The following is a 137,874-nucleotide window of genomic DNA, read 5'->3' as shown; positions in this document are numbered from 1 at the left end:
TAGTCCCACTGTGGATCCACTAAACGGGGCTTATTTATTCAGTCATTCATATTTAACAATATTTGTTTAATATTCCGATCATGTGAGATGTAACTCACTCTTCAGAATGCCTCTTTATGTATATGGAAGAGCTGATGTATGACGATGACTACTACAAACAAAAAAAAAACAAACATACAAACTGCATAAACAACAGCAACAAAGCTACTGTAAACAAATGGTGGAATAAATTTGTGCTAGATGACATACACTATTATCACTACTCCATTTATCGACACAGATACCGCTTATTAAAGAGATCGGCACCGGGTTTCCAATCAAGCATCTTATGGCTGAGGGTCCTGCGCAGTGCAGAGTGCGGGGACCGGGACACGCAAGCCTGTCTGCTTACTTTGAAATCGCCCTCAAAGTTGTCAACGCTCATAAACCACAGAACTGATCACTGGCTGTCTAAGGTGAATGTTTCCCTGGGGACTATTTTCCCTGGTGGACGGATCGTATCACAAATCCTCAAAACAACAACAGTGCTGCTGCTTTCAGGAAAACTCATGTGGAGGACTTTATTCCGCTGATGGAAAACTGGAGTGAAGAAAGTCTGAAGGCTCATATTGTGGTTGGATGAAAGGAAAGGGAAATGATGTCAGAGCTCTAAAATACACGTGCTTGCTTTGGGAAAAGATTAGCAGAAACGTGAAATACGTATTTTGTAGATGTTATGTTAAACATGCACATTCACTGGGATGCTTGTTTAAGTGATAAAAATCCCCCCGCAGATCCTCTCACTGTCAGATATCATCAATCTGTGATTCATCCCAGGAGTTATTTTGTTGTGAAGTGCTGCCGTGTGCAGAACGCCCTGTGAGAAAGGCCAGAAACTTGTTTTATTCAGTCACAGGTTGACATAAGGGCGTATTAATACAGCCAGCTAGCAAGCCGACTCCTGTGTGTACACTGGGTCTGTCCGTGATTGGGACGACACCCTTTATTCAGAATTCAACAGGTCTTGTGACCGCATTGCATCCTGGTCCACTGAGGCCAGTGACGGTGGAGAAGCCGACATGTCTTTGGATTTCTGATTGTTGTGAAATGTCACTGCTGAATCACTGTGTATGTTTTAGATCGCTGAAACATTTTCTGACATCGGACTCCACTGTAGCTGCACTGGTAATATAATATATCCCAGCCTGATACCATGTCGTCTCCATTTGGCCGGCTCTCCATAGGAATAAGAAAAATCCACCCCCAAACACCAACATGGACCCAGCAGTGCCAGATACATCTCCCACTGAAATGTGCACGGGTGGGTTTTTCCTTGAGGTTGCAGCAAAATAATAATCTGTTGGTTTATGATCAGGCATTTTTTGCCGTCCCAGTCCCTTGCACTGTCCACCTGCAGTCCTCCTGTAGGTCACCCTGGTAAGACACCGGCACGCTGTTAAGATGCTTTTGGGGAAACCCGGCCTTCAGGAGACTTTTCAGACCAAATCTTCGATGTTGGCAGGCGCCCGCCGATCCGAGCCGAGAGCTTCCTGAGAGCTTCAGAGCGCTAGGCTGATCTTTTCCTTCACCAAGAACAGACGCTGGATGATCTGTCATCTTTCATCCAGCAGTTAAACTCAAGGATCTCAGCCAGTGCCCCATAAAGCAGGGGGCTGGCTGCCATCTACTGCAGATCTCTTTAAGCCATTGCTCACATTCTGTTTCATAACTGGCATAAAATGACTTCTCACTAACCTTCTCTGAGCACCACTGGATTTCTCCCTGTATTTTATTGCTCAATCTTTTATTGCACTTTTATAGGCATTTATTCCAGGAGGGAAAGGAAGGAATTTAACACAATTGAATGCAGCCACATCGCCGAGGGGTCCCTAGTTCTCTGAAGCCAACAGGAAAAGTGGATCTGTTCTGATAAGCTTTGAGTTCACCATTTTCACAGCAGGGCTGATCTGTACACACACTGCACTGGCCACGGCTCTTTCTGTTTCTCTTAGTGTGCTGATGTTAGAGCCAGTGCAGTGCAGCCGAGGGACGCTCATCCCAACTGGTACAACTTTACCTGAAGTGCATATTGAAGAGGTATCATAAGTGCATCCTGTGTGGACCCTAAACATACATGCATTATTCAGGCTTAACAACCCCACCCAGAGCATTACACGCATTGTATTATGAATTTTATTTTTTAAAGCTGCACTGAGGCAAGATGTAAATGTGAAAACGCACTTGCCTAATCTTCCCAAATCACAAAGTGGGGGTGTACTCAACCCAGTAGGCCACGAGACATCCTGGCGTCAGGTGTGGACACTGACCTGCACACAAGAAGAGGCCGATCACAACATGAGTGAACAGCTTCATGCAGAGGAAGCTGACGTCACCTGAAGGCAACACTGAGCTGTGGTAGAGTGTTGCCTTTTCTGGTTACCTGAGTGCTACATGAATGCACATCGTGGTGAAATCTCTCACTGGTTCAGCTCTGCATCCAAACTGGATTATGCCAATATAAAAAAAACAACAAGTCCCAGTTCCCATTTTTTTGTGTAATAACAATTATTTGAAAGTACCATCAGGTTGTGTTGTCCTGGCACAAGGCTACGCTGCAGAGGTTTCCTGCAGACGCTACCTGCCGGATCTACTTTCCATTTAAAATACAAAACAAATACAAGTAAAGAGCAGCATAATTTCCGCAAAGAATGAGTACTGGAAGTTGTTGTTTTTTGTACTGGCATGATCTGATTTGTTTGTGCACTAGTGAAGTGATGGAGAGGTAGAGGTAGAGGAGAGGAGCACAGAGCAGCTGGCGAGGAGGTTTCACCGCCATGTGGCCTCATCACGCTCCACTGTCTCACCTCCAGGTACCTGTGCAGGTAACTGAGGTCCTGGTTCTCCAGCGGAGCCGCCAGTGTGTGTGTGTGTGTGTGTGTGTGTGTGTGTGTGTGTGACGCCTCCCAGTGCAGCTTTTATACATTTTGAAATTGGTGTGAGATTGTTTTTAGCAGCCCCAGAGAGTATTCAGCCCCCTGGAGTTTCCTGCTCATTATATCAGATCTGATTTTAATGTGATCGTAATGTGGTTATAATGCCTCTTGAACAACACTTCAGATAAAGTGTTTGAAGCTCGTTCGTGTTGAGATCATCCTTGTTCCTGGTTAAGGTTGTTTTCGAGGCCGAGTCAGAAGGCGATATCAGCCTGAGCTGGGACGGGGACGGACACTTTGGGCAACAGACAGCGATGATGACTGTCAGCTTCCTGCCCGTCGGTGTGAGTCTGTGTCTGATGGCCTGAAACGGACGGACGGAGATGATCTCTTTGGGAAATGACGCCCGCTCCAGTCTCGTTTGCTTTGATTGAAGTGTGAACGCATCCAGTGAGTGTCTGAGTTTCCTGCTGCAGTCCACAGGGCCGGACCGCCGGCCCCCCCCGGACCGCGGGCCTGCCCCCTCCGCTCGGACACACAGCTACAGCACCTCCACTCACCACGGCTTCATTTGGTTTGACTCCTTTTATCACATAACTTATTTTACTTTACAAAGATGTGAACGGCTGCCTGCTTTTTCTTTTTCTTTTTTGTTTTTTTTTTTGGGGGAGGGTGTGGGGGGGGTGGGACTAACATGTCTGATGATTTTGATGTGCAATCTGTGGGATGAGTAATGATAATGATATATATAATAATCTATAATATTAAAAACATCAAAACAAGCAAGACGACTGACTGTTTTTCCTGTTGCCTGGATGATGAGTTTGATTTAAAGGAAGTGTGTGAATGTTGATCAGCTGATCACCCGGCAGGGACACGTGGATATCTGCCCTCCTGTAGAAACTTGAAACTTGAGGTTTACTTGCAGATGTTCTATGGAATCACTTTTCATCATCGTCATCTTCATCTGCCTGGATTATATCAGTGCCTTTAGTTTCCAGACAGTCTGCCAGGCCCAAATGACAGCCCAGAACACAGCAGGCCGTCAGGGAACCCGCTCACTCTCTCATGGTGCTGTGGCTCCCCCTGCTGGACGGATTGATAACTGCAGCTAACTTTGCAGGGCGGGGGTGGGGGGGTGGGTGGTTATTTCAATTTCAGTTTCATTTTGGAAGTGAGTTCCGGTTTTGACAGAAATGGCATCAGTGTGCCCAGTTTTAGCAATACTGTTACACATAAAAAACGTAAACATAATTTATTTTGAAAATCAAGCACATTTAATTTAACCACAAACGTGACGCTATAAAACGTCCAGGGAGTAAAAAGGTTTAGTTATTAGGAGCTTTTAAATGAGAAACTGGTGATGATTCATGTTTTATATTTGAGAAAAGGGTCCAACACACAGCGTCCTTCAGCCAAAACTGTTTTTTAAAACATAAAGCTGCAAAAATTGAACAGTGTGCAGGGTGACGGAAACATTATTTATGTATTTATATATATATATATTAAATTAATTCATTTATTTATTTATTCTTAAATCTTCATTGAAAAAAAAATGTGTGTGTGTGTGTGTGTGTGTGTGTGTGTGTGTGTGTGTGTGTGTGTGTGTATACATATCATTGGGAAAAACAGACTCCAGTAACATAAAATGATCAGAAAATGAGAATACAGCAGATCAGCTGCTCACATTGCAGATTGACAGTTTTATCACTTTATTGTATATCAGTTTGCCAGTCGATATATTCTTTAAAGTCACATAAAAATAAAAAATAAAAATAAAAATAAAAATAAAAAAAACAGTGAAATTGGGTCAAACTTTGTAATTCGGCATTTATGTCGGCTGGATGAATATTTACCATATAGAATCAATACGTTAACCATCAAATCGATGTTACATATATCATGTTCACAGTAAACAATGACATTTTACATGATTTTTTTTTTAATAACTCGGAAGTGACGTATGATGTGTCGCGCTCCACAGTCGAGCTGCGATTGGCGCACAAGCCCTGGCGCCAAAATAATGCGGAAGTGGTGTGTTTGAGGCAGTAAACACAGCAGCAGCCGCTCCTGACGCACCTGGCGGCGGATGGATTCCCAGGCGTACCTCCCTGTGCCTCCCGGAGTGGGGATGGAGGAAAACTTCTTCTCCCTCGATGATATTTTGCTGTCTCATGAGAGACTCTCCTGCCGGACGGAGTGCGCCTTTCCCCGGCTGGGCTTCCTGGAGAAGTCCGGGGACACACGGGACATCGCCGAGGTCAGGAGACAAACCTGCTGTGAAAAAAAAAAAAAAAACAAAAACAAAAACGCACCTTAACGTTGATTTGCTTGTTGGCCTGTACTTGTCAGAGCATAATTTAACACCAGCCAACAATTAACATGACCCGCTCTTATATTGGGCATGCATATTATCGACCCAGTCTGTTTCAGTCAGAAAGTGTTGACAGTGATCCATAATGCGGCTGTCGCACACCGCGCGGTGTTTTGGTGTTATTTTACCACAGTTACCGTAAAGCTGTTGCTCGGTGTGTGAGCCGAACTGAAGAGTGGTTTGTGTGATTATAGAAAAGATATGAAGACAGATATTATGGGGAGGTAGCATGCTAGAGAGCCCTGTAAAATCATATTTGTAATGTTTTTCATTGGAGATTTGTATGACTTTCTCCCCGTGACACATGGATTCAACACTCTGAGGTGACACAGGTGCACTCAGAACAATAACTGAAACACCTGTTCCTTTTCATATGAGAACTTGTTTTATTTCTGTTGCTGCTCTCACATCTTGATGGTCACACATCCAGGAGTGACCATCCCCGGCTGTGGCAGTGCAATGTCACTCCAGCATGTACAGCTGCTGGGCTCTCTCTGTCGCCTCCACATACCGTTTGTCTCCTTCATCTCAGGGTACAAAGATGGAGCTTCCCCTGTGGCTGGCCAAGGGTCTGTACGAGAGGAAGAGGAGGGTGGTGTCGGTCGAAGTGCCCAAGGTGTACAGAGAGGGCTGGAGGACCGTGTTCAGTGCCGATCCCACCGTGGTGGACCTCCAGAAGATGGGACCATACTACTACGGCCTGGGGTCCCAGATGCTGCACTTTGACAGCCCAGAAAACCCAGATGTTGCCCAGTCATTGCTGCAGGTGAATAACATGCACACACATGGACGCAAGTGTCTGTGCTGTGAGACGCTCAAACTGTCTGTTGAAAGCCAGGTGATGGAGAGCGTTTCAGCTGATCTCGTATAACACCACAGGATTCACGCACTGACATCCTTTGAAAGCAAAAAGTGTTGGGTTCTATGGGCTTTATATGAGTCCACATGGTATAATGCATAAACAAATGTGCACAAAGCAGATTATGCCAGTATTTAAAAAAAAGTGCCAAATTAAAGACATTTTCCTGTTATTTTCCTGTTGGAGTTCAAAAGTTGATTGGAGAAGTGTTCTTTACAGGTAACTTCCACATAAAGCCTCACAGCAGGAAGAAACGCCCTGGTAGTACTTTACGAAACAATGGGTATTGGGGACTGTTTTTTTTATATTAGCGTAATCCACTTTGGGCTGCGTGTTTGTTTATGTGCTGTGGAAGTGGGATAGAGAGACATGATGAATCTAACCTCACCCCAAAACACAAGTTTGATTTTAAGGTCAACACATTCTCACTCCTGCATGTGTATGTGATTGTTGTCATCTCGTGGTTGTTTTTTTGAGGATTTTTTTTTTTTCACATGCCAGCTTATTTATAGACAGGAAAAGTGGTGCCAGACCAGTTTTGCCATGATGCATCATGCTGAACAAATGCAAGGCTGTGTGTGAGAAGACAAGCGGGTGAATTGTGGTTTTTAGCGCCAAATGTGGTGGGAGATCTGCTGAGCGGCTGGGGACACGACTTGCCTCTGTTTACAAGCCTCCGGTTCCAGTTGTTTAGTCTAATAAGTGAACACACACTGTCCCGAGAACAGAGCGCAGATTGTTGTGCCTTATGCAGCATCACTGGTTTCTTGAGATACAGAAGGTAAAATATTTAAAAGGCACACGCTGTGCAATCAGTCGCTTCTCAAAGCACCACTTTCCTGAAATGCACTCCACCAACGTTAGCACTGGCAAAATCTCAGAGCTTGGATTCTCCTGCTCATGTGGCCTAAAGGCTGTCTAACCCCTGTTAGTAAGAACGTACGGGACAAACATGGCTCGCAGTACACAGCTCTGTGCAACTGTTTGATTTTTTTCATCAGGAAAAGGAAAAGGCAGCCACTGCATTTTGTCCGTTATGATCAGATTTACAGTTTATTTGAACTTTTTGATGGCTATCTGATGCTCATAAAAAATAAGCAGGTCACACCTATGTTTCCATTGTCTGACTCTGAGCTCAAAAACTCTGACAGAATAGATGCAGATTTCATAGATCAAGGCAGTGTTATATAATACATTACAGCTAGGGGGCGCAGTCAGATCATAAAATGCAGGGGATGACAAGCCGCTGGTTGATTGAGGTGTTGCCAGGCAGAATGGCTTTAATCTGGTTGTCTGCTATGGACACAGACCAAGAGGAGACCTGCTGCACGCCCCCCTGCCTCCACTTACAGTTTGATTGATTGATTTACTGATGAGGGAAAGCAGGTCACCTGATCAGATATTTGTAATCTCCAGGCTTTTTAACAAAATCTATTTACTCACTGGCTTTCCTAACTGGTGTGAATGGGTGGCGACTATAAACCCCTCAAGGATCACGTTGGTGAAAATTGAGATTGTATTGTTGTCTTGTGTCCTGTATGAAAGGATAGTTTGAAGTTTCTGAAAATATTTTACTCAAAAATACACCTGTATTTGTATATGTGACTGATAGATTTCACTGTAGGATAATGGAGGGCAGTTCAGGACATTAACACTCGGATGACATTTCTGGTCCTTTAGCTCATTTTTTTGAAGGTTTCACGGCCAAAAGGCAAGTGATGTGAAATCATCCGTATTTTAGACACTTAAAATTCATTTCATGGCAAAGTGTGTGTGTGTGTGTGTCAGATTTGGCAAAGAGTGTTTTGCAAGAGTGTTAGGAAACACACCATCATGTTGTAATTTAAAATGCTTAATCTTTCTATCATTTTGTTATATTGTATCACTGGCTCCAGTGAATATTTGTTTACAATAATGCGTGTGTAACCCTCGCCCTGCCAGACGTTCATCGGTCGGTTCAGGCGGACCATGGACTCCTCCCAGAACGCCTACAACGAGGACACGTCCGTGCTGGTGGAGCGTCTGGACTGCCTGGAGAGGGCGCTGTTCAGGTCGGGGCAGAGCGGTCTCAACGGCTTCCAGAGCTGGGAGAAGGGTCGGGCCTCGCACCTCACCGCCTCCACTCTGGTCCTCAACTACCGCAAGAGGAAGATGGCCGACACTCAGCCCTGAGCTGCCGAGCGCCACGGGAGGCTCTCTGGGAAAACCCCCCGACCGCCGCTTCCCTCTCACGACCTCGATCGCTCCGCCTCACACACCGACTCACTGGCTTCATCGTCCTCCACAGACCGATCCTTCCTCTGCCTCCAAGATGAGCTTCAGGGGCCGCGCCAGGCGTGCCGATTAGAAATTCATGCTGTATTTATTTTGTCACCTCTGAGTCGTTTTATGAGCTGGAAGAGACAAGATGTACAGATTTCTGTTTGCTCGGACACAGGAGAGCTGTTCTCCCTCTGAAGCCATGACCTGGTAGACAAACACAAAATGCCTCTGAGTTGTCTTCATGTCTTTACAGTGCACAGCCTGGCCACAGCACGCAGAGTTTTGCATTACAAACCCAGGCACATCAGTGAGCAGGCTCTCAGATTAACACCAGCTGCTGCCCGATAACAGATTCCCGTATAGTTTACTATCACTCTTGAATGTGAACCAGTCAGATTCTGAGACAAACTGACGCCTCTGTAGCAGCTGGCTGCCTGTCGCTCAACGCAGCAGCGTCTCAGCTCCTGCAAACACTTCCTCCTGTCGCTCCCCGGTGGTTAACTAGCGCGCCAGTTAAGGCTGGATATCACTTCAAAACGCTCTCTTCTCATTTGAATTCATTTGCACCTCATGATGAAGAACAATCTTGACCCTTTTCATAAGTGAGTGAGCACATTCTAAATGGACACAGGTCCTGATTCTGTGCATCAAACAGCGCTGGAAGCAGATAGGGCTACAAATTTCTGCTGAAAAAGTAAATTTTGGACGCCACTGTTGAGATGCATGATTGCACTCTGAAACCCTGCAAACCAGAGGGAAGTGTGGCAGAGCTTTAATGTCATTACAGCCGTTTTTCCCTTGTAAAAGATCCATCGGCAAATTGAGTTTCCAAATATTGCACTCATAACGGGGGCGCACTGATGTCAGTATTTCACTGTTGTAATTTTATCTGTCATCCACTATCAATGTAGGTGCCAATCTGATCTATTAAAGTGACAGGAAAGCAGGAGGTATCAGTGCCCTGCTGGACTGTTTGAGGGTCCGTCCTGCTGGAGACACGGAGCAGCTCCATCACTCCCAAACTGTGGCGGCATCACTTCAGTTTGCTTTTTGTCTGTCTGCCCGTCTGTGACCTTGTGAAACACCTCAGCATATTTTCATTCACATAAACACAAACCCAATTTTCCAAACCTCTGTTATTAAAGAAAAGCTTTTATTAAGCTACACACATGAATTTAGTTTTATGGTGTGCAACTATTAAAATATTCAAATAAAAGTGTTAAAATACAGAATGACAGTTGTCCCCCTTGCCCCTTTTTTCCCAGTGAAATAAATGGGTGCTCTGTTATATTTGCTTTGGTAAAGGCTGTTGATGTTGAAGCAGTTTGTGGTTTATCTGACTGATGAGAAGCAGCGACGTCTAATTCCCTTCCAACATGTCAGCGTCAGTATCCTCTGCTGCAGCACGAGCTCTGACGTGCTTCACTGCATGATGGGTATGTGCTCACTGTGTTTATACCTGCATTATTTTGTTAAGTGTCTGTGCCGACCTGTAGAGTGTGTGTGTGTGTGTTGTGGTTTTACGTTAGCCTGTGGAGTGTGCTGGCCTTTAGCTGTTGATATCATTAGCCCTCTGTCCCTGTGGTGGCACTGCTTGTTATCCAGAGGTGACATTCAGCCATCTCAGTGTGTGTGTGTGTGTTTACCAAGCCAAACTCCATCTGCGTCATCATGCACAAGGGCAAAACTTTGCTCTAGATCTGCCAACCTCAGCACTTCACACACTCGGGATCTTCCGCAAAGTTTTTCGGGTCCACACACCTTGACAGACCTGTGAGCCTCTCCTGGCCCGGCCCTCTGGTTTTAACCACAGTGTGTGCGTCTGTGCTGGTCCGTGAGTGTGACCCAGTCCCAGCTGCCTGCTGGACTGTTAAATGTGGGCCTGATGATGGACAGCTCGTTAGTGTCGGGGTCATTAGTGATGAAAGTATTGATGTTGCCTGTGGGTCGGCACCATCGATCCTCGTGTGTGATTGTCCTGCAACAGGCAGCGTTTAAAGGACCGCTGCTCCATCCTATGTATCTGTCTTTATTGTTTTCACGTCACTTCTCCTGGGCTCATGGCGTCAAACTCATTAAAGCTATTCAGTTTGAATCCATTGAGCTTGAAAATGTGTTTGTGATCTTTCTCTTTTAATAAATCAGGTTATCTGAACAAATAACCCAAATAACGAGGTTGTGATTATATACTGTATGTCCATATTGAATTTTCAATCTATGGGCCCTGACCCAGAGTCCCAGTGTGCAGACGCGTGGGTCATGGGGCGGCTGCATCAATACATTATTTTCTCAATAACAGGATGGAAATTTTTAAATCATGCAATGCAGGAACAGTTTGTTCTCCCACCAGCAGCACCAGAGCGGCTGACAGCAGGAACCATTTTGTCAGTTTTTTATGGATCACGCTCCATTTTGATGGATCACGTGCAGGTTGCACTGTTGTAGCGACAGGATGAAAATGAAACCCCCAAACCTCAAGTCAACACACGTCGCATTTATTCTCTTTCTGTGATTGCACATTGAGAAAAGCTGGCATCAGATTCATCAGGCATTCAAAATAACGTCTAATGTCCAGTATATAATTTAGTGATTTTCTCATGTTGGTGCCATTTTTGAGACAACAGTGAGGCGTTAGCTAATTAGAGCAAATTTAAGAAGAAGTCAATTGAAGAGGTAAATTTTTACCCACTGTACTGTATTGGAATGTTTTTTAGCTGAAAACTCAAATAATCTAAAGTTGTAAATTTCTAAGAAAAAAGAAAACTGATTCTCTGTATTCTCTGGGATTTAAGTGGTAAATTGTGAGAAAAAAAAAATCACAAATTTATGACAAAAAACTTTAAAAAAATTTTCCAGGTTTTTTTCTTCAGTTTGTGACTATAATCTTGGAATTTGAGGTTTTTTGTTTTTTGTTTTTTTTTTTCATCATAATTTTTTTGACTAGAATCTTTGAGTTTTTCACATAAAAAAACAGTGCAGTATAGCATGGTGAAAATTTACCTCCTCAATTGATTTCTGTTTCATTTTCATTCTAATTAGCTCACGCCTCGCTGTTGTCTCAGTATGTCTTTATTGTTTGTGTTACTCACAGGCCACTGTAGCAACAATATACAGTACAGGCCAAAAGTTTGGACACACCTTCTCATTCAATGCGTTTTCTTTATTTCCATGACTATTTACATTGTAGATTCTAACTGAAGGAATCAAAACTATGAATGAACACGTGGAGTTATGTACTAACAAAAAAAGGTGAAATAACTGAAAACATGTTTTTATTCTAGTTTCTTCAAATAGCCACCCTTTGCTCTGATTACTGCTTTGCACACTCTTGGCATTCTCTCGATGAGCTTCAAGAGGTAGGCACCTGAAATGGTTTTCCAACAGTCTTGAAGGAGTTCCCAGAGGTGTTTAGCACTTGTTGGCCCCTTTGCCTTCACTCTGCGGTCCAGCTCACCCCAAACCATCTCGATTGGGTTCAGGTCCGGTGACTGTGGAGGCCAGGTCATCTGGCGCAGCACTCCATCACTCTCCTTCTTGGTCAAATAGCCCTTACACAGCCTGGAGGTGTGTTTGGGGTCATTGTCCTGTTGAAAAATAAATGATGGTCCAACTAAACGCAAACCGGATGGGATGGCACATCGCTGCAGGATGGTAGCCATGCTGGTTCAGTGTGCCTTCAATTTTGAATAAATCCCCAACAGTGTCACCAGCAAAACACCCCCACACCATCACACCTCCTCCTCCATGCTTCACAGTGGGAACCAGGCATGTGGAATCCATCTGTTCACCTTTTCTGCGTCTCACAAAGACACGGCGGGTTGGAACCAAAGATCTCAAATTTGGACTCATGAGGACCAAAGCACAGAATTTCCACTGGTCTAATGTCCATTCCTTGTGTTTCTTGACCCAAACAAATCTCTTCTGCTTGTTGCCTCTCCTTAGCAGTGGTTTCCCAGCAGCTATTTGACCATGAAGGCCTGATTCACGCAGTCTCCTCTTAACAGTTGTTCTAGAGATGGGTCTGCTGCTAGAACTCTGTGTGGCATTTATCTGGTCTCTGATCTGAGCTGCTGTTAACTTGTGATTTCTGAGGCTGGTGACTCGGATGAACTTGTCCTCAGAAGCAGAGGTGACTCTTGGTCTCCTTTCCTGGGTCGGTCCTCATGTGTGCCAGTTTCGTTGTAGCGCTTGATGGTTTTTGCGACTCCACTTGGGGACACATTTAAAGTTTTTGCAATTTTCCGGACTGACTGACCTTCATTTCTTAAAGTAATGATGGCCACTCGTTTTTTCTTTAGTTAGCTGATTGGTTCTTGCCATAATATTATGAATATTAGGATTTGAATTGTAGTTCATATCAGTAGGACAGCTGGAAAGGAAAATACACCAGGAAAATGTGTTATTCATTCAAAATTTGTGCACATGAACAAACGTCACAGCTACAGAGCAGCAGGCAAAGAGACAAACCTGCAGCTCCTCCACTGAGAATGAACTCTGATGTTATGGAGTTTGAGCTGTAGGCCTTTAAATGCCTTCCTGTCATCACAGCACTGAGCGTTTCAATCAGCATATCTGATGGAGAATCCCCCTGCAAGCTGCCTCGGTGTCCGCTGAAGCTGTGTCCCGTCCCAGGACAAGATTTGGTGACAATAGGAGTAGAGATCTGAACAGCCTCGTGTGTTTTTGGACGGCTGTTTCTGCGCTGGCTGCCTGCTTCTCTCTGCAGGCGTATCCATCACAGCTTGTTCTTCTCCTTCGTTTGACTGGACGCTCTCAGCCACAAGTTCAGCTGAAGCAAAGGGCAGACTGAGGGACACTGACACACACACAGAGGACACTGATGCCTCCGTCTGTCTGTCTGCTTTAAGGCCGGCTGACATCTGGCATTTCTTAGGAAACCATTTATTCATACTATAAAATACAGTGACGAGCCTTATTAGTCTTATTTGCCCTTTTTATTTGTGTGTAAATGTGATTGTTATTCTGTTCTACTTTACAGCCTGTCATTATCAAGGTGATGAAGCCTGTAGGAGTCATTTTTATCCTGGAGTCGGTGAGTCAGCCTCCTCGCCTCCCCTCGCCGCTGAGACTCTGCAGTGTGACTTTGTGAGTCTGAGCTGCTATTTTTAGTGCGGCTGCCGATGCTGCCGCCTGTTAGCCGGCAATTAACATTTTATCATCGGCTCTCTCCCTCACGTTAAGTCTGTCCCGTGCCCGTGACTGTGGCCCCAAAACACCCAGAGGAATGTGGAGTCACATATCTTATAAATATAGTCATGCACATTGTTGTGTGACTGCAGCATGTGCTGATGTGGTGGTATGTGTTAAAGCTGAATTTACTTCAATACATTAATATTCATGTGGAGGCATTAGTGTACTGAATGTAAACAAACAGCACCGTCACTGAGAGGACTGCCTTTCACACTGTGTACTACCTGCATTATGTAGGTAAATTACAAAATAAAAGCAACTGTAATCTCTCACAGTTATTGAGAAAATGATGCAATTAGATGATTTATGGATCAAAATGTTGGTGATTACAGAAGGAGGCATATCTGAATATCTTTTTTTTTTTTTTTCTGCCTGGATCTAAAATATATTCTCAGTTACTTTTCATATTTAGGGACTCTGTCAGACTGTATGGGCATGATGTTATAAACTTTGTCCTGGAGGACGTTTATCCCACTGAGAAATATGTTTCACTCACCAAGGCTTTGTAAACTTTCCACTGTTGTAAGAAACAGCAGGATTAACGACGTCAGGCACATCTAGTCCAGTTATGGAGATTGTTTTGAAAGATATTATTAATATATTTGGCCCATTAACGCCAGTTACCAGAGGATGGGGGGACGCGCCCCCCGCCCCACCACCAATCATGGGAAAAGGGATAGTTATCCCCCCAAAAAAATCACTGCAAACAAAACTGTATAATTGTAAATCCTGTAATATATTCTGGATTGCACGTGTGTTAATTAGAGAAGGAAAATAATGTGTTTTTAAGTTTGAAGAGACTGATGAACCCTGCTCCTCTGCTGCACAGTGGTTTGGTCACACTGCACTTCCTGTTTTGATTCCAACTCTGTGTGTGTGTGTGTGTGTGTGTGGTCACTGTATAAAGACAGGAGTTAAGGCACTGAGGTGACAGAATAAAATCAAAACTCCCTCAGTTCTTCACCATTTTCTGTTTTCTTAGTTACACACTCAGGTGTTTATTTCTGAAAATGAATAGATAGTTTAATTATAAAGATTGGTTTATCATACCAAAATACTCATAATTTTTAAGTGTGACTTCAAATGAATAGATAGTTTAATTATAAAGATTGGTTTTCATACCAAAATACTCATAATTTTTAAGTGTGACTTCACATAAATAGGTTATGAAGCGGTTAGGCTTGTGAAACGGCTGTCATGATGTAATTTTGTTCATAACTTTGGAAAGAATAGCAGTAAGATGTAAGACAAAAGACATTAAAGATTATGTTAAAATGGTACATATGTTGCAGGCTTTGCAGTGTTGTGTTGTCTTGACGTTGTTTTGCAGGGTCTGAATGCGAATTAGCTCTTAGGCAGCAGCAGCCTCTGTGTGACAGGGAGCAACAGGATTTATTGGATTAGGGATTGATCATACCTGTGTCCTTTGTTCAAGACAGGAAGAGGAGCTGCATTAAAGGTGTATGATAAATCATTTTGTTGTTCTATGTGCTCCTCTCTCTGCGTGCAGCCCGAGACAGGGTGGGATAAGAGAGAGACGAGGAGAAAGAAAGAAAAGGGAAGGGGGTTTAGAGATGGGAACAAAGAGGAGAACAGTCTGAGCGGCGCTGAGAGTCAGAGGAGAGGAGAGAATAAAGCAGGAGGTAGAGGAGGAGGAGGGAGAGGAAGAGGAGGAGGGAGAGGTGCTGCCACATCTCAGTGATGAGGTGTGAGGATTAGCTGGATCTGAAGCATGCCCCCACTACGCTGCCCAAAGCCGCACCCCACCACCACCACTCCCCCAGTCAGACAAAGAGCCAGGTTGCCAGGCTGCCATGTTGCCAGGCTGCCATGTTGCCAGGCTGCCAGGCTGCCATGCCGCCAGGTTGCCAGGCCGCCATGTTGCCATGTTGCCATGGCCGCCAGGTTGCCAGGCCGCCAGGTTGCCAGGCTGGCAGGCTGCCATGTTGCCAGGTTGCTAGGCTGCCAGGTTGCCAGGTTGTCAGGCTGCCAGGTTGCCAGGAGGACAGCAACACACTGCAGGATCTGCAGCAGGTGGCAGGCAGACAGTAGCAGTAAACAGGCAGCTGTATTTGGTGATATACATGTGTGGCAGTGCACCTTGCTGCAGGTGTTTAGGCAGGGGTGTGCTGTTGGTCTATGTGCTGTTGGTGGGTGTGATGTTGGTCTGTGTGGTGCTGGTGGGTGTGCTGTTGGTCTGTAGGGTTGGGTACCGAACCGCGATGCCAATAGGGCACCGGTTCCGACGTAACAGTAGTAATGAGACCGAATAAGAACGAAAATTTCGGTGCCGGCCGCTGGTGTTCCGGCGTCAACGTGCGGTTGTTGAACGTGACGTCAGTGCCGCTACTCCGCACACTTGTTGATCAGAACAAGGATCAATAAAGATGCCGCAGGCAAAACGCTCCAAGGTTTGGCTACATTTCACATCTAAGGAGGATGCAGACTCTGTGACATGCAACAGATGCCTTAAAGCAACGTCATGCAAGGGAGGTAACACGTCGAATTTAATGAAACATCTGGCACACATGGAGTTTATTTAAAAGCCCAACAATGCACCGTGTTTGATAATCTACGTCAGCGGTCCACAACCACCGGTCCCTGGACCGGTACCAGGCCGCGAGACATTCCCTACCGGGCCGTGCAGCCCGACTGTAACCTCCCCTACCCTGCGGTTGCGCATAAATGGCAGTTTATTAGTACCATATGTTACCTGTATTTATATTATTTAAATATTTAAGTTAATACTGGCACAACAAGGCATTTGAGAAGATTTTTTTGACCTCCTTTAATATGATGGACATGATGCAGTTTGACTGATTATGTATTTATTGTAGCATTGATCAATACTACACAGGTTTTTTATGGGAACCCCATAATCTAAAGTGATTCTAATGTGACATTTTGATCCAATTCCATATAGGTATGCATCAATATGTTTATTATTATTATTATTATTATTATTATTATTATTATTACTATTATGGGCCTTGGTTTCAGTGGAATTTTAGTTTATGGTGATTATTTATATGCTGTTGTAGAGGATTTTCCACCCTGAGAAGGAAAATAAAATGTGTACAGACACTGAAAACTGGCATTTTTTGGCATGAAAATGGAGTTTCTTAGATACTGAATCAGGCTACAAGGTGTAATTTACTGACTGCTTGAATCATAAAATAACATTATGGATATCAGCCTTTAAAACACCATTTTGTTCTGACCCTGTTCACTTTATTCTGTTTACTGTGCAGTTCCTTCCTGTTCATTTGATATGGACAAAAACATCCCATAAATCATGGCAGGCTGTTTGCTGTATTATCTTAAACTATCCACCAACTATTCGCCTTATTTGTTTTTTTACTATTTCCTTCCAAATTCCGAAATAAGTCTGCAGCGGCAAGGGGCCAGGGGCGGACCAGATCACACTGAAGTGCTGAAGGCCCTGGATGTTGTTGGATTGTCATGTCTGACTCGTCTCTTCAGTGTTGCGTGGAGGTTGGGGACAGGGCCGTTCCATGTCTCCAATCCTGTTTTGATCTTCATGGACAGGATTTCAAGGTGCAGTCGGGGTGTGGAGGGCGTCCAGATTGGAGACCACAGGACTGTGTCCCTGCTCTTTGCAGATGATGTGGTCCTGCTGGTCTCATCAGGCCGTGACCTTTAGCACGCACTGGTGTGTTTTGCATCTGCCAGCTCCTCTGAGTCTGAGGCCATAGTTCTCTGCTGCTGTTCAAAAATCTCAGGGTCTTGTTCATGAGTGAGGGGGAAATGGAGCAGGAGATTGACAGGTGGATCAGGATGGTGGCACGTTGGGATCCCCCAGGACGAGCTGGTGGATGTGGCCTTGGAAAGGACTGTGTGGACCTCCAAACAACAAAATAAGCTAGATAGCAGACATACAGCATCCCAACACAGAAAAGGCAGAATACCGTTGCATCATTACTGACTCTTGCTTCCTGTCTTGTCCATTTGCTGCATGTTTGTGGACACATCCATCCAACCATCAGTACATCCACCCAGTATTCTGAACAGTCGTGTCACGTAAAGGTCACCTGATATTCAGACTGAATGACCGCTCTGTTTCCACTCCACTATTCGTTCACAATTTGCCCGATTTCAATTAATGAAGGGGATTGAATTCTATTAACTCTCCCTAGCAACAGGCCTGTCTACCTGCTGGGTTTTTAGTCATCATGGTAGCTGTGATAACCAGTTTACGGCACTAATACAAATCAGTCTCATCTGGCAACTTTAGCCAACTTTAAAAATATCAGTCAATGTTGACACTTGGCGCCGTTTATGCCAAGTCAATTCCATAGTGAGGGGTTCATAACAAATGCAAGATTTCTATATTGCCAAAAGCCAATAGAAAACATTTGGAGGAATGATTCAGTGAAGGCTGGCTAGTTCTTACAAACAGAGCATTTCAGCAGAGTAGTTAATAAATCAAATAATACTTTTGCCAAATCCCATTGGCAGAACCCCTGCTCACCACTCAGAGTTTTTGTTTTATTTAAAACAATCTCAGTAACATCGTCTATAACTTCATCATCCATTTTCTGGTGTTTGCCAGCCAAGAAATCACAGCTGAACTGGGCAGCACAGGGCCCACTTAATCGATTGAATTTTTTTTTTAAAGTAAATGTGAAGTTCACGGGTCTGGAACCATGAAGTGTTGCTCAACCTTTTCTCCTGTAGGAATCACAAAAATATTGACACAAGTCTCTTGCTGGAGTTTTTGTTCCCTATCAGAGTAAGAGCCACAAAGTGAGGTTTAAAGCGCCCGGTGAAGTAACTGTTGAGTCACTGGTTATTGATCAGCGACCCCTCAGAGACACTGTGGTCATTCTGTTCAATAGGACAGTAAAAATCTGACTTACTGCCCCTTTAAAAACAACAGTCTCCCCTATTTCTGGAGCAGCACAGATAGCGAGGTTTTGTCTGAGCAGCCTCCAGTGTAAACATCAAACACTACTCAAAGCCAGCCCACCCCACTCACTCATTCTTCACTCATTCATCTTATCTTTCAAACACACACACACACACACACACACACACTTACAGATATCTCGAGAGACCAATTTTCAGCATAACAGACCGATGAGTCATAATAATAATAATAAGAGCGGCTCAGCTGTCCCGGGGGTCTGTGAGCTGGCGCTGAGCTCCTGTGGCAGCACCGAGCAGAATGACTGGATCAATGAGAGGAGGCGGGGGGGCGGGGGTGCTGGCTTTGTTACTGTCCCATGCTGAGCTTCAAATCCCTCGCCTACATCTTTCTACATGATCGCTATTCCTTCATATGGATGTGTGATTGTCTTTTTTTTTTTTTCTGGTCTCAACCTTACACAAGCAGCTTTTACGGACCCGTCTGGGCGCGCTTCACCCAGAGAGCTGCTGGAAGACACCAGACAGCCAGAGAAATCAGGATTCCTTAAGGAACTTTGGGTGTGGTTTCAAAAACAGAAACAACCAGACAGCAGTCAAGACTTCTTACCAAAAGATGGAGATGTTTGCACAAACATGCTAACATGCTAGACTTTATTGTCACTGTACATTGTACAACGAAATTCTGTTTGGTACTGTCACAGCAAACAAGCTCGAACAGACAACAATCAATAAAAGGACAAATAACACAATAAAAGAATGAGTATAAAAATATAAAAAATAGCAGCTGTATAAATAAGGCAACCAGTATGTTTGTTCACTCTCACCATCACAGTTGCTGTTGTCTGTCTAGCTCCGCTGCTCTCATATTAAGTTATTTCTGATTGGATGAGTGAGCTAATGACGGACAGATGGTTGATGCAATCATCTGCTGTGTATTCCCGGTGAGCAGCCGTCACTGCTGGCCCGGGTTCAGACGGGTTGGTCCCAGCAGTGCGGCTGTGCGGGGCGAAGCTCTCTGACAGATCTCTAACAGCTAATTCACAGCGCTGTGCAAGTCCAGGCGTCACCACAGCGAGCTCCAAGTCCAGCTCGCACAGATGAAGATGAACGAGGCAACCTTCTTCTCCTCCCTTTCTGTTGTTTATTTATTTTTTTAATGCTTATGGAAACTCAGAAATTCACAAAAAAATAACAGGAGTTGTTGATGCTGTGGTGCAGATGTACAGCAAGACAAAAAAACATGGAAGGCAACTGATTTGGTCTGCTACATATTAAAAAAAAAAAAAAAAAAAAAAACTGTTATGAGAAAATGTATGTGACACAATTAAAGACATTCTGGGTTATTCAGCTCCTAAACAGTTATATGTATGTATGTATGTACCTCAGAGGCAGACATGAATGTATCATTTGTAGTTTTTTTCTTTCTGTGATTACAGAAGCCTTGATATATTAAACAAAAGTCAATAGTAATAAGTCAATAAATACAACAGGCACAAGAAACAGTAAAATGTGGAATAAAAGGAAAATAAAAAAGACCATTATCCAGTGCAGTCGCAGCTTAATGCAGTCACTGTGTTGTGCCTCGCTGCAGACCCCTGCAAGCTGTCAGTTCATTCTCACTGCCTGGACATGAAAACCAAAGACCAACCTGTGACTGAAGTGATTTCTTTCTCTAAACTGTTACAGCTGAACTTCGTAAATCCTTTGGGCTGTTCAATGTCTGGCGGCACGTCGCTGATGTTCTAATCCATATTCTGTGTAATTGCCACATTAATTATAGTATTATATGAATCTAATTCTAGTGGAAGAGCTGCACTCAGACAATTGTGCGGTCTATTAGAGAGAAGGCCATGTCCAAATTTTCCAGGCAGTGAACAAGACAATTATGAGACTTTGATCTGAAAGCTTTTGACATGTGTCATGTGTCAACGGATATCAAATAATTCCACATGACAAGAGCTCCCAAGGAAAAAGCTGCTGTGGGCCGTCGGCCGCTGCATGAAAGGCTTTCTTGTCCTTCAGAGCCGCGGCGTTCCCAGGGGAGAGGTGTTGAAATGCAGCAGTGTGTGTCATTTGCAATCGCCACACACTGATTTTGTAAGGCCAGAGCAGCATGTCTGATGAGCTGTTAAAGGACCAGGCCAGAGATTTTCGACGTCTGGCCCAGTTCCTGCAGTTTCCCCACGTTTCATATCGCAACAAACCATTTTGCAACTCGTGGGGGAACCAAGGATTTCACAGCACAGAGTCAAAATGTGAGTTTGTGGTTGAAGCAGCCGCCTTATAATGTTCTGCTTCTGCGGCGAACAAAGTCCTCAACATCCAGAAACCACACAGCTGATTATTGGCTGTGGAAAGCAAAACGTTTCCCTGGGGACTATTTTCCCTGGCGGAGGAGGAGGAGGGAGCGTTTCAGTTTGAAAAAGTCCTGAAAACACAACAGTGCTGCTGCTTTCAGGAAAACTCATGTGGAGGACTTTGTGAAGAAGAAGAAAGTCTGAAGTCTCTGAAAGTTCATTTTCATATCATAGTGGAATGAATGGAAACCAGTTGATGGAGGAAAGGGAGGAGGAGTGATGTGGCAGCTCTAAAATCCCACTGCTCGCTTTCGGAGGAGATCAGCAGGAATGTTTATACATTTTGTACATTATACATTATGCTAAACATTTAATATCAGGTTATTCACTGGTTTATCCTAAAAAGGTAGGCGGGCGAGGCGGCGGCAGTCAAAATCTAAACCTTCTTAAAAAAAAAAAAGTTTCAACAATTACATCAAGATGTCTTCTTATTGCCTTAGTTTTATGCTCTTTCATGATCTCCTCTTTGACTCACTCAGTCATGCTGTTTCTTGCAATACGCCGTGGAGCCCGAGGAGGACAGCGCTCCGAAATAAGGCCTCATTGATCCCAGCGGTCTGTAAGCCAGCGAGCGCATCGACGGCTGACTGATCGATGAGTTCTGGTGCGTCCGCAAACACATTCAATGTCATCTGTTTGTCCTCTCGCCCCACATACACCACAACCGCTTTTATTTTAAAGCAGCCTATAGATGGATGCTTCCACACTGAAATGTTTTTTGACTGTCAAGAAAATGGAAAAGTCCGCCCTGAATCTCTGTCCTCGGTCACACCCCCGGGCCCATCCTGCAGTTCACGGTGTATTTTTCTTGCCGATAACTGGACAAATGTAAACGATTTAATATTTCCTGTGCAGCTACAAGAGTTTAGTGAGTGTATGTTACGTAACAGTGTCAATATCGTACAGTATAGCACTCCTTCTTGTGTGTTTTTACACCAGTTCCTTTACTGTTAGATGCTGAGAACATTATCTGCAAAGAAAAATACTTCCGTCAAATGGCCGCTAGGTGGAAGGATGGTGGAAGGTGGAGGGATACACAGGCAGTGATGTGGTCAAGGTGCCACCACTTTGGCAGTCAGAAAGCCTTTCAGCCGATCAAAATGCAAGGCTGGAGTTCACTGCTGCGTGCACAGAGATTACATAACTCATCTGAATCATACGAGGTAATCTGCAGATGATTCACTCGTTTATTTATATGGTCGATTTATGTGATTCATTCATTTCTTTAACAATGGATCTACAATGAAATAGTCCATGTAGGCCGTTCTGCTCATGAGACCCTTGAACATGAACTGTGTAGCGTGACAACAGACGGCCTGCTGGATCATGCACTGTTGAGAGACAGTTTTCCACTGTGGCATCACAAAACTGACAGAAATGAGAACTTGCAGCAGCTTTAAAGCAATAATATACTAATATAATATACTATGCACATATATATTTTTATCATAATGTCCAATAAAAGAGGGCTGGAGAAGGTTTGAATCCCACGCTTCAGGGAGAACAGAGCTCCCCAACACTTAAGTTTAGTCTGTCAGAAGCTGAGCAGCAACAAAAACACCTGAGAGGTTCTGGTGCAAAATCTAAATCCTGACTCTTCATCATGTTCAGGACATCCAACATCAACATTCCTTCACGGAAAAAAAAAACAAAACGAACAAAAAAAAAAAAAAAGCTAAATAAACCAGCTTTGGGAGACGCCACATGCGTTAGGTACGGACTCCTGACCAATGAAAAGGCAGATATTCAGATATTTCTCTTCTGCAAGTGAACTCATAAAAAATATTTTCCAGAAGTGGTTTATTTAGACTTTTTTTTTTTCTTTAAATTATCATCATTATTATTATTATTATTATTTTACATTGACCAAGTATAATAAAATCCCTGCACATTACTCCCATTCAGCTCATTCTTCTTTTAAATATGTAAGTATGTAAATATTCTTTTCAATATTATTGTTTTTTTTGTATATTTTGTCTATTGAAACAGGCATGTCATTAATCAATAGCTTAATATTTGTAAATACACATGTATAGGTTCATCTGTTATACATGTTTTTATGGTGCTGCATGTTTTATGTATGGCAATTTCACATTTTTGCATACAGTTATTTGTACAGTTATACAGTTATTTGTTATATTTATGAACATGTTGAAATGATGGATTTTTTTTAAGCCACGTGAACTATGTAACAGCTATGTAGCGAGCTGTGTTACAGTAAATACCGAATTTATTCTTCAGCGAATAGAAATTTATTTTAACTTGCTTTAATTGACTTAAGGCTGAAGCGTTCATTCATTCATATGTTTGTTATAATGGTCTTTTATCTACTTCAAGCAACTCACCTCAGTGAACTTAATTTTCTCTTTGTGTTCATTCCAGACTGCAGGACTCAGGGCTGTGTGGGCTCTGGACTGTCAGCTACACTTTTTTTTTTTTTTTTGGGTAATGCTCTTAAACAGCACCGAGGTCGATGACGGTCTCCCTGGACAGGCCCGGGATGCAGCCGCTCATCCAGCCGACATGACGGGACCTCACAACCTCTCATGTGTCCTCCTGCAAGACGAAGCTTCATCAGGGTCATGACGAGCTGAGGACCCTATTAAGTAAATGCATCTAAGGACAAGACTGTGCAAAGAACACAGGTGGTGTTTTTTTAATTTCTTTGCACAGGTTGAGTGTAGGTGATCAGAGGCGGTGCACTGGCAGCATGTCTGACACAGCTGGACCTTGGTCTCCTCCACCATAACGCTGCTTGACACGTCTGTAAAAATAACTAAACGGTAACATGGCTGTTTCCTCATGTTTGAAAACCACGGGTAGGCCACTGCTGGGGTTGTGGTGTGATGCCCTGAAACACACCTCTTCCAGTTATTGTGACGCCCTCTGACGGAGCAGATTCCTCCTATATTATTGTTCTGTATCAGTGGATGGGCTGTCACTCTGGAAGCTCCGGCACAAAGTAAACAAGCGCGGCCCCTCCCTTGTTCTCACCGTTTCATGTTGAAATGGAGCAGTTTTTGGTTTAATGTCGTGTCATTGTGGAATGTCCCCAAAATATGTCGTTGCAAGCGTGTGATCGCTAACTCAGAAACGCGCGATGACCACATGCACACACACACACACACACACACCTTCTGTCCATCACACTCTTTTCTTTCTCCTCATCTACGCTTCCTTCTCCCTCCCATCGGTTTCTTTTTGGCGATGCTTATCTGTCCTCCTTCCTCCTTTCCTTTCCTAAGTACTTCCGCTCCTCATCTTCTCTGTCCTTATTTCATCTTCTACCTTTGTCGCCTCCCCTCCTCTCTTCTCCTCCTCTCCTCTCCTCTCTGATCTCCAGCCTGCTGCATCATTGCTGAAGCCACGTGCTCTCTGTTTATGATCAGGAAGGGGAGGGAGATCGAGCGAGATAGATACATAGAGACAGCCTGTAGCCCTCTCTCTCTCACTCTGTGTCTCTCTCTGTGGTGTGCACACACACTCACACACACACACACACACACACACACCACACACTCTCAGCGACACTCTCTGGCAGAGCTCAGCAGCCTGGGGGACGCGCACACACCGACACAAAGACCAAACACACAGCTGAACCCAGACGGCAGCGACTGGCGCGGCTCTCCAGCACACCACAGGTACAGTAAAGCTTTATTTGTGTCGGTGCAGCATGAGATCTCCGAGCAGCGGACAGCCGTTTGTGTCTGATCATGTGTGTCAAACAGTCGCCCCGAAGCTTCAGAAGTGACCGTGAGCCAGGAGCGAGGCTGAAAACTCTTCTTTGACACAACGCTGAATGCTTCCATGTTGTAATTCAACTTCATCTTCCATTTGTCCGCGCTGCATGGGAAACAGAGTTTGCCATGTCGCTGTCTTTTGTAAGAGCAGGATTACATGAGGAGGAGGAGGATTTTAAAATGAGGACAGGATTTTGGCACAATGTGCGAATCCTGCTGCTGAGGCTTTGTAGTCTGTACTTTACTTCAACCCCCCTGTCCCCCACCCCTCCCCCCCCATCTGCCACCCCCCCTGTTGCCTCTGCATTGGCGTGAATAGGATGTTGACAGGTTGAATTTATTAACCCCCTCTGGAAACAAAAGTGCGTCATTCCCTGTACGTTAGAGCAGCAACTTATCAAACTTACCAAACCCAGCACCGCCCGAAAACCAGCCGGATACCCTGCCGCACGTCTTCCCCCGGACCCCGTCCCGGCCTGCGTGTCTTTACGTTGGACTGATGAAGCTGGGGTGATGTTGATGTTGGGGTGGTGCTGTATGTACGCAGAGGGATCCTTTTCTTCCTTTTAAGATCAGGGAGGACAGGCGTACATGTGTGCTGCTGACAGACGGAGCCGTTTGACAAATGCAGAGTAGGTGGGGAATCATAAAAGTTGTTGGATTTGGCGCAGACTTAGCTCAGCCGTGGCCTCTGCCCGCGGCATCGCTGGATGCTGCTGGCACCGTGGAAATCCCCGTCTGCAATCTGGGAAAACCGACAGGAGGTGGTGATGCTTTTTATGTTGAGAGATTATGGGATTGGGGGCTCGGACAAAAGGGTCCTCTAGCAGTCATGTGGATCAGAGAGATCAAATCCATTATTCTGTGGAGAATGCCACTGCGAGTCGAGGACAGATCGTTAGGGAGGAGGTCTGAGAACAAAATAATACGCTCATGTCCACTCCATGATCTTTTGTCTGACAGCGAATTTACCTCTTTTCAACCAAAACGGTTCTGGTCTTTGAACCAGTTTCATTCAGGATTCTTGGATCCAAGGTGCTAACTAGCAAATAGGCCAGTGCCACTTTTCACGAGGACTATGTGCTCCTTTATTTTTTTTTAAATCATTGATGATGACAAACCCAACCTTCAGTAGCTCCTCAGCAATTTCAAGATACGATTTATGTTTTCTATCTTCTCCTGAAGTTCAGGAGATGTCCAAATTGAAGGCAGTAGATTTGTCTCTTTGTCCCTTGTCTCCATCTTCCCTTGTAGAATAACACACGCCCACTGTTGTTGTCCTCTGGGTTCTCACTACAGGTCCTACTATTATCAGGTTTCAAACCACTTTATTTTTGGTCAAAATGCTCAGAACAGTTCATAATGAGGTTCCTTGTTGGCTGAAAAGGCCAAACCGTTGCTCCCCCTGTGTGGATCAGCCTGTAGGTCTGCAGACAGGTGACAGGTGACACGTCTGTGGTTGTGAAGTAATGTTGACTTATTGACTTTTGATGATTTTGAGCAGATGTACCAGTGAAAACGTCTTGCCTATCCTACTAACCTTTGCTGTTCAAAACCCCACAAGGTCCTGCTTTGGGCTGCTTCTCTTGTGCAGCTACTTTACAGGATCCAGATCATAACTTCTTGATTCTTGGATTTTTTTTTTTTTTTTTAAGCTAAACATTGTTAAGAATATCCCGAAAAACTTATTAGCAGATTTTACTATCATGCCGCTCCTCCGCACACGAAAGGGCAGCCGAAGCTGTGCTCGCCTTCCCAATGGGAGCGGGTCTGTTTCTCAGCTCCGGGAGTATAAATAGATTTACAAAGAGCAATACACCCCTGCTTTTGTTCCTACACGAGCCACACTGAGCCAGACAGAGCCGCAGCGCTGTTCCTTGTCCCTGCTGCAGTTGGACCATATATACATGTTTAAAGATAGGACTCCACCCATTAGACTAGAATAAGTATAGTGTATAGAGTTTGGGTAATGAGTGAAGTTTTCTGTGCCCTGTGGGGCAAGGCGGCTCTGTCCAGCTCCAGTGTCGGAGGGGGTTGACTGAGCTCTCAGTGACTCAGTGGTTACTTCACGAGGCACGAGATTTGTTGCAGTCAGCGCTCACTTTCTGGCCCGTGTTTTGGAACGAAAACTCTCCATCCGTTAGAGCTTCGAGACCCTCCCGATCCCCCCACCAACTTGCATTTTCAGCTGCTCAGCGATGAGAGACGGTGCTACAAGCAGGGGACTGGTGTGGCACCAGATTTCAGGCGAAAAATCCTCGTTGTCCAAGCCCAGGGAGCAAATGACGAAACAGAGGTAGTATTCCAGTATTTTAGCATGGAGATCGATTGCTGTTTCACTTGAGGTTTCTGTCTCTGATCTGACTTACTCGCTCACTGTTCTGAGTTAGTGTGACTTCACTGAGCTGTCAGTGTTGTTGCAGTTCCTGCTGTTGGTCAGTAAAGGCTGATAAAGAGTCATAGCTGCTCCCTGCCCCTTTAAGGATGTGACACTCTGGAGAGGCTGTCGCTCCCCGTCTCTGATGGTCAGGGGTCGTAGCTACAAGGCAGAAGGTGTCATGTTAGACAGGAAAACTGTGTGCTTCCATCATTAACCTTCACATTTCTCTCCCTCATCGTCTTGAGCAGTTTGACTACATCCTATAAAATTTGTCACGTAGCTAATGATAACAGTGTCTGCTCTTTGTAGTTATTGCATGAACTCTCCTCATACAGTTCTGTGAATCTTTTTGCCTTTGCACCTGCAATGCACCAACACCAGTACAGTAGATCTTGTCTCTTGTATTTTTATACCCGCTGCTAGATGGGGCCTGGATTGTTTTGGAACTTCCCTCCCAAGGCTGGCTGCACGGTTCCACAGAGCCTCCTGCAGACCATGTACGTAGGAACGTGAACCAACCCACCTCCCTACTTGACGTAACACACCGTGTCGCATAGGTCTCCTTTATCCAACCTGTGGCATTTCCGTCCATCGCTCCATCCTGTCAGTCAGTCAGTCCAGTCTTTCACCTGAATTCATTTAGGAGCAGCAGGAGAGCTGGAGAAACACATAAACCTGAAGAAAATTCATCACTGAAGCAGTAATCATGTGACACAGGCATAGGCATCTACCATCGAAAAGATCCTGTTAAGAATCATTTTGAAACCACAGCAGATACTGGAACAGATACTGGGAATTAAACTGGGAGCAGAGCCAGGTGCAGAAAATTCCCCCATTGCTAGAAAATATTCATGTGGAAACATGACTGCAGTGAGCCGGGAGCGGTCCGGCATGATTTGATGTTTTCTGCTCATTTTGCTTTGTTTTCCATCCATTTAATGTTAATTTAGTCCGTTTTTACATGCAAACACCATGATTAAACATATTTAACATCAGGTCTGCCATACCTCCCAGGCTCATTTACTCCCACTCAGTTCTAATCAGCACAAACTCAGCAAATGCAATCCATCACTATGGATCAGAAGCCAGCAAGTGTATTTGTAAAGATCCATCAAGCTACAGATTTTTCCATTTCAGGATCACAGCAAGAGAGAAGATAAGTCAGGACAGGGTGCCTTACTTCCTGTTTTGGTTGTAAACAAGAAAAAAAAAAAATTAGGACCCAAGTTTTGTCATTCAAGTCCATTCAGACCAGCGGACAAATCAAAGCAAGATGCTTCTGCCGGATCTAACCTCTGAAATGAAACGCACCTTAAAGCAAAACTGAAGAGGTGTTGGGTTGCGCAGTCTCCTGGACACGGTACAAAGTCCACATGACAAAATACTCTGATTAACTGTTTATTTCTATCTCTCCATTCACTTCCATACCACTAAAGAGCTCCCAAAATTACACTTTTAGCACATAAATGAATACAAACAAAGTGGATTCTGCCAATATTTAAAAAAAAAAAAAAAAAAAAAAAAAAGCAAAAAAAAGCAAAAAACAAGTCCTGGTACCGTTTTTTTTTTTTTTTTTTTTTTTCATATAATTGCAAGTTTCTGTTACTATCAGGCTGTTTTGTCCTGGCACACAGCTACTATAAATAATCAGAAAAAAAAAATAAAAAGGAAAGAGACGTCAAAAAGTGGGTACCAGGATTTGTTGTTTCTTATATTAGCATAACCTAATTTGTTTGCACTTTTTTTTTTTTTTTTTTTTTTTGCTAAAAGTGCTATTTTTGGACTAGCTTTGCTGCGCTATGAATGTGAATGGAAAGTCTGAAATCCAGTGTTGTGGATCATCAGAGCAGCTGATGAGGAGGTTTCATGTGGACTCCTATCACGTCCAAGTTACTGCACGACCCCCAAACCTCTAACCCCAAACTACATTTTACACAAGTACAGTCTGCTGTCTTTTTCTTAATCAGGATTAATTCCTGATATTTATGCAGTGATGCTATAATATTTGCTTTAATTTACTGATAAACAAGTTCCATGGTGCTTTAATAGACTCGGAGCTTGAGAAACACAGCTGGAAATCAGGTTTGGAGATGAACATGAAGTGAGGATGTGCTTTGTTTCGGATTCACACGGCGGATGTGAACGGTGAACCTGATTCAGTTTGTCCAGCGAGTTTGAGATCAGGTTCCCCAGCAGCTTTTCAGTGCAGATTCAAATCTAGATTTGTAGAGCCCCGCCCCATTTAAACTGGCCTCTGAGCCAACCTGCAGTGGCACCAGTGCAGTGAACCAGTCTGCAGCATCACTCCTGGCTGTGAGCTGCAGCGTGGAGACTGATGGGATGTGATCAGGTGATTGCTAGGTGACATTCACCCTCATTGAACACCCTGGGTAATAAAGCTCAGGAAAAGCCGGGGCATAACATCACGCATAGTCATCACACACACTCACTCACACACACACATTCTTTCTCTCAGTGTGTGTGTTATCTATTATTGTCACCCATCAGCTTTGAAATGCCAGCCTGGGTGCTGGCTGTTCTGTGTGAGTGCCTGAGTCAGTCTGGATGGAACTGCATGTTCCACGCATCTCTGCATGCATAAAGTCTGAGTGTGCACAAGTATGGAATTATTCTTCAGTTTAGCTCTTTTAATACAGTCATTTATTCATTATGCAGTGATGAAAACAGCCTTGGTAAACATGCTGTGTTTGTTGGTTAATTAGCCAATAAATTGTAGAATTTTCTTTGACCTTCTTTTATATGAAATGCTTGACAAGAAACCAGTGAAAATCTTATTTTGGAGCACATCAAGCACCTTCACCCGTGTGTATGATGTTAGCAAAGGCAGAAATAGAAATAGAAGCACCTTGATGGGCAGAGTGGATGTGACACAGGGATTATTTCATTAAGTCGATGGTGTGTGCGCTCTGGTGCTGCTGACATATTGGTTATTGAATTTCTGCACCATGCCAGGCTGCAGCCACGACTGGACATCCGTTAAAATGGAGGACGGCATAGGAGGGGTGACAGCTTCATCACCCCTGTGTGTGTGTGTGTGTGTGGAAAAATGATTTTATAATTTGCTCTCAGGGTTTATTTTGACGATGGCACGCTAAACACTGTTCTCAGTGCAGTTTTGAAATGTCCTGGTTGTTTGATACTGAATTCATGTCTGGAAAATTCCTGGCTTCTTAAAAAATGACGGGACTTGGGTTTTATTGTCGGCTAATGTGCGCAGAATAAACACAGCCTGGGAAGAGATGCAGCTACAGAGCGTTTTAGGTTTTCAGTGTCGGCTGTGATCAAACCATGTCTCTTCAGGATTTGCGTGTGGTTTGTTCAGGAAACCATTCATCCACCCGGCTCGCTCCACTAAGCTTCGCACCTCGACATCTGGTTCTCCATTCGTCTCAGGAAGGAGGCCGGCGAACACTCCCCTCTGGCCTCAGTGTGCGGCTGGTAGCCACACACTGTCTGCCCGTCTGCCTCGCTGGCGCCCGTCCCGCCGCTCTGTGGTCGGCCCATAGAAACACAACCGCTAGAACGGACATTTGGTTTTTCGGGATGAATGCCTGACAGTCCAACTGTGCCATTCAGCTTGAGCCAATCATGTAAGAGTGGCGGCTGCTGCCGTGATGTGTGGCTGTCAGGGAACGTGGCGGACACGTTCGGCCGAGCTCTTTACAGAAGAACTGATGGATTAAAGGCTTCGCTGGTCTGTCGCTGCTGACTGATGCCCTGTGTTCTTTAAAAATGAGGCAACAAGTGAGAGACAAAGAGGAAGATGTGGCTGCTTATGATTCTGAAAAATGTCATATCATATCATTAGCTGGATTTCCCCCCACATAACTTTCTTTTAAACATAAATAAACTAATAAAAAATGTAAGCCATTAATTACTAAATAAAGAAAGTTAGAGTTTGATGATATGTAGCAGATTTTTTACAGCCCAAAAGGGTCAAAAAATGTAAACCATTTAGAAAAAGGCACCAGAGGAAAAGATGAAGCTCGCCATAGCATTACGGCCAGCTTTCTGTTAGTACTCTGAGGAAGTACGAAAATACTTTAAAATACTTCTTATGTTCTGCGGTGGCTACTGCTCCCCTGGTGGAGAGATACAGGAAGTGCAGCAGTTACTGGATCTTTCCAGGGGCCGGATTCTCCAAAAAGTTCTTACTAATAATCTTAAGACGTTTCTTAAGAGGAAAAATGAGAAGTTCATAAGAATGTTCTCTATGTGCTATTCCCCATTATTTTCTTAAGAACTGCACATTATCTTAAGAACTTCTTAATTTTTTCCACTTACGAACTTCTCAACTATCTACCTTTATGTAAACAAACAGCCTCGAGCTGCAACCCACAGCAGTTCCATCTAAAATACAACAAAACAATATCCATTATAGTCTCAACTTTGATTTGATGTTATAAAAGTGTTTTCTCAAAAATTGAGATACATACTTTGTATTGGACAGCGACGATATTACTAACCTATTAGTTAATGGAATCTAAATATAACTGACACTTGACAAAATGTCCTCATAGACTCAGAAACAATAGCCTACAAGTGTCTAAATATTGGTTTAGATATTAGACTGAATTACAGTTTCGATAACGATTATCACTATGTTAACATATACAATGTAAAATTATTAAGGTATTAGCCTACTACATTAATATATGTTATATAATCAAATTCTGCTCTAAATTAATCAAAGATGTTTGAAAAATAGCTTACCTTCACACAGCATGTGGTTACTTAAGACAACCTTTACCTGTCTTAAAGTTACGATACTATTTAAGAAAAATAGTAAGATAATTTCTTTCAAGAATCCCATTTATTCTTAAGAAAAATCTTAAGAATAAAGTTGAGAACATTCTTAAGATCTTTTGTTTGGATTCTTAAGATATTTTGTTTGTGAATTCGAAAATATCTTAAGATTCCTCTTAAACCCAAACTTAAGAAAAAAAGTGGAATTTAAGAAGAAATTTAATCTTAAGAACCTTTGGAGAATCCGGCCCCAGATGTTTTTAACAGGAAAATGAAGTTATAAACAGTATTTTGAGCAAACCTATCGTCTGTATGCACTCGGTAATGGTCTGTGTGATGTAGTTTCAGAGAGCGACACTTGAAAAGTGTTATCAAACCTTCTCTGAATGTTTTAAGGAGGTTATTTTTAAGAACGTTAACCGGGGGAAGCCAGCCGGTCTGCAGCGCTCAGTCCTCCACCCCCGCAGTCCTACAGAGCAGCCGGGGCAAGAGACGTTATACTGCATTTTACAAAATGGGTGAATTGGCCCTTTAAATTTTAAAGCCTGGTGGCCAAATTTTCATGCACAGAGAAGTTAAATACTAAAATATAATTCAGTGTGTGTCCCATACTTCTGGTTAGAAGGTCACAGAAGCTGTGCAGTTGTGTGATACTGATGTTTAGTTGCATTATAATGAATTCCATATTTTCAGTGTAGATTTGAACACACACACACACCTGCACTACACACTCGTGTTCACTGATACCAGTGACAACACAGTGAGCTGGACAGCAGACAGAGTGTGTGTCCACCCACAGCTCAGGCAGCATGTCCGCTGATCGTGACGCTGATCCCATGCAAAGAAAAAAACAAATCCAAAAAAACCGGTAGCTTGCGTCCTGAATGCCTGTTGGCTGCTGTGTCTCATATGAAGGCGATGACAGCTGAAATGCTGAAATGTTGTTTTTCTGTTTTAAAGCTTTGTCTTTTGTTCTGCAAAAGCAGACAGATTTCTCCCCGCTAATAAAGGAGTGGAAGCAGCCGCCTGGAGAGGCTTGAGCGAAGCTCCTATCAATTACTGTAATGAGCGGCTGGCCCGACGGCTCCACTGGAACTGTTCAATCAACATTAGACTACTATCCAAAATTCATATTTAAGCAGCTCTGGAAATTCTTTGAACTGATATGAGAATGAGGGCAGCCCAGCGGCTCGGTGGTTTGTGCTGTTTTCTTGCAGCGTGAATCTCGACAAAATCTCGACAAAAACACGACAATGTCCTCATGTTAGCCCAGGTTACCTGGACATGCAGGTGACCTGCTGATTCCTAATCATGTTATTCTAATTCTTCTAAATTGATTATTTTAAATTCAAAAATTGTGAGTGCATGTGTGTTAACCCTGCGATGGACCCACCTTCTGCCCAGTGCATGCTGGAATAGGCTCTTCTCCCAGGGATGATTGATTTTTTTTTTTTTTTTTACCTGGAAATCTCAAAAATGCTAATGATCAGAGCCAAATGAGGACTCCTGAGGCCTTCGGTCAAATTAAAGGTGATGCCTTGGTACCATCAGCTTAAACAAAGTCAGCTGACAGCTTATGGTTATTGTGTTGTTCACATTAGTGTTTGTAATATTATAACCACATTTCCCTGGAACCTCAGTCCCTCTTGTGAGAAGCAGGACTTTTTCTCCTTCAGCCAAACTGACGGCAGGTTGATGAAATGACCACATGACCTCTGAGGCTTCCTGGGAGAAAGCAGGTATGGAGAATGGATGAATGACAGAGGACAGATATTCAGGTCTCAGTGCAGGAAGCAGCTGAGGGTGAGTCAGCTTTCATTTTCTTACTGTATTTGCTGTCAGTGCAGGTTACTGTACCAGCATCTACTCAGCGTCTACATGTTTGCTGGGCAAAATCCCAACGGTGAATCTGTTTCTGAGTGCATGTGTGTGAAGCGATGGTAACGTGTGCTGAGTCAGCCTTCACTGATTAAATAACTGGAAAAAGAGAGAAAACGGAGCTCAAGCCTCTTGACCACGTTCCACGTCAGGTGGGCGTCGTGAGTGGAGTCGTCCATGTTTGCAGAGCCAGGCGAGAGCGGGCTTCACTTTGCTGCTCACACACTGAGGCAGCGCTGCCACACACTCCGTCCAGCTGCAGGACACGCTGAAGCACACACAGCAGAGAGGGGGTTTCTTTTGGTTGGAGAAGAAAACAAAAAGTTTTCAGTGGAAAACAGGTTTTCTTTTTGTTTTCGTACTCTGCATGTCCATTGAACAGATTGGTGGTGTTTTCACTAGAGAGAGATCCAGCTGACAGCAGGCACTCACTAACTGGGTTTCCATCCACCTATTTTTATTCGCATGTTCAGAAATTGCGGGAAAAAAAAAAAAAAAAAACTTAGATGGAAATGCCAGAAATTCGAAAAACGGATGAAAATTCGCAAAAAAGTTTTTATGCTTGGAGGGGGTGGATTTCTCAGCGTATCGATAAAAGAAAATGCAATTTTTTTGCTGTGGAAACTACGCTACATTTTTTTGTTAGTTATTATTAATATTTTTATTAGTCTCTTATTCCTTATTTAGGATGGTTCGGTACGAAGTTAGCGCTGCCAAAATAGTAAGCAGACTTCTCCCAAGAGCCGACAAGTTCAGCAGGAATCTGTCCCTGATCAGCTGTTGAGTGTCAGCTGAGTGTTGTTGTTGTTCAGTGGACACACAGACGCTATCTTATGGCGTCATCTCACGGCACACTCTTCTCCAAACAAAACTAATGGAAACAGGCATAAATTTGCATTTTCTTTTGCGCATTTTGACAAAATTCGCTCAAAAATTTCAATATATTTGGATGGAAACCAACCTACTGTCCTCCCTCCTTCCCTTCGGTCCGGTTCCAGGCTGTATCCAGGCTACGGGCCTTTTCCTCAGCAGCTGTTTGACATGAACCAGCAGGTGAACACAGGTGTGCTGCTGATGACATTAAATAAGGTTCTGTTCCATTTAAGTTTAGCAGAGCCTCTCCAGTGACCCAGAATGCACAGCAGCGGGGCCCCAGCTCAGTTATGGCATATTCACACTGAACGCAGAGTGAATTTTAGTGAAATACAGCCACGGTCCTTCACAATGTGAGGATTTGGCTTTGTTTGTGAATGCACGGCGGGGAAAACTCTGCGCTGGGTCTGAATGCATCATGAGGTCTGAATGCAGTGGAACCTTAATTAATGTCATGAGTAACACCTGTGTTTACCTGCTGTTTCATGCCAAGATGGCTGCTGCTAAAAGGCTCCACTCTTAGATGAAGCTGGAACAGGAACAAACTGCGTCGAATCTGTTTTACTAAACGCAGCTGGACTCGAGCTCTTACATTTCCTTGCTGTCTGTGCTCTTTATAAATAAGCTGGTTGTGCTCGTTTGCCTGTTTGTCTTTTCTGTGGTTTTTAAATCGCTCTGAGATGCCGCTCCAAGTGACGCTAAAACCTCTTGACAAGTTTTCAATTTGGCTTCCTGCTAAAATGCAGAAGCCCAGAGTAAAGGTCAGAAACAGAGAGGAGCATGTGCTGACAGCTCCGTGTTGTTGTTCAGGGGGAAGCTGCGGTGCGATAATGTGCGTCGTCCCCGCACCCCTTCGCCGCCGCAGAGCCCTCAGCTCACATTAGCCTTTCCCCCGGAAAACGGCTCGGAAAGGTCGCTGTCTTTAGAAAATCTCAGCGGAGGCCAGGATCCTTCAGGGGCACCAACCTGTCACACCCCGTCTGCCAGAGCCGAGAGCTGCAGCACAAACGGAGCTGCACCTCCTTCCTCCGCCGCCACATTCTCCACGGCCTCTGATTTTGTGTTTTTTTTTTTATTTATCTGAATTGACGGCTGACATGATGCCGACAAATCTTCAAACCCAGATGACCCACAAACTCCATGTAAAGCTCATTGTTCACATTGAAACTTGTGCAGTTTTTAATCCCCAAAATAAGGCTGCTTTTCCTGAGGTAGGCTTCTTTGAAGATCCAGGAGTTTTTCTGGCGGCGCTGGAGAGAAGCGGCGCTTTAATCTGACAGCAGCGGCGAGGAAGCTGTGGTGCCAGAGGAGAGAAGACAAGGTTATCAGGCTGAAGCTGATAGCTGCTATTTAATATTTAATCCTCAACTCCAGCGCTGATATCTCAGCTCTGGGAAGCTTCTCGGCCCACAAAAGACTCCTCCAGACATTCAGCACCTATAAATAATTAAAAGTTTCATTTTGAACGGAGAGAGGAGCTCACTTACTGACACTGATTTCATGTGTGTGATTCTGCAATTGTAGTGCTTTTTTTTTTTTTGTACGTTGAAATATGCAGACACATCAAACACAGTCTGGTTTGCGTGTGTGTGTGCATGTGTGTGTGTGCCGGTGACAGTGTCAGACTGTGGTGACGGGGCATGACCAGCAGCTTGGATGATGGGAGCGGGGTGGCTGATCTGATGCAGCGAGTCGCAGGGCATGTCAGTCAGCGTTAGCATCACTTCTCCACCTCCCTCTCCTCACCTGGATAAAACTCCTGAAGCAGTCTCATGCAGCCCAACACCGAGCCCAGACAGCAGGGAGGAAGACAGAGGAGGAGGAGGAGGCACGCTCAGGGTAGACAGCTATACTCATTTGATTTTAAGGGCCTATTAAAAATGCTCGGTCTGTGCCGTCCGCCTCAGATATGACAGATGTCTTGCCGTTTGCTTGTTTCAGTGAGAAGTTAAATACGTAGTTTGTCTCTTGCACACCTTGCACCAGAACTGAACTCACAGAGAAGAGGAGCTCCTGAGTGAATAAATTAACATTTCATGACACAGTTTGCCAATACACACACTTTATCTACACTGCAAAAAGTCCAAATCTTACCAAGATTATTTGTCTTATTTCAAGTAAAAATGTCTTATTTCTAGTCAAAATATCTCATTACACTTAAAATAAGACATGATCAGCTCTGAAATAACTTGTCTTTAGACAATTTTCACCTGTTTCAAGTGAAAATCGACTTGAAACAAGTGAAAATTAGCTTGAAACAAGAAACAAATTTTGCCAATGGAACAAGCAAATTTTTCCTTGTGACACAAGTGAACAAGTAAAAATTTGCTTGTTCCATTGGCAAAATTTGTTTCTTGTTTTGTTTCTTGATATTTTGACTAGAAATAAGACATTTTTACTTGAAATAAGACAAATAATCTTGGTAAGATTTTGACTTTTTGCAGTGTAACACGGAAATCATGGAGCTAATTTCCTGCAGTGGAGTTTTATGAGTATCATGTTGACCGTGTGATATGAGACCAGTTATTGACTGGGATGTTATATCTCATAATATTGTGATATTCCTGGTTTAAAGGGTTGGTCAAAGTTGAAAACAGGGATTTTCTTATTTAGTGTTATTGAGTTCATGAGTTCTGTCTTCATCCTCCACCAACATCAGAGGGTTCCTATAATCCTCTCACTGTGATAAAATGGACTTTTCGGGTCTGGTTTTCTGCAGTGATCCGCTCCAGCAGGGCAGGACGGGCTTCAGTTCACCGTGTAGAGAAACAATATCGTCTGGACCCTCAAGTCCAACAGCTGCCCAGTATCCCGCTTTGCTGGACCACTAAAATAAAACCTAGATTATATTTTTACAGCATTACTTACTAGATTTATGTTGGTGCCATGCTGTTGTTTTGACAGCCCATTATTCTTTAATGGGCTGGTTAGCTCGACCCACCATCTTATCAGGAAAACGAAGGCTCATTACTCTGAAACACACACTGCACACTCTGCTGCTGCACCCCTGTGGAGGAAAGCATCCACCCCTGTCTCACCTTCACCTGAGGCACACCTGCCTGACCTGGACCAAACTCACAGACTATATCTTTGGCAAATATATCAATATCAGCACTGTGACTATATCGTAAGGACTATTTGTGTTTTCACGAGATGTTAACACACAAAAGATCAGTATGTGTGTGTGTGTGGATATGATGACACAGTAGGTAGAGCTGTGTTTCATTATATTTTTTACATCCAGTGATGACGAAAAAATGACTATTCCCTTATTTACCTTTATTTGCTTCATCATCACAGCCACATTACTGATGATGGTTTAAAAAAGTTATGAAAATATGAACTGTCAGCCTTACATCATCACAATACTGAGGGCGATATATTTGGACAAACATGTTGTAATAGTTGATATGGTCATAATTAAAGATATTCCATGCTGATTAAATAAAAAAAGTTGATAAAAAAAAAAAAAAAAAGCATGTATGGACAGGCTCGGCCCAAAAGGTATCAACTTTCAAAAACCCAAATCAGTCAAAGCCTGAAGTGGAACCAATAAAACATAAAGCAGCCGTGTTGGGCTTGAATTCTTCCTCTGGGTGTTTGAGATGTGCCTCCTCACGCACGCTGGGACTGATGGGAGGCCAACATGCTTGTCCAGCATTGTCATGTCAGTTTTGACGTGTATTTTGTGCAAAGCAGCGACAGAAGCAGGGAAAACGCAAGATATTCTTCTATATCTGTTACCACACTGCAAAAAACATATCCAACATCTGGCAGCAGGGTGATTTGCAAGTGTTTTCTTCATCCAGGTGTCCTTTTTTTAATGGGAGTTGAGCAAAATGCCTCGTTTCAAGATAATAGCATTTGTATTATGAGACTTGCCTAAAAGCAAAATGGTCCTAATCTGTGGAAGGTTGATAGGATTGTTGATCGGTACCAAGAGCAGCAGGATGATGAGGTGAACACGGACTCCCTGCTTTGGCTTCTCTAGCTCAGGGGAAGGATTCGTAAAAGCAGCTTTGTCGTGTTGAGCTCCGACTTTCCAGCTGATTTTCGGGCGGATTTTCTAGTATGTGGGGCAAACTGGAGGAAGACGACGGAGGAAACGGTCTTCTCCACGCTCGCTGCTTTCAGGTTTCTTATCAGACAGAGCCGCTCTGTCTCTCTGCTGCCCTCCCTCCTTTCTCTGCTCTGCCTTTGTTTTGTGTCGTTTCCTCTCGGCCTTGTTTGTGCCCCCGTCAGCCCCGTTCCTTTACCTTTATCTCCCCCTGCTGTCCTACTTTCCAGGTATTGATTTGGTGATTGTACGTTAGATTGGATGCTTCCCATCCACATGACCGTGTAATTGATTTCCTGTCTGACAGGAAGCATGTCTCCGAGCCTCGTTGTCCTCGCGTCCCCTCATCCTGCTTCACTGTGATTGGATGACTGGAGCTGACAGGCTGGCCCCGAACTGCTCCGTCTGTCCATAGGATCAGCCAAAAATAACACCGACCTGTACGCGGCGCAGTCATATCTAATCTTATGATGTGGCTGAGAGAGAAAACAAGATGCCAGAGGGGGAAATGAAACCAGTGATGAGCTGTGGAAGTTAAGATACCAGCAGCAAACTGAAGCCTGAAACGCCACAGTGACTTTGATGAAATATGTAAGCGCTGGATTGTTTTTGAATGTGTTGAACGGGGCTAATCACATGTAATTGTACTGATTTAAAGGGACACTTCACTTCCCCCCGGCTGGTGAGTAGCACAGTGCTGGTGCTGCTTATTTACACGATGTTGCTATGGTGATATTTACGGCCATAGACTCTCAAACCAGGTCTTTAAAACAGACCGTTAGCAAGTGATCAGATTGGATTTGTGCGTGCAGACATCACCGACCTATCTGCACGGGTTGCTATGGTAACGGCGTAAGGTATCAGCAGCTGCGTACTCCAGTGACGCGGCGGCAGGACACACGCCCGGCAGCCTCGGACCAGAGCGGCAGCAGGCGGTTTATTTCGGGGTGTGTCGCTGTGTGTCGTCCTCTGCTCCGCCACGCTGACGCTCGGCCGTCACTCAGGATCTGACGCCGTCGCTGTGTGTCGCCTCGCCGCTGACGCAAAACACACTCTGAAACCTGACCGAGTGTCCGGAGCATCCGGACTGAGACACAGCGACAGAAATCTGGTTGGAATCTCATTTCAAACCTCCTCCACATGTGGTTTGGATCTGATCCGTCCAGACTTCCTAACATCAATCGGAGTGAATCTGGATCTGACAAAAAACAGATTTGGGCCGGCAGTCTGCACAAGGCCTGTCTATCTGACAGCTCAAGAACAATACCTGATAGAAACGTCATGCTTATATCTGAATTCGATTTTGGAGCACCATGCTGCATAAATTAGCATTTTAACGAGAATCCTGAATTACAGTTTAGCCAGCGGTGTTTGAGGGCAGCAGCTACATGCGACGTAACTGCTGCAGCGCAGAAAAGCAGCAGCTATCTGAGAGAAAATGGTGCAAATATTGGAGCTCTGGATCCAAATGATGAGCTTAAGAACACATATACGATGCTGTTTCATATTGAATTTCATATTGACTTTTTTCCCCTTTAAGAAACATTCTCTATTCACTGCTGTGTGTTATACTGACACTCAAACTTCACCAGTGTTGAAACTGACAAAAGAATGAGTATATGTAGACGATATTTGTATGTTTGGGTGAACTATTCCTTTAATGTAAGTAATGTTTAATATAATGGTAATTGTGGTGGTAGATTAGGCAGCTAAAGCTTTTGTTTTTGATGTAATGATCATTCTATGGGCCTAAATCTTCTCATCTGACTTTAAAAGTGGAGCACGATTAGATAAAGCTTGTGCTCGTTGCAGATTTGGCTGCAACTACGTGCAAGATCTCTAATTTGGCTTCGACGAGCTGCTTGTGATGTGAGGGGGGCATGAGGAAATCTGCTTTCATGTACAAACAGGAAGACAAAAGACACAGTTAGGCAGAACAATTATGTCACGGCTGTGGCATTATAAACTTTTTCGAGACAGTCGACACCCCTCCCACCCGAGCTCGGGGGTGTACATTCTGTTTTGTGAAGAGCCCCCATGTATAGAATGAGCCACTAACTGCCACTAAAACACGTATGACAGCACAGGACACGCAGAATTTGACTTGCGAGAGGCTGGAAAAATAAATATGTGTAATGTGAAAACAGCAGAAAAGAGAGGGTAAGCCAGACCCGATGGGACTAAGCCGGGTTGTCATGGCAACCCTGTCTGGGCAGAAGTAAAAAGAAAAAAAACACGAAGGAGGGGAGGAAGAAGAAATTAGGACAGGTTCAATTTGTTCTCCTCAGCAAACTGCTGTAAAGGCAAACTGGTTTCTCCCCCCCAAAAAACCTCCTCTCTCTGAAAGGGTTGTTTTTTTTGGGCTCCTTTGTGAAGGGGCCGAGGCTCAGAGCACAGAGAGGCTGCTAAATAACGTCTGACACTTTGGCCGGTTTAAGGACAGAGGGGCTGTGAGGCTCGGCCCTGCACACCTCGCTCCTCACTGCCAAGAGGAGAACGCGAAGAGAGACCAGACGAAACATAAATGACCCCACCAGGGGAAATTAGGACGCCGCTGCTGCAAATAGTACCAGGACACAGCAAAAGGAAGAGGAATATTAATAAGATTCAAAATATGCCAAAAACATCAGATGTGACATATATAGAGTATAATGAGAAACGTGGAAATAACGGGATATTTTTAATGTGTAACGTTAGAGGAGCATGAGGGCATGTGAATTCACTTCCTTATATAATATGTGCATCATATTCAGATCCGCAGGTCAGACATTATTATGTGCGATGTAAAATATACTTCACCTCGGCAGATATTTACACACCAGCACATGCACACATGCAGAAATGTCTCACATACTGCTGACATACACTCACAGTTAGACCGTGATTGACAGACAGGTGTAATTTGTGAGCCATGTGATCAGCGTGTAGTCTCAGGGCGACCAGAGGCTCGGCAGAGAGACTCCCAGCACAAAGCAGCAAGGAGGATGGCAGCAGTATCTTTCCACAGGCAGGCAGTGGCGTCACCGGGACAAATATAGCCGGCGTAATGCAATGGTAATTGATTTCATTACATAAGCTTGTCAGAGTGAATAGAGACAGTGAGAAAAAGAGGGATGAGATGGGGTGGAATGAGGAGAGAGGACAAGAGGGAGACAGAGGAGGGGTGAAGGAGCGGTGAGGAGAGGAAGGCGAAATGTCAAGAAGGCGAGAGGGAAGGAGAGAGACGAGCTGGAAAGAGAGAGAGAGAGAGAGGAAAACTAGCCGGTGAGGGGTGAGACAGAGGCAAACAGGGAGGCAGACGCTGTCACACAGGTCGGACAGAGAGAATAATACAGACTCAAAAGGTCAAAGCAAATTACAGTCACCTCTGTGTCTAACTGTGAGGCTTTTTCATGCACCTGTTCTGTTGTGTGATGTCACCATTCCTCAGGCGTCTCCTTGACAACCATTAAAACCTCGTCCAGCGCAGTGCCACACACACCGTGCGTACAGCCTCTCCCTTAGATTTGAATCAGCAGATGATTTATGATCATTAGAAAACTGTGTCTGCATCAGGGGAGAACCGGGTAAATACAGGGTTTTTTCTTTTTTTTTTTTCATAGTTATTATAGTTTTGTATTTTTCATTAGTTTTAGTGTCGTTTTTAGTTGTTTCAATGTTAGTTTTTTTATTATTATTATAATATGATGGGTGTTTGACCAAGCTGAAAAAAACTGAAACAGAAGTCATTTTCTGTGCATTTTTATTTTAGTTTACTTAGTTTTGTGAGAACACCATATCAGTATGGTTAGTTTTTTTTTTTTCTTTTTTTTTTTTCTAGTGTCTAGTTTTTTTTTTATTTTATTTTGGTGAACTAAAATGTTTTATCACATCTAGTTTTGGTTGAACATAACACCCTTGGTCCATGCACAGAAATTAAAGGATAGATTTTGACTGATGCAGGTTCAGAGGCGGCCCCTCTTGCCCCCAGGCGGGGTAAAGTGCTCATGAGGACGGGGCAGCTTCAGCCCTGCATCCTCCAGACCAGGACCACTTTTTGCTGTTTCATCATGAAGCTCTCGGGCTGCTTCACCTTTCTTAATGACTCTCTTTCCTGCCAACTGGTCATTCATGCGTTCCACTGCCGCAGCCAAATCCACTTCCCCTCTGACTCTTGCTTGGCTGTGCCTCTTAAATCATCCAAAAGGGCTCAGCAACGTGATATCATGTGATGGCATTCAAATAGCACACAGAAAATATGAATATTATTTTGATTGGGGCTAATTTGAACTATTGGCTTACAGTGCCTGAAAGCTGCTGGCACAAAACTGCTTCACACACTCATGCTACCTCATGGTTATGCCAAGCCCATGACCTCAAATTGTAGCTTATAGAGTGAGAAATTAAAATGCAATAAACTTAAATAAATAAAAGTTTTATTACTGTTAGGATAAAAGACTGAAGACATTTTAACCACAACGACTTAACTTGTGGAAACAAAAATCACTGCTGTGGTCCTGGTTTGCTGACTTCTCCATCACAGCCCAGGTGAAATGAAGCGTACATTTTAATCTGTGGTCACATGGTCTGCTTACGTTTTACCCACTGCAAGGCTCCAGACCAAAAATAAATAAATAAATAAATAAATAAAAGCTAAATAAACAAATTAAATAAGTAAATAAACTACTAAGAATCATAATAAAGTTACAAATTAAAAAAATACAGCAAAAGAAACCATAATAGTAATTATATATAGAAACAATAATAATTATATATGTATATATATATATATATACTATGCGTGACAGGTGAACAGGCTTAGAGAACGCCAAAGTTCCAAAGAATTAGCTGAAATATGATATAAAACACAGATTGATATGGTTTAGAGAATGAAAATTGTTTTTTCATTTAAGACTGAGGTTATAAAGTGAATACCTCTGAGAAAGACGGAAGTAAGCTAACAAACAGAGAAGAGTGAAGGGCGAGACAGGTGACTGAGTCAGCCGGGACAATGAACCGAGAAGATCTCGCTGAGTTAATTTGCACGATAATGCGAGAAGAAATTGCCACGGCGCTTAACAATTTGAATTTGCAGCTGCAACTTACTGGGTGGAATAGCAAGATTGTAGCCATCCAAAACGAACATGGGATTATTGCAACGTGGAAGCGTTTAGGAACCGCAGCGACTCGGCCACCAGGGGGCGGCACCACGTGAAGTTACAGAGCGGGGTCGCCGAGCGCCGAGGCTCAAAGTGCGTAAAAGTGTCTGACGCTCTGCCGCCTCAGTAACTGCAGAGCTCCAAACCTCCTCTGGCATCAACATCAGCACAGAAACTGAGCGCCGGGAGCTTTATGGCCGAGGGTTTCCATGGGTGAGCTGGAGGAGGGATAACGCTGTGGGCTGGTTTTTCGGGGCTCTGCCTCGGCCCCTCAGTTCGACTGAAGGGAAATCTTAACGCTTCAGCTCACCGAGACATTTTAGTCTATTCTCTACTTCCAGCTTTGTGGGACCAGTTTGGGAAGGCCCTTTTCTGTCCCAGCATGACTGAGCCCCAGTGCACAAAGCAGCTCCACAAAGGCATGGCTGGCTGAGTTTGGGGTGGAAGAACTGGACTGGAAAGGGAGACCAACTCCATATTAATGCCTCTGGACTTAGAACGGGAGGTCAGAGGAGGTCCTGGAGGTGGATTGTGGAGGTGGACCAGGACTTTTGTCCATTTAGTGTACATACCCATGCCCTGGCCATTAACCAGCTAAACAGTTAGCCACACTGTCACAGCACTGGGGTGAGTTTCCAAAACGGCTTAATTAAAAAATAAAAACAAAAATACTGAATACACTGCCGTCACTGGTGACTGGCAGTAAAAAACTAGTCGCAAAATCAAACAGTTTGGCACAACCAGTCGCCATCTGGAGCCCTGCTCTGGCACGAGTTCCTCCTCCATGTGAAGGCAACATTAAACCAACTAACTGTGGCTCAAATGTGTCTGTGATCTGTGCCGCCGTCAGCTTTAGTGAGTTTTACAGAAAACTACTAACTTTTTCTGCTTTTGGAAGAATATTTGTGTTCGCACCAATGCAATTTAGCAACAGTGTGATATAACGGAAGGTAGCCTCCTCTGTTCCACACCTCTAACGAGAGTCCAGTCCTCTGAGTGGGGGTCTGACAGTCAGATACATTAATTTATTAATGTGACTGTAAAGATGTAGGCTAAATTCATTGTTAATCATTTTGTCGTCTCCCCTCCATCAGTGCCTGAACACACTCTGCCTCCTAATGTATTCGTCTGGTATGCAAATTAGGCAATAACACCATCCAGCAGCCAATAGCAGCCGTCCTCACAGAGCAGCTGACAGAGTTTCAGCTCCTGGCCCGCTCTGAGGAAGAGGATGAGGCTGAAGAGCGGCGCCATGCCGGCCTGTTTTCTGTTGAATGGGTAAATGCCGGCAGACTTACTTACTTTTTTCCTAGGACAGTGACGGCGTTCATTCCGTCACCATCCTAGGAAACAAGAACTCGCTGCCAGGGAGGAGGGGCCAGCCCTCAATGTTTACAAACCACAACGATAAATCCTCCTCATCCTGCGTTAAATATACTCTACTGTCTGTCTGTCTGTCTGAGTCACCCTGACAGCAGGACGACCTGAGTGTCCGCCCTCTGAATGGATCGTCTGAACAAAAAAGCTTAAAGCTGCCGAATGTGGCGTCAGGAACACAGCGTTACCCAGTTTCACACGTTGCACAGATTTCTCGGAGCGAGCTCATGAAAAGGTTAACGTGCTAACCCACTTCGCAGGCTGCAGCAGAAGATGTCTGACACCTCCGGCCTTCGTGGAAGATCATTTCTCCTGTAATGTCACAGAGACACGCTGACCTGCCTGTGTGGTTTTGGCTTTAATAAACACAGCTGTGCTACGTGACGCAACAGATAAAAGCACAGAGGCGGATTCATACGCACCGCAGACGGTGAGACGGTGATGGACAGGAGAGACAGACAGCTGGACCAGAGCGGGCAAACGAAACAGACGAGAGATCAGACTGAAGCTTTGGCAGGGAGAGAATGAGCAAAACAACATGACGGGATGTTGGGGTGAAATGAGGTTAATCCTTGAACATCCTCATTTCATCTTTTTGGGGACATCTCTGCTGCTGAGTGAGGAAGAACAGAGGAGAGAAAGACAGAGGATAAGTGAGGCTGGCAGGGAGGAGAGGAGGAGAGGGAGGGCTGGCGCTGTTTGGTGTCCGCTTCCTAATTAATACTTCTCATGGCACCAGTCCACTTTCCACAGAAAGGTCATCCTCACACAGTTAATAAACTGGTCACGATGGGAGGGAGAGAGGAATGAAAGGGGGAGGAGAAAAGATGGAGGAGAGAGGACAAAGATAGAGAGAAACAGGGTCTGAGTTTTTTCTGTGTTTTTTCATGCCCGCTTTCAGAATCGAGCTATTGATCGTCGGCAAAAATCCCCCAAAATTCCAAGTATTCAGTCTCTCCTCGAGCACTGTGCTCTGTCTGGGCGAAGCAGCACTGAACATGGAACAGAAGAGCTATTGTGCAGCCTGATCCAAACGTACCATTAGAATCAGGTCAGGTTAAAGGGAGGATTCACCCATTTTGAAAAGCGTGGTATTACTCCCTTCCAATGAGCTGTGAAAGGAAAAACCAAAAAATTACATGTGTTAAAACAGCAATGTTACAAACCTGACATGTGAGGTTATTATTAGCATACTGTAATCTGTGGTCTGTTTAAAGCCAGGGGTACACAAAGAGCCTGTTTATGCAGTTAAATCAAAAATCCACCCTGAACCAGAATTCACTGTTCTCATGATCTTAGACATATTTAGTCGAGACTTCAATCAAATGTATCAACGAGCTTCACGTGGTGATTTTCCAGTAATATGGCTGCATTATTTAGTTTAGAGCTTGGTGTCCGAACGAGAAAATCTGCTCATTTCGGTACGAAGGCTCCAGCGATCTTTCTCCTTCACATTTTTTTGGAGCCAATAAATGACACATCACTGCTGTCACTTGCAGATGCAGACTCATAAATAGCCCTGAAAACAAAAAAATATATAAATTCATGACTGTTTGAGGATTGATTTCCCCTTCAGAGCAGTTATGGCTCTCACACTCGAGGGTCAGGCAAGCACACACACACTTCAGCAGCTGCTGTGTGTGAATGACTAAGTGGCATCTGGGCTTTGTCTCCTAACGTGTTGGAGATAAACAGACCGTTTACGCTGAACGACTGCCAGAGGGGTTGCTAAAGGTTGCTGGAGAGAGGAAGGCTGGAGGTTGGAGTTTGTTATGTACAAAGAAGGAAAAAGACAGAACGAGATGTGTGGTGCTCTCAGCTGATGCCACAGTAAAAAGCTGCGGGCCCTGCGGTGGACGGAGTGTGTTCTGCAGCCGGAGCAGCTGGAAGTGACCACTGCCAGCACACGGTCTCATACTCCTGCAGCATTTCTCAGGATTGGTTTTGTCGCAGCTCTTTGTGCCACAATACAGGCTGAACATTCATAAAGACGCCCCGGGTCAGAAGTCAAAAAAAAAAAAAAAAAAAAAAAAAAAAGATGCACTAACCCCAGAAATAGTGGCAAAAGAAGACAGTGCCACTACATCTTACATCTCCAAATTCAACCCTGCGCTCAGGCACGTCTGTTCTGCCACATGAGAAAACATAAAAAATGGCTCCATGGTGACTTTTTAATCTCACAATTGCCACTTAATAACCCTGAATGTTGACTTTTTTCCTTCTTCTCCTTGCTGGCTGTTCATTTTAGTGAGTTGCTCCCCCGGCTCCTGTATAATACTGTGTGACTCTTCTAGTAATGTAAATCTCAAAATTCTGAGATATTAAGTCACATGAGAAAATACCTCACAATTTAGCAGTAACAAAAGCTTTTTCCTGTGCAGGCAGCCAGCAGCACAGCGCCTCAGTGCTGGTGGAAATCTTCCGAATTTAACATCATTTTACAATCGCTGATTTCACATCAGCTGATTATGTCTTCACGGTAAATATTGGCCTGTGTAACAATGACAGTAATATTCCAGTATTTAAATACTTAAATACTGATAAGTATTTAAGTATTTAGTGATGATTTTATCGCATTTAGCCTCACTGATCGCTTTATATTCTTCTCTGTTGAGTGCTCAGCACTGCCTCCGATGGACAAAAGCCTGTACTGCACTCTGTCTGTCTGTCAGTGAGGTTTGGTTTTCTCTCTCCAGACTTTAGTGTCACCAGGCTGAAGAAGCGACACGGCAGCTAGTGAACTCTTTCAGCTGCGTCAGGGTCATCTCCAGTCTCACTTCCCTCCTGTCTCAGGCCAGACAGAGGCAGCCGCACACTGAGTAACCTTCCTGAGGCAGCGTGGGACATTATATAGCAGCTAATGAACCTCTGGAACTCCTCTACCTTTGATACAGGTGTATTATAGACTGTCGCCATGTTAGCTGGTCTTCTGGTAGTTCTATCCTCTCTGTGTTTCCAGTAAACACACAGAGACAGCACACAGAGTGCAACACAGCTCTCAGTGTGTGACTGTCACCTGCCTCCTGCTGTATGTCCTGAATCTCGTCCTTCAGTGTTGTATCTCTTCACGTCTCTAAGCTTTTGACAGGCGTCTCCAAAACTGTTGTAGAGCCTTTTGCCGTTTTCCCCGTTGGTCCTGATGCTCCTGACCCTGCTGAGTGTGTTCACCTCATGGCAGAAGGTGCTGCTGCAGTCACAGGTGTATGATTGCTGTATCCCCAGATGGGTGGGTGGTGCAGCCCACCCGGCAGTCTCTGTCTGCTCAACTCCCAGCCTTAACAATAACCTCCACTGCCATCATGAAAGGCAGAGGAGAAACTGTGCACCCAACATGCCCTTCTCCAGCTGCTCATGCTGTAGTTTGTGTGGTGAAGCACATCTGAATATCCTGAATAATAATAAATACACCCTGGCCAGATTTTTAATGATAGTTGGAGCTCTGAAAAAAAAATCCAAAGCCTCCCACAGTAAGGTATGTGGCACAGAGCCAGTGGCATGAGCGCAGCCAAAAACACCTCATTTCTCTTGCTTGTATGATTGAATTTGGTGCCAAATCAAACTTGTCAACTCTGAGCCGCAAGAAAAGCCAGGTAATCCAGTTTGTGCCGTTCAATTAATGCACTGCTCTCTCTGTGTCTTGACACAGTTTGTTCCACCACACTAAAGAAAAACCTCCCCTCTACATTAAGGAGGCAAAGAGGCCAAAACTGACTAATGTCTGCTGTTTTTTCTCATCTAGTCTTCATCAGTCCAGTTGGGATGTGTGGGAGCAGTCCTATGGCGGCAATGCATTTCTCCATTTAACCCCTTGAACTCTAATTGTCCCTTAACTTTTCTTTAAGTCGCTTCAAAGTGAGAAAAATATCTATTTGACACTGTATGACAGTGTCACATACATATTCTGTATCTGCTGGTTGCAGTTCTTAAATTGAGGAAAATATTCAAAGACAAAATGCTGTTGTTTTTTGTTTTTGTTTGTTTGTTTGTTTGTTGGGAGTGCCACCAGTGTAAAGGCTAAAGCTTGAAAACCTCGCTGATGCTGCTCATTCTCATTCCCACGGCATCAAATAGCACAGCCTGGTCACGCCTGGTCACACCCTGCTGCAGCCGACGCCTCAGAGCCACAGGCCCCCCTCAGTGTGCTCACAGGACATGAGGTGGTGATGAGGTATAACATGTAAACCACAGGATGTTCACACACGACACCTGAGTTCAGTTCCCGTTTCAAGCGAGCTCTTCCGTGTGGGACTGAGACCGTGTCCAGTTTCTGCTGTAGTGTGTGAACCTCTCCATAACCTAAACAGGATGTGACCAAGCTGCGGTGTTTGCAGTAGTTGCCTGAACTTGATCATATGGCCTGTGTGGGTTTTACAATAACTGTATGAAATATTACTCATTCAAAGCAGGGGATTTAATATGATATATTTTTGGAACTATTTCTAATGAACTGCCTGGTTTCCCTCTGCTGTGCAGTGATGCTGGGCTGTGCACCGCCTCCCATCACCAAAACTTTAACTTCCTGTTCAAACAGGGAAAGTAGCTGCTCCTTCTTCAGAACTGGTATTTTATGCGGTTGTTGTTTTTTTGTGAATATTTGGCCAGACTCCTACCCATGAGCGCCAGACGCTGCAGGCACGATGACTCACCATTTATTTTTAGAACTGATACAAGTTCTCATTTTCTCACCTTTTAGATAATGCTAGCAGGATGCAAGCGCTGCGATCACTCCTTACAGTGTATTAGAGTGTGTGCTGCAGTATTAGGCTGCCCACCACATCTTCACATAGTGTGTGTGTGTGTGTCCACAACACATAGCATGTGTTTGAGACTTTCATTTCACAAAATGTAGTGAGACCATGGTGGTTTTCTGGTGTGTGTGTGTATGTGTGTGTGTGTGTTGGTGTAGTGGCGTCACAATCACTCAGTCTAGCAATGCCCCAGTTGGGAACAGTGTTTTTTTTTTTTGTTTGTTTGTTTTTTTTAAGAGGTGACATGAAAGAGCTGAAATTTTTGATGAGAAAATCCATTGATTAACTGAAATAAAAATAAAAATTAACATTTGCAGAATGAGTCCACACCAGCAGAAACCCTCTGCTGCACTGCCCTCTAGGGTTTAAACCCTCAGGCATGTTGCACCTGGTGCCACGCCCGCTCGGTGCCGTGGCCTCAGACGGCCGCTCAGCGCGCCTGAAGCTTTCTGCTGTGAGTGACGGCCTCTCTGTCAGCAGAGCGGGAGCTGCAGCGAGACGTGTCGCTCTATTTGAAGTTAAACCGAGCAGAGCAGCTGTGTTGTCGTCACTGACCACTCTCACGTCAAAGAATCCTACATAATGAAAAAGCACGTTTCACTTAAATGCTGCTTCTCATATGCACATTTTGACTTTTTTAATCCAACACTGTGACACCTGAAGTGACTTATACTAACAGCATATCAGGAACAAATAAGACCTTTCATCTGACCTGAGATAGGATTTTTAGTTAAAAAAAAAAAAAAAAAAAAAAAGACAAATACTAAAACTACAACTGAAATGAAAACTAAAGTAAAACTAGTCATTTTCAGAAAATAAAAGCTACAGCTGTACATGTCCTGAAACTGAATTCTGAAATCCCAAGTTCATGAAGACTGAACTGAAAAGTGAGAACTGAGATGACCCCGGCTGCGAGCCGACACACCGGCCGGTCTGAGTGACAGCGTCTGTGACTGAGTGTGTGTTTGTGCGCGCTCTGTCATTGTCAGTGGCTGTGTGTGACCTCAGAGGAAGAGGACACTTTAATTAAATCTTAATACACACTCAGTCTCTTTGTTGTCTGTAGGGCAACAAAGTCTGTGAAGGCTGGGGGATGGCTGGCTGGCTGGCTGGTGGTCACTGAGGGCTTAGGCTAAAGGTCAGGGCTGGGTGTCTGGCCTGTAGGTCATGGGGCACGTGTAGAGTCTCAGGGGTACCAGGGGCGCAACACCCAGCCTGAACACATGTGAGCATGTTTTTGTGTGATTTCTGCCCAGAGCTCTAAGTGTCAAAGCTTAAAGTTTTCCCACTAAGAACAAACACCGGAGGAGGAGAGATGTGCAGGCAGTGCCTCTGTTTTTTTTTTCTTCTCCCAGGAGGCAGGAAAAAGATCCAGCATCGATCCTTCTCAAGCTGGCCTTACAGATCAGGCGGGGTCGTGTCTGGCCTGTGAGGCTGCAGGGATCAGGGCTGAAGTCACGGCGGTGCTGATGTTGAGGTGGCAGTGGGGTCGGGGGGTTGGTGCTGAGAAAAATGTGCCGGAGGACATTTTTGGAAAAACAAGTGGTTAGGGTTAGCACTGCAGAAACACAGCCGGTGTGCATCAGTCTGAGCAGCTCCTGTACTCACCTGACACAGCAGCAGTGGTGCAGCTCACGATCAATAAAATGTAAGCCTTTCGATGGTACAGTTGGCTCAGACTAATGTGGATTACGGATGTGGGATTAAGCTTAACCTTGTGGCCGGTGGAAGAACAAAACAACTTAATGTAAACCAATAATGCTAACATGCTCATCATACTGCTATTGCATATGTTATTACAAAAGCACTAACATGCTAACGCTGTTTCCAGAATTTCCCTGGTTGGGATCAATAAAGTATATCTATCTATCTATCTATCTATCTATTAGCACAAACACAAACACATCAGGGTTTCTGTGTCAGCATTAGTGCATCTGGTTGGTAAAATGTTTTGTTTTTCATTTGTTTTCTATTTGGTTAAAGGAACAGTGTGTAAAATTGCATCAAATTGAGGAGCCTTTCGACTGACAAAAAACATGGAATAACACAAAATGTGATTGTTGAATCAGTATGGTTCTCATCCTCAGATGGACAGTGAGCACCGTGTAAATGGTTGCACGCTCGCTGCATGTTTCCTCCACGTCCTCTTGTCGCCTCAGGCAGCCCTCAGTTTGCATGGTGCGCCGTTCCATTTTTCATGAAATGCTAATCTTGTGTCTGTTTGGTTCAGTTGCGTTGTGACCCAGTTCATTCTTTCTATCATGCATATAGATGAGCTCTCTTGCATTTTTTCTTTTTTAACTGTCTTGATTTATTGGCAATTGAAACCTAAGGGGAGAGAAAATCCACACACACACACACACACACACACACACACACACACACACACACACACACACACACACACACACACACACATTCTGTGCACTGAGGCAGGGAGAGCCAGACCCCCAGCTTGGATTTGTCCCATCATCCTGCAGCTTCAGAGGAGCAGGAGCCACCTCACCACTGTCTTACCGGTTCCATTCCCGCATCACCACCAGATCCCTCATCCACTGGCTTTTCACACTCTTCTGATTCATTATGACGTTTAATCAGTGAACCGATTCCCTCCATCACTTCTCATTGTGGTTTTCAGAGATTCCTCCATGCGGCACCTCACTGTGTCAGTCCACTCACCTGAGCTGAAAATGACCTGTCATCAGCATGTGTGACCTCTGGATATGAAACCTTTTTTATTCCCTGTAGGGTCAGATTCAAACACACACACACACACACACACCACACACACACAACCTGCATGGACTCAAAAGGTATTTTGCATGATGAAATGACAGCGTAACCTCATGGTTGTGTGTGTGTGTGTGTGTGTGTGTGTGTTGCCATGGTGATTGCAGGTTGCTGTCTAGGATGGCGGGTATGAAGGAGCAGCAGTTCACGGAGGAGAAGCCCCTGCTGCCTGAGCAGAGAGGACTCGACTCAGAGATGGTCAGTTGGCGTGGCTGCCGCCTGCCTTTCTAACTGCATGTCACACAGTTTGCATGTCTTTGGAGTGTATTGTTATTGTTAATATTATTACGGTTGTTGTTATTCTTAATAGTTGTAGTAATAGAATGTTATTTTTCTTTGATTCCTGTCGTGGTTTCTGTACATGCTGGTTTGCGTGCAGTATGTGAGACTGTAAAAGTCGTGATGCATTAACAGAGACGTGTCTGCGCTTGTTAATTGTGATGGGTTACGATTAGACAATGTGCTTGTTTACCTGCGGAGGAGGAAAATAATGAGCTCCGTCCAGCCATGACTCTTTCAGAACAACACTCTGAAAAGATGAAAACTCATTTAAGCTGAGTGGTGGGGTGCAAAACAGAACCAAGAAAAAAAAAAAAAAGAAAAACATTGGCAGTGGGTGGTTATGTAAAAGCCATTTATTCCAGTCCACTTATCTATTACCTGAGCAACAAGTTACGACTGAGTCAGTGGCTCCTGTTTGGCCCTTAAAGTTCTCAAACTGCTCTCTTATTGAGTTGATTTTACTGTGATGCCTGCAAACTGTAAATATAAATATGTCATACTTCTGGCCAATCACTGGAAATGTGGGCATTTATAAAGAAAAAGGGGTACTTGATTCAAGACTGTAGGCACTGGTGCAAAGAGAAATGCACTGGAGGTCTGAACGACCTAAAGACAACAAAGTGATGAAAAAAAAAATCTGCTCCTCACAATGAAAACAATAGAGAATCAGAAATGTAAATAAACCTCCAGCAACAGGATAAATTGCTCTTTTAAACTGTATCCACTTGCCTGACTCAATGGGCTATTGGAGGTAATGTGGTTTACATCAATATCAGTGAGTAATTCTTGTAAGGCAGGTTATTGATTGGCTCATCAAGGAAAGGTCACTAGCCCTCCTTATTACGACTCCCTGCTCACAAATAATCGAGGCCATTGACTGCTGCATCGATGGAGCTGCATGTTTGCATGACTCAGTGGGCCGATCATTTTATTGTTCTGTCGAAGGTGACTGTAGCTCAGACACACCTCCACTTTATCTTCTGCAAATCTCATCCTGCAGCTCAGTTTGGTGCCCCTGACCCTTCAGCACATACAGAGATTACCTTCTGGCACAAACAAATAAAAACGTTGGCCTGCCTCACTGGAACTCACTTTGGAGCCCTGCTGCATTCACATCAGATGGGAACAACAGGATGACCGGATGGTCAAAAGCAGCAACATGGGACTTTAAACTTGTCTGAAGCTGTTATGATACCATGAGGGAAGTTTCCCAACTGGGAGAGCGGCTCATGTGCAAAACTAACTTTTTAATGTGAACCACAAGCCAAAAACTGAGTTAGTAGCTTTTTTCTTGCCATTGCATTTTGAGAGCTATGATTAATACGATGAAAATTGTTCATTTTGTGTGTTTAATTTGGAATGAAGCCATCATTCCCCGTACTTGATATCATTGTTGGTGGCATCAGAATTCAGGAAACTGGAGAAACTGGGGCCTGTCACTACAAGTATAAACAGCATTTTCAAGTAGGAGTTTGGTGTTTACCATCCTTCCCATCTGATTTGAATGCAGCACACTGGCTGAATGCGGCATGTTTAAGAACAGAGAGTCTGCTCCCACAGGGTTCCTTCATCCCCTCAACCTTCTCCTTTTTATTCCTCTCCAACAAAAAGAGAAAGAAAATGTCAATTAGCTTTCATGGGACATTTTGTACCCCGGTGCTGTCTTTTACTGTGCGGTTCAACACAGTGCAACCTTTCAGAGGCTCACAATGGACTCAGGAACTGGGAGGTTATGACCTGCATCACAGTTTATGTTGTAACTTTGACTTTAAGTTTTCAGCAAAGGAACAGTACATTTACATGAGATATTTAAGTTGTTTTCATCGTTTTAATTATCATTATTCATTTTAACTCTGTAAAGTTTATCCTTGGTAGAGTCTTGGGCAGTGCAGTTACTCGCGTGTCCACATGGTGGTGAAACCTCCTCATCAGCTGCTCTGTGCTCCCATGGCCTGGCCTGGATTTCTATCTCTCCATTTACTTCCACAGCAAAAGAGCTTCCAAAATAACACTCTGAGGACACAAACACACACAAATAAAGCAGATTATGACAAAAACAACAGGCCCCAGCACCCATTTTGTGCAATTATAACTATTTATAAAAGTACAGAGATATTAATTTCTTCAAAAATGGATACTGGGACTTGTTGTCTCTTATATCGGCTTAATCTGCTTTGTTCATGTTTGTTTATGTAGTTTTGCTATAGAAATGAATGGAGAGACTGAAACACAGTATTGTGGATTAGCAGGAGAGCACAGAGCAGCTGCTGAGGAGGTTTCAGCTCCATGTGGACTCCTAACATGTTAAGGTAACTACACAACCCAACACGCTGCAGAGGGTCAGTCCTGCTCCAAGCTAAACCAGATGACATGCTGTACCTGTAACATCACAGCAACATCAGGACAGTGTCAGCACTGCCAGTACTTCAGCAGTACTTGTACTTGCATATGATATGCTGGTATTTTGGTGCCCAAGCTCTTGACCCAGTGACCCACCTTGTTGTGCTTGTTGTTTCATAACACAGCAGGATAGAGGAGAAGGGGTGTCGGGGGGGCTGCCCTGCCCCGCCGGCCCTGAGCCCCTTACTCAACCCCCTCCCCCCAGCCGCCCCACTCACCGCTGGCATGTCATCGCGCGGCACTGGCTCCGCCAGACCCGCCGTCGGACCAGCGGGGTCATCCCGGTAACTACCTGAAACACCAGCCTGCCACAACACAGAGCCGCACATACTCAGTCCACAGCCAGACAGAGACAGCAGAGCACAGCACTGACACAGGGATGGAGGACTGTGCAGACCACCAGCTGGGTCAGGCACTGCGGGACATTATCTGTACCTTAGGCTCAAGGTAAAGGCTGTCCAATGCCAGCAGTGACACAGGTCTTACTGTACCCCTCTGAAGGATCCTAGACAAAAAGTTTGAAGCTGTTCCAAGAGTGAGAGGCCCCTGGCCCGACCGTGTCAGGGAGCAGGAGCAGCCTGTTTACCTCACATGCTAAACTGACACCCCCAGAGTTTGGGCCTAGCAGTTTGAAAGAAAAGTGAGAGCTTATTTCAGTGACCCTATCTGAATGAGTTGACCTACATCTGATAATTTTTCACACTGACCACATAATAACACACATAATGGTCAGTCATCGCTCACTGCTCAGCTTTGTCAAGGGGATCTAGGTGGGTTTGGAGCTTTCTGTGGCACATGATATCCCATACGAGGACTCTGCCCTGTCTTAGCTCAGGGTTAGGGTTAGCTGGGAACAGAGCACTCGACACAAAAAGAGAAAATAATATAAACCACAATGTTATCCACTTAATATCTAAGACCACACCACTGTGATCTCTGCTGCTTGGATTTCCTAGTCACAGCCCTAGACTCTGTATGCTCACATCACTGGCTGGTTCCCTGGACATTGACTTGACGTTGTGCTGAACTAGATTTTTTTCCCCCCAGTGGAGATCTCCATTCATAGCCTCTCCAGCATCAGATTTAATCAAGGCTGTCTTCTAACTCCCCCGGACTAGATGAATTAAATATAGTGCCGACGTAAATTTGCTTTTTAGTGATCCCTTTGCAAAGATTTAAAGTGGGCCAAATGCATGTCCAAGAAACCAGCCTCTGATCAAGGGGACTCTTAAGATCTGCACATAAAACACATTGCATTACACATCGCAGTAATAAGGAGAAATGGCAATTCTGGTATGCCACATTATCTTATCAAACATTTGAGTTGGTTTTAGTGGAGAATTTTTTTGTGTCACAAGGTCTAACAGCATTTTCAGACACCCCCGCTCCACACCCAGTACAAACTGGGAGACAGTGGTCTTCACCTGTATCAGAGACTGGAAAAACACTCAGTAAATATACATGTTACACACTGTGCATATTATAGTTTTCTTTCTCACTGAGCTGGGCAGCTGCAGTCATGTACTGTCAAATCAGTGCTATGGGATGGAAGTTATAATAAAGAGAAGAGTGCCACCTGCTGGTCCGACCACCCCACTTTCATCTGTAACGTTTTCCCTCAGAAGACAACAAGCCATTTGCATGAAATCCACAGGGACTGAAGTTGCCCGACTAGTTTTACATCATTTGGAAAAAGTCGAGACGAGATTCAAACCATCACGATGGAGTTTTTCCATCCTCGCCTGTGCAGCAGCTCCGGTGACATCAGCCCATCGGAGAGGCAGGTAGCTCGTCCAGCATCATTAGAAAAGTGTTGAGTCACAGTCCTTGAGGGCAGCTTCAGGTCCTGTTGGTTAGTGCATGCCGTGCTGACTCCTCTCTCTCTCTAGGTGTGTCTCTGCTCTGACTCTGTCTGTGTTCACCGAGTGGAATGGCAGCCCCTTCCACTCTCTCTCTCTGTCCTCTCCAGCGTTAATAATAAACAATCTGACATTCTGTTTGTCTGTTTTTCTTTCACTTCCTTTTGAATTTTTGCAATCCATCTTTAATCCCATCATATCTTCTTTCAGAAATCACTTCAGAAATTCCCTTGTGAACTCACCAACTAAGACTCACTAAATCTGCATAGGAGCCAGTGTGTCATATGTAAATCTAACAGCATGCCCTTATTGTTTTGTTTGTTTTGTTTTGTTTTTGCCTAGATGTCCTGATGAATGTCTGAACATCTGGGCCTGAGTATTGCTGTTCTGCTCTGACCTCTGTAGAGGCAGCAGGCCAGGACAGGAATAAACTCTTAAAGGAATGGGTGACCCACATTACAAAAAAGATATTTTCACACTAACCCCGAGTGCAATCGCTCCAGATGGGATGCTTCCAGATGTGATTTTTTTTTTCTGTGTAATTTGGTGAGGTTTCCAATCTGTTGTGGTCTTCCCTGTCTCCTTTGTGTCTTATCCGATGGGGCAAGATGGGTGGTGTTTTGTGAAGCTTAAACCATCAGAATTTATATGTGGAAAACTCAAAGTCTTTCTGAAATGTACATTTTTGATGGTTTGAGCTCCACAAAAACCCAGTCTGCCCCATGACACTGTACTGGGTGCAGGGAGACAGACTGGAAACCCCACCAAATCACACAGGAATCATCTGGATGAACAGCCCACACTAGTGAGTGAGTGGTTGAATATCTTTTCTTGTATTTGGGGTGAACTGCTCCTTTACATGACATGCTGACTGCTGCATTAACACAGGCTGTTACAATGAAATGTGTTGCTGTTGCCACATGTTCATCACATCAACGTGTGTTATACCTGTGGTCTTTTCAGACAGGAGAGTCAGAGGCCAGTGGTCCAAGATCAACTCAAAAAAAAAAAAAAAAAAAAAAAAAAAAATTGGCTTAAAGCCCAAAAGCAAATTATTTATTTGTAGTGCAACACATCTGGATGACTTTGATGTCAGATACTTGATGGGAAACAGGCACTTCTTATGTTTCTTCAAGGATTCAAACCAAATCCAAACAATATTATATCTGATATCTTACCCAGAGCTTAAAGTGAACATTAACCAAATACTAGCTGGAGTCGGTAAGCCTGTAAGTTCTACCGGCCACTCCTGCAGGGAACCCGCCTGACTTTAGTTATTATCTCTGATTTTAAAGGGGGTGGCGTATTTTCATCATTTTTGTGGCAATTTGATACGATGATCTGTTGTCTAAAAACACAACAGTGACATTTAAATGAAAACAAATTGTGAGGAAATGCCTTGGGTAATTTCCCCAGAATATCCCTTGTAGAGATATTTGTTCATTATTAATCATCCACTGGGAGCTGATTGGCTGACAGAATTACCAATACAGGACGGCTGCAGCATGGGCGGGCTGATGAAAATTTGAGTTTCTAAAAGGCAAATTTTTGATGATCTCATAACAAGTGGGGACAAAGAGGAAAACCTTCTAATAGAGCTGTAACGCCGCCCCTTTAAAATCTATTTTGACAGCCCAGAGGTCAGGCTGACGGCTGGATCCTGCTGCTCTGAGGCCAGCCGCTTAAAGTTCCTGTTAAACTGCCATCATCGGACTCTGTGGATGAAGATGATGGTCGAGGCGATTTGCTTTGGAGGAATCGGGGCACTGGTCTCTTACTGTTGTCAGACGCCATCTTCCCTCACTTGTAACTACTGATCTGTGCCCAGCGTCCCACATGCATTTCAGTCAATTATCTTCATCTGCGACGTAAAAAGAGATGATGGGATAGTTTGCCCATTTTGAAAAATGTGGTGTTATTTCACTCCTCCTCCAGCTGTTCTGTAGGACAGTGGTGGAGGTGGTTGAATTATCCCTTTAGAGTAACAGGTTTATTTGTCACAAACCTCTGATCTCGGCCGTTTGTGCAGCAACATGTGAAAGAAACATGTTTCAACATTAACACGATATCTCAGTTACACGTGATTTCATTTTTCAACACGTCCATATGCGTGTTCAGAGACAAATCAGCGTCTCCATCTCTTTTTACCGCACTCTCTCTGGTACGATGTGATGAAGATGTTGATCTGCTGAGATGCTGCTGGGAGGCTGGCTGCCGTGGACCTGCAGAGCAGAGCTGCCGCTCTTCTGTAAAAGTGGCCGTCCTCAGCTCCAACACTGCTGCCTGGTGCAGGGGAAGGACAAGGAACATATGTGTGTGTGTGTGTGTGTGTGTGTGTGTGTGTGTGTGTGAGAGAGAGAGAGAGAGAGAGGTTGTGTTCTAACTTTTCTCCCTGTTTTCTCCTGTCCCTCCCTGCAGGAGAGCTGTGAGCAGCTGATGCCGGCAGGAGACTGGAAGGTAGGAGCTGCTGTGTGGAAAGAGCGACGAGGCCGTTCTCCTCCTCTTCCTCTGCGTTGCTTTCTCTCCTCTGTCTTTTTTTTCCTCAGTCATCTCTTACTCCTCGCTCGCTTTGGCAAACTGATGCCTAATTCAGAGGAGGAATAAAAAAAAGGGGAGGAAGACAGAGGATAAATATGTAGATTTTGAGTTTTATAAAACCGATCTTCAAATGGAAGCACCGCCTCACCTGCATGTAACACACACACAGAGGCAGAGTACAGCTAAATCTGATGACGATGCAAACCACAGAAACCTTGATGTAAAGTGACGTCCAAGGAAATAATATCGCATTTTTCAAAATGGGTGACCTTTTGCTTTAAGTGGCTTCAAATTCAAATTAAGAATTTTTTGCCCCTTATTGTACAACAATGTCACAAACATATTCTTTATCTGCCGGTTGCAGCACTTCATCGAAGCTACATGAGAGAAATATTCAAAGCTGAGATGCCGTTGTTTTATGGCTGCAGCATCACATCAAAAAGACAATATCCGGATGTCTTGTGCCTCATTTTAAAGACGTTTCCCTGGAATTCAGCAGCACATGTTTGAGGTAGTAGGATTTCAGACACAGCTCCGTGGGTCTGAACGCAGCTCGGCCGTGAGCCGCAGGCCTGAAGCGTTGAACACGGCTGTGTGAAGCTGCTTTCCACAGCGATCCAGTTCACAAACTTGTATAAACCATTACGCCACCGGTTTGCCAGGTCCTCGGGGTGTTAGGAGAAGTTGGGCTTCACACCTGCGCCGATGCCGCCAGCCTATTTCAGTCGAACGCTGCGGAGTGTTAGATGAGAGGGATGTGACTAACCTTATGAAACACCTCTGTTTCACACGCTCAGTCTCACCGTTCCACACGCCTTTATTTATGTCTGCTCGCTGGCACACTGCACAAAATATCTCTCCTTCAGTACTGAGAGCAACTGGAACCATCTGGGCTAAAACCTTTTCATTATCAATAAATGGTTGTTCAGATTTAAAGCCTCAAAATGTCTCACCAAAATATAAAAAGCATACGTCTGCTGTTTCCCCTGAACTCCTTTCCTTGAGAGTTTCTTTGCAGTGTTTTTTTTTTTTTTTTTTTTTAAAGCTCACCTGTCAATCAAACAGCATGGGGTGGGACAATGTACATTTTTTAGCTTCGATTTTCTGTTCATGAGGTTTGAGTTCCAGTGGGTGGCGCTCTTTTCTTCATCTGTCTAGCCACTTCCTGTGTGCAAGAGGATTTTTTTTTCTTTTTTCTTGCAAACAGCTTCCAGATCGTAGCCACAGCTTTCACAGACTGGCTGGGTCTGTGAGAATAATAAAGAGGTGCTTATGGATCAATACTTTGAATGACCAAAACAAGTGCAAATCTGTCATTGTGGCGCGCTGGTTTCCCACGTCTCCAGTGCATTTTGTTGAATCGAGTTACATTATTCTTGTGCACTAGTGAGGTTTTCATGTTTTACAGAGTTTTGTGGAAAAGGTGACATTGATTGATTGATTGATTGACTGATTAAACTTTATTAAATCCTGAAGGGAAATTTGTTTCAGCAGCATTCAAAAATCACAATTATAAATAGACAGGTTAAAAAAAAAAAAACACCTAACACATAAATAAAATTCAATTCAGTGCACAGTTCTGGAGGCAACGTGTGTTATAATGTCTTGAAGCACATTGGAAATGAATCTGCCTCATGTCATCGGTGGACTTTTCACTTCTTTTAGTTATTTTAGTTTTTTTTTTTTTTTTTTTTTTAAAGGTTAGCTGGGGGGAAGTCCTCTTTTTGCAGTGTGTTCTGACACATGTACCTGCACACACTCACACTCACACACCCTCACGCAACAGGAGAGGCTGCACAGGTGTGGCGACGCTGCATATAGCAGTTAACACGCGTTAGGCTAAACTCCACCTCAGTGTGTTTGTCAAAGTTCAGAGCTGTTCGCCTGTGGCTCTCTCTCATGTCATGACATCATGTCGTGAAGCGGTTCAGTTTCCCTCGTGCTGGGAGAGGTCGCCTGTTAAAGGTAGAGAGGCGGCGATGCACAGTCAGCAGGCAGGGCGTTCAACTCAACCGCTGAGGAGAGCGGGGCAAAGTCACAGAGACAGAGGCAGGGACGAGCAAAGGGGGTGGGGGGGCCGGTTTAAGTCGAGTCAGCGTGCTCAGCTTTCTGTCAACAGGAAAGGGGGGATAGAGGGAAAGAGAAAAGAGGGGATAGAGAGAGAGAAAAGGGGAAAGATGGGACGAAGGGGCCGGACAAAGGGCTGTTGAATAACAGCAGAGCAGGAGGCAGGGGCTCTGTGTGTGTGTGTGTGTGTGTGTGTGTGTGTGTGTGTGTGTGTGTGTGTGATCGCTGTAGTCAGCAGGATAGACAGTCTGACACCACAACTGCAGACACACACATGACCCCCTGTAGTAGTTCTCTGTAAAGGCCGTACCAGTGTTCCAGAAATAGTTCATCTTCAAATAATAAAAAACTCAATTCACAAAATTAAAAACAAAATTCACTTATTTTTAGTTGTTTTTTTTTTTTTCTTTTTACAAATTCTTTGCTAGTTTGAAAAAATAATGTCTTTATTATTATTTTTATTTTTTTCGATTTTTCGATTTAGGTAATTTCTTTCTCTTTAATAGCCTTTCTCTTGTTGCCACAGCTGCCTTGGTTCTTTGATCACTGATCCATAGCGGCTTACGTCTAGACTTTCAGGTTCAGTTGGAGAGATCCCGTCTGAGGATGGGACAGGGTTCGGGCTCACTGGTGGACGGCAGCTGTTGTGTTTTTTGAGGATAACAAAGTCGGGGAGGAAAGCAGGAATAAGGAGAGAGGGTGAAGCAGCGAGGCAGGCGGCTCTCTGGTGCTGATGAGAGAACGCTCCGCCGAGCCCAGAGCTGGCGTGGCGGCCCACCAATCCGAGGCAGGGGAGGCAGAGCTCCCAGCCAATGGTGTCCGGCCTGCCCCCTCCCCCTGTCTGCAGCGGGGAGGGGGGAGGCGGCAGCGCACAGCTTAAGTGTCGGGGGTAGGAGCGGAGCTGAGCACACAGACACTGCAGCAGCCTGCAGCATCGCTCCATCCCTCCCTCCATCCTCCGGTGACTGATAGCCAGGACCTAGTCCCCTAAGACAGGAGAGGCCTGGCTGCTCATCTGCCCCGTCTGCGCCCTCCTCTTCCTCCTCGTCTTCATCCTCTGAGATTGCATTTACTGTGGCACCATGCCTGAGTGCTGGGACGGGGTGAGTGTGAGGGGGGAGGGGAGTCTGCTGTGCGGTGTGTGTGTGTGTGTGTGTGTCCTGTGCTATAGATCGAGCGCATGCTTTGGTAGAGGCATTGAATTACAATCTGGAGTCAAGGCCATTGGGACAAACGTCTTGATAAGATGAAGCAAGATGCCTTGTGAGCTGCTTTGTTTCTGTATGACAAGGCTGGCAGGCCACAATAGAAACCCTTAAAAAAAAAAAAAAAAAAAAAAAAATCAGGAGTATGTGTGTATTCTCTGTTGCTTCAGAGAGATCGCAATAGATGACAAGGCACAGATTTGTGAGTAATGTCCCGGCTGCAGTCCTGTGATGGATCATGGCTTGACTTTGTCCCACTGACACACTTTGGCACACGAGCACAGATGCTGTCTTCTGCACTGATGCACATGCCTCTGCAGATAAATGTCCTAGTATGTGTATGTGTGTGTGTGTGTGTAATATGGTAATCCTTGTGCAGCGTGATCAATCCTGACAACCTTGAGAAGGAGGAGTAAGGCTGTTTGAGTCGGGAGGGGAAAATGGTTTGCAGCAGGATATAATGAAATGGAAAATGAAAACAGTCTTTGCATTTTGTATTGCCAGTTGTACCGTGTTGACATTTGCTGATTTTGAGCCTCCCTCATAATTCTGCTGCAGAGCATCACAATAAACTCACTGATCTGTGGGCTGCATGGCGGAAAGTCTCATTCCATCTGGCTGCTGGATATTTCAAATTCTGATCCAGTTTTCCTCCTGAACGTCTGAAGGTCATTGTGTGTCAGTGAAGTGGCTCCTCGGCTTTGAGGCGGTATAAACGCTGAAAACAGAGCACAAACAAAGCCCCCTCAATCCAGAAAGCTAATTTCAGATTACAGTAAAAATCAGATCTGAAATAACAGTGAGATAATCTGCATCTGTGGCAGAGGAGGGTTGGATGAACTCTGAGATTATGCCGGGTGTTGGCTGTGATTGCTCTTTGTTTTCATGCTGTGAGTTGGTCCGAGTTATTTCAATGTAATCTGCAGCACGCTGCAAGCGGCGGCAGGATAACAAAAGATGACTGTGTGCAGGAGGCTGAGGATGCTGCAGTGGAGCAGAGATTGACAGCGGCAGGTTGGCATGAGGGTTTTGCATGAATACTGTTGGTGTTATCTAAATATGCTTCAGGCGAGGAGGATGAGAACGGTGTCGAGGTGGAGAGAGGTCGTGTTGGAGGGCTGTGTGTCGGGTTTGATGTGGGCTGTATGGACGGGGTGGCAGGATTATCCTAAAGGCTTCACAGCAGCTTACCGCCTAAACCAGCAATAATAATCCTGCCATACCTCTCTGCTGTGTGTTTGTGTATGTGTATGTTTGTGTGTGTGTGTGTGCTTGCAATGCACTGCTCATGGCAACCCGTATCTCCTTACCTCCATTTTGAGTTTGTCTGGCTGGAACCGGTAACTGGCTGATGCAGACAAAATGTGGGTCACAACAAGAGACACAACACACTGGAGGGTCTGTTCTCTCAGTTTTGGCCAAACAGTTTCATAATGACTTGAAATGTAAGGACAGTGAAGTGAAGTGGAGCGTAAAACTGCCCACATTCTGTATGGATTCATAAACGGCCCCAGCAGTGTATGTGCTGCTTTTGAGCAACTGATTTGTTCTCAATCCGATTTGAATCATTTCCACTCGGGCCTGGAGGCTGAGCTGTCAGCACGTCCGCAGATCACAGCTCACACTGATTATCAGAGCCATTCCCATCAGCAGCTCCAATAACACTGCACTGCCACTGTGGTGGGAGAAAAATCTGCTATTGAGAGATTAATGAGCAACATTCATGCAGAGATTGGGCTTAAAAGCAATAAACGGGTAAATTTGACTCTGGTTTCAGATGGTTGGGTTGTCTAGTTCCATCGGTGTGATATGAATGCACAAAATAACAATTATTTCTCAAATAATAATTGCCAAGGTTACTCTGCTACCTGCTGGATCTACTTTCCCATTGAAGTAGGAAAAAAACAAGAAATCATTTAATTTCCTCAAAAAATGGACACTAGGACATGTTGTTTTTTGGACTGGCATAATCAGCTTTGTTCACATTTATTTATGCGTTAAAAGAATTATTTTTTGAGTGTTTTTCCACACTATGGAAATGCATGGAGAGACAGAGATACAGTATTGTGGCTTAGCAGCACAGGAGATTTCAGCACCATGTGGACTCACGTAAGCAGGTAACTGCACAACCCGCCAGTCTGCCAAATTCAGTTTTCAATTTTGCCATTAAAAAAAAAAAAAAAAATGAGTGTGTGTGCTTTAGCCCACCGTGTCACAGCGTTTCACTGTTTGAGACACATGGGAATGCAGGTCAGCCACTCCCTCGGGCATTTTATCTCCCCTCCCACACAAAATCACTTTGCTGTGGAGAGATTGAGGGCCAGATGGAGGTGGGATGCCTCACCTGCGTGATGTAATCTGTCAGGTGAGCTGAACATGTGTCTGTGTTTTACAGGAACATGATGTGGAAACCCCCTACGGGATGCTGCATGTGGTGATCCGCGGGGCGCCCAAAGGGAACAAACCTGCCATCCTCACCTACCATGATGTGGGACTGAACCGTGAGTCACCACAGTGTGTGTGTGTGTGTGTGTGTGTGTGTGTGTGTGTGTGTGCATCTTGACAGATGTGCTAGGCTTTTCATTGAAGGTGTTTCTGCACTTATCAGAGGTGACAATTGGCCTCTTGCACAGTTGGCATCTCTGTCTCTCAGCTTTCACTCAACAAACACACACACACACACACATTTTGCATTATCAGCAGGGAGCCAATCTCACTAATGTCACAAACACACACACACACACACACACACACACACACACACACACACACCAAGAAGTCAGGACAGAATCACAAAGGAGTCTGTAATTGAGTCAGTGAAAGAAACGCCTGCTTGTTCCTAAAATTAACTAGAACTGCCACTGCCATGTTTTTTTGTGTGGAAAATAAATCAAGAAAGCGTCACTGTCGTCCTGAAAAGCTGCTTCCAGCGTTGGGATTATAAATCCTGCAGTATTTCAGAATATGATAAGATTGCCCCGTATGAATTCGACAGGATTCGTCCAGAGCAAAAGGAGCAGAGCACCAAAATAACCTGAAACGCTGCTCTGAAGCCTGGGTGACAGCTGAGAGCCGCCACACAAAGTCCCAGCATGCCCTTCATTCCACCAGTTAATACAGGCTCAATAATTCAATAACAGGGCCGGGATAATAATAACACAAACTGGTGCATGGAAAAGGGAGATAGATGCCTAAAGAGAAGGAGAGGAGGAAGGGAGAGTGGAAACGACTAGAGGATGAGACAATAGGAGCAATGAAAAAATGGGAACAGAAAGAGGAAGAGGAGGAGGAAGAGGAAGAGGAGGAGGAGAAGGAGGAGGAGAGGCAGAGGAAGAGGAGGAGGAGGAGAGGCAGAGGAAGAGGAAGAGCAAGCGTGAGAGGAATGGATAAAATGTAGGTCAGAAAAACATCCAACATCATGCGGTGGGAGGCGGGGCTCCAGGCAATGCAGCGCCGCTCTGATGGGCTGAGGCGGGGCAGCGCTGGAAGGGGTGTGTGTGTGTGTGTGTGGTGTGTGTGTGTGTGTGTGTGTGTGTGTGTGTGTGTGGGTGTGTGTGTGTGTGTGTGTATTTGGTGGTAGGGGGTTTGCGTGCTGAAGACCAGATCAGATCAGATCCTGCTGTATCCTGCTTTTTTTTTTTTATTAAAATATTTATTCATTTCCTCTGCCCATCTGCGTTTCTTCTCTTATCTCTGTAATAAATAAATAAAAAAAAAAACACAATAAATAATGAAAAAAAAAGAAAATAAAAAGCATTGCATACATAAAAAGACAAGATAATCATATGAAAAAATAGGAGAGAACAGTGGACAACTGGACAGGATGATGATGATACTAATTAGAAGAGGAAGAAGAAGCAGGAGGAGGAGAAACATTTTAAACAGCAGTTTAAATTGACACAGCACTAAGAACAGAGTCGAATAGAATAGAGCCGAGTAGAATAGAATTGAATAGACTAGAATAGGTATGTCCTGTGTTTGCTGCAGCAGCACAGAGGGTTATTAGTATTCACAGCATGTCGCCAAATCACTGAGCTGCAGTGTCCCAGCCATACAGGATGGAGCCATGAGAAGGACGGATGAAAGGAGAGGAGGAAAAAAAGACAGATGGAAGGAGGAGAGAGAGAGAGATCAGAGGAGGCAGAGAAAGAAGACGTCAAGCAACAGGAAGCAGGGAGGGGGTGAAGACGCAGGAAAGAGAGGGATGAAGAGGGAAAAAAAGGGAAGGGGAAGGAAAACAGAGAGGTAGAGAGGAAGCGGGTGATGGAGTGATAGTTTGAGAGCGGGACAGGAAGTGGGGTAACTCTCCTCGTCTGTCCCGACGTGGCTGCAGAGGTCACCTTCCTCCCTCACCCCGCTGTCACGCCAACCGCTCCGTTTAATGAACTCCATCCAGTAAAGCCTGAGAAGGAGGCGATGCTGCAGAGTCAGTCCCGTCAGCAGAGTCTGACTCACAAAGTGGGACAACCGGAGCCGGGGCGGGAGGGCGGGGGGGTGAGGGGGGCGGGAGGGGAAAGAGCAGAGATGACATCTATTATATGTGGAGCTATTTCAGAACGCACCGCGCTCGGCTGCTGGAAAATTGCGTTCCACATTTTTTCGAGAAATCCCCAGTGAATCACTTTCAGACTAAATCCATTTCGCTTCCTAAGACGATGATGAAGAGATGATTTCTGCCAGCGAGCCTTTGTCTTCGAACGCAGCAGATGGCTCGTTTCTGTGCAGCCGGCTGTGATGAAACTCGCTGTAAAAAAAAAAAAAAAAAAGAAAAAACCCATCTTGTACAGTCAGGTCACTCTTTGTTTTTCACTGAAAGTGGAAGAAAGGAGAAAACATTTTTGTCAACAAGAATAGAAACAAGAATTTAGCTTGAAAGCCTGTTTTTGACTTCAAGTTTGATAAACCATGAGGTGCGTTCACTTCAGAAAAAAATCTCACAATTCTGAGATAATTATCTCATTAATTCAGAAAAATAGCAGGAACATTTTTTTTTCGATAAAAACTTTTCTTGAATTCTAAGAAATATTTCATTACTTCAGAAAAACGGGGCTGTATGTTTTTTCTCTCAGGTAAATCCCTCACACCTCCACACCAGATGATGCACAGGATGCAGGCCTTAAACAGGCTGTGCCTCTGATGAGGAAAATTACAGTTCTAAACAGTAATTTGAGCAAAACTATCTTTTTGTTTGCACTCTGTTAACACGTGTGCATTTTAGTTTTGGAAAGTGACACACCTCTGAGCGGATTCAGTCCGTTGTTTTGAAGAATGTTCGCTGAATGATAGCGCCACTAGTGTCCTACATGAGAGCTAGAGGGGCAAGTGAAATAATATCAAATTTTTCAAAGTGGGTGAACTGTCCCTTTAATTAGACCGGCCCATCAGCGTGCAGCCTCAGGTGAATGAGGGTGGAGGAAGGTGCTGCAGGATTATGTGTCACGCTGCTGTGTCCTCGCTGGCAGAGGATCAGGATGCAGATGGCCGTCTCCAAGGTCTTCTGTGGCTCTGCTGCATATTTAATATGATTTAATATGATCCTATCCCTCCATTCTCATCCCTCCATCCCCATCCCTCCATCCTCTGCCGTCTCCTCTCTGCATGCTGCACCTCCTTATTTCCTCTCCTCCCCCCCCTCCTGCAGACAAGCTGTGCTTCAACAGTTTCTTCCATAATGAGGACATGCAGGAGATCACCAAACACTTTGTGGTGTGCCACGTCGACGCCCCGGGACAGCAGATTGGAGCTTCACAGTTTCCACAGGGGTACAGGACGACACACCCAAACACACAGAATAATACAAACACACAGACACACACACACACATCATAGCAACATCACTAAGAAATGGTGAATTAATAATCATTTCATATGTATAAATGATCTTTTAATGGTTAACTGAAATAAAAAAAAAAAAAATCAATAGTAAATAATAATCATGTGTACACAACATTTATGTTTATTTACATTTACAAACATTAATTGTATGTATTTTTGTGCTGTATCATCACGGTTTAGAGGTGAAGTCAATGATTTTTGATGGTCCTAGGTTATTTTGTCTTAGTTTTTTCTTATTATCCAGAGTAATTGCTTTTAAGTACATATAAATTAATAGTTATGATATGTAAATATTTTCAAATAACTAAACAATTGCTTTGCACAACATATATGAGCATTAACTCACTAAAAGTGTTTATTTAATCCTTTTTGCAAAACTGGCTTAATTTCTTTGTCTTAATAATTTTTGGGGGAATTTAAAAAAAAAAAAAATTAAACAAAATTTTGGAACAATGTTATTTTCATGTAATCTATTTTTAAAGTATAATTGTAATATTAATTAATTCTTTTAATTATTTATTTATTGATGATTTCAGGTAATTAATTTGTTATGGTTTTACTTTTTTGATATTTTATGTATTTATGTATTTATTTGGCTCTCGTCTCTCCACAGATACCAGTATCCCACCATGGACCAGCTGGCTGGGATGCTGCCCAGTGTGGTGCAGCACTTTGGGTTGGTCTCTGACATGTGAAACACATTCCACCAGTCTCATGCAGGGTGTCCTGTCCTGTTTGCACTCTTTATCATTTACATATGAAGATTAGATATGATTCATGTTGCTGCAAAATCAACTGAAAAAAAAAAAAAAAAAAAAAAAAAAAAAGCACTGGTTGACTGGTTGATTTCCATATTTACACCAGTGCAGTGTCAGTATGTCACGATGCATTCTGCATGTTTCTGCGTTATGAGCTGGACCTGGGCCACCATGTCAGTTCCTCCTTGATCAAATATCAGAGGAAGTCCGTCATCTGTCCGTCATGTGTGACCACTGTTCTGATTGGTTTGGACACCTGGTCGGCCTCCTGCATGGGCCACCATCAGCACTGCCACCAGAGAAAACTGGAAAAAGTGCATTTTGGGAAAACTTAAATCACCATGTGGGACAGGTGTCTGGTAAAGGGTTTCAGGCTCAGGTTCTGGCTGTGGCAGAGATGTACCAGCAACTGGGAACAGCATGAACTTCAGGTTGTGTTCCCAACAACAGCTTTACGTAACGTTTACCGGACTGTTATAGCTTCCTCTCAGAACCCAGTGTACCCATCCTGCATGAGCTGCTGTGACCCGTCTACAACACCACATCAATACTGTGCTCTCTTCAGACTGAATCAGCTGACGGAGAGCTGCTCTTTTCTGTGTTTTGTTTTTTTTTTTCTTTTTTAGATTCAAGAGCATCGTTGGGATCGGAGTGGGAGCCGGAGCTTACATACTGGCCAAGTTTGCTGTAAGTCTCATCCTGTTGAATGTGCCTCAGCCCGCAGGCCTGTGCTTCATCACAGCAACCTGCTGGCCGAGCTCACTGCCGCCCCAGATTATCAGATTTTAACGAGCCTCATCCCGGATTACATATTGAGCTAGTGAGCGAGAAATCGTTATCTGCAGTTCACTAATGTCTAAAATTAATCCAGATCCAGTCAATCAAAGTATTATTACCCGCCCCCCCCAAACACACACACACACACACACACACACACACACACACACACACTGACCTGTAGGTGTAACTTCTTCAAAGCGTCACTAAGATGAAGGAAGCTGTTTTCTGTTTTCCATGCTCTTCGCTCTGTTTCGTCTGTTCGACTGTGTAACACTGTTTTTTGCCTGGCAGCTGATTTTTCCTGACCTGGTGGAGGGTTTGGTTCTGCTCAACATCGATCCAAATGGGAAAGGCTGGATCGACTGGGCTGCCACCAAGGTACCTGCAGACCAAACTCTTTATAGCAATCTCGAATATCAATATCAGTACCAGTATTGGGGAAGAAATACAAAGGAAAGGGTGATTAAAAATTAGCAAGAGCATCCAAAATGGATTTCAGACGCAAAACTATAATCATTTCAATCTGTTCTAACACAGGTGAGCTTACAGTGATGATCTGTTTCCTTTATCCAGTTTCCCTTTGGGGATTAATGAAGTATCTCTGATTCTGCCCCCTAGCTGTCAGGTCTGACCAGCGCTCTGCCAGATACAGTGCTGCCTCACCTTTTCAGCCAGGTAAGGTCATGATTCAAACATGTAATACAAAACAATATAAAATATGTAAGAAAACTATTATTATGGTTGTTGTTATCTGCTTTCATTTATTTTCACCCATTAATTCAGGTTCTGTTCCACTCAGGACTAACTAGGCTTGTGCTCTTGTTCATGCTGGTTCAGTGGAAAGACCGGAACCTTCTTAATTAACTAGTTCTGAGTAAGAGCTGTCTTTACCTGAAGGACCTGTCTTCACCCTGATGTTTCATGTCACAGCTGCTGTGATGCGCATCTGCATTGCAGCATGTGGCTGAGACAGCAGACGCAGCAGCAGCTCCATGCAAGGTTTTAACCTTAAAGCCAAAACCGAGCAAACGTGTCTAAAAACGTGCAGCACTTGTACCGACTGCTGCAGCAGCTACAAGTCATAATTATTAGTATTTTAGAATTTTATAATATTTTATAATTAATCAACTAATTACTAATCTTTGTCTAGTCTAATTTTCGAGACAAGCAGAAAGCGTTAGGAATTTGGCACCACTGCTTGTAATTTGAGACTGTTTGTCCATTGTGTACAGCTTCACACAATACACAGTCAGTGGAGAGGGAGGAAGAGGTTTTTGGAGATTGACGCATCTCTGTCTCGTATGTGTGTGTGTGTGTGTGTGTGTGTGTGCAGGAGGAGCTGATGAGCAACACAGAGCTGGTTCAGAGCTACAGGCAACAGATCAACAACACCATCAACCAGTTCAACCTGCAGCTCTTCTGGAACATGTACAACAGGTGGAGACATGCAGCCCAGACACACACACACACACACACACACACACACATTACTGTCCCTGTGTGACTGGCAGCTGACCTCACACTCCCTGTCACTTGCAGCCGGAGGGACCTGGAGATGAACCGCAGCGGGACGGTGATCAACGCCAAGACCATCAAGTGAGTCCCCAAAACGCCTCTCATGCACTTCAAATGCTCCACAAAGTTCTATCTGAAACACTGACACTCTGAATATAGCCAATAGTAATAAATCAGTGAACAGAATATTCTTCCTCCGTCTTCACTGAGCAACCAGTACAAGAGAAAGAAGTGAAGATCCCAGCAGTGATATGGCATGTTTTTATTTTTATCATAACGCTCCAATTTCCAAGATTAAAGTGGTAAATTTACGAGAAAAAAACTCAAAAAACTCAATCATTCTGAGGCTGTAGTCACAGATGTATGAGAAAGAAACTCTGAAAAATAGTTTTTCTTTCACTTTTTGGTCGAGGCTCCACATGTGCTGCTTCTGCTGCCACTCACCGAGTTTCAGGCCTCATCCGATTCTACTCCGCACTGGGATTCAGGAACAAGGACATCCTGCTGATTTTAGCCCAGAATCACAATCATATTTTTTTTTCCTCATAAATTTACTCTAATCTCAGAATTTCTGCATTTTTTTTCTTGTGAATTTGTGACTTTATAATCTCAGAATCTTTTAGTTTTCTTTCTCATAAATTTACAACTTTAATCTCAAAAATTATATTCAGAGTTTATTCTCGGCTCCGCATTTTTCCTCCCCTGCAGGGCCCGAGCTCAAACTGCCTGCTTCACTAAACTGATAATGTAAACACAGCTGCTAGACTTCATATCAACACAAGAATTACAGCAGAAAGAAATGATTTCTGATAATAACTGGGGCGTTTGTCCCACCAGTCCCACTCAAATAAAAGCTTCAGTCACCAAAAATGCCATGACTGGTTGGACTGGGTTGTACTGGTCCCACTGAAATGAGCACTGCACAGATATGACTGCAGTTACACTTTCTGCATTTAGTCACAAACAAATCCATATTTACAAAGGGAACCCACATGAGCTGCCATGCTGACCTGTGCTGGTGTGTGTTCAGGTGTCCTGTGATGCTGGTGGTGGGAGACAACGCCCCCGCTGAGGAGGGAGTGGTGAGTGCCCCCCATGTTGACCTTTTCACCCTACAGGTCTCTCCGAATGTCTTTATTTTTAAGAGTGTTAGGGGGGGAAGTCCAGCTCAGCGGCAGGAGGCTAACAAAGTGCTATCCCTATCGCTTTCACTCAACTCGTGAGATTATTTCTGCCTCTGAGAAATGTCCGCAGAACTGAACCAATAATTTGCGAGCCGTGCGCTCCTCCCTCTGCACCCGCTCTGCTCGCCATGTTAGAGCCTGTTTGTCTTCATTCAGCAGAGCAGAAACAGGTCAGCCAGCAACAGGCTGCATGTTTCTCTCTCTAGGTGACCCTTTTCCCCTTGGCACAGTGTGTGTGTGTGTGTGTGTGTGTGTGTGTGTGTGTGTTTTCTGGCTATCCTTGTCTGTGTGCTCACATGCCTGTATGCATATATGTGCAGGCATGCATGTCCTGGATACTATAGACGTCTATAGATGTGTGTATAATGTTTACAGGGTAAGTGTGTGTGTGTGTGTGTGTGTGTCCATTCTCCAGGGGCCAGATGGCCTTGCTCTGTCCCTGGGGTTTCCTAGTTTGAGGCGGCCCAGATATATATACCAGCGCTAGTTAATCTGCCACATGTTCCCGAGGTTGAGCCTAAATAAAAATCACTTCTCGTCAGCTGGAGGAAGCGTGGGATGGAGGGATGGAGGGAGGCCGTTTCCAGTTAAAGCTGTTATAAAGTCTTAATCTTGGCTTCGAGGGAACACCGGGAGGGAAAGGGAAGGGGGTGGGGGGCGGAACGAGACGTAAAGGCAGCTTGTTTTAGCGGCGGTGACAGATGCAGGTCATGTTAATATTTAACATCCTCTGACCTGTTAACACTGATTTGCTCTGCACACTTTATATAAAGAGAAAGTGGAGCAGAAAGTGGGATAGGCAGAGACACACACACACACACACACACACACACTGCAGGTCTACATGCACACACTCAGTAACCCAGTTAATGAAATACCCTGAAGAGCAGCCGAGATGCTAACCACGCTGCTCCGTCACAGCACTGAGATTCAAAAGATCACTCACTGCACTGTCAACAAACCATGCTGCACATCATGCAGGGCAACACGTCTTATAACTCCAATCAAAATGTATGGTTGAAACAGTCACCTTATAATGTCCTGCTTCTGTGGCTGACACCATTCATAAACCACAGAGTTGAGAATTGGCTGTGGGAGGCGAATCTGTCCCTGGGGACTATTTTCTTTCAGGGAGACAGTTTCACTCCATCCAAGTTCAAGTCCTGAAAGTCCTGGACTTTATTCCGCTGATGGAAAACTGGAGTGAAGAAAGTCTGAAGGCTCTGAAAGTTCATGTGCATATCGTAGTGGAATGAATGGAAACCAGCGGCTGGAGGAAAGGGAGGAGGAATGATGTGGCAGCTCTAAAATATGACTGCTTGCTTTGAGAAACGTGAAGAACATACATTTTGTAGATATTATGCAAAACCTGCAGAATCACTGCTCCTTTAAGACACGGTTAAAGTGACAGTAAAATGCTGCTGTATATATGCTGTATATATATTTATATATATACAGTGTGCACCATAAAAGAATGATAAAGGTGACAGATTAAAGATTAAACAGCGTGAAACAGGAATAGCAAATCAGCAGGGAGCAAAAATGAGGTCTCTGTGCCTGCCCCGGGACTAGTTATCCAGAATGCTGAAGCCTATGTGTGTGTGAGTGTGTATGTTCATGTCCAGAGTGTGTGTGTGTGTGTGTGTGTGTGTGTGTGTGTATCTCTTCACATCTGTGTACTGTGAATGCACACCGAGGCTGTGTGTTTGTCTGCCTGATGGAGTGACTCATCTCTGCAGCATACTGCAGTATCTGGGTCATTCATATCGCTCTCACACACACACACACACACACACACACACACAGTGAGCCACATTGCTCTCACAGCCCTGCAAACTGTTTTTTATTTCTTTATTGGTGTATTTCTGTGTTAATTCACCGTGAGGCTGGCAGATTCTTGCTGGTGGAATAATCAGCTCTGCTTTTCTCTTCAAGGTCGAATGCAATTCCAAACTGGATCCCACCAACACCACCTTCCTCAAGGTATCTGCTTGTCCTGATCAGCCTTCATTTGATTTATTTAATATTGTAAGTCATGGTTTCACACTCTGCCGGTGACATGCAGTGGCTGTGAGCGTCTCTTGTTCTGTTGCAGATGGCTGACTCTGGTGGCCTGCCGCAGATCACACAGGTACACGACCCGCATGCTGTCACCCGGGGGGATGGGGGGCGGGGTTTCAGGTTTAATTTCTGGTTTAAAAGGGAAAAAAAAGAAGCCCCATTTAAATCACCGATTGGAAAGTAGCTCCTTCTGTTAACCTCTGTCACTGTGACTGAGTGATGTTTGTTGTGGACTTTTTTTCTGAGTATTTTTAAAGTGAGCAGCTTCACTATTGAACTTCACTATTGAATGAGTACATTTTTTTCTGAAATGCACTTAGTTACATTTTAAAAACCATTAGAGAGGACAAACGTGGTTGTGTTGCTATAAATAAGCAGACCTGAGAAAGAGCAATCTGCCTTTATTTTGTTGGTGCACGTTTTATAATACTAATAATGCTACTACTACTACTACTACTACTACTACCACTACTACTACTAGTATTACTACTATTACTACTACTACTACTACTACCACTAGTTTTACTACTACTACTACTACTAGTATAACTACTACTACTAGTAGTATTACTGCTACTACTGCTACTACTAATAATAATAATAACAATAATGATAATAATAATAATGCTACTGCTGCAATTAACAATAACTGATAATAATCAGGATTGAAATTTTATATTATTATGCTAATAATTAATAATATTAATATTAATGATAATAAATAAGTGCTTCACAGAGAGAACAAAATGAAAACAAAATACAAAAATAATTATAATGTACAATTTATGTTTTCTTTGTAATTTCCAAATTCCCAGTTAAAAGAGTCTAGTCTGACTTTGGTCCCTGTTTCTGCAGATGTGCCTGGACAGCTCTCACTCTGAATGAGCTGCTTTTTACTTTTACTGAAGGCGATTTTTGCAGCGGTGCTTCTGCTTCCTCTAAACTAACATAACGGTGTTTGTTAGCTGTGCTGTGGAGCAGCAGTTTGTAGAGACGAATCAGAGCTGAAGTGAAAATGCCAAATCACTGGCTCCTGGCCAGCAGGTCGCTCCGAGCCGCCACGCCCGGCAGCTCCTCTCAGCTCAGATACAAAGGACGTCTCAGTCTGTGATGAGTCTGAGTCCTCCTGTCACGTTCATGTACTTTAATCTGAGGTGTGAAGATTTTCTCAAGTGTTTATGGGCACAAATCAAAACAAACATGGAGGTGGTGACACATGTAATATTTGTCTGGCTGCTCATTTCTTACAACAACAAGAAAAACACTGAAGCAGCTGTTATTAATACAGCAAAGCAAATAAGGAGGAGAGAGATACACAACGTGCTTCTTTTGTTTCACCCATTAGGCACAAACTGCACAGATCTTCCTGTAGGTGTTTCAGGTCCAGACCACATTTCTGCCAACAGGCTCCACCTCTGCAGACCCATACAGACATAGATACATACATATATACATGCATAGATACATGCATATATATATATGGAGATCATTTTTGTGATACTTGTGGTGTGAAAACTATATTATCCAGAAACTGCGACAGCTTCCTGATGCTCTGCGTTCACTGTGTTGGTGACTCCAATTCAAACAAATGAAACTCCCTCCATGTTGTCTTGCAGCCTGCCAAGCTGACCGAAGCCTTTAAGTACTTCCTGCAGGGAATGGGCTACAGTAAGTCACCTGAAGTCACAGTGACTGTGATGTTTAGGAGTGAACGAGTCACTGAGTGACTGAGTGAAAGAGTGAACGAGTGAGTGAACGGCTGCAGTAGTAAAGACAGTCAGTGACACTGTACTTGTTGTGTATGTTGTGTGTATGTGTACTTAAATGCTTTGTCAAAGGGCCGTACCAGTGACTCTGAAAATGATCTTTCAGAGACTAGAGACTCTCCACAGCAGGAGACCATCACCGTAACAAAGTCCTCCACGTTAGTTTTCCTGAAAACAGCTTCTACAAACATTTGCCTTCCAGCCAGTCATCAGTTCACACACTGGAAGTCACTGGTATGGTCCTGTGAGTGCTGTGCGGGTGTGTGTGCAGGTGTGTGTGCAGCTGTGTGTGTGTGATGTGATGAGGGATGTGTCCTGTGTTAATCTTGCCCTCTGTCTCCCTGCCCTGTTCTCTCAGTTGCTTATGTGAAGGATCGGAGGTTGAGTGGAGGGCCAGGTACTTCCTCCTTCCTGTTCACCTCAGATTTTCTACTGCCGCCCCGCCCCGATGACATTGGCATTTTGAGATTTCTTTTATTTTCATTGTATTATTATAACGATTATTATATTTTGGGCTGTCTGGACATTTTACTTTTGCTATCATATGTGGTATTTTTTTTAACTCCAGGATACTAAACTTCACCATTTCCCCCTCAGAAATAATTTTTCCTTTCATGGAAAAATATCCTGTGCTTACACCCCTTCCCCACCTCCCAACCCCCCTCCCCAGTTCCCCTGCCATTGCATCTCCAGTACTGCTATGCGCATGGCCTTCTGCAATGCCTTTCGGACTGAAGAGATCACTTCACCAGAGATGCACACTGTTTTTTAAAAAAATCACTGACCGGGAAAAAAACAAAACAAAAAAACCCTCAGGTGTCCCAGCAGTAAGAGGGTCCGTGCTCTACTTGGCTGCCTCGTGCAGCTTCTTGCATGTTAACCCTTTGAAACCCAGCACCTCTTGGTGGGATTTTATTTTGAAAGGTTTTATTTCACCTGCTTAACAAAATTCATTTTTTTTTTTTTTTTTTTTTGGTGGGAATTTTTGTGGAAAGTTTACAGTTTTTTTTAAAAAACAAAGTTTTGGGACCGCTTTATGGTAATTTTCGTGTAATATAATGTCAAATATATAATAAATATATAATAGTATAATATAAATGGATTTCTTGTCTTTAAAAAAAAAAAGCTTTTTTTTTTTACTAATTTTTGCTGTCAATCCAGCATCACTGATCTGATATTTAAAAATATAATATAATTAATTCTAAATATAGCTTTATTGTACTTCTTTTTTTTCAAATGTACTTTTTGTTGTTGTTGCTGCTGTTTTTTTTTTTTTTTATGTTTTTTACATACTGTATGTTTTCATGATTTTCGTGAAGTTGCTCCGGTTTCAAAGGGATAATGAAGCTGAACTGAACTGACACCTGAAAGCCGAAAAACTAGATTCCACTGATCCTGTTCTCAATTTCTGAGCCCAACCTCATGTATCATCAGAAATACTACAGCGATGCCTTTGAGTTTTTTCCATCACTGCTCAGGCATTTCCTGTCATGTGACAGACAGACACCAGCAGTTAGAGCGTCACAGTTCTGTCTCTCACAAACTGCCTCATGTAGAGCCGACACTCAAGTTTTTGTACTAAATCTACTAATATCCATTATAGTCTGCCCTCATTTGTTTTTTTTCCATTTTCATGCCAAAAAATTACCCATATCCCCCTACTGATCAGCTGACAGTCTATTGATATTGAGTATTTACAGGTTGATATGAAGTTAAAGCAAAACTGACCTGTGGTGTAGTGTTGGGTTGTCTAGTTCCTTTGGGAGCTGTTTTGCTGTGGAAGTGAATGGACAGACAGAAACACAGAGCAGCTGATGAGGAGGTTCCAGCTCCATGTGGACTTAACTTAACTCAGATCACAGCCAGTGAACCAGACCACACCACACCACACCACAGCTCAGCCTGGCTTTAAGTATCTACACTGGCTCAGTTGTGAAAGTCAAGTGATAGAAAATAGATCCTAAGCTGAATATTAAAACTGGACTGTCCAAGTAAAACATGAGCAAATTTAATTGCATGAAGGCAAAACAATTTAGCCATCTACCTAAACTTCATTTTTCTGATTTTGGTCAGTCTAAAGCCTAATAAATAAATAAATAAATAAATAAAACATTACCAGCAGCTTGTAATTTTGAGATGACAAACTGCTTAAGGCTTTTGTCAAGCAGTTCCACATACTGGTTTGGAGCTGGGGGCATGCTGGGAGTGCTGGGTAGGCAGATGAGGCAGGGCTGTAGCTGTCAGGCCTGAGGGAAACTCTGCTCCAGCTTTTCAGGCATTTGTGCTTCATCTGAAAGACACAAAGCGAACCCCCAGACCCTCCGCTGCATGGTGCCGCCGCGGCAGGTCCAACATGCAAATGTGTCTCTGCGCAGACACATTGACGGCTTTGACCTGACAAGCCAGTCACCAGCTGTCCATGAAGATGCCACCAGGGATGTTCCTCACTTCCCTACATTGGCATGAACTCCCCACATCTCACTGACATCCACTGCTCACACGCGTCTAGTATATAATCTGAATTTTCTCTCTCTCCCTCTCTCTCTCATCCCAGTGCCTTCTGCCAGCATGACCCGCCTGGCTCGCTCCAGGACGGCCTCCCTGACCAGTGCCAGCTCCATTGATGGGTCCCGCTCTCGGGCCTGCACCCACTCCGACAGCACCGAGGGGGTCGGCCAGGTCACCCACACCATGGAGGTCTCCTGCTGAGAAGGCAGCCGGCTGGCAGGAGACGGAGGGAGGGAGGCGGGAGGAGGGAGGGGGCAGATGACTGGAGAGAGGAAGAGAGAGAGAGAGAGAGAGAGAAAGGGAAAGGGATGAAAGTGCAGAGGAGGCGGTGGCGGGCAGGGAGAGACGGGCTGGAAGAAAGTGCAGAGAGGACGGCAGGTGGGAGGCGACGGCCATGAGAGTCTGAAGTTCCTTCCAGCGCTCTCTCCATCTTCATCTGTCTCCTCCAGATCCCTGTGTCCACCATCTTCCTCCCTCCCCCACTGTATAATAACATATGTATTGCTACTACCCCCCCACCACCACCTCCAACCAGCCCCCAAACCACAGACACCCTGAAACGTCCACCTTCACCCTACACCTGTCACCCAACACCTACAACTTAAAACCCCTTTTTTTCTTGAAGTGTCATATTTGTGTTTTGCTCAGTGTCTCCTCATCCTTTGCCTGCTCCCCTTTAAACCCCCCAGCCTAAAAAAAAAAAATCAAAGAAAGCCTAAAACATGTCTGTCAACGAGCCACACAGCAATATGTGCAACAGAACGGGCCGCTGACACTGATGTGACGTGGAAACGAGGAGGCGACGGGAGGTAACACGCAGCATCACCAAAACAAGCAGGTTATGTTTTTCTCTCTGTGGACCAAAGTGTGAGCATCTCTCTCTGTGCCGGGTTGGGAGGGAATGACAGGAATGACAGGAGAGGCCATTTTAACTCTGTGACTCACTGTTGACCTTATTCACACGGCAGCCATTTTGACAGCTGCGCTCACGGGGCAAATGTAATAAAAAGCAAAGCGACAGCCGTCTGGATTCTTCGGATCGCCAGATTTCTCATGCTTGTCGGTGTGAATCTGTGCAGCGGTGAATGTCTGCGTGATGCACCGAGCCGCTGAGGCTCTCAAACTGGACGCCGGATGAATCAGGTCAATAGGGGGGTGTGTCCTGAATTTTACAGACCACTGGAGCACAGCCTGCCGTAGCGACGTACACCTGTAGTGCTGTGAGGAGAGCCGTTAGCATTTCGTAGCATACTTAGCGCACACGAGCGCTTTAAAGCTGCACAAAACTAGATGTTGATGTAAAACTAGGTGAAGTACCAGGCCACTAGACCACCAGGGAGCTGATGCTTCGCTATTTTTTTAATTTTTTATTATTGCTGTGAGAATGAGTATTTGTACATGATATGGCCATGATAGGTATAGGTGGTGTTTTGTATGAGTGCGACGGACATGAGTGACCTGCAACACGGCTTGTTTGGCGTGCCATGTAATGAGCGTCATGCAGTGTCTTATGCAGCCGATGTAGCGTACAGACTGTGAAGCACTTTGATCAGCGTGTGGAAAAAACAACGAACCCAAGTCTCCCACGCAGACGGCCGTGACGTTTAGCACTCTCTCATTCTCATTCTCAATCTATGTAAAATCAATTCAGAATGAAAATGGTCAATATCTTTTTTTTTTTCCCCCCAATTTGAATCTTTGTTTTAGTTGTGTGCAGTCCCCCTGTTTGCAGATGTTCCAACATCTTTGCCCCAAATACATTTTAATGCGTGATCCATGTTTTTGCAAAAAGTAAAAAACAAAAAAAAAAAGTTAGAGTTGCATCCTTATTAGTTTCAGTTCTTACGAGGTCGTGTGAGCGTGCCGTGTGCAGGTCACTGATGTCACAGGATGTCTGCGTATTGAAGTAACTCTTGCTGTTTTGATTTTTGGAGCACTAAAGTGCAAAATTGTGCCTAGTGAAGCTTTAATCCACGTGCCATTTTCCATTTACAAGACAATCCACTGAATCACTGTAGGGGAGATGAAACACATACATGTGCATGTTCAAGTCTTCTGTCTCATAGAGCAGCAATGCGAGGGCATTCTAATATCCGATCTAGTTTCAGGGCATTCTGGCATCTTGATTAGTATTTTAAATGTAATCAATGTGTTAGTCCCTTGAATGCAGCCGCCACCACAGCCTCTGCAGTGGACATGAGTGGTTCCGCCTCTAGTCGGCTCTTTGTGGTCTCTTACATGACAATCACACTCCGACCCAAACCAAATCAGACCAGGGGGGCCGAGGAAGGACTGGGCCGAGCCGGGGTGCTAGCTCTCTGGGTCAGCGCCGACGGAATCGCAGCAGCCTTCCCTTATAGCGCCCAGCCCCACTCCTTAGATACCAAGCTACACACACATTTGTACATTCCCATTTTTCCAAAATTCCATGCGCACAACATTCTCACACACACGTGTGGCATGTACACAATTCTGCGTGGGCTGGACTTTGTAAGGGAATCGAGCCAAAGGGAAAGACACCGCAAACACAAGAGCACTGAAACACACCCACACACACACACACACACACACACACAGAGGAGGGTATGGCTGTCTGGCCACAGTGTGTGAGTGGATGCACCGTGTAACCCCCGAATCATCAGTATGAACACAATTAGACTTTGAGTTCCTAGATTAGTGTCGCTGTGTGCTGTTGTCTGCTATATATACCGGACCACCTTGTTCAGGTGAGCCACAGGGATCAGTCTCGGGGGTCCCCGGAGATTTGCTTAGTAATGTACAGTATATATGTACCATATTCACATTCTCCTGTCTCCACTTGTGCAAAAATCTTTTCCCCTCTCGGAAGGGTGTAGCGTCCAGATGCTGAGGGCGCGCGTCCCTGAGGCCAGCCTGTAAGGGGCGGGGCTTATTTGGAGCCATTTGGGCACCAAGCTCGGAAATGTAGGGCAACCCCCACCCACCATAAACTATACCCCTCCCCTAAAAAAATAATAAAAAAAATAATAATAAAAAAAAAAAAACAACAAAAGGTGCCCCGTCCCTCACAGGCAAACCCAGCCGCACCCTAAAGGGCTATCAGCTGAAGTCACTTTTTAAATGCTGGTTGTTGGTTGGTGAGAGTCTTGAGCAGCAGGGGCCCCGAAGAGAGCCAAGGATTAACGGATTAAGATTGTAAAGGCAAAGAGTGTGAGGAATGTTAACAGAGAGAGATTCTGACCGGGGAGAAAAATAATAAAATCAAATGAATGAATGTTCATCTGGAAGAGGAATGTGTGTTTTGTCAAAGATGGAGAGATTATTAATGAGATTATTTAATGTCCAATCTATGTAACATCCTGAGACGGGGGGCGGGGGAGGTATGGGAAGTAAAATACCTGAGGAGAGAGCATGAGAGGATGCGGGACAAAAGTCAGAACAAACACCTCACTCCGACTAGAACCTCATCAGACTACGTTCATCAACACCAACTAGTTGCATGTAGCCGAGTTAGCATACGACCATCCCTCAGTGCAGTTTGATTTTCTCCAGGCTCCTCATCAGGCTTTTTTTTTTTTGCCACCGACATGGACTTTGCTGTCCTCCCACAAGACTCCTGATCGCTCTGCCTGGGGGGCTCCTGAATGTATTGGTCCCTTTGAAGTGCTGTACAGTATTGTCAACCCTCCCCGAACCCTGGAACCTTTGACCCTCACCCCCTTCCTACAGAGCCCAGGTCTGTCCTGGACCCCCTCAAGGTCTATAAATCATCGAGTTGAGTAGCGATTTGTGAAAGTAAGTGGGTTCCTATGCTGGCACAGGACCAGTTTGGTTCCTCTTTAGAAAAATTTATAGACCTTGGTCCTCCATGCACTTGTAGATACTTTCTATTATAGATAGGTTACCCAAACAGAGCACTCCAACACTATTGTATTGTGTACTTCAACATTTCTGTCCCATTCCCTGAATTGGATTTTGCTATATATATAATATATATATATATATATATGCAAAAGTAGGATTTACCCTCATCTTGGTATAATATTGGTTCATGTGTAATACTACTATTCTAATTCTTACTGCCATTCTGATTGATTTGCATCGAGGCAATAAGTTCTTTTTTCTTCTGTCTGGATTGTTGATAGTGTGAGAGTCTTCCCTGTGAGCTTGTTTCTTTTCACAAAGGTAGAAGGACTCTTACCTACTTTGTCGTCATTCGGATGTGTATTGTAAAGTTTAAATATATATAAATACCTATACAAAGTAAGCTGTCTCTGTCCATGTACTGAACAAGTAATAACGAATAAGAAATAAAGACTTTATGTCGTAATTTTGGAGGTCAGACGTCTGGTCATTTTCCACAGTCGACAGTTCCGCGTCAAAACGAGGAGACTTACACACTGCACACAACAAAACCACAGTCGTGTGGCCAAACCACATTTCCTTTATTTCTGCTTTCATTTGGTGACTCACAGATTACAGTGAACTTGATTCTGTGTAAAGAAACAGGCGAGTGGGGGCGCTCCACTACCTCACCTGGTAACACACACTGTATGTTAGAGCCATCGCAGCGTCATGTCATGTAAGGTCATCCCCTCTCTCTCTACTGAGACTGTCACATAAAGCAGAAATGCCAAAAATATCTTAAAAAAAAAACAAAAAACAGCTGAGTAAGCTCTGTGATGCTGAGCAGATGATACCACAGGAACTACAGTGCTATGGTAATCTGAATTTGAATGTACAACAGAGGACATCAAGTAATCGAGCTCTTGCAAAAAAAAAATTCAAAAAGCTGTTTATGAGAAGTAAGGAAGTGGGTCATTGTGTTCCATGTGCTTCATTGTTTTGGTAGTTAAAGTCAGTTTTGCAAGTAAATGCCAGAGGTGATGCTGGTGGATGTTTCTTCAACGCTGAGATGAAACACAGTGTAAGCCACGTCTGTATCGCCCTAATCACTTTGAAACCTGAGCAAATCTACTTTACATTAAAGTACAATGAAACTCTGATGAATTTAATATCACTAAAATATCATGAAATTGCCACAAAATAAAAAAAAAAAACAAAGTGACCAAACCAAAAAACAGAAAATAAGCAAAAACAAGGAAAAATTACACGAATTACATGAATTACCACAGAATTACAAAAAAATTACAAAAAAAAAAAAATTACAAAAAAAAAAACACACAAAAACAAACTCCCTGAAACATCTGTCAGAAAATTAAAGACAAAACAGAAATGTGCTGTGTTAGTTTGATATTTTCAAACTGGGCTGAGCGCTAACCTGCTGCTAACCCGCTGCGCCGTCCCGTCAGCCAAACAGCACCTTGTAGGAGACCATCTGGCTGTCGCTGTAGGCGTGCAGCATCTGGTCCTGGGGGCTGTAGTTCAGAGACACGATGTTAGCGGAGATCTTCTGGATGCGGATGCCCACGTCGAACCTCTCTTTGCCCGTGGAGGTGTCGAACGAATAGAAGATCTCCTCGACGTCTTTGTTGACGTAACGCGTGGCGTAGAGCACGCCGCACGCCACAAACGGTTGGTGGCCGCCCGCTTGTAGAGCGAGGTGTTCCAGGTCTGGCCGAGCTCCGGCTGCTGGCCGTCCTCCAGCCGGGAGATCACCAGGTTGCCGTAGTGCTCATTGGTGGTGTAGATGACCCAGATGCCGCTCTCGTCGGTCGCCACGTCCAGGTCGGTGTACCCGTAGCAATCATCAAGGTGACAGAAGTTACTCTTAGAGTTAAACCTGCCACCCAAAGAAAACAAACAAAAAAAAAAAACCAAACAAACATTAAAAAAGGAGACAGGAGGATGAGCAGCATTGAGGTCGAGTTTCTGTAGCAGCTGAAGGTCAAGGCCGGCCGCAGGGCACGCCAGTCAAAGCAAACACTTTCTGACTGTGCTCAGTGTGCTTGGACAGCTTTGTATGACTACATTTGATATAATATTGTATTGAAACTTATTGGGGGTGGTGGATCCTACGGATATGGTGAGAAAATAAATGCTTTATTATTGAAAATATTGGTTGAGTACTGAGTACATGTTCAAACAGTTCAGCCCAGTTAGTGGCAGAGTGTAGGACTTTGTCTCTGCAGTTTCCTTCAAAAATATGTGAAAATTCAAATTGTGTTTTTGCTTATTAAACACACTAGACCTTGTCTGTGAGGGAGAAACAATACCAGTGCAGGCCTACATGAGCAGCAATTGGCAGTGGTGGTGGCAAGGGGGAGGAAAGAAAAAAATATAAGAATAAGAATAACTGGAAATAATAATAATAAGAAGAAGAAGAAGATGAAGAATAATGATAATGATGATAATAATAGTAATGATGATAACATTTAAAAAAAATAAATGTGTGTATATTCAGTGCATTCAGAAAGTATTGAGACCCCCTCCACTTTTTTCACTTTTGTTATGTTGCAGCCTGATGCTACAATCATTTAAATTCATTTTTTCAGATTTTTTTTTTTTTTTTAATTGATTCTGGCATGTTTGAGGCTAAAAAAAAAAATTAAATAAAAATAAATAAATAAATAAAAAATCAGCTGGATATAAAAGACAAGAGTGCACCTGGTGCCTTTGGGCAGCTGTACGGAGGTAACAGATTTGGTGGTGAGGTTGAATCTGCAGATGGCGTCTCGGTTGTAGCAGCCGTAGTACAGCGCCTCGGCGTACAGCACTGCGTTGGGCCCCTGGATGGTGTTGGTGGTTGGGTTGGAGGAGTGGATCTGCACACTGCCTGACAGAAGAAGAAGAAAATAATAAGATGCATAACCACCGCAGCTTTGATACCTGCCATGATCATGAACGTGTCGTATCCCCGACCACAAGGCCACCTCACAACGCCGGCGTGTTTACCTGGAACACTCACACCCACGATCAGCGAGCTCAGGCTGGAGTAGCGTCGCACGAAATTGGAGTAGATGTTGCTGGAAGTCAGCACCACCATCCAGTACCAGCTCTCCTTCCCTGCCTCAGGTTTGGGATCTTGACCCCAGGATCCAAACTTGTAGGAGCCGGGATACTCCCCTGCTGTTTGAACCCTTGGCCCGGTCACATTCAGAAGACGACCATGAGGACAGAAACCTGAGGACGGAGCAAGACACTGAATGCAGAGGACAGAGGAGAGTGAATGTTTGAAGAGGCCAGTGTTGTGGAGAAGGTTTGGGGTGTACCGGGTGGAGGCTCAGTGGGCTGGACGGTGGGCTGATTGCTTCTCTCGCACAATTCCAGGTCTTTTATCAGACGCTGATTAGCTTTCTCCCGCTTGATCACCTCCATGCTGTCATAGACCTCCAGCCGCTGCATCTCCTGTCTCAGCGTCTGCAGCTGAAGCATGGCAAATAAGACACAAGACAGGAAAATGACTGTTTTGTTTTGTGATTTTAAAGGTGCACTAAGCAAAATTGAGGGTATGGAACCTTTAGACTTAAAGAAAGAGATTTTGCAAGTTAGTATAATATCTGCAAAATATATAAACTTCATGTTTCTGCTAATCTTTTCCAAAAGCAAGCAGTCATATTTTAGAGCATTATAAAGTGGCTGTTTCAACCAAAAATGTATATTTGCAAATGGAGGGACTTTGAATATATGTTGTCAAATCTTGAGTGGATGTCATGGATATCACTTTTATCTGGGTAGCATAAAACGTTTAATTCATGGTTGGATGATTAACTATCATGAGAGCAGAAAAGTAAACAACAAGGACCATAAAGAAAAAGGTAGACCATGGCACCCAGGCTAAAATGTTTCTCATGCATCGAGCCATCCAGGTCCAGCTGTTTAGGATGCAAATAAAATCTACAAACTATTTGTTTTGGCTGATTGTAGAAGGTTAATAAAATCATCTCAAAGGTGATATTTTGTGTGAAATTATAGCATTCTTCCAGAGAGTAACCATGTACAAAGTGAGATAATGTAATGCCACCATAATAAGCCTGACAGTGTGGTCTTTCCCTCACTTGATGTGGATGTGTCCGCTGAGCGGGGTCAGGATTCAGAGTGTGCCTCTACCGGCAGGAGGCTGTCATATGAATCTGTACCTGCTGAGTGGTTTGTGTGGTGAGCTGCTGGCGCTGTGCCGCAGTGCTGTTGAGCTTGTTGATGAGCTGCAGGATCTCCGTCAGTTCGTTCTCTATGACCTGCAGGCTGATGGCTCCGTAAAGATCCCCGTCATCCTCGCCTTCTATCACCGTCACGTCGGCCTCCAGCTGGGGCAAGCGCCGCTCCAGACCCAGCAGCAGACTCTCCAGCTCCACAGTCTGCAGGCACACACAGGAAACCCATGCAAATAATAATATAATAACAAGTGCCCGTACCCATTTTTGGAGGAAATTAAGTGCTTCTCGTTCTTTTCCTGTTTGAATTGGAAAGTAGATGTGACAGGTAGCGTCTGCAGGAAACTTCAGCATAATAACTTTGCACCAGGACGACACAACCTGATAGTACTTACAGTGGTGTAGTAAAGGGTATACGAACGTACACAAAATATACCCACCTCTTTTTCTGGTGATTTACAGTATACCCACCTATCAATCAAAAATCCATTCAATTATATAGAAAAGTATTCCCAATTTATTATTTATTATTTTATTATATTAGGATATAGATACTGTACAATACAAAACTATACAATCGCACTACAATCTGGCGAAACCAAACATCTGATTTGGGCTGACTGTCTAATCAATGCCTAACACTCTCCACTGAAATAATGGTAACTGACATTTTTGAGTATATTTGCATGTAATGCAATTGAAATCAGTTCATATTATGGATTTCCCACAGACAACCAGTGTAGTATTAATCACTTTTGCACTAAATAGTAAATCAGTCATATTGCATCACATCCACCATTTTGGCAGTGACCCACAGGGACCAGACCAAATCTGATTTTTAATAAAATGCCAAAGTCCCGGTTTTATTAGTTGCCATGAGTTAGTGTGTTTAAAACAGCAGGATCAGGACTACACGTTGGTGGTATTCAGAATTACACTGACCTTTTCTCTTGATTTTACAACTCAAATAAGCTTTTTATTTGATATATTGATGAGATGTTATCAGACATATTTTCCAGTCTGTCCTCAGTATGTACGTAGTGCCCTCATGAGGCTGCAAATGTTTCATGCACACATTCATAGCTTAACACAGTTTAGCTCTGAAGATGTCTGTATGCTGTGCTCTGTTTTGAAGTGACTTATTTGTGTTACTTATCATCGGTCATATTTACAGTTACAGTCTCAGTTCTGTTCCAGTAATGTCATGCATATCACTGGTGGCTGTTTTTTGAGCAGTGATTAGTTGTTTTAGGTTGGATTTTTCCCTTAAAGTTGTCATATTTCAGTTTTCTTACACAGTTTGATGCTCCCAACATAACATGCACTTCGCACTGGTTGTAATGTCGCTTGTGACCAGCAGGTGTCATGGTTTGACTCTGTGCTCTGTGGTTTTGGATTAACGTTAGTAGCCTGAATAATGGAGCTGGTTCTGGGGGGTTAGGCGGAGGTTTTAGGTTGCCCCTGCTCCCAGAACATGGGCCCAGCTCCTGCTGCAGATGACACTTTGCTCTGAGAGTGATGTCCACTGACCTGCTGGGGTGTGATGTGGCTGTTGCATTTCACCGCCCCGGCCTCCACGCCGCTCAGTTTGTGGTGGGGGAAGGGCTTCTCCAAGTTACCCAGCTCACACACACAGCTGCCCGAGGACATAACCTGTGAAAATGAAGAAATATTCAACAGTGACACACATACAGCATTTTGGGTACTCTCAGCTGCTGACAGCAATACAACATAGCCATAATAATTCAGATTATATAGCACATTATATTAACTCATATCTATCTATCTATCTATCTATCTATCCATCTATCTATCGATCCATATGTGTGTGTGTGTGTGTGTGTGTGTGTGTATCTATCTATCTATCTATCTATCTATCTATCTATCTATCTATCTATATGTGTGTGTGTGTATATCTATATCTATCTATCTATCTATCTATCTATCTATCTATCTATCTATCTATCTATCTATCCATCTATCTATCTATCTATTACTGCTACAACTGCTATACTAGTTTAGTTTATTAAATATATTCATATCAGGGACCATGTACAAAATACATTCATCTCAAACACAGAGAAAATATACTTTGTAACAAATTTAGCTGCTGACCAGATGAACAGCCACTACTGGTACAGTACTACTGTAGCTACTACTGCAGTACTACTGTGATTACTACTAGTGCTGCTGCTATTACTACTATTATTGCTATTGCTACTACTACTGCCCCTACTATTACTACTACTACTACTACTACCACTACTACTACTGCTACTGCTGCCCCTTTTATTACTACTACTAGTACTATTACTACTACTGCTGCTGCTACTGCTGCGATCTGATTGGGTGAAAGCTGTGTTATTTATTAGAAAATCACGGTAGCAGCTCGTTATCTGTCACCTCCATGTGCTTCTCATGAGAGCGAGGAGGAAAAGACTAACGAGACGAACACTGCTGTCACAGTCACAGACGATGAGCTGAGCAATGTGGAGAAGAAACAAGGAACGACAAACCAGACACTTTTTGTAACAGCTGGCTAGAGAGTAGCACTGTAACAGAACATGGTTTATGTTTTCAGACTAGTTTTAGTTTGGGGAGCTATATATTTTGGCAGAGCATCAATAATGATGAGCACAAATTATTTCAGCATTGGAGCTACAGAACGCTGGAGGCCTGTGTGTTGTAGTTCATAAGGTCAGGACTGTGATTTAGTCACAGGCATGAGCCGGCCTCTCGCCAACTGCCGTTTAAACATGTAATGATGACTTCACTTTACTTCACTCAGTTCATGTATTAATTAACACCATTATTACATAACATACAGTACACAATGACTGTTATTAACTATGTCAGAGAGGAATTCATTCTTGATGTTTTAAGCTTTGGTATATGCCTTAACTCATCATGATTCATACATAGTTAAAGTATTAATATATGTTTGATTCATGCACCATTACTGTGAGGTGCAACAGCATCACTGACAGATTGGTTTGGGGGATTGTCACTCACAGGGAGTGGAGAATCATCATCATCACTACCATCATCATCATCGAGGGGGAAAGAAGATGCGACGCCATCGACGTCCACAGCCACAGCAGCCTGAGAGGTTGAGGCACATCTTCAGCGAGTTCAGCTGCAGCAGCAACAGGTGTGATCACCTGATGCCTGAGCTTCTGCTGCACTGATGCAGCTCAGAGCTTTTACTGACACAACGTCCTGGACTGCATTTATTAAGGACTCTATTTTTCTTTTTGGAAAAAGAAGTAAATAATCATAAAGTGCTTTTTATTTTTTTTTATTTTTATTTTTTTTAAAGAACTCACTGAAGTTCTTTTTAAAAAGGCAGGAAAAAGTTGATTAGCAAAATAGCAAAAATGTAATATTTTTGTTTATTTATTTATTTGTTTAAAATTTGTTTTATTTTAAACTTTATGAGGTAGTTTGAGGTATTGTGCAGCCTGAGGCAACCACCAACCTTTGCCTTATGGTCACATCTGCATGTGAAAACAGGACAGTGAGTGCTACCACTGCTGCTATTACCACCACCATGAAAAACATTTAACTATACAATCAGTATTAATAGTATGAATAAAAAGGTATTCCTACTTCTGAAACATAACGTGAAGCATTCATTACAAAATCATATAAACTAAGCAACTACAAAAACTACTACTACTACTACTACTACTAATAATAATAATAGATTCTGCTTATTATATATTACATTTTATCACATTATATTGCTAGTCCCCCTTATGTGGCTCTGTGTGTGTGTGGGGGGGTCTTACCCACACACACACACAAAGAACTCACTTAAGTTAAAAGGCAGGAAAAAATTGATTAGCAAAATAGCAAAAATGTGATATTTTTGTTTATTTATTAATTTGTTTTATTTTAAACTTTATGAGGTAGTTTGAGGTATCTTGCAGCCTGAGGCAACCACCAACCTTTGCCTTATGGTCACATCTGCATGTGAAAACAGGACAGTGAGTGCTACCACTGTTGCTATTACCACCACCATGAAAAACATTTAACTATACAATCAGTATTAATAGTATGAATAAAAAGGTATTCCTGCTTCTGAAACATAATGTGAAGCATTCATTACAAAATCATATAAACTAAGCAAGTACTACTACTACTACTACTACTACTATTAATAATAATAATAATAATAATAATAATAATAGATCCAGCTTATTATTTATTACATTCTATCACATTATATTGCTAGTCCCCCTCATGTGGCCCTGTGTGTGTGTGGGTCTTACCTGGTGGGCAAGGGCGAGCAGAGCGCAGAGCTGGACTGTCACAGACGCTCTCATGACGGCTGGCGGTGCAGAGCAGACTGAGCGTCTCTCCGGACTTTCAGTTTGAATAAAAGAGTGTGTGAGGGCGGCGGCCTCGCTGTAGGCTGAGCCTCTGCATGTGAGGCTGGAACTCGTTTCCTCTGGAGCTCGGCCCTTAGGTCACTCTGCAGCTGCTGATCAAGCACAACCAGGGCTTCTCTAACTGGAGAAAGCAAAAATACAAAGAGGAAACTCTTTTTTAAAAAAAAAAAACCAATATTGCAGTAATTGCGCAAATACTTGACTTGAAATTCAGTTCCTCTGACGATGGCGTGTTTGTAAAACTCCACATACATGCTGACTCATGGGAACTGACTCTTGCATCACATATAATTTCTTTATCATTTCTGATTCTGTCTCACATTCTCGGCACTGGTTCACTCAGAGTTTGACACTGCATCAGTTTCATGTGTAAAAACTCTTTTCCTCAGGAATCACAAACACCTGCAGGTTTGAGGTAAATGTAATGTAGAGTGAAAAAAGAAGGGATTTGTTTCGGTGGGTTAACCGTCAGGAAGGTTAACCCACCTAAACTCAGTTTACCAAGGTCTAGTCCTCTGGAGAAACTCAAAAACATGAGGAAAAGTGATCAGCAAATTAGCAAAAAAAAAAAAAAAAAAAAAAAAAGTATCAGAACATTAGCAAGAATTTTATTATATATATTTTTTTAATTGCAAGAGAATTCATAAGAAAATTGGGGGGTGAGGGGGGATAGTAAAGCATTACTGGACAATTAGCAATATTTAGTAAATAATAAATAAATAACTGCAAGATATAATTACATATTTAACAAGACTATAACCAAAAGTCAGAACAAAACACAAAACAACAAACAAAAACATCACTATAAAATCACCACAGCAATTTGTTTCAAATGTTTAAGAAAAATACATTACCAGTCAAAAGTTTGGACACACCTTCATTTAATGTTTTTTCTTTATTTTCATTACTATTTACATTGTAGATTCTCACTGAAGGCATCAAAACAATGAATGAGCACATGTGGAATTATGCAGTAAACAAAAAAGTGTGAAATAACTCAAAACAGGTTTTATATTTTGGATTCTTCAAAATAGCCACCCTTTGCTCTGATTACTGCTTTGCACACTCTTGGCATTCTCTCGATGAGCTTCATGAGGTAGTCACGTGAAATGGTTTTCCAACAGTCTTGAAGGAGTTCCCACAGGTGTTTAGCACTTGTTGGCCCCTTTGCCTTCACTCTGCGGTCCAGCTCACCCCAAACCATCTCGATTGGGTTCAGGTCCGGTGACTGTGGAGGCCAGGTCATCTGCCGCAGCACTTCATCACTCTCCTTCTTGGTCAAATAGCCCTTACACAGCCTGGAGGTGTGTTTGGGCTCATTGTCCTGTTGAAAAATAAATGATCGTCCAACTAAACGCAAAATGGATGGGATGGCATGTCGCTGCAGGATGCTGTGGTAGCCATGCTGGTTCAGTGTGCCTTCAATTTTGAATAAATCCCCAACAGTGTCACCAGCAAAACACCCCCACACCATCACACCTCCTCCTCCATGCTTCACAGTGGGAACCAGGCATGTGGAATCCATCCGTTCACCTTTTCTGCGTCTCACAAAGACACAGCGGTTGGAACCAAAGATCTCAAATTTGGACTCATCAGACCAAAGCACAGATTTCCACTGTTCTAATGTCCATTCCTTGTGTTTCTTGGCCCAAACAAATTTCTTCTGCTTGTTGCTTTTCCTTAGTAGTGGTTTCTTAGCAGCTATTTGACCATAAAGGCCTGATTGGCGCAGTCTCCTCTGCACAGTTGATGTAGAGATGTGTCTGCCACTAGAACTCTGTGTGGCATTTATCTGGACTTTAATCTGAGGTGCTGTTAACTTGCGATTTCTGAGGCTGGTGACTCGGATGAATTTATCCTCAGCAGCAGAGGTGACTCTTGGTCTTCCTTTCCTGGGGCGGTCCTCATGTGAGCCAGTTTCGTCGTAGCGCTTTGATGGTTTTTGCGGCTGCACTTGGGGACACATTTAAAGTTTTTGCAATTTTCTGGACTGACTGACCTTCATTTCTTAAAGTAATGATGGGCTGTTGTTTCTCTTAGCTGATTGGTTTTTTGCCATAATATGAATTCTAACAGTTGTCAAATAGGGCTGTCAGCTTTGTACCAACCTGACTTCTGCACAACACAACTGATAGTCCCAACCCCATTAAGAAGGCAAGAAATTCCACAAATGAACCCTGACAAGGCACACCTGTGAAGTGAAAACCATTTCAGGTGCCTACATCATGAAGCTCATTGAGAGAAGGCCAGGGGTTTGCAATACTGTCAACAAAGCAAGGGGTGGCTACTTTGAGGAATCTAAAATATGAAACATATTTAGAGTTATTTAACATTTTTTTCTTTGGTACATAATTCCATACATCTTGCTTCATATATTTGATGTCTTCAGTATGTATCTACAATGTAGAAAGTAGTAAAAATAAAGAAAAAACATTGAATGAGAAGGTGTGTCCAAACTTTTGACTGGTAATGTACATAAAACTTCCCAAAGAAGGAAATGAATGAATGAATGAATGAATGAATGAATGAATGAATGAATGAAGAAATAAAGAAATAAAGAAATAACATGAATTTTGTTCAACATGAAATCCTGCAGGAGTTGTGGCAGAACTGAGGAGCTGAGATGCCAAGTTTCATAAAGACCTCAGGTTATATCAAGATCTTAGGATCAGTAAGAATTAAGAGTATAAATTACTGTTTCCTTTCAAAACAAAAATAATTTTTGCTTATCTTGGTACTTTATAATAACGAAGCTGTCGGACAGAAGTTTTTCCACCTTTTTATTTACCACCACATCCCTGAAAACTCAGCAAAATGCAAATTTTCCAAGTACAGAAATATAGAAATGTCATTTTAATTCAAGTATATCAATCTGAATAAAAACCACCAATCTGGTCATTTTTACCCACTGCTGCTAATCTCATTTACTGGACTTGGTGTTGCCATGTTGGGGCTCTGTTGGTGTGACTGAGGAGGATGAGGAGGAACTCCAAATGGGGAAGAAGAAGCGCGAATAGCATACATGTTTGTTTTTTATGTTAAAAAGATATATTTGTGATGGAGATGTGGTAAGGTAGATTAAATATGGGAACATATATCAGGAACAGAAACCTGTCCACTCAGCAGTGAAACTTCAGTATGAAAATGATTCATGGTTAATTGGAATTAAAAGTTCCTGCAGTGAAACACTCAGCAAACCGAAGCTAGAAACATGGAGAATCATCCAGTCTGGAACAGCTGTCTGTCTTCATTACATCAACCTGGGCCCCTGGCCCCCGGGCCCCTAGACCCCTGGACCCTGGACCCCTGGGCCCCGGGACCCTGGGGCCCTGAACTCTTGGACCCGCTGGATGCCGGTCCCTGGACCCCTGGATGCCGGGCCCCTGGACCCCTGGACCCCTGGACCCCTGGACCCCTGGACCCCTGGACCCCTGGACCCCTGGACCCCTGGACCCCTGGATGCTGGGCCCCTGGACCCCTGGGCCCCTGGACTCTGGGCCACTGGACCCCTAGGACTCTGGACCCCTGGAACCCTGGCCCCCGGGCCCCTAGACCCCTGGACCCTGGACCCCTGGATCCTGGACCCCTGGGCCCCGGGACCCTGGGGCCCTGAACTCTTGGACCCGCTGGATGCCAGTCCCTGGACCCCTGGATGCCGGGCCCCTGGACCCCTGGACCCCTGGACCCCTGGATGCTGGGCCCCTGGACCCCTGGGCCCCTGGACTCTGGGCCACTGGACCCCTAGGACTCTGGACCCCTGGAACCCTGGACGCCGGGCGCCTGGAACCCTAGGACCCTGGACCCCCGGGCCCCCAGACGCCAGGCCCCTGGACCCTTCACACTGCCCCCCTGGGCCCCTGGACATTGCACACCGGGCCCCTTGACCTCTGGACCCTCGACCCCTAGGGCCCTGAACTCCTGGACCCCTGGACACCAGGCCCCTGGACCCCTAGGACTCTGGACCCCTGGACGCCGGGCCCCTGGACGCCTAGGACCCTGGACCCCCGGGCCCCTGGACACCGGGCCCCTGGGCCCCTGGACCCCTGGACCCTGCACTCCGGGCCCCTGGACTCTGCACACTGGGCCCCTCAACCCCTGGACTCTGCACGCCGGGCCCCTGGACCCTGGATCCCGGGCCCCTGGATGCCGGGCCTCTGGACCCTATCTATCTGTCTATTTCTGCTGTCCACAAACATCAGCTGAGACTTTGCACACTGGGCCCCTCGACCCCTGGACTCTGCACGCCGGGCGCCTGGACCCTGGACCCCTGGGCCCCTGGACCCTGGGCCACTGGACCCCTAGGACTCTGGACCCCTGGAACCCTGGACGCCGGGCACCTGGACCCCTAGGACCCTGGACCACCAGGCCCCTGGACACCAGGCCCCTGGACCCTTCATCTTGGCCCCCTGGGCCCCTGGAAATTGCACACCGGGCCCCTCGACCTCTGGCCCTGCACACCGGGCCCCTCGACCTCTAGACCCTCGACCCCTAGGACCCTGAACTCCTGGACCCCTGGACACCAGGCCTCTGGACCCGTAGGACTCTGGACCCCTGGACGCCAGGCCCCTGGACCCCTAGGACTCTGGACCCCTGGACGCCGGGCCCCTGGACCCCTAGGACCACTGGACCCCCAGGCCCCTGGACGCCGGGCCCCTGGGCCCCTGGACCCTGCACTCCGGGCCCCTGGACTCTGCACACTGGGCCCCTCGACCCCTGGACTCTGCACGCCGGGCCCCTGGACCCCAGGCCTCTGGACGCCGGGCCCCTGGACCCCTGGACCCTATCTATCTGTCTATTTCTGCTGTCCACAAACATCAGCTGAGCTCAGGACAGCAGGATCAGTCCCACTGACCTCTTGGAAACTTGGATTTTGGTTCTTCCGTGTGATTTCAGCCGCTCTGCCACATAAAGCCCTGGCCTGAACGATTGTGAGAGACATGGGAGCTCGTCATGGAAGTGCAGCAGGTCCTCAGTCTCTAGAAGCTTCTCTACACTTTTACACACATTTGTTGAGTTCATCCATACGACAGGCCAGCATCAGCTGCATCAGTTCTGCAGGTGGTCAAGATCAGTTGTCAAGTTGGACTTCAGCTCTCTGCGATCTGGTATTACCTACATTAATTATATCCATAATGAAATGATCAGTTCACCATGAAACACTACACTGACACTAACTAAGTCTGTTCAGTTTTGATGTTGACCTCCAACATGGCTGCCACAAGGTGTGCTACACAACCTGAGAGCCCTGTGTGCTCTGACATCAGTTCACATCTGACACCATGATCATCAGTTTGACGGGTATGTGGCCTATTTTTCTATTGATCCTCATCAGTGATTTTCCTGACACATTTCTTGGCACCATGAATTTCTTCCCACATTTTCTCCATCTTTGATTGTCTCTCCATTCTCAGTAGAGCCTTTCTCCCAGCAGCCATTCTGACATGCAAGAGCAGGTAAACTCAAGTGTTACTGATGACTTTAATGAAGGATCTGCTCCATTCAGGTCTAACAGAGCCAGAGTCCTGCTGCTGTTCCTGCTGCCTCTCTGGAGACTAACCAGTTTAGATCCTGTTTGATGTCAAAATGTGAAAAATGCCTGTTGATCCATTCAAAAGGCATAAACACGTCATCAGGTCAGCCTTAACCTTCCTACAGTACATGAACAATGTGTGATTCTGCCATCATTACAGAAAATCCACTTCAGACATGAAGGTGAAGAGGGAGCTAGACAGATTAACCCCTTAACTTCAGATTTCCCCTTACATTCCCCCCTTAAGTAGCTTCAAAAATTCATATTGTACAATAATGCCACACATATATTCTGCATCTGCTGGTTGTAACACTTCACTGAAGATAAATCACTCTTATATTGAGTGAAATAGTCAAACTCAAGATGCCATTGTTTTATGACTGCAGCATCGCATCAAATAGAAAAGATCTATATGTCTTGTGCATCATTTTAGACACATTTCACTAGAGTTCAGCAGGAAGCCTCAGGATCTTCACTAGAATTTAAAATAAAGTCCCGTGGGTTTGAACAAAGCAGCAAATGAGACTTAGATTGTACAAAAAGGTCACAGCACAGTGTCAGGAGGGTTTTAGGAATAAACTCATGTTCGTCTGGTGAATTTACAAACTGTTTGAGAGCTGATGGTGTGCAGCTCTGTGACAGAGCTGTTTCACCGGTTTTACTGGCACTGCTGCCTTAATAAATATGTTCAGTGGACCAGTTGCTGCAGCAACATATTCCTCTGTAAACATTTATTACCTAAAATTAGTGGAGTAGTTTTTGCAATAGTAGCATTTTATTGCAAATTTCCCCAGCACCACTATCAACGCCCCTGCTGTTTCCTGTATTGCATGCCAGCTTCATTCAAACATGTCTTCGTCTTTGAGTCTCCAGAGGTTCTCACAAACCGAGGGGAAATGACTGTTGCCTGTGGGCAAAATATGGAAATGTCCTGCATCAACCACATCTGTTGTGAAATGCCACATTCTCTTTTTTCAAGTTTCACATCCACATGACTATCAATAGTGTGACAGAGTGTGTGAGAGAGAGGGAGGGAGGTGATTTAGAGTATTAAGAGCTTCCCTTCTCATCAGTCCTGCATTCATCTCTCCACCTTCAACCACCTTCAACCATGCTGCTGCTCCTGTTGCTGCTGTCTTCCACAGTGAGTTACCTCTGATGTCCTGTCATGGGTCTTATCCAGAACTATATTACCCAGAACGATCACAGTGATAAGATTACATATGTTAGCTCATGCTGATACATTTATTCTAAAGTGAGTTACAGTTCTATAGTCCACTTTTTTAGCACTGACACTTTGTTTTACCTTCTATATTTAATTACAAGTACAGAGATTGTCTGTATGCTCCTGCACATGGGTGTTTGTGAATATTTTTACGTGTGTGTGTGTGTGTGTGTGTGTGTGTGTGTGTGTGACTGCAGGCTGACAGCTCAGCTGAGCGCGTCGTGGGCCAGCAGAGGAACGGGTCATGCATGTGTGCGGTGAACGCCAGCGTGTGGTTGTTCCCTGCCACCAGGTACGGGGCTGTGATGGATCTGGTTCAGCACTGCGAGGACTCCAGGAACAGCCTGCAGGCTCAGGTAGGAGCCAGAGACAGGACAATATACTGTCTGGGACTGATATTGGTATCGAAAATGACTTATAAAGGGTGAAATCATGTCACTTATTTGGGGCTGTTGGGGTCTCTCACCATATAATTACTCTGACATATAATGGAGGAGGTCTCAAATTAAGTATTGTTCTCTATTACACCATGCATATGGGCACAGATAGAAACCACATTTTATCTCTGCTTATGAGCATAAAGTGGTATCAAACAAATATAGAAAGTAATCCAAAATCAAATCATACTGAATAGTTTGGAGAACTTGGAACTTGATGGTTATGCTATTTCTCTGTTTCTCCTTCTGCTCCTTTATGGAGAGATCCAAATCTCCTGACTAGTTTCAGTAATGACACATTTAAAATGTGTTATGTTAAGTGCATTAGGGTATTCTGACAACTTTTTGATAAAGGACAACTTTTACTTTTTTTTTTTTTTTTTTTTTTTTCAAATAAGGAATATCCTGCAGTTGATACAAGGCTCCCTAACAGAGGCAGCCTCCTCTAAAATAAATGCTCTTTCACACCATGTCGACTCCCTAAACTCCCTGAAGTATTGTTTCAAATATACAAAGAGCCTCTTGCCAGGGTCTGTTCCATTATTCATGTGACAAATCAGTAAATGAGAGAAAGATTTGAACCTGGAATTTTTAAAGGTCCACAGCTGCTCATACAAACAAAGACATAAACTTTTGCAAAATGATTCACTGAATTTACTTACGCCAGATACAACACACCATATGAAGGCAGGAAATTATTTATTTTCTTTATTTTCTCAGTTTTCATAAATCGGAATTGGTTGACAATGTATGAAAATGTTGAATATTCTTTAATTAAGTTATTTGTTCAAAAAGCAGTCCTCTGAGTACCTTTGCATAGTCATCTAGGAGCAAAAACACAGCACACATAGAAAATCAATTCCAGCTCTAAAATTCACTGTATCAGCTGCCACATCAGTAACCAGTGACTTTTTCTCCTCTAAAATTGGTATTGTTCTCAAAAATCCTATATCGGTCAGGTACTTGTAATTACGGGATGTACGGGTCAATTATTTTTTCACCATGACTGTGTTTACCTGGTACAGACCAATCACTGGGAGGAGATGAATGTCACATATTGCTTATATTGACATGCAAGGAAGTGTACAAATTTAAATTAGAAATAAACTATAGTTGCTTAGCTCTGCTTAAATCTAGTATAAAACTCTAAATCTACTATAAAGAACATTGCTACTGCTCAAGACTTCAGCTGTATCTGGCAGCCTCTTGAAAGGGCACAGCCAGTGTCAACCAGCATGTTGGCAGGTACATGCCGAGCCAGAGTACAACCCACATGACCCCCTTTGCCGAAACTACATGAAACAGATGTGGGCATTAGGGATGGTACGATACCATTTTTTCCTTGCCGATCTGATTCTGATACTAATTTCTGCCTAAAAGCCGATACCGATCCAATACCAGCGTGCTTCTGCTGTACACTACCAACCTTACATGATATGATTGCTGTCATCAGGTTAAACCCTTTGTAAAACATGAAAAAACATACAGAGAATGAATGCCACAGAACTGTTCTTTTATTATCCAACTTAGTTTGACAGTCTAGACACTCTTAAACCGTTTTGCCAAATGGCTGACATTTTGAAACTTACCGTATTGACCCGCAGAAAAGACGACCCTGATTTTAAGACGACTCCTCTTTTTCAAGACTCTTTTTTGGAAAAATACTTTTTGTCTGTTATAATCCAATCACCCTATCACCAGTTCATGCTCCTGGGGTCAGGTGTAAGACTTTGGGGATGCACTGAAACTTCAACTAGAGCTGTTTTCTGTCTCTTGTCCGCTGTAGGTTACCTTGTCCAGCCAGCGCCTCCCTGAGTTCTGGGCTGCAGTGCAGAACCTGACGGCCCGGCTGGAGCCCTTCCGCTACCTGAATGAGAAGGGCCTGTACTCTGCGCTGGCTCTGCAGCAGGTGGTCGAGGAGCTCAGAGAGCTGGAGACAGACATCACCGCCATCCATGCTGAGAAAAAAACAGCTCGAACACTGAAACTCACCAAGGAGGTACAGCAGGGCACGTCGGAAAGAACCGCAATTAATGCTTTAATGATTCCTGCAGGGAAACTGGGTTGTTGCAGCTGCGAGTAGTAACAGCATACAGCAAAGAAAATTAGAATATTAACAAACAGTACACCATAAAGTAATTAACTATTTTGGAACGTCAAGAACATTTTAAGAAGAAAAGTCGGAGTGAAAATGGTGTAAACCAATAAATAAAAGCATGACGAAGATGTGAAAAATACACTTAACAGCAGTACGACGCACGGTGTCGTAGAGGCAAAGCCCCACTTTATTTTTGCACCCATGTCCTAGCCTCGACACTGTGCTCCGCAGATATCATACATGTCCTAGTGATTTATATTTGCTGGCAGGCGCAGCTTGCATTGTGAGCCACTGTGTTTGGACATTGGCCTGAGCTTTTGGAAGAGACAACACAACCTCAGTTGAAACTTCAGTAGCCCTCTGGAGGCCAAATGAACATGAACACAGACCTTCAAATTAGTCAAACTGTCAAGTTGGCTAGGCTGGTATAGAAAACACAATCCATTACACTACATTAAGGTACAACACACACTCTGCATTTTGATTACAGACAGGCACACACCCACTGAGACAGACGACCTCTGGGACTGACCAGCGTTAAGTTCCACTGGGAGATCCAGTGCATGTTTTGCGTGAAACCATTCTGAATGCCACAGTAAAATGCTAAAATGATCACTGAATAAGTAATGCTTCTTTGCATAAAACAAAGCGGAAAAGCAAAATAAAATGCTGGCTCTCAGTTTATTACAGAGTCGAGACACCACTCCAGAGTCGCTGCTCTCTGCCCAGATTTGCTCACCGGGAGGGAACTGGACGTTAAAAGTGTGGAACATTCAGCACAAGACATTTTGAAATGAAATGGTTGTTAATGAAACGAGCCAGAGTCATAAATAACGAACTGAACAGAAAACTTACAAGATAACTGAACACTGTGCACGTGTTCAGCCTGGTGCCAGCTTTGGCTGTATTTTAGACAGCTGTGTGTCGGATATGTTGGCTTCCCAAATGACTGGCTGTGAAAAATCCAGCAGCCCGGCCCAGATGTGCCGACCTGACCCGTCAGCAAATATTCTAGCTAATTACTGAAACTGTCATTGAATGACTGTCACAGTGCTTACAGAAACATAGCCAATTTCCAAGAGTCCACACCGGTTAAATCACTGCTATGCAACACAGCACATCCAGCTGCAGCACACCTACAGCTGTGTGTGAGTGAGTTTCACCTGCAGCTCATGGAGAGGCATCACTTTTAAAAAGAAAAGCACACGCTGTGAAATAAGTGAAAACTAAAGTGAAATGTTGAGACACGTGCAATATTTAAAAATGAGACATATGAGAATGTGTGCGTGTGTGTGTGTGTGTGTGTGTGTGTGTGTGTCAGGTGACTAAGGTGCGTCGAGATATCGAGAGGATGGAAACATCCAACACCGTCAACATGAAGATCGTTAAAGAGAAACTGCGCGCTCTGAAGAACACGGCGCAGTCCTGCAGGTCGATCCCCAGGAACTCTCCAGGTGAGCCCCCCGCACCTGTCGCTCTGAACCCATTACAACACACACGTGTATGAACTGGGACTCTGCAGTATGGAAAAAAATGAAAGATTGCATTATTTTACCTCTATCAATACTGTGAGCACAGTGTTGGGATGATTATTGGTACTTTGTACAGCGGGAAGAGTCTAATAATCTGAGAATATTACATCTTTTCACTGTAAAACAAGGAAAAGACAACACTTATAACAGTATCCAAACTCCCAGATGGCATCTAGTCTTACATCACAATATCACCACACTGACACAGACCTGCTGCCCAGTACCGTGTGAACCTGTCAGTCTCAGATCAGATTGAGATCAGTTTGATCATAGAGCCGTTTGCTGATGTCATAATTTCATGACTGCGGTCTCAATCTGTTTATATGTGTGTGACAGACAGATATATGGAGGGAAATGTGGGTCAAAACAGTGTAAGACAGCATGCATAGAAATGAAAGTAAATGTATTCTGCATACTGTCCACATAGTTTGTGTATGGTTATAGCAATCCCTAGGTATTCTATTTACACACTCTCACATAATCTCTAAATTTTGAACCAGAATTGCCTCTGCAGATAAAAGCTGGTACTCTGAGAAGCAGGAAGACAGGCAGTAAGAGACTGTGCTGTAAACCACCTGACCCTTCTCTCTCCCACTAACCCCAGGCCAGTGCTATAAGGGCCTGATCACCAGCATCAGCAGCCCTGTGGTGACCAGGGTCAGTCCCTACGGTAAGAGCTACATCTCCGGCGCCTGGGGTCGGCAGGCCCAGCAGGACAGTCCCATAGAGACCAACAGCTACTGGGTTCAGCCTCTGGTCAGCAGCCACGCCTGGGGCAACACCCTGCGGGTCTACCCGTCCTACGATGACTTCATGACTGCCACCAACGCACGAGACTTTAATTTTGCACCATCCGCCACCCATACCAACTCCATTGAGGGCCCTGGTGCAGTGCTGTACGGTGACGGGCTCTACTATCACTGCTACCGCTCTGCCGAAATCTGCCGCTACAACCTGACCGACAACAGCATCACACGAGTGACGCTGCCGGGCACCGGGGTGGGCTTCAACAACAAATTCCCCTACTGTTACTATGACTGCCGTGCATACAGCGACATCGATGTGGAAGTAGATGAGACCGGGCTGTGGGCCATCTACGCTACGGTTGGTAACCACGGCAACCTCGTGGTGAGCAAGCTGAGCTGGGACGGCGAGGCGTTCAACGTCTCCCAGACCTGGGAGACCCAGGTGTTCAAAAAGGCGGTGACCAACGCCTTCATGGTGTGCGGCGTGCTGTACGCCACGCGCTACGTGGACGACTTCCGCGAGGAGGTGTTCTACGCCTTCGACACTGCCACGGGACAGGACGACAACTCGCTGGCGCTGCCGCTGGAGAAGGTGGCAAAGGGCGTGGCCAGTCTGAGCTACAACCCCGCCGACAAGCGGCTCTACATGTACAACGATGCGTATTTGTTGGCGTATCAGGCGTCGTTCAGGTCTAAGTACACATAAAACACAGACGGACAGACATTATGTATAGGTTTATTTTACACAGATTTCAGTCTGACTGAATATTTTACTCTCTCTTGTTTGATGTGGAAAAGACAGTTAATGTAATAAGATTTAGTTAGCACTCAAAATTATTACATTATCAGCAAAAAATGCCACTAACCAAATATTAATGTGAGCTGGCGGACACAACATACTTCAATTTGACTGTCAAAGAAAGATATTATTAAAAGAGGGAGAACAAAGGAAAAAAATGCTAAAGCAATAAGCAACGCCAAATCAGCTCAGCGATTACCAAAAGTAATCATGAAATCATGTCTGTGTTGCTGACTGACTGACTGACTGATTCACTGCCTCAATGCTGGACTTCATTTATTATTTCATGTGGGCCAAAATCTATATACTTCAGCTAAGGCTATGTGTTGATTTATTTTGATCCTCCTTTAGTTCAATGATCTTTCTGAAAGCCTAATCCATTCATCATTAAGATAATGATGTGTTTGATGTGATAAATAATAATAATAAAAAACCTTCCTTAAAACAATGTGTACTGCTTTTGTTATCTTATACACTCTCACACTCTAGTATTCTCAGTTATTATGCATTCACTAAATAAGACGGTGGATTTTCTGCGCTGCCTTCATGAGTCCAAAATAACATCCTGTTCTTTTCTCATGATAAGAGCTTCAGCTGACCCGAGGCACTGTGTTGGAGTCAGGTTGGTGTCTGTAGCTTGTAAGAGTCTTTCTTCTCGCTGTTTCTGAGTTCCTCTGTACAAAAAAAGACAATGAAGCAGAATGCATCATGGGCCGGAGCAATGCGACTGTTGAGCGCAGCCTGCCAGAGGATCTGGAACAGGCCTCGGGTGAGCGTCCGTGGGCGGCACAGCGAGGACTGGCAGGAGAGCCTGGCTCATCTGAGAGCGAGGATAACTCTGATGGTGAGATGTACGGGTCAAAGCTGTGTGTTCTGCACCAGGCTGCCATGTACGCTCACATCCAACCTGCTGTATGCTACACAGGCTCGGTACACCTTCAAGTTAACTTATATCTTCCAGTCAAACAGGGCAGGCTGCATAATGCTGCATGTAAATCAACTGAGAGCAGAGGACGTGAAGTGAGCCAGTGTGCCAGCAGAGGGCGCTGCAAGGCCTGAGTCATTCCTGGAAAACCAATGACTGGTGGTTCAGGGATTTTTACCTAAAATTCAAGGTTTATTGAGCACAAGACTCATTTCATTTCATTCATTTCCAATTATCATACCTGCTTTCTAATTCATTAATTCATTTACAGTTTCCTGATGTCATTTAAAGTACATGTCAGAATGAAAAGCTGGTAAAGTCCATGTTGCAGATGAACGGGCTGGGCTCAGGATCCTGAATAAAGATGTCTGGTTTTCTGGGGAGAGCTGAGAATAGAGCTTTTACTCGTACACTGATCCAACCTGAAAGCCTTCACAGTTTTGTTCTTTGTCCTTTGCTCACTGGAATTGCCTGCTCATGCTATTAGCTAACATTCTCCACAACCCTGTAAAATTATTCATGGAGGATCTGATGCTCTGAGGAGGACGGCAGCTCTGCTCATTAGTGCAAGGAAATTGCTTCTTACACATTGCAGGAAGGGTGAACCCCCCACAGCTAACAGTAGAAAGGCCGCTGGATTTACGAGGTCGAACCCGAGGCTGACAGCTGCCACTCGGGGAGAGAGCTGGTCAGTGTTAAGGGCATAAAACACATAACATAAGACAGGCTTCCACAATGTGAAAAAGATTTGAATGGATGAATGAATGAATGGTTGTAATAGCTGTGTGTAACATACAATACATGAGGAAACCATCAGTAGTAATGTAATAACCAACATGAACAACTGCCACCTTTTATCACGTTTTGGGAAGTTATTACAATATGACTTGCAACCCAGTATCTGCAATAATGGCTGAATGCAGCACCAGTTCCACCAATCAGGGATGAGCTTGAGTCATTACATAATTCCCTCTTGATCTCTCCTGCATATTTCATTTCGCTTTGTTCTCAAAGCGACAGGTTTTACAGCCAGAAACACTGATTTAGAGGTTTTGGTTAACACTGAGAATGTTCAGGGTGACGTGACCAGGGCCTCCACTCCCTGAACTCATTTGCCGAAGCAGCACACACATGTGCACCACAGTGTCCCGGGTTCAAGCAGTCGGCGAGGCCCACACAGTCAGCTCATGTCTGTCCTTTATCGCCCGCATCACTGTAATGACTGACAGCCAACAGGTGACCAGTCACCGCTCAGAGCTGGGCACCTGTGCAGGTGAGGAGGTGACAGCGAAAAGACAGCTTGAATCTGGCGCAAGCAAGAGGGAAAAAAACAAAAAAATAAGCAGGAGCTGGAGCTTTACTCGAGGTGTGAATGTTGTTTGAGTAAAAATGTGAAACGTGACATAAGGGTCCCTGCAGGGTCAAATCACTTCAAACAGGTGAAGGTGCAGTCAAACTCCAAAGGTCTAATAGCCCCCAGTCAGCAGCAGAGGTACTGCGGGGTGTGTGTTTGTGTGTGTGTGTGTGTGTGTGTGTGTGTGTGTGTGTTGGTTCTCTCGCTCGCAGGCTGTAGCTGCAGTACCCTTCATGAGCAGTAGGGGGCTCTGCGTCCTCACGCTGCTCTGGGGAGGCCAGATGTTTCTGCTGCTGTGGCCTGGTTTCCAGAGTCTGGCCGGCTGCCTGGCAGACACACCCAAAGCCCTGCTCACATAATGACAGAGCGGCCGGCTCGGTGCTCCTCTGCTCGCCGTGTCTGTGGCCGGCCTGATTGGATGTTTCTCTGAAGAGAGAAATGACTGGCGAGGGCGAACATGCACTGTAATGATACGCTGAGGCTCTGTAACATTTCACTAACCTTCAGGGTTGTGCTTTTTTCCTTTCTTCCTAAATGCTCTTTCATCCTTACTGTGCAGACCTCCTGCTGTCGAAATGAAACCGTCCACCTCATCACATGAAATGAGGCTGGGAGCCGAACTGCAGTCATCATACAACCTGCAGAATGTTTAAAAAAAGAAAAGAAAAGAAAAGAAAAGAAAGGAAAAGAAAAGAAAAGAAAAAAACACTAATTTTAACCCGCTGAAACCCAGCAACCCACAGGGCTACTGGGCTTCTATTTTGGAAGGTTTTCTTTATTTATTTTTCTGATTTTACAGTAATGTTCAAGTTTTTTCAACTTTTTGGGTAATTTTCTGGCCATTTCCTGTTAACTTTTTTCCCCTTACTACTTTCTTCCTACACATCACGTTTTTTTTTTCTTTTTTGTGTGTTTTCAAAGAAATCAAGTGAATTTGCTTTGCTTTTAAAGGGTTAACCTGCTGAAACCCAGGAGCCCAGGCTTTCATTTTGACAAGTTTTATTTACAGTGCCCTCTCAACAAAATTCTCTTTATTTCTTTCCACAAATGTTTACAAAAAACACAAAAATAGTCTTGTCAAAAAATTAAGAAAACAATCATCTTCACAGGGCAGAGTAATGCTTTTTAAAATATTTTTGAGAGAAATACAAGGATTAATCATCCCATTAACAGGTTCTTTAGTCTCATCCTCAGTGCTACCAGCGTTAAAAATAATAATAATAATAATAATAATAATAATAATAATAATAATAATAGTAATAATAATAATAATAATAATAATAATAATAATAATAATAATAATAATAATAATGACAATAGTGGGATGAGATAATCCCACTTGTTTTCTATGCTGATGAACTTGTTTCCAGAATTTCTTGAACTGGTCATCATTTTCTTGATCTAGTGGTCTGATCTGCTTTATTCTGCCTGCTTTCAACAGATTTATACTCCCCGAAAAAACGAAACAAGTGGAACTGCATCAGAAACAAATGGGATTATCTGTTTTTGGCTTGTTGAAAGAAAACACAGGATTTTAAGCTTCCATGTCAGACTGAGTGACTTGTTTTGCGGTGTGTGTCTGTGTGCAGAGGCTGACCTGACGGGCCGCCAGGCGTCCCGCCACCGTCTCTCTGTTCACCCAGTCAGAGTGGACTGGTCGGCCCGGGCCCTCTCGCTTCAGTCAGACAGACCCGCTGCTGTGGTGTGTAAAAGGTGTGTTTGGAACCGTACATGGATGGTAGTTTTCTGTTTCGTTTCCTGATTATCACACTGATGAAATTCCTGTCAGTGGCGTTTGTAAGTGGTTTTCTCTTCGGCAATGCTGCCTGGAAGTTCATCCTGCTGAAGCTGGAACAGCATGATGGTGGCCTGACAGCATCATCGTTACATATCCTCTCCATCGTCAGCTATAAATATATAATGTTCACATTACAGAGCCCATCTAATATACAGCCATTATCACTCGCTCCCTGCCAGTCTGACGCACAGATGATTGCCAGTAATGAAGGACATGGGCTGACCTTCCTGTGAGCATTAAAGCCTCATGGAGCAAAGTTAATGTTGTTTTTTTTTTTCTTGTGAAAAAATACATCCATCATGTTAGCCTAAGAATGTCCCATCCAACTAACTAAGACCCCTGATGTGTCCCGTCAGGTTCTGGTGTTTGGGATCTGTCCGTCACAGAGGAGTCGGGACGGTAAATGTGTTTCCTGTGGAGGATTTGGGTTTTCTGAACATCTTTTCTTTTTTTTTTCGAAGCCTCTGTTGTGCAAAGCTGCTTAGTACTGCTTTAAACACCTAATGAGTTTATAAGGTAATGAAGACTCAAATTAAAGGGATAGTTCTAAGGACACTAGTACTGCCTGGATGCTCCACATGCTAACTGTTAGCCTCCTGCCATTCAGCTGGACATCCCCCCAGCTAACACTCTTAAAAATAATTTTTTAAATGGGTGGCTTAGCCCTTTAAAGTCAGATGAGAAATTTTGTGCATCAGCTGATTTTTCAACATGGTCTTGAAAACCAAAGTCTGGCAAACAGTGAGATGCCCACCCTCAGTTTCCTGTTCAGTCTTCCATAGCAGCTGCACAGAGCGTCAACACTGGCTCCCAGTTATAGCACAGTATATTTACACCTCCAGTAAACGTGCTATAAGGATAATTACAGGATCTGACCAACAGTGTGTGTGCTCTTCTCTGCTCGGTTTTAGCTCGGCCACTGGAGGAATTTTGTGCATCAGGATCCAGCAGGGATCTATCTGTCAGAGCGTCTCAGGAGCATTAATCCACTCAGGAACCTCCTCCATTAGCATCGCACTGGCGGTATTCTTTAATCCGCCAGCTGCCCGTACTGTCTGCATTAGTGATAATAACACTGAGCATCCACTTCCCAGTCACAGTCTTTAGCCAGAGCAAACGATGGCAATAACCTTTAAATGGACAGCTGAAGAAGCAAGACAACAGGAAAATAATTTTCAGATGAATTTCAGTCATATCTGGCACAGGTGTGACAGTGACGCATCAGTTTAAAAAAAAAATCTGTCAATCAAACTGAATCAGTGTCCTAAAAGAAGGCATGAGATTGAACTGCTCTCTCTTTGGCCTGAATCACTATGAAGTGTTGAAAAAAAAAAAAAAAACAACTTAACATTGTGGTGATCTAACAGAATACTCTTGTCAAGAATTGTTTTTCTGTAGAGAGAAATTCATTTTTTATCACATTTCCGAGTAATTAGAATGGCTTTACATTATTGCACATGCATATTAACAGATAGAAAAATTTTGTCTCAAAGGATTGAATTGAATTGTTGATTTGAATCACGGTCAGCAAACTCAAATCAAACTGAATTGTTCCTGAGGAGGTGTGTGTGTGTGTGTGTGTGTGTGTGTGTGTGTGTGTGTGTGTGTGTGTGTGTGTGTGTGTGTGTGTGTGTGTGTGTGTGTGTGTGTGTGTGTAGTTTTCACTAGCAGACAGGACACAGGTTGTTCTGCTAACTGTGTTTTGGATTAACATGCGAGTCGCCGCAGCGCCGGACTGTTAGAATATACTGCTAGAGGTTAGATACAGTGCACTGACACTGTGGGGGGCTAATGAGATTATATATCCAGACTGGATTAACAGTTTGCACTCAAAGGGAAATGCATGTTGTGTGTGTGTGTGTGTGTATGTGTGTGTGTGTGTGTGTGTGTGTGTATGCACTGTTGAAGGGGGCAGATTGGAGTCTCACTTCTATAAACACTTGTCAGAGGAAAAGCTGCTCTGGAGGCATAAATAATCCCATTGATTGATTTAATCCGTTATGAGCAGAGCCAAAGAACCTGGGCTTTATTGAGAGTCAGTGGTAGTTCACTGACGAGGTGAAGTGGCTGAGAATGAGCCGTGGTCAGAATGTAAAGGACACATAACCTAAACGTAATGACTTATTTTCTTTCTATTTGTTGTCCTCTGAGCTCAGCACCAGGATAAATCGGACTTCCTGTCATGTCCTAGAAATTATGTTATTTTGTTAGGTTTTGTTGTGTCATGTCTTTGACGTTATGTGTTTTGTTATGTCTTGTCTCGTGACTTCCTGTTTTATTTTGATATCCCACTCTCCTCTTGTGTCAGGTCACTTGCCCTTCCCCTTGTGTGTTTCCCTCTAGTCTGATTGTCTGCCACGCCCTGATTGTTTCCACCTGTTCCCCATTACCTTGTGTGCATATATAGTCCGTGTTTCCCTTTGTCCTGTGCCAGTTCGTCCTGCTTTGTCATGTTTGTCCTGCTTTGTCACGCCAAGTCAAGTTTCGTCAAGTCTTGTCAGGTTATGTATTTTGCTTTGTTACTTTGTTTGGTCATAGTTTTGTTTTCAAGTCTTTGATTTTTGTCTTGCCTTTGTTTTCTAGTATTCCTCGTTAAGAGTGATTTTCTGTTGCTACTTTTGTCATAGAGAATTTTCAGTTGTTACTTTGTATTGATATTTAAGTTGTTACTTTTCTAATTAAAAGAATTAAGTTTAACCCTCGTTTGAGTCGTGCGATTGGGTTCTATCCTCGTAGTATTAGTTTTGACAGAACGAACTGGCCAGCCAGAACCCAGCCGACAAAATGAACGAGCGGGAAATGACCCCAGCAGAAGTCTTTATGTTTTGTCAGAGGCTGTGGACTGATATGTCCTCCCGACCTGCACCCCAGTCTCATGTGCCACAGCAGCTCCCTGTTGCCTGTCCTGCTGCTCCGTTCCAGAGCCCATTTCAGGGAACCCGACTGGCCTTTGGGGGCCCTCGTAGCCACCAGCTGGCCAGGCGCCGGCTTGCGGGTCTACAGCGTGCTAGTCGCAGCCCAGCCATCAGCCTCGGCACCCTGGCAAGCTTAGCCCGGAGCCCAAGCAGCCCAGTGTGTCAAGCCACGAGCCCCAGCAACCAAGTGAGTCAAGCCACCAGCCCAAGCAGCCAGGCTACCAGCTCTACCAGTCCAAGCAGCCTAGCTAGCCCAGCTACCAGCCATAGCAGCCCTAGCAGCCTAGCTAGCCCAGCTACCAGCCATAGCAGCCCTAGCAGCCTAGCTAGCTTAGCTACCAGTCCAAGCAGCCAGGCTACCAGCCCTACCAGTCCAAGCAGTCTAGCTAGCCCAGCTACTGGTCCCATGAGTCCAAGCAGCCAAGCAACCAGCCCTACCAGTCCAAGCAGCCTAGCTAGCCCAGCTGCCAGTCATAGTAGTTCTAGCAGTCTAGCTAGACCAGCTACCAGCCTTAGCAGCCGAGCAGTACCTGTCCCAGTTCCCAGAACCAGATTGGCTGTCCCAGTCCCAGTTCCCAGGGTCAGACAGGTTGCTCCGGTCCATGTCACTGTCACAGAACCTCGAACCCAAGTGGCTGTCCCGGTCCCAGTTCCCAGGTCCAGACTGGCTGCTCCAGTCCAAGTCACAGTTTGCCGAGCCCGACCGTCTGTTCCGGCCCCGGTCTTGGTTCCTGCCCCAGTACCCCGAACCGGACTGGCTGCCCCTGTCCCAGTGCCCCGAGCCAGACTGGGTGTTCCAGCCACTGCCCTTGTCCCAGTTCCCCGTACCAGACTGGCTGCCCAGGTTCCTGTCACAGTTCCCCAAGCCGGACCCACTGCCCCAGTCCATGTCACAGTCACAGTACCTCGAGCCCGACTGGCTGTCCCGGCCCCAGTCCATGTCACAGTTCCCCGAGCCCGACTGGCTGCCCAGACCCCAGTCCCTGTTCAAGTTCCTGAAGTGGACGTTGCCGCTGCCCGGCGGCCTGGAGTGGACGTTGCCGCTGCCCGGCGGCCTGGAGTGGACGTTGCCGCTGCCCGGCGGCCCCGAGTGGACGTTGCCGCTGCCCGGCGGCCCCGAGTGGACGTTGCCGCTGCCCGGCGGTCCCGAGTCCACGTTGCCGTTGCCGCTGCCCGGCGGTCCCGAGTCCACGTTGCCGTTGCCGCTGCCCGGCGGTCCCGAGTCCACGTTGCCGTTGCCGCTGCCCGGCGGTCCCGAGTCCACGTTTCTGCCGCCGCTGCCCTGCGGTCCAGAGTCCACGTCGCCGCTGCCCTGCGGTCCAGAGTCCACGTCGCCGCTGCCCTGCGGTCCAGAGTCCACGTCGCCGCTGCCCTGCGGTCCAGAGTCCACCCTGCTGCTTCCGCTGCCTGGCGGTCCCAAGTCTGCACTGCAGGACGTTATGGTCGCTCTGCAGTGTGGTCCCACCCACACTGCAGCCATCCAGGGTGGGTCCGCCTTGACCGCCAGCGCTCTGGCCGTCCGCCAGAGCGCCGCCTCGTCCATGGTTCCCTGCGCCCTGGCCGTCCGCCAGAGCGCCGCCTCGTCCATGGTTCCCTGCGCCCTGGCCGTCCGCCAGAGCGCCGCCTCGTCCATGGTTCCCTGCGCCCTGGCCGTCCGCCAGAGCGCCGCCTCGTCCATGGTTCCCTGCGCCCTGGCCGTCCGCCAGAGCGCCGCCTCGTCCATGGTTCCCAGCGCCCTGGTCGTCCGCCAGAGCATCGCCTCGTCCATGGATCCTTGCGCCCTGGTCGTCCGCCAGAGCACCACCTAGTCCATGGATCCTTGCGCCCTGGTCGTCTGCTAGAGCACCGCCTCGTCCACAGACTTCTGCGCTGGAGAATTTTGTTTTGTTTTGGGCCTCCTCCTCCCCCCGTCTCACGACGGCCATCCATCCCCGTGCCCTAGAGACTGTTTAGGACGTCAGGAGCCGTCCCTAGAGGGGGGGGTACTGTCATGTCCTAGAAATTATGTTATTTTGTTAGGTTTTGTTGTGTCATGTCTTTGACGTTATGTGTTTTGTTATGTCTTGTCTCGTGACTTCCTGTTTTATTTTGATATCCCACTCTCCTCTTGTGTCAGGTCACTTGCCCTTCCCCTTGTGTGTTTCCCTCTAGTCTGATTGTCTGCCACGCCCTGATTGTTTCCACCTGTTCCCCATTACCTTGTGTGCATATATAGTCCGTGTTTCCCTTTGTCCTGTGCCAGTTCGTCCTGCTTTGTCATGTTTGTCCTGCTTTGTCACGCCAAGTCAAGTTTCGTCAAGTCTTGTCAGGTTATGTATTTTGCTTTGTTACTTTGTTTGGTCATAGTTTTGTTTTCAAGTCTTTGATTTTTGTCTTGCCTTTGTTTTCTAGTATTCCTCGTTAAGAGTGATTTTCTGTTGCTACTTTTGTCATAGAGAATTTTCAGTTGTTACTTTGTATTGATATTTAAGTTGTTACTTTTCTAATTAAAAGAATTAAGTTTAACCCTCGTTTGAGTCGTGCGATTGGGTTCTATCCTCGTAGTATTAGTTTTGACACTTCCTACATGGAAAAATGCAAATGAACGCCAATTAAGCCAAAAGCAAAAAATTACAGTGACATTTTTCAGATTATTAGGGTTTCAGAATAAAAGCTGTTTTTTTTTTTTTTTTTTTTTTCCCCTAATAACAGGCCCTTATCACCTGGGTGATTTTTTGGACTATTAGGGCTTCAGAATAATGGTGCTTTGGGGCCAGTATCCCTGAGGATAAATTGTGGATTTGGTCAGTTGTGGGTCAGCAAAACAAAGTTAGGAATAATTGTGGGCTGAAAAGATTAAAGGGTTAGTGCAGCACAATACAGACACTGCAGCTGAGAAAATCAAATGCTGCTTTTTCGAAATTACAACCATCTCAGCCGGTTGCAGTCGAGAGCAGATTCAGGTGAACTTCAATGTGGCCCGTGCCTCGCTAAATGCTGCTATGTTGTCGCCACTATAATTAAATTATATTCAAAATATGATCTAGTCAAAATGACACCCCCACAGAACAAGCAGTCTGACGTTACATGGCCTTCATTATGCATCTAAATATGAACTCGAAGCCCAGGAGTGGCCTGGTGGTGGTTCACTGCAGATCTAGAGGCAAAGACAATTTTTCTTTTTGTCCCGAGTGACACAACAGTACCTAGAATAATCTCTGTATGTGACAGTGAAACTCAGAGGAAAGGGGAATTTGAAGGGGAAAAACCAACAAATAGTGACAAAAGGTGTGAGAAAAGACGGAACGTGAGCCAGCAGAAAGAGAAAGGAAGTGAAATGAAGCGTTTTAATATCTGATTTAATCTTTGTATTGATTGGTTGTGGCAGACTTGCGGCCTGTATGTTTGTGTGTGTTGTCACAGAGCCAGTTAATACACAGCCCATCTTTCAGATCCTAAAAGCTTCTTTGGCAGTTTACAAATGAAATTGATTGGCTAAATTCCCAAAGCAGCTGCCATTGTCGATGGCTAGCAGAGAATGTTTGTATGACGCCCCGGGGAGAGGAGATGAGGAATAAAACGGAAAGTAGTGGAGGAGGCGAGGAGGAGCCAGCCGAGGCAGCAGACATCAGGCACCAGCAGGAGGCTGGCAGCATCAGCCCTCCCTCTAATTCAACAGAGTAACAGAGTAATTACATACCCATTTTACCTCCAGCCTCTGCTCCTCCCAGCCTCCCTCCTCCAGCTCCCATGCACCTCCACTCGTCCCAGTGCTCCTGCTCCTCCAGCCCATCAACCTCCACCCTCCCAGTCACCCCCCTCCCTGGGCAAGGACTGGATCTATGCTAATGTGCTGATTTTTCATTGGGACTTTAACAGTGAAGCTACAGTGACTGTGTTTTGAATCAGTGGGAACATCTGTACGGTGAATCATACTCAGTCAAAAAGCAGCATCTATGATATTTCTGAGGATGTGCATTTATTCTGTTTCCAAATGTGTTTAAATTACACTTAGTCAAATGCTGGCACTGGTACAGAGCTGGAACGGGCCAGTTATCATTATTTATGGAATTGTGTGATGGGCTCTGGCATCAATCAGCCTTCAGCGGTTTTGCACAGGGCACCTTGAGCCAACCTGAAGAACAGATACAATGAAATCAGTCATGATCCATGCTAACTCCTCAAATAACAAGCTTTTTAGGATAATGCTAATGCTACTCTCACTAAACACTAACAATTGTCACAATAAACTGAGTGGAGTGTGTTAGCATTAACATGTGTTACTTTTTTTTTAATTAGGATGCAAACAAGCTGAATATGTGTGTTTGTACTGAATACTGATTGCATGAAAGATTAAATGTAGAGGTAAGCAAGTCGTGGCCTCAAGGCAGAGCCACAGAGGTGGAGAGAGGAAGACAGGAGGAGAGAGAGAGAGAGACAGAGAGAGAGAGAGAGAGAGAGGGTGTGGGAGACAGGCTGTGATGGGTGGAACCAGCCCTGATGCCATAAGAGGCTTTCTAATGACAAGGCTTCTTGTAGTCTGAAGATATAAATACCATTAAAAAAAACGCTGTTCCGAGTAAAAACCTGGAAAGAATCCTCCCTCTGGGGCTGAAATGACAGGGTGGAGAGGAAAGTGAATGTGTGTGTGTGTGTGTGTGTGTGTGTGTGTGTGTGTGTGTGTGTGTGTGTGTCGGTGGACGGGGGCGGCGGTCAGTTAATCCACACACTGGGTCGACAGTGTTAAAGCCTGCTCTCTCTGGGCTACTGTGTCACACATGTTTCCCGTATTACCTTTTAAAACACACATCACACCACAGCTGAGCAGTAAAACTCAGGCAAACTGAGGAATATTGATGCAATAAATGTACTCTGATTATCCATTAAAGCAAAAAATGTAAATTATCTTTGTGCCTCTAACCTCACAATACCTTTTCCCCAAAAATATGTGGTAGTGATCTGTCAAGCAATCATTTTTTTTCAGCAAAAATATGCAATCTGACAACATTATGGGTGATTTCCTTCAGAGGTCAATAACAACTTGGACGCGTGAATAACAACATGCATGAAACAGATTAAAGTCAATACTTTGCCACTTAGATTTCTGTAATAACATTACATGTAATCTGTTACTGGCCAACCCTGCATTTAGCCCATTATGCAAAATCCAGTTTGTGCTGAGCCAGATGGAGCCAGATGTTTGGGCATGGCAGGGCTGCTGTTGACACAAGACTGTGGAGGCTCTGCTGCAAACGCATGAAATAACAAGGGCCAGATTTAGACCCAGAAATCCTCCTGGTGAGACGCAAGGAAGCGATGAATTTTCAGCGTGGCCTAACCTGCCTCAAGCCAGCACAAGGTTTCACTATTTGCTGTTAGTGTTTGGTCTTTGGAGACTTTTTTTGCCCAAACCCGCTCACCTTTGGCTTGGTGAGGCTGGTCAAACACACTCACTCTGGGTCTTGTTTTTTTTTGTTTTTTTTTTTTGCATTACTTGTTTTAGTAGCTCTGATTCAGGGCAAAATATATCAACATAGAAATGCTGTTATAGTCAGAATGAAATGTCAGAAGCAGGGCCAGCCCAGGACTTTATGGGGCCCTGGGCAGAATTTGATTTGGGGGCTCCTGCCACCTCAACACCACCAATACTAGCGACTATTGACAGTGCCTGATCATTCGCACGCCTGCTGGAAACAAGTGATAAAACAACAAACCAGAAGGCCATACATTTACTGTGAACAAGTTAACACCTTTAATTACTTTTGATTTAAAAAATTTGCAGTGTGCAGAACAATTAACTATAATTAAAATCAAATAAGATAAACCCTAACCTCCGTCAGTACAGTTTCTTTCTTATACACTCTTAGAAGGGATGTGTTAAAAAATGACACAAAAAATGTGTTGTTTCATGTTTAACACATTTTGTGTGAATTTCAACACTAGATGTGTACAAAATGTACAGAAAGCTTAACACATTTAATGTGCTGGACAGTTTAACACAATATGTGTGTTACTTTAAGTGGCGGCAACCAGAATAACACAATGTGTGTGTTACTTTAAGTGGCGGCAACCAGAATAACACAATGTGTGTGTTACTTTAAGTGGCGGCAACCAGAATAACACAATGTGTGTGTTACTTTAAGTGGCGGCAACCAGAATAACACAATGTGTGTGTTACTTTGAGAGGCGGGAAGGGGGCGTGCATTTTTCCCAGCGTCTGACAGAGAGACGGAGGAGAGATTGAGAGATGGAGTCCACTTTGCCTGGAGCGCTTTCAGACAATTTGGTAAGTATCCATTGCCAGCTTATTTTAATATATCTCGTCGAACTGTTTATCATTCAGTTAAAACAGCAGCTAAATCATGTCACTAGGAAAATCCACGATAAGCCTCCCGTTTTGTTCAGCAGGGCTGCCTAACGGTAAGCTAGCTTAACAGTAAGCTAGTTTACCATTAGACCAAACTTCAGTTGAGATTTGAAAATTGTTTTTACCGTGCTTTTACCGACATTAGACCAAGTAAAATGCAGTAAAAGACATTATAGCAGAATAGTCGCTCATTACCATGAAAGTCCGCACGAAACGTATTTTACTCGGACAATTAACTGGGTTAGAAGTCAATGCTACAGCAATTCACTTAACATTAACACCGCCATTTTGCTGTGGGGGACTGTTGGCGGAGATGGGGACTTTAGTCATTGTGACTTGGCCTCGAGTCAACTCATGTCGCTATTTTGATTATTTGTGACTTGCCGAAAAATAAAAGACTTGAGACTCGACTTGGACGTTACTTGACTGTTGTTCATTTCATGTTTTCCAGCATAGAGAATTTGGTCACTACTAAATTTCTCACCGGCACCAGCGACGCGTTTTTTTTTCCCCGCGGACTTTTTAGTGTTTTTTTTTTTTTTTTTTTTTGAAAGGACAGATGTCACGTATCAAAGGGGCCAGGGGTGGAATCGAACCCGTGGTCGATGCATGCAGCAGGTGTGCTCTACAAAGTGAGATATATGATGCTTCAGTACATTAATTTAATTGTTATAATATTTATGATACATGAATCTGACTTGAAAGGTCATTTTGGGTTTCTGCCAGTTGCCCTTTGTTGCGTGTCAGTTCCCCCTCCCCCGTTTCTCTCCATCTGTCCTTTCAAATAAATAAATAAATGCATTAAAAAGCCCACGGGGAAGATCCTGCAGACCTGACCGGATGGGCGCAGTACTGGCCGGTGCCGCGGCCGACCCGCCTGATGCCAGCCAGTGGCTTTTTTATTCAAACAAGATTTTGTCCATATAAAAAGTAGTCTAGAAGAGAGGGGTTGTCTTAAAATCACGGTCGTCTTTTATGCAGGTCAATATAGTAGTTTTTTTTTTTTGTTTTTTTTTTGTAGGGTGCTTGTGCGCCCCCAAGTAGATTGCGCCCTGGGCGGTTGCCCACATTGCCCATAGCAAAAACCGTCCCTGTTATCAGCCATTGAGCACGTAACCATAGGCCAGGGTTTGAGTAATGGTGCTTTTATGGCACTTTCTTACAATGGGGGAGGGAGGGGCGTGGGGTCTGTATTTTAACTGCCGTTTTTTTTCCTGTCATAATCAAAGCACTTTAAGAAAACAGCGCCAGAGCAGCACTGTCTGTCGGTGTCACATGCCTGCTTAGAGCTGCTCTGCCCAGGTACAGGTAAACTGTGTGGCTGGGTCTGAGGCGAGTTTGCTGCGCTGTTTTGATTGGCTGCTAGCACACTGGAGATGAAGATCAAGTAGTTTGGTCTATTCGGGATATATTGTGCTTAGACCAGTGAAGTTTGAAAATATTGGACTTTGACAGATTTTACAAGCCAAAGACCGGTAATTACCAGATATTATTAACCTATGTATTCCTCTTTTCTTTTTCAGCACACACAGGAGGACCTGGAATCGATCAAAGTCCTTGTGGTCACGTTTAAAGATAGTATAGAAATATACAAAAAAATTCTCTATGTCAAGAGTGCCAGAGATCTAATTGACCAAACCTTAGCCCAGCATACTGGCAGTGTGCTTGATAGACTGTTAAAATATGACATTGATTTCATGGATTACATAGATGTAGACACAGATGTGGCTATTAAGGACTTAGATCGATTCCAGGTCCTCCTGAGGGGCTGCCATGAAGAGTGCCTGTCTGCCCACAAGGAGACCAATCAAGTTCAGGTACAGTTTGCATTGCTTTTGTTTCCAGTGACTAAATTGAAATCACAATGATTAACCAGTCCACTCAATATGCTGTAGTTTTATACAGTTAACCTTTGCTACAGTTTTTATACATTGTATACAGTTAACCTTCACTAGCAAGAGCACACTCTAAATTCTCTTCCGGTTTTTGTTTCATGCTAATAGACCAAGCAGAACCAGAGATATGAACACCAACCAACCCTAGCGCTGCTGCATTGTAAATCACCACTGCCTTAGTGTTTAGTTGTTTGGCCAAAAGTTTAAAAATAAAAAAAATTGGTATCAGCATCGGATCCAAAAATCTGATATAGGTCGGTCTCTAAAGAAAATAATTTCATCCTTGAAAATAGAAATGAGTGTTTGAAAAGTACTTGAGAGTCCTTGAATTTGACTTGCCCCTGTCTGGATGAACCCTGGTAAGATGAAGTGTCTATTTTTCCTCTGCACAGCCTACCAGCCAGGAAGACCCAGCCAGCACTGACAGGCTTCTGGCAGTAATAGAAAAAAAGGCCCCACAAATTCTTCAGGATTACAAAGGGACAGGCATTCTTTCCGTGGCCTCACGAAAACTACTGGTGAAGACCTGTGTTGGAGATCTGGTCGAGAGGTGTGGTTTGTAAGTAACCTTATCACACTTTATAACCGTTATGGATATTAATATATAAATTATTTTTTTCTTTAAGTGCACTGAAGCAACTAGGAGTGACTGTGTTTTGTCCTTTTTCCAGTTATATAACTATGCGTCTTTTCTATCAAGCCATTGTAACACAAATTTTATGTATTCTCAGTTACAAGCCTTTTAAAAAAAATTCTGGCCTCATAATCCTCCATTTTGCTTTCAGTTACCCCTCAAATGCTGACAAAGTGATGTTGGCCAAAACCATTATAACAGTCTTCCCATCACTTAAAATCAAGATGCAAGAAGAGAATGAAGGATTTGTAAGTGTGAACAGATGTCTCTCAGTAGATTACAGTTTTGCATAGGAATATTTGTTGCAGCTATTAGCTGATTTGTTCTAAAGCCACTGTTAGGGATTTGTTAAGATTCGTTATCCTGGTTTTAGACGGTAACCCCATTGTTTCTGATGTGTTTTCTCCATGTTATTTTTCCCTATATGAGCTCATATTAAAGAGTAGCATGAGACTACATAAAAAATGGTGGAATTATCCCTTATTAAACAATTTCTTTTATTTAAATTTGGCCCAGGAGCACTTTTATGATCCTGTGTCCCACTGTGGATTTGTTGAGATGAGGCTGAGGAACCTACGAAGAGCCCTTGATGATAACCAGCGACAATATCGCAAGCGCGGGAGGTCCTCTGGCATTGCTATAACTCTGGAAGTTATTGCAGAAGGAGAAGATGAGTCCACAAAGGAGTGGATAACGGCCACCAAAAGGTTGTGACCATCTACAGAGAACCTTGCATCAATCAAATTGGGAATGGAAAAAACCTTCACCCACCGAAGGTTCTGGATCTCTACCAAGAGACCAACAGCAGAGGAGATTTTTCAGCAGTACCCTCGCTTCATAGACCTGCCATATTTGGTAAGTATTTAGTATATTGTTCTTCTTAATACCCAAATGAGATTTATTCTGTTTTAGTGTTCAGTTCTGAAACAGAAAATGTTCCAACTCCAATGTTGACTCCAATAATTTAACAATATGTTAAATGATTATTATTATTAGTATTATTATTATAAAAATGTAAATTACTTATCAAACAGACCTAACAATTCAGTTACCAATAAATGAGCAGTAGTATGCATGTGATAACATAGATTGCAAAATAAACCGAAGTGATGCCTCTTCTCTGAATAGACAAGCTAAGCCACTGTGCTGCTGTTAGTCAGTGAAAATAAAGCCGAGTGGCAACTCTTCACTTTGTTACACAATCCATGTCAGTGCGCTGCTGTAGCCTGGAAAGTTTCTTTGCCTTTGCCAGACATACGTTCATATTCCACACAAACAGCATTGCATTCATGCTTACCATACCCGGTCTTGTAGAGCTAAATTTAGGGTCAGCTAACCATTTTGGATTAAATCTGCTAGTTCGATGTTTACCATCGTGGCTCACAGTAGGCTGCTCTGACGACGTGCTAACATCCGTGCTGCTCGCACCAGATGCGGCTAAAGGCTCTATATACCTATTTAAAATAAATAAACCTGGCCTATATAGCACTGGGGGAAACCCTGAACATCTTTTCCTATTCATTGTCTATGGAGTAGTTCCAGAGTTTATACTAGATGACATCACAATTTTGAGTTTTAGCACTTTACTTTTTTAATTTAGGGGAGGGATTTTCATGTTTACTAACATTATTGGATTGTCTTAGACCGTAGGAGTGACATGGATTTTGAAAATGGGTTCGGTTCACCTTTTGATATCATTGCTGTGTTATCTGCTACTTTCCAGTTTGATGTAGAATTTGGGAGAATGTTTCCGGGGAAAGAGGACCTCTTTCTCCGTAAATGGGAAGGTCATTTTGTCCCAAAACTCCTGAAAGTAGCCACTCTCGAAAATGACCCAAATCTCCTTTCAGCTGGTGAGGAGAGTGATGGTGAGTTACCCTCCATGTATACTAGATACAATGATGTCAGTCTATTGTTTTTATTTATTTTATTGTTAGACATAGGGCCTGAGGGGAATCCTAGGGCCTCATAACCATACTATATAATATCTAATTGTGTAATTTTAATTCATATGTCCACCATTGCTGAATGATTAAAAAATCTTGTTGTAATTATTTTGACTGATAGGTCTAAATTCCCCCAGCACACACTATTGGGCACTGCTTTTTCTGTTGTGGTAGTTTGGTGGACAGCTTATATGAGAGGAGGAGTCAGTAACTGTGCATGCCAATTTGTTTTTGTGTTCTGCACAGAGTCACTTTGCTTCAAAGCCCTTCAGTTGCTGACCCATTACCTACCTCCAACTGCATCAGGGAGGGCCAAAGGATGGACGAAATGCAGTGTCAAATCAGCCCTTTCTCACATCTTGGACATGAAACCGGTAGGAAAGTTGCCTTTGTCTATGGATGTTCCATACTTTAATTTTTTTTTTTTTTCCCCATAATCTCACCAAATTTGCTTGTCTTATTTACTGAAAATGGATAGGTTTTGACGAAACAAGTTAAACCAAACATTACCAACACCAACCAACAATCAGCAGATTCCTCCAGTGCTTATCATTGGAGCAAAAATTGCTTTTTGTCATGAATTTATACAAATTGTGTGTTATGATAAAAACCCATGATAACACAGATGACAAATTTTGATATTTTTCCACCCTAATTGATATTTGTGTTTCTCAGACTGGAACAAGCATCTCGAGCCTTCTAGAGGGATCCCTTGGAGCAGCGGTGGGAGACCATCAGCCCAAGCTCGTGTGTTTAGGAGACCCCAGATCAACAGCTCAATACATTATCGTGGCAAAGAATGACAAAGTCGCCATCCCACTTCAAGATCAGGGTTTGACATGTGCCATAGACAAGTTGTTCAAAATGTTATGGGTTTGCAACATGGCATATCCTGTCCAACTTGAATCAGTCTATCGTTTCTTTGAGCATGTTTATGACATGCCTATCTCAGGTGGGAAGAGATCAAAAGTTGTGGAGCTCATTGCCAAGCTTCAGGCAGTGGCATAAGTTGTTTTAGCATGTACATTTGTCCCAAGTGCAAGAAATCCATCTCAGAACGAGTAAGGCCACTTATAAGACATCTTAGGCAAGTCCATACAATTTCAGATGGACAGGATTACACAATTGTTTGTAGTCAAAACCACTGTCAAAGAACTTACCATAATTTCAATTCTTATGTCAGACATCTAAATAGAGAACACGCCAACCCAGTTCATTTGGAACAAGTCAATTTCAGCAACCTGTCGGACGATGTTACTCAGCCATCTTGCTCTCATGCTATGGACACTCCTGAAAGTAATTTGGACGCTCCCATGGGTCTTCATTTTTCAGACCACCGTGACTGTGCAGCATCATTTGTTGCCAAAATGTACTCCTCATCAAATACTACCTTAACTGATGTACAGAAAAGCATTATATGCACCAAAGAGCTACTGGACAAGACGTTGGATTCTTTAAAGGATAAGACTGCATCTTTGATTAATAGCTACTCTATATCAAATGATGACGAAGCTGTCCAATTGTTAATGCAGGATTTTGAAAATGCACAAAATATGTTTTCAGAGGTGGATACTCCCTACAAAATGTGCAAATATTTTTCTGAAAAACACTCCCTTGTCAAGCCCACAGAAATTTTCTTAGGTTACAGAGGTGACACAGCAAGAAAGCAGGGGAAATTGACCCAAGTACTGGCTGCAGACACTTGCCAGTATATCTCCATTATTGATACCCTAAAGTTTCTGTTTGGAAATGAAAAAATGCAGAGACTCTTTAACCAATCAAACAAAAGTGTTGATGGTAAAATGCGTGATTATTGTGATGGTACACAATTTGCAAATCATACATTATACAGCAGGTATCCCAATGCTCTACAAATCCAACTTTATTTTGATGATTTGGAAACAACCAATCCTTTGGGTTCAAAAACTAAGGTTCATAAAATGGGAGCTGTTTACTTTTGCTTAAGAAACTTGCCTGTGGAATTCAACTCCTCCCTTGCAAACATCCACCTTTGTCTGCTCTTCAATTCTTTAGACAGGGAGGTATATGGCTTTGATAAAATATTAGAGCCTTTGTTGGATGACATTCGATCACTTGAGACGGAAGGGATAGAGGTTGAAATTGAGGGTCAGATTTCTCTCCTTCATGGTACTGTCTGCCTTTTGACTGCTGATAATCTTGCTTGCCATTCACTTGGAGGGTTTTTAGAAAGCTTTTCAGCAAACAAATTTTGCCATTTCTGTCTAACTGATAAACAAGCTGCCCAGTGTGTGTTTGATGATGATCACCAGGAGTTTCGAAACAAAGTAAACTATAAAGAACATGTTGTGCAGAACAATCCAAGTTTGACAGGTATAAAACAAGATTCCTGTTTAAACTCACTCAGTTACTTTCATGTGACCGAAAATTGTTGTGTAGACATTATGCATGACATTTTAGAGGGTGTGGCTTTAGTTGAAGTAAAACTGATGTTAAAACATTATATCTACAATGAAAAACTTTTCACATTAGAGCAGTTTAATGACAGATTGGTAAGCTTTGATTATGGCTTTGCAAATGACAAAAACAAACCTAGTGTCATTCTTAACTTGAGAACATCAGACAACCCCATAAAACAAACAGCCAGTCAGATGTGGTGCCTTTTGCTCTTTTTACCCTTCCTAATTGGAGATTTTGTAAGTGAACATGATCAACATTGGAAATTGTTCCTTCTCCTCAGAGAAATATGCAGCATAGTATTTGCTCCAATTGTCAGCATTGGACTTTCTGTATTTTTAAAGCAATTGGTCATAGATCACCATAATTTGTTCAAGATTCTTTATCCAGACAGGCCGCTCACCCCGAAACATCATTTTATGACTCACTATTGGCGCATGATGATAAAGTTTGGCCCACTTTTGAAGTTATGGTGTATGAGATTTGAGAGTAAGCATGGTCCTCTGAAAAGACATGCTCATGTTGTTTGTAATTTCATAAATATTTCTAAGACTTTGGCTTATAAGAATCAGGTTCAGAGTATGTATAATTGGAAATTTAGTGATCCACTGACAAAAAAAATGACTGTCCCAAATGCCTTTCCAGTCATGGTTGGATCTTTGGAAAAGAGTGATCTGTTAATTGAAAATTTGAAAGCTCTTGGGTGTGATATCGGCACTTGCAGCACAATTCATGTGGCTCACTCTGTCTGTTGGCTTGGTCAGACATATAAAACTGGTTGTGTACTCGCTTTAAACTGTGACCTAAGAGGTGAGCGTCTCTTTGGAGAGATTGTACACATGATTCCCAATTGCGAAAAGGAAGAGGTGCTAATTTTTCTTAGGATTTTAATTGTGAAATATTTTGATGATCACCTGTTTTCATATGTGGTGCAACGGACTGATGAGTATGAAATGGTGAATGTAAAAAATGTAGCAGATATCAGACCACTAGACTTGCTGTCATCTTTCAGAGGAAGTGAACTACATGTAAATCCGAGATACAAATTGATTGTTTAAATTTGCATTACTGTAAAGTGCTTTACCTTTGACATACCTGAGCCAGTCACTGTCTCCTAACAATTAGCCTCCTGAGACACAGCTCTTCATTTTGGGGTGAGGGAGGAAAGAGGGGGAGAGTAAGGAGGGAAGGAAGGAAGGGAGGAAGGAGTGGACAAAATGAAAAACTGGCTCAGGAGGTTAGGATTAATTTCAGCAACCTGTCGGACGATGTTACTCAGCCATCTTGCTCTCATGCTATGGACACTCCTGAAAGTAATTTGGACGCTCCCATGGGTCTTCATTTTTCAGACCACCGTGACTGTGCAGCATCATTTGTTGCCAAAATGTACTCCTCATCAAATACTACCTTAACTGATGTACAGAAAGTGATTGTTTAAATTTGCATTACTGTAAAGTGCTTTACCTTTGACATACCTGAGCCAGTCACTGTCTCCTAACAATTAGCCTCCTGAGACACAGCTCTTCATTTTGGGGTGAGGGAGGAAAGAGGGGGAGAGTAAGGAGGGAAGGGAGGAAGGGAGGAAGGAGTGGACAAAATGAAAAACTGGCTCAGGAGGTTAGGAGAGGCTAGTGAATGGTCTCGTGATCGTGCAGTTAATGACGGTGTGGCCTGATGTCTACTGCAGCGATCACTTTCAGGTTAGTGCACTGTTCAATCATTTTGTATTGAATTTCTGTGACTGTTTGTCCTGAAGTGTTTTGTTAATCCCAATTTAAAAAATAAAATATCAAAAATTATTTCAGTTTGGGGATTTTTTTTTTGGTTAGGTTAGCTTTGTAGAAAATTCAAATGAGGATTTTAAGCATACAAATTCCATTTAAGGATGATTTTAGAAAAAAATATAAACAACACATGCCTGTGTTATTTTTAACACAACTTTGTGTTAGCACATTTAACACACAACATGTGTTAAATGCTAACACACTGATTGTGTTGAAAACAACACAAATTGTGTTGTCCTTAACTAGACACGCAGGTGTGTTAAAAATTAACACAATTTGTGTTGTTTTCAACACAATCAGTGTGTTAGCATATTTAACACACAACATGTGTTAAATATGCTAACACACTGATTGTGTTGAAAACAACACAATTTGTGTTGTCCTTAACTAGACACGCAGGTGTGTTAAAAATTAACACATGATGTGTTATTTTCAACACATCTGTTTTGAGAGTGTATAAAATAAATGCAAATATACAAGACAAACAATATTAAATAAATTAAATAAGTACTTAAATAATATTTGTAGTAATTGTAGTCTAATTAATGTAGTGTTTGTGTAGAGCCTTGGTTTACTTCTTTATATGATGTTTTAGTCTGTGCAGATGTTCACCTGTAGTGCTGATGTGTCTTACCTGTGCTGATGTGTCTTACCTGCAGTGCTGATGTGTCTTACCTGTGCTGATGCCAGTGTTTCTACCTGCAGGTACAGCATTCCTGGCCACAGTGACAGTGTTTATACCTGTAGACCTGTATGACTTTTTCTCCCTGTGGTAATGTACCTGTGATGATGACTTTTCACATTAATATTTAAACTTGCAGCTATAGTGTTTCTGCCTCCAGCAATGGCCTTTCTACCAGCAGTGATGAAATTTCTACCCGGAGCCATGCCATCGGTTCAACAGCCCGTTATTTCAACACCCCAAGAGTCCAAAAAATGTGCCGTTGGACCGAAAACACGTTGATCCGATGGCCCGTTACTCTGAAAACGAACTCTGGCGGTCCACTGCTCTGAAAGCACAAAATCTGGAGCTGCTGGAGTTCAGTGACAGCAGGTGTTATGGCAAGTTTTGCATCCCTGTCAAGAAATGCATCCACAGCTGTTTACCTTCTTCAGGATAACGGGCTATTGGACAGATGGGCTTTGAGTCCAGCGGGACAGTTTTTGGACTTTTGGGATTTCAGAATAATGGGCCTTCTAGCCACAGTGTTTCTGCTTGTGGTGGCGCGTTTCTACCCACACCTATGGCATTTCTGTTTCCATTTTTACCCGCAGCGATGACATTTCAGCTTCGGTTTTTACGTGAAATGGTGACATTTCTGCTTGTGGTCACGGCATTTTTACCCACACTTCATAACATTTCAGTTTTTACCCACAGCGAGGCCGTCTCTGCTTCCAGTTTCACCTGCGCTGATGACGTTTCAGCTTTAGTTTCTACCTACGGTGATGATGTTTCTGCTTGGAGAGATAACATTTCTGCTTGTGGTGGCAGCATGTTTTACCTGTACCTGATTTTTTTTTTTACCTGCAGTGATGATATTTCTGCCTGTGATGATGGGGACTGCCCAACCGTCCGAAAGCCCATTATTCTGAAACCCCAATAATCCCAAAAATCTCTTTCCCCCTAAGATTTGGTTACGTTTTGGTGCGGGTTTCCTGAGGTTAACAGCTAGGCTAAACAGGGGTGGATGCATTCCTCAGCAGGGATGCAAAACCAGGCACAACACCAACAGTCACCGAACTCCAACAACTCCAGAGTGTGTGTTCTCGGAGCAATGAGCTTTTGTTTTCAGGATAACAGGCTATCTGACTGGGCTTTCGGTTCAAGTGGGACATTTTTTGGACTTTCGGGGTATCAGAATAACGGGCCATCGGACTAGTGGCATGGCACCATGCTGGTAACGTCTTTACCTGCACTCGATGACGTTTCTGCTCCAGTTTTTACCTGCATTGATGACGTTTCTGCTTGTGGTCACAGCAATAAACTGATGTTGTTTCTACTTGGAGTGACAACATTTTTACATGCAGCGATGATGTTTATGCTCGCTGTGGTGACGTATCTGCACACAGTGGCGATGTCTCTGCCACTGCCGATGGTGTTTCCGCCGACAGCTCTTCCACCTGCACTGGACTGGTTCTTCCTGTAGCCACAACAACAGTGTTTCTGCTCCCAGCAACCAGAGGATGACATTTTAATCTACAATCTGTCTGTGGTAGCAACATTTCTTCCTCCGCTCATGGCTTTCCTCCCTGTGGTAATCACATCCCCACCTGCTCTGATGCTGTTCTGTTGTCTGTCAGCCGTGGAGCTGCTGCTGTGCTGCTCCTGTCACAGGCTCGATCCATCAGATCTTGACATTTTGACATATTGAATGTCAATATTTTTGCATCCCATGGAGGGAATGTGGAGGGAACGTACAACAAAACTTTTTTTTTTTAAATAAAAAATCACACGTTGACAAAATGTAATGTAGAACTGTACTACAGTATATGACAGCCTCAAAAGTCATAATATTTCCTATGTAGCTCTGCGACAGCTCACTAGAGTCTCTCCCCCCTCCCCCCTCACCCATATTACTATGTGATATTGCTACAGTGCATGCACATGTGTGTGTGTGTGTGTGTGTGTGTGTGAGCGAGAGAGAGCGTTTCCATGTGTGTCCTATGGGTGTATATGCCTGCAAGTGTCCTTATAGAGTGCACACACTCCTCTGTGCATCTGAGAGAAAGTGTGTTTAATGCGTGTGTGTGTGTGTGTGTGTGTGTGTCTCCAGACCCGGTGCTAAGCTGTTAGGCCAGCAGTGCAGCTGGATCAGCCCCAGTGTTTTATATAGCGCAGGGCAGGGCAGCACAGAGAGGCTTCTCCCCTCCAAGAAATATAATCCCCACCGCTGATGACAGGACAGAGCCGTGTCCCGTGGGTTTTTACTGTACCTCTGGGTGTGTGATATGCTTATTCATGTCTTTGTGTGTGTGCTCTCTGCCTGCATGAGTACTGTGTCCTTACCAGTGTGTGTGTATACTGTATATACTGTTCGGCTGCGCAGCAGAGCCTCGTTCATCCAAATGTCAGCCTTTCAAAATCAAAGTCACTTTAACTTATTATGCAAAGCACCTCTCATGGGTCATGATGAAAGATTCACAATGTAGAATGAAAAAAGGCTCCAGCCATGAGCCTCTCATGCACAGAGGCTTGATTCTGAAACAGGAGTGCAGCTCGTTACGGCTGGTTTGACGAGCTGTACCCACGCACTCGACTTACAAGGGGACTGAGACATGCAAAGAGATCATAGAGTTTTACTGAACTGGGTAGCAGCTATGGAGTGTTTTTCATTTCTTTATTATGCAATCAGACAGAGTAGCTGTGCAATTTAAAAAATAGGTTTAGGTAAAAGTGCCATCAAAAAATGTTTTATTTCAAGAAAAATGAATTCAAATGCGAATCAAAAATGTTTCTTTGCGAATCCAAATGAATCTGGGGGGGCGTGACCTGTGCTCATTTCCACATCAAGACAGATGCCAGTGGCTGCCAAAACCACCAATCAGGGTGGCTGATCCATCACCCTGCTGCTCTCTGTGTCTGTCAAGTCAAGAGCTCAAAGTCTTGCAGGAGAACTGAGACGAAAGCCAGATGTGCTGATAAACAGACGTGCAAAGGAGACTGAAGGGACGCAGGCAGGGGGATGAGACGCTCCTGTCCCGTCACACCGGCCTGAACAACTTGTTTTGCCACAGGGTTTGCAAAGCGGCGTGGATCAGCTGTGTGTGTGATAAGCTGCAGCAGGCAGAGGAGTGAGAGCACTTGGGGAGTGGATCGGCTCAAAGCCTTTTTAATCTCATAATCTTTAATAGAATAACTCTTGCTTTTGGCCCCAGAGGCAAACTCCACTCTGCCTGTGCTCCTCTGTTATTGCTTATTAGCATCACATTAACATGCAAGGACACAATCTGACTCATAGTAATTGACAACAACACACACACACACACACACACATACACACACACACACATTTCAGAAATGCTGATGGCAGAGGCTGATAAATTCAGGCTAACAAACTCAGATGTAAATCCCAGAACACAAAGAGATGATGGTGCCTAACTGGATCATTTCGGCAGTTAACACAGATGTCACGCTCCCTCTCATCTCCCTCCGTCTCATTACTGCTCATCACTGCCTCTGCTGTCCAATACACACACAGTTAAAGGGATACGTCACGTATTTTGCAATAGTATTTCACCGCCACATTTGTAAAGTGATTTGTAAAGAATAGACCTTCTTTAAGTTGAGTAAGGCTGGGGGGAGGGTAATGGGTGAACTATCCCTTTAAACATACAACATCCACTGTTCTTCCTCCTGCCCATCACTCCAGTTTTAGTCATAGTCGTCCTCCTGACTCTCTGAGCGTCCACAGCTCCCTGAGGTCCATCCTGCGTCACGTCTTTGATGATGGCTTTCATCAGCCGATGGCCAGAAGCCGCTCGCCGCTGCTCGCCACAGAGGTTTTATTGAGTCACCGGTCAGTGAGGCCGACCACAAACAGCTCTGATGGGCCTCCCATTAGGAGGTGACTAACAATTGACAGAAAACCTATTTTTGTCATTTCATTCATTGAAAGAGGCCGGAAGGGGCTCTCCTCTGTCCCTGGTCAGCTGGTTTGTCTCAGAGTTTTTTCTTGCCTGCTGTGAGGAATCAGTCAGGGGGCGCACATGAACGGTGATTATGGGCAGTTTGGCACACTCACATCAGGGAAAGGATGGAAGTTCAAGTGTCTTTATTTGGGAGGGAATATCCAAGAGTGATATGCAAAGGGTTTGGACCCGCGCCGGGCCGTCCTCAGGGCGTGGCAGGGAGTCCAGAGGGATTTGGGGCTCGAAATGAACCTGAACTTCTACTTGAATTTGCACCTCAGATGAATAAACAAAATTACAATTTGCATAGGTATTTGTAAAGAGAAGAAGGCAGAAAAAAAGACTCTGTAGTACAGAAGTAACATCATCATCAAGAAACTTAATTTCTTTCAAAACAAAATAAAACAAAAAAGAAAATTTCCTCAAATTAGAGAAAGAAAGACAGAAAGAACAAAAAATCAAAAAACAATTAGAATCAGATTCTATAAATATTTATAATTATTGAGTCCAGGTGGGAGGAGACGCTCTAAGTTACAGCGCTGCTTCACACAAAAACACCTGCAGCTTTCACTGTGAGTGTGGAGCACTGCAGATTTCACAGTGTGCTTTTGGACTGATAGGTTTTTGGCCACCGATGCAGATACTGGATTGAAATTGCCGATACCTGCTCTTTTGTCTTGATTGTACATTTAACATTTTTATTCTTTTGAAACACAGGCAAATTCCCTTGATTTTGGTCAAAAACATAAAAAAGAGAAAATAGGTAAGAAATGACATGAATATTAGCAAGAAGGAAAGAAATTGCAGGAAACTGAGTAAAAAATTTGAAAGAAAATAAATATAAGACAAGAAAACAACCAGACAATTGGCCAAAAAAAATAAATAAATAAAAAAATTACTAGCAGCCCCAAAAAATGGCAAGAAAACTGTTATATAACGACTATGATTGTGCATTTCAATTTAATTACAAGAGAATGACCATAATGACCAAAATACCTCCAAAAATCAGAAAAAATGAAAAGAAAATTACCATTTATGCAAATAAGAAGAAGAAATAAAAGAAGAAGAAGAAGAAGAAGAAGAAGAAGAAGAAGAAGAAGAAGACAAATGGATACATAAACAAAACGTAAAAAGAAAAAGAAATGAAGTTAATGTTGTTCAAATGGTGAAATAAAATCTTTACAATAATTCTGGGTTACAAGTTTTACGCCCCAGAATTCCCTTGGAGAATTCACAGAATGTTCAGTGTGAGTTTCGTTTTGCAGCGCAGCCTCTTGCCTCTCAAGACAATAAAACTCTGAGGTTGAACTGGAAAGCCTCTGAAATTAATTTTACAGTAAGATTCAGGGAAGAGACTGCAGCCCTCAATGAGAAGTGACGTGTGACCTGAAACACCACGGAGCCGAACCTCAGCTATGAGCTGAGAGAACAGGAGAGTGTGTGAGTGTTTGTGTGTGTGTGTGTGTGTGTGTGTTTTTGACTACCTTCAGGGACACACACCAGACTTAAGACCTGGTAACTGGGGACGGCTTGTCCAGTTGTGGACAAAAGTCGTCTGCCCATTTGGAAGAAGCTGCTTTTTGGAGTCAGTGGTTTAGGTTAGGATTAAGTTAAGTTTAAGGTCAAGTTAAGGTTAAGTTAAGGGTAAGGTTAAGGTTAAGGTTGAGGTTGAGGTTATGTTAAGGGTAAGGTTAGGGTTAGGTATGGTTACAGGTTAAGTTAAGGTAAAGGTTAAGTTAAGGTTAAGGTTAGGATTACGTTATGGTTAAGGTTAAGTTAAGGTTGAGGTTAAGTTAAGGGTAAGGCAAGGGTTAGTTATGTAGTCGTTATGGTTGGGGTCTCCAGAAAATGAATGGAGGTCTGTGTAATGTCTCCCAAAGTGACATAAGCAAACGTGTGTGTGTGTGCACTGTGCATGCGTGCGTGCGTGTGGGTGCGTGTGCGTGCGTGCGTGCGTGTGTTATTCATATTTCTGAGCATGAGTTTTTAATGCAGGGTAGTCTGAAAGCTGTCTGAACACATGGGAGCTGACAGAGATGCTCAGACAGGGTGTTTATTAAAACTCTGGAGTGTGTGCAGGTTATTATTGGCACACGCTGCAGGATATGAGCCCAGGTGGAGATAGCTGCTCCTGGAAGCAGAGACTGATGGCAATCGGACGGTTCCTGACTCTACCTGTGTGTTCACACTTGGACCGGCCGGCCACTGGTCGTCCTGTCCTGATACGAGGCCAGCTGTGGTTTAGGTTCTCGAAGACATCGAACTTCTCATGCAAGGAGCCTCTTCAGTCGCCACATGCCCGGTGTGTCCTTCACAGCCCCACATATTCCAGAATTCACTTCAGCACTCACTAGAGGAGCACCTATGCTGTTTCATCATTAAACTCAATTGTAATTTTTTTTTTTCAGTTGAGAGATCAGCTGTGTAGATTTTGGATGTTGGCAGGTTTTCTCTCAGAGCAACATGGAGGCTGATGCCTCCTCTGCAAAGCCTGGAGCTGCTCTCAGATCAGCAGCATGAGGAGAGGCACATGTTCCATTTGTGCACTGTTAATAATATTGTGTTTACTTTAAATTACTTATATTAGCATTTATTACCAACCATGTTTATGTATTACTGCCATTATTATAAGCATGATGCAGTTTTCAAGGCTTATTTCATCTGTAAACTGTGATGAGTGACTCCAAGATAATAAGAAAGAAACTAGTTTACTCAAATAATTCTTCATCATGTAACTCAAAAGTGTCTTTATCTGTCATTTGATTATTTACAGTGATATTTCCAAGCATTTCCAACATAAATAAAGAGGGATAACCGGGTGTCTGCAGTTCCCTAAAGTCTTGAACGTAAAATTTTTTAAATTCATAATCTTCTAATCCCTAATCTTCTAATCTCTAATCTCTCACCATTTTTATGATAAACTCAATATTTATGGTGTCAGTTTTAGTCTCCTCCACCAAAAAAATAAAAAAAAAAAAATCAGAAGAGGCCAGACAACAGTTGGTTTGGCTAAATGAAAATATTTGTTCTGCCATGAAGAAAAAAAATATCGTCAAAAAAATAAAAAAGGTAATGCTTCTGCATGTATTGTTAAAGAATTGCATATTACGACATGAAAATTACAGCTAACAATGCTAAATAAAAGAGTCATTTTTCATTTCACTGTGACTTTAAAAGATCCTACCTTTGTAGTTTGATGCCACTCGTACAATGTCAGCTCTCAATTTACATCACAAAAAATTATAAATTGTTTTCTGGAAACATTTAAAAAAAAAAAAAAAAAACTGGGTAAAGTGAAATACTCATGATGTGGTGTGTGTTGTAATAAATGCTTCCAACAGTTGTTTCCAGCTCTTCACCAGGCTTTTTCCCGCCCCGCTGATTGGTACTGACTTACAGTAAAGTAGCTCTGCGTGTGCGCTGCAGCAGCTATCCATGTTCATTTTAATTTCTGCCTCTGAAGCACAGACTTGGAAGTAAAAGAATTTGTGATGGAAAATGGATTTTTTTCCTCCAATTTGTAGACTGAGGACAAGTATTAAGTCCTCCACCACCACCTGGACACACACACATACACACACACACACACACACACACACACACACACCCTAGGCAGGAGAATTTGACACCTTGATGTTGATGCTGCACTCCGTCTCTTGATGATCAATGAAAAAGGAACCGGGCTGTTTTCTTTGTGTGGAGTATGAGCTACTCAGCAAATGTGTGCGGCAACTTTGCCAACGACGTCTGCGCGTGCGCGCACACACACACACACACACACACACACACACACACACAGAGCGGACCACCTCCTCATCTTGGCAGCAGCAAGCATTACTGTCATCGTTAATGGGCCCAGAGGAGGGGAAGCTGCATTTGGACCGGCTTCTATAATTCATCTCAATCCCTGTAAAAGGAGTTCATCGTCGTACAGGCTGAGCGTACACGGCCCTGCTGAAACACTGGCCCAGAGTGCGGCCCAGCAGCATCTCTCTGAAATGTGTTTGCACTCGATGAACCATCTACAACGCATCTAAAAGCACTTCATGGCACTTCATGAGTCTGTACGTAACATAAACAGTGCTGCACAGAGCTGTCCTCAGCCTTGTGCTGTGCTGGTTGGTGGATTCAAAAATTAACAAGCCACTTGAGCTCAACTGGCAGCCAGATGGATTCTTCTGGCAGTAAAGGGTATCCAGATACATTACAGCCGGAACAGCCCTCAGCAGACAGAGCTGCATCCCAGCAGGACAGACAGCTGGCTGCTCCTGAGCTCCCACCTCAGACATGAAGGCATTGTTTCTAATCATCATGCTGCACACCAACCACAGTGCTCACTGCTGTTCCTATAAAAACATGCACAATCCTCAAGTCCCCACCAGACTGAAGCAGGACTACACAGGAGGCACCGCTGCTGTGTCACTCAGGTGCCACTTTGACCAGCTGCAGATTATGTCAAAACAAACATTTAAAGGCACTATCTGTAAAACTGCATTTAAGCAAAGGAACCTTTAGACTCAACATGCATGAAATGTGGAATAAACATGAAATCTGATGGATGAGTCCAAATACATCATCAGACGGACAATGAGGACCCTGTAGACTCAACTGACAAACAAACACGGAATAAGCACCAAACTTGAAGGTTGAGTCTACATGGTTCTCATCGTTGAGCAATGATTAGCACCCTTTGGTATCGACTGGGGCAAAAAAAAAAAAAAAAAAAAAAAAAAAAGCCTTTCAATTTTCAAATTTTGTGCTTATTCCACAGCTTTTGTCCTTAGCGTCAGTCCAATGAGGAGAACCAATCAGACTCAACCATCAAATTTTGTGCCTAACTCACTGATATGTTATGTCAGTTGTTGTCAGTTGAGTCTAAATGGTCTGTACCTCCTCCTTTGCATCTTGGCGCCTCCAACAGGCAGTGAGAGGTAACTTTCTGACAAAAAATTCTACTTCACTGCCCAGAAATCAGTGAAGTGCACACAGCATGCTCATGTTTACCAGCCCAGCCGGCCGGTTTGTGATGAGGGCTGAACGCTCCCGAGGGGAACCCATGAAGCTAAGAACAATCTCACAGCAAATTGAAGAAGCTGATGAAGCTGCAGGGGAAATGCCACAATGACCAGTTTGTACCCAACAGCCAGGAATCCTGTACGGTACTGCTAGTAACCTGCACCCAGTACGCTCACATTCACCAGTCTGACCAGTCTTTGATGTGGTACTGAGATTAATAGATCCGTCCATATGGGGCCAGAGAGAAACAGGTGTAATGGAGTCCAGCTTCCAACCCCAGGATACTGGATGTTGTACATAGATGATGGTGAGTGTTACAGCAGGTTAGCTGTGTGAAACTGGATGCTGTACAGTAGTGCGCTTTAGCAGCATGCAGCAGCAGGATGAAGGATAAAGGATGAAGAGCCCCCCTTGTTTAAACAGCACTCATAACATTTCATCCACTACCTTTAGATGTTGCAGTGGTGATAAACAGTCAGCAATAACCAGTTCTCATAGCCACAGAATATCGTTTTAGGGAAAAGCTCTTGTCTGGTCCAATTTATCCGCTAAACTTTCTGATCTATTTCTGTATTATGGAATACATATCAGGGAATGGACTGACTGTGGTAGATTTACTGGCTAAAGTTCAGAAGATCTGTCTCCTCAGCCATTCAATGCTTATATGACATGATCCAAACCATTTTGGTTTTCCTCTCCATCATCTCCGACATCCCTGCTCTCGGTTTCCAGGTTGACTTAAAGACTCCTGAGGCAACATCTTTCAGCAAGTGGACTCTTTGTTTAAACGTCACAAAATAAGACATTCCTCATGGAGAAAGCCTTGCCCTCCATCATTTATAACTGACAAGAAAATACTCACTCCATTCAACTGTTTTCCTGCCTTGTGAGAATAATGATGCAAAGGCTCTAAATGTTCTATGGCTTGTTTTAAGACTGAGAATTAAAGAGAAGCCCCAAACCCAAATCTCTGGGAAACATGGCCTTTACGGATTGATTGATTAATGGATGTAAATGTGTAAGAAACTTTTTAGTTAATGTTTTCAATACCAGTTCAAGAGAAAGTTCACAGAGATGAGGGGAAAGTGAGACAGTGCACTTATTGCTAGCTAACTCTGTCATCAACTCTGGAAAAAAACGCAGACCTTGACACTCAAAAGGAATGGGGTCGGACGTATTATCTTTTCTACAAGTGAGAGTGCATGAGGCTTATTTGTTTGAGCAGCATATTTCAGACTAAAGAAGATGTGTCTGTATGCTCAAAAACTGCAAAAAAAAAAAAAAAAAAACATTATTCATCATTAAGATTTACTTGCAATGTAAGATGAAACAACAAATCTAACAGAGGGGTTATTCTACCCTGTGACTGACCAGTGGCACCTTCTACCTCGAGGCGATGACAAGGTTCTGTCAAAGTATCTGGAGTACAAAAGCCTTTCCATGCACTGGACTGACCTCTGAGCAGCAGATTCTGTCTGATCCCTGCCTCAAACTCTGATTTGGACTTTGGTTTTACTTTGTATATTCTTTGTTTCTGCCTGTTTTTCTAGTGTTTTGCTCTTTACCCGCTCTGTGTGTCTCTCAGCAGATCCTCCACACCTGGCCTGAGTTTAGCATCACCAGGCCTGCCCTGCCTCCCATGCTCTCCCAGCCAATCAGCTCCCCTCTCCAGTCTCATCACCTGTGTCTTTTGCTTGTTTTGTTGTTATTTTCTCTTTAGTTTCAGTAGCACTGAGTCGTGTTCTCAGTTTAGTCTTTGTCAGTTCATTGTGTTAAACAGACTGAGATTTCAGCAGTCTGATACGTTTATTGCAAACCACATTGTGCCACATGGATCTAACAAACTTTGGTATGACATCAAGTTCACACCGACTGAATCTTATAGGTTACAATACAAGTCAATATACAAGACAACATCATCAGCGTACGTCATCCATCTGCACTGCTGTGGAGGTAAACAATGAAGTTAATTAAGAATGCAGCCCTGCAACAGTGATGTTAATGTGTTTGGACAAAACTCCAAAGAAGAGG

The 137,874-nt window shown here is 44.0% G+C and overlaps 4 protein-coding genes and 1 pseudogene across 10 annotated transcripts; 4 read left to right on the top strand and 1 right to left on the bottom strand.

The window, feature by feature from the left end:
- The first annotated feature begins 4,712 nt into the window (after positions 1 to 4,712).
- Positions 4,713 to 9,636, top strand: gins3 (GINS complex subunit 3). The gene is made up of 3 exons (XM_030052763.1): positions 4,713 to 5,172; positions 5,819 to 6,052; positions 8,087 to 9,636. The coding sequence occupies exons 1-3, from the start codon at positions 5,002 to 5,004 to the stop codon at positions 8,315 to 8,317; spliced, it is 636 nt and encodes a 211-aa protein (XP_029908623.1). The 5' UTR covers positions 4,713 to 5,001; the 3' UTR covers positions 8,318 to 9,636.
- A 14,694-nt stretch (positions 9,637 to 24,330) lies between these two features.
- ndrg4 (NDRG family member 4) lies at positions 24,331 to 83,676 on the top strand. Of its 6 annotated transcripts, none has more exons than XM_030052749.1 (18): positions 24,331 to 24,506; positions 52,721 to 52,811; positions 55,424 to 55,579; positions 59,573 to 59,611; positions 65,360 to 65,465; positions 68,606 to 68,726; positions 69,413 to 69,475; positions 70,184 to 70,244; positions 70,629 to 70,715; positions 70,956 to 71,012; positions 71,671 to 71,774; positions 71,877 to 71,933; positions 72,883 to 72,934; positions 74,972 to 75,019; positions 75,132 to 75,167; positions 76,714 to 76,765; positions 77,222 to 77,260; positions 79,418 to 83,676. In XM_030052749.1, the coding sequence occupies exons 2-18, from the start codon at positions 52,734 to 52,736 to the stop codon at positions 79,570 to 79,572; spliced, it is 1,311 nt and encodes a 436-aa protein (XP_029908609.1). In that variant the 5' UTR covers positions 24,331 to 24,506; positions 52,721 to 52,733; the 3' UTR covers positions 79,573 to 83,676. The 6 variants fall into 6 exon arrangements, with proteins under 6 accessions (XP_029908609.1, XP_029908608.1, XP_029908611.1 ...); XM_030052748.1 differs by having other exon boundaries at positions 55,421 to 55,579; XM_030052751.1 differs by lacking the exon at positions 55,424 to 55,579.
- An 895-nt stretch (positions 83,677 to 84,571) lies between these two features.
- On the bottom strand, positions 84,572 to 91,746 carry LOC115360108 (olfactomedin-4-like; annotated as a pseudogene).
- Positions 91,747 to 98,417: 6,671 nt separating this feature from the next.
- On the top strand, positions 98,418 to 104,507 carry LOC115360851 (olfactomedin-4-like). Its single transcript, XM_030054007.1, has 5 exons — positions 98,418 to 98,472; positions 98,751 to 98,909; positions 100,777 to 100,989; positions 102,410 to 102,542; positions 103,225 to 104,507. Exons 1-5 carry the CDS (start codon positions 98,440 to 98,442, stop codon positions 104,070 to 104,072), a joined length of 1,386 nt encoding a protein of 461 aa, XP_029909867.1. The 5' UTR covers positions 98,418 to 98,439; the 3' UTR covers positions 104,073 to 104,507.
- A 14,596-nt stretch (positions 104,508 to 119,103) lies between these two features.
- On the top strand, positions 119,104 to 123,009 carry LOC115360137 (uncharacterized). Of its 2 annotated transcripts, none has more exons than XM_030052803.1 (7): positions 119,104 to 119,320; positions 119,791 to 119,957; positions 120,184 to 120,280; positions 120,549 to 120,887; positions 121,756 to 121,900; positions 122,243 to 122,352; positions 122,654 to 123,009. In XM_030052803.1, exons 4-7 carry the CDS (start codon positions 120,783 to 120,785, stop codon positions 122,984 to 122,986), a joined length of 693 nt encoding a protein of 230 aa, XP_029908663.1. In that variant the 5' UTR covers positions 119,104 to 119,320; positions 119,791 to 119,957; positions 120,184 to 120,280; positions 120,549 to 120,782; the 3' UTR covers positions 122,987 to 123,009. The 2 variants fall into 2 exon arrangements, with proteins under 2 accessions (XP_029908663.1, XP_029908662.1); XM_030052802.1 differs by having other exon boundaries at positions 122,225 to 122,352.
- The last annotated feature ends 14,865 nt before the right edge of the window (positions 123,010 to 137,874 follow it).

The sequence above is a fragment of the Myripristis murdjan genome, chromosome 6, assembly GCF_902150065.1.
Source record: "Myripristis murdjan chromosome 6, fMyrMur1.1, whole genome shotgun sequence".
NCBI classification, from domain to species: Eukaryota; Metazoa; Chordata; class Actinopteri; order Holocentriformes; family Holocentridae; genus Myripristis; species Myripristis murdjan.
The sequence above is the reverse complement of the archived record's forward strand: the minus strand, read 5'-3'. Positions and strand labels throughout refer to the sequence as shown.

What these genes read in the sequence shown, in the direction of transcription:
- gins3 (XM_030052763.1), top strand. Translation starts at nt 5,002, where the DNA reads ATGGATTCCCAGGCGTACCTCCCTGTGCCTCCCGGAGTGGGGATGGAG. An exon ending in ACACACGGGACATCGCCGAG is followed by an intron (nt 5,173 to 5,818) that starts GTCAGGAGACAA and finishes CCTTCATCTCAG; the next exon opens with GGTACAAAGATGGAGCTTCC. An exon ending in TTGCCCAGTCATTGCTGCAG is followed by an intron (nt 6,053 to 8,086) that starts GTGAATAACATG and finishes TCGCCCTGCCAG; the next exon opens with ACGTTCATCGGTCGGTTCAG.
- ndrg4 (XM_030052748.1), top strand. Translation starts at nt 52,734, where the DNA reads ATGGCGGGTATGAAGGAGCAGCAGTTCACGGAGGAGAAGCCCCTGCTG. An exon ending in CCATGATGTGGGACTGAACC is followed by an intron (nt 65,466 to 68,605) that starts GTGAGTCACCAC and finishes CCCCTCCTGCAG; the next exon opens with ACAAGCTGTGCTTCAACAGT. An exon ending in CCAACACCACCTTCCTCAAG is followed by an intron (nt 75,020 to 75,131) that starts GTATCTGCTTGT and finishes GTTCTGTTGCAG; the next exon opens with ATGGCTGACTCTGGTGGCCT.
- LOC115360851 (XM_030054007.1), top strand. Translation starts at nt 98,440, where the DNA reads ATGCTGCTGCTCCTGTTGCTGCTGTCTTCCACA. An exon ending in TGTTGCTGCTGTCTTCCACA is followed by an intron (nt 98,473 to 98,750) that starts GTGAGTTACCTC and finishes GTGTGACTGCAG; the next exon opens with GCTGACAGCTCAGCTGAGCG. An exon ending in CACTGAAACTCACCAAGGAG is followed by an intron (nt 100,990 to 102,409) that starts GTACAGCAGGGC and finishes TGTGTGTGTCAG; the next exon opens with GTGACTAAGGTGCGTCGAGA.
- LOC115360137 (XM_030052802.1), top strand. Translation starts at nt 120,783, where the DNA reads ATGGAAAAAACCTTCACCCACCGAAGGTTCTGGATCTCTACCAAGAGA. An exon ending in AGCTGGTGAGGAGAGTGATG is followed by an intron (nt 121,901 to 122,224) that starts GTGAGTTACCCT and finishes TGTTCTGCACAG; the next exon opens with AGTCACTTTGCTTCAAAGCC. An exon ending in ACATCTTGGACATGAAACCG is followed by an intron (nt 122,353 to 122,653) that starts GTAGGAAAGTTG and finishes TGTGTTTCTCAG; the next exon opens with ACTGGAACAAGCATCTCGAG.